At 36.8% G+C, this 122,990-nt stretch overlaps 13 protein-coding genes across 29 annotated transcripts; 6 read left to right on the top strand and 7 right to left on the bottom strand.

Moving 5' to 3' along the window:
• Positions 1-1,851: 1,851 nt before the first annotated feature.
• Positions 1,852-7,988, bottom strand: LOC143460965 (uncharacterized). 3 transcript variants are annotated; one of them, XM_076958670.1, is made up of 12 exons: positions 7,775-7,988; positions 7,215-7,317; positions 6,285-6,773; positions 5,781-5,930; positions 5,300-5,416; positions 5,059-5,118; positions 4,256-4,511; positions 3,979-4,146; positions 3,202-3,507; positions 2,752-3,107; positions 2,485-2,675; positions 1,852-2,347 (listed from the first exon to the last, which is right to left on the bottom strand). In XM_076958670.1, exons 1-12 carry the CDS (start codon positions 7,854-7,856, stop codon positions 2,055-2,057), a joined length of 2,571 nt encoding a protein of 856 aa, XP_076814785.1. In that variant the 5' UTR covers positions 7,857-7,988; the 3' UTR covers positions 1,852-2,054. The 3 variants fall into 3 exon arrangements, with proteins under 3 accessions (XP_076814785.1, XP_076814787.1, XP_076814786.1); XM_076958672.1 differs by having other exon boundaries at positions 2,485-2,627; XM_076958671.1 differs by having other exon boundaries at positions 7,215-7,308.
• Positions 7,989-8,819: 831 nt separating this feature from the next.
• Positions 8,820-14,040, bottom strand: LOC143460967 (peptide-N(4)-(N-acetyl-beta-glucosaminyl)asparagine amidase-like). Of its 2 annotated transcripts, none has more exons than XM_076958673.1 (12): positions 13,281-14,040; positions 13,064-13,175; positions 12,690-12,838; positions 11,887-12,026; positions 11,657-11,782; positions 11,410-11,544; positions 11,063-11,163; positions 10,690-10,962; positions 10,315-10,550; positions 10,091-10,193; positions 9,626-9,800; positions 8,820-9,090 (listed from the first exon to the last, which is right to left on the bottom strand). In XM_076958673.1, exons 1-12 carry the CDS (start codon positions 13,382-13,384, stop codon positions 8,891-8,893), a joined length of 1,854 nt encoding a protein of 617 aa, XP_076814788.1. In that variant the 5' UTR covers positions 13,385-14,040; the 3' UTR covers positions 8,820-8,890. The 2 variants fall into 2 exon arrangements, with proteins under 2 accessions (XP_076814788.1, XP_076814789.1); XM_076958674.1 differs by having other exon boundaries at positions 13,277-13,409.
• A 1-nt stretch (position 14,041) lies between these two features.
• On the bottom strand, positions 14,042-14,443 carry LOC143459567 (nuclear nucleic acid-binding protein C1D-like). The gene has a single exon (XM_076956780.1). It carries the CDS (start codon positions 14,441-14,443, stop codon positions 14,042-14,044), a length of 402 nt encoding a protein of 133 aa, XP_076812895.1.
• A 2,268-nt stretch (positions 14,444-16,711) lies between these two features.
• Positions 16,712-24,851, top strand: LOC143460968 (heparan sulfate 2-O-sulfotransferase 1-like). Its single transcript, XM_076958675.1, has 7 exons — positions 16,712-16,882; positions 17,078-17,151; positions 17,319-17,480; positions 19,372-19,593; positions 19,989-20,086; positions 21,020-21,177; positions 23,042-24,851. The coding sequence occupies exons 1-7, from the start codon at positions 16,756-16,758 to the stop codon at positions 23,278-23,280; spliced, it is 1,080 nt and encodes a 359-aa protein (XP_076814790.1). The 5' UTR covers positions 16,712-16,755; the 3' UTR covers positions 23,281-24,851.
• Positions 24,832-28,949, top strand: LOC143460969 (pre-mRNA-splicing factor ISY1 homolog). Its single transcript, XM_076958676.1, has 8 exons — positions 24,832-24,967; positions 25,061-25,083; positions 25,237-25,416; positions 25,571-25,726; positions 26,032-26,087; positions 26,169-26,291; positions 26,746-26,873; positions 27,092-28,949. Exons 1-8 carry the CDS (start codon positions 24,965-24,967, stop codon positions 27,269-27,271), a joined length of 849 nt encoding a protein of 282 aa, XP_076814791.1. The 5' UTR covers positions 24,832-24,964; the 3' UTR covers positions 27,272-28,949.
• A 1,651-nt stretch (positions 28,950-30,600) lies between these two features.
• On the top strand, positions 30,601-39,921 carry LOC143459121 (uncharacterized). Its single transcript, XM_076956100.1, has 6 exons — positions 30,601-31,532; positions 34,983-35,893; positions 35,996-36,812; positions 37,888-38,003; positions 38,087-38,225; positions 39,211-39,921. The coding sequence occupies exons 1-6, from the start codon at positions 30,901-30,903 to the stop codon at positions 39,416-39,418; spliced, it is 2,823 nt and encodes a 940-aa protein (XP_076812215.1). The 5' UTR covers positions 30,601-30,900; the 3' UTR covers positions 39,419-39,921.
• A 635-nt stretch (positions 39,922-40,556) lies between these two features.
• Positions 40,557-45,995, bottom strand: LOC143459122 (4-galactosyl-N-acetylglucosaminide 3-alpha-L-fucosyltransferase FUT6-like). The gene is made up of 5 exons (XM_076956101.1): positions 43,755-45,995; positions 43,505-43,680; positions 43,171-43,293; positions 41,808-41,959; positions 40,557-41,472 (listed from the first exon to the last, which is right to left on the bottom strand). Exons 1-5 carry the CDS (start codon positions 44,166-44,168, stop codon positions 40,727-40,729), a joined length of 1,611 nt encoding a protein of 536 aa, XP_076812216.1. The 5' UTR covers positions 44,169-45,995; the 3' UTR covers positions 40,557-40,726.
• A 41-nt stretch (positions 45,996-46,036) lies between these two features.
• LOC143459123 (uncharacterized) lies at positions 46,037-55,692 on the top strand. Of its 3 annotated transcripts, XM_076956103.1 has the most exons (10): positions 46,037-46,208; positions 46,322-46,453; positions 47,204-47,777; positions 50,258-50,317; positions 52,298-52,698; positions 53,022-53,112; positions 53,282-53,459; positions 53,654-53,884; positions 54,423-54,695; positions 54,796-55,692. In XM_076956103.1, exons 5-10 carry the CDS (start codon positions 52,494-52,496, stop codon positions 55,069-55,071), a joined length of 1,254 nt encoding a protein of 417 aa, XP_076812218.1. In that variant the 5' UTR covers positions 46,037-46,208; positions 46,322-46,453; positions 47,204-47,777; positions 50,258-50,317; positions 52,298-52,493; the 3' UTR covers positions 55,072-55,692. The 3 variants fall into 3 exon arrangements, with proteins under 3 accessions (XP_076812218.1, XP_076812217.1, XP_076812220.1); XM_076956102.1 differs by having other exon boundaries at positions 46,330-46,453; positions 50,258-52,698; XM_076956105.1 differs by lacking the exons at positions 46,322-46,453; positions 47,204-47,777 and having other exon boundaries at positions 50,258-52,698.
• A 4,550-nt stretch (positions 55,693-60,242) lies between these two features.
• Positions 60,243-65,140, top strand: LOC143461041 (uncharacterized). Of its 7 annotated transcripts, none has more exons than XM_076958792.1 (12): positions 60,243-60,460; positions 61,132-61,262; positions 61,412-61,491; positions 61,573-61,629; positions 61,950-62,086; positions 62,288-62,394; positions 62,608-62,727; positions 63,350-63,423; positions 63,538-63,658; positions 63,774-63,998; positions 64,301-64,412; positions 64,496-65,140. In XM_076958792.1, exons 1-12 carry the CDS (start codon positions 60,272-60,274, stop codon positions 64,625-64,627), a joined length of 1,485 nt encoding a protein of 494 aa, XP_076814907.1. In that variant the 5' UTR covers positions 60,243-60,271; the 3' UTR covers positions 64,628-65,140. The 7 variants fall into 7 exon arrangements, with proteins under 7 accessions (XP_076814907.1, XP_076814906.1, XP_076814904.1 ...); XM_076958791.1 differs by having other exon boundaries at positions 61,573-61,698; positions 63,541-63,658; positions 63,786-63,998; XM_076958789.1 differs by having other exon boundaries at positions 61,573-61,698; positions 63,541-63,658.
• Positions 65,043-72,994, bottom strand: LOC143461040 (uncharacterized). The gene is made up of 20 exons (XM_076958787.1): positions 72,829-72,994; positions 72,432-72,557; positions 71,730-71,871; positions 71,076-71,239; positions 70,709-70,846; positions 70,316-70,537; positions 69,818-70,099; positions 69,325-69,627; positions 69,039-69,171; positions 68,745-68,932; positions 68,471-68,668; positions 68,265-68,396; positions 68,006-68,185; positions 67,606-67,848; positions 67,186-67,507; positions 66,660-66,880; positions 66,460-66,568; positions 66,268-66,327; positions 66,018-66,082; positions 65,043-65,932 (listed from the first exon to the last, which is right to left on the bottom strand). Exons 1-20 carry the CDS (start codon positions 72,899-72,901, stop codon positions 65,349-65,351), a joined length of 3,885 nt encoding a protein of 1,294 aa, XP_076814902.1. The 5' UTR covers positions 72,902-72,994; the 3' UTR covers positions 65,043-65,348.
• Positions 72,995-73,262: 268 nt separating this feature from the next.
• LOC143461039 (chromodomain-helicase-DNA-binding protein 3-like) lies at positions 73,263-87,558 on the bottom strand. 6 transcript variants are annotated; one of them, XM_076958784.1, is made up of 41 exons: positions 87,429-87,558; positions 85,253-85,347; positions 84,952-85,155; positions 84,715-84,795; positions 84,268-84,511; positions 84,040-84,137; positions 83,686-83,869; positions 83,401-83,567; positions 83,024-83,257; positions 82,623-82,841; positions 82,400-82,548; positions 82,160-82,294; positions 81,918-81,999; positions 81,743-81,850; positions 81,587-81,670; positions 81,256-81,456; positions 80,974-81,119; positions 80,722-80,835; positions 80,525-80,642; positions 80,163-80,360; positions 79,679-79,810; positions 79,449-79,566; positions 79,083-79,300; positions 78,756-78,894; positions 78,360-78,526; positions 78,084-78,273; positions 77,923-78,003; positions 77,659-77,735; positions 77,279-77,412; positions 77,002-77,146; positions 76,637-76,883; positions 76,460-76,555; positions 76,224-76,277; positions 76,032-76,136; positions 75,809-75,926; positions 75,527-75,659; positions 75,044-75,144; positions 74,836-74,930; positions 74,603-74,757; positions 73,975-74,035; positions 73,263-73,789 (listed from the first exon to the last, which is right to left on the bottom strand). In XM_076958784.1, exons 1-41 carry the CDS (start codon positions 87,457-87,459, stop codon positions 73,581-73,583), a joined length of 5,667 nt encoding a protein of 1,888 aa, XP_076814899.1. In that variant the 5' UTR covers positions 87,460-87,558; the 3' UTR covers positions 73,263-73,580. The 6 variants fall into 6 exon arrangements, with proteins under 6 accessions (XP_076814899.1, XP_076814898.1, XP_076814896.1 ...); XM_076958783.1 differs by lacking the exon at positions 87,429-87,558 and adding an exon at positions 86,107-86,563 and having other exon boundaries at positions 76,475-76,555; XM_076958781.1 differs by lacking the exon at positions 87,429-87,558 and adding an exon at positions 86,107-86,562.
• Positions 87,559-88,378: 820 nt separating this feature from the next.
• LOC143459931 (dual specificity mitogen-activated protein kinase kinase 4-like) lies at positions 88,379-94,807 on the bottom strand. The gene is made up of 6 exons (XM_076957253.1): positions 91,927-94,807; positions 91,459-91,632; positions 91,120-91,326; positions 90,464-90,650; positions 90,198-90,307; positions 88,379-89,823 (listed from the first exon to the last, which is right to left on the bottom strand). The coding sequence occupies exons 1-6, from the start codon at positions 92,395-92,397 to the stop codon at positions 89,560-89,562; spliced, it is 1,413 nt and encodes a 470-aa protein (XP_076813368.1). The 5' UTR covers positions 92,398-94,807; the 3' UTR covers positions 88,379-89,559.
• Positions 94,808-97,797: 2,990 nt separating this feature from the next.
• On the top strand, positions 97,798-109,763 carry LOC143460958 (laccase-like). The gene is made up of 14 exons (XM_076958660.1): positions 97,798-97,970; positions 98,860-99,044; positions 100,369-100,473; positions 101,462-101,593; positions 105,123-105,319; positions 105,839-105,982; positions 106,055-106,256; positions 106,424-106,677; positions 106,808-106,904; positions 106,988-107,102; positions 107,296-107,444; positions 107,594-107,699; positions 108,136-108,250; positions 109,424-109,763. Exons 1-14 carry the CDS (start codon positions 97,850-97,852, stop codon positions 109,476-109,478), a joined length of 1,977 nt encoding a protein of 658 aa, XP_076814775.1. The 5' UTR covers positions 97,798-97,849; the 3' UTR covers positions 109,479-109,763.
• The last annotated feature ends 13,227 nt before the right edge of the window (positions 109,764-122,990 follow it).

The raw sequence follows: 122,990 nt of genomic DNA, 5'->3' as shown, positions 1-122,990 counted from the left end.
CAATACCATATCAGGCACGGATACAGCCTTTACCACCATACGAATACATATCTAGCACTGAATTTAAAAAAAATTATGTTTCGAAAACATTGTAGCCTAATGAGTAGGCCTATTTAGGAAAACATTGTAAGAACATCTCCACCGATTGAAAGTTAAATCGCACAAAAAAATTATTGTCTAAACTAACTTTTATCAGTGTTGTATTTTACCTTTCTTCCTCTCTCTGTTAGAATTAAATAAAAAGCTCATTGCGACGTCTTAATCGCGATTTATAAGCTTATCTTTCGAAAAGGATGACGACTCCCACGAAAAAGTTTGAAGCAAAAAATCGGACATTTTGAGAATAGTTATGTGGCGTTCAACACCCTGTCCGCTAGTTAGCAGGTTTATTTGCCCAAAGAATTATTGTGTTTTTGTTTTATTCCCTGTTCACATTTCGAGTCAGTCATCTTTTAGACAAGGAGGCATACAGACGATCTTTTAAGATGTCTCTCTGCGTCAAGTTATGCCTGTGCTTCCCCATGTGTTATTTACCAACAAAATAATATCAAGTTAGCCGCAGTCGTGGATCAGGAACAGCTCGATAACATATACATAGCGTAATGTGCTTTCGTTGCGCTATAATATAGTCCTTATATCGCGAGACTATAGTGCTTTAAACACACGGATACTGTTACCTCTGTAAAGTTTCGGAAAAAAACTTTTATTAATTAAATAGCAAGGAAAGCAATAAACCTGTGTTTTGCCTAGGCAACTCAGAGTAGCCTACCCACTGACCAGTACCCAGGCAACACAGGAGCGATTTTTGCTTTTACATGCTTTTCTGGCAGAATCCTAGCAAGATCATAGAACCCAAAACTAAGGGCAAAAGGGCAACGAGACGCGGCGTGGCCGCGCACAAATGTGAAGCAAGGCACCATGCGTGATTTAAGCCTTCAAACCAGATAGTCAAGCGTCAACTACCGCGAAGTAATATAAAATATAAAGTATGAAATCGGTAAACAACAATACTCGACGAGCGTGACGGGAAATGCAATGATTCGAACAAAACTTTAAAATTTTTCTCCTGAGAAATCTAAATTGGTATTCCCACTTTTTTATTTGCTAATATCAGCATAAATTCAATCGCCTTTACGATTGTATCTATAACTTATTGTTTGCCCCAATTGACCGGAAATACTAGTAATTTTGAGCTATTTACTGTGAACTGCGAAAATACGATCCTATAGCGCCACGCGATACGAATGCAGTGATTCGACGAAAGACTTCAATCAATTCTGCTGTGAAATCTGTAACTTGGTGTTCCCACTTTTATATTCGCTAATATTAACCAAACTTTACTTGCATTTACGATGGTATCTATGTTGTTTGCCCATATTGGCAGGAATTAGTAGTGATTTTGAGCTAATTAACTTGTGCTCCGAAAACACGATCCTACAGCGCGAGCCGATAAAAATGCATTGATTTGAACAAAATTTTAATCGACTCTGCTGAGAAATCTAACTCGCTGTTCCCACTTTTACATTTGTTGACATTAACAAGAATTTACTCACTTTTAAACAACGATAGCATCTAATTTGTTCGCCCTAACTGGCCGCAAATAATAGCAAAATGCTCGAGTAGTAAAATTACTACTTGTATACAGTTCTGGAAAATAATCATTTTTGCTTGAATGTTTTTGCGGTTTCACAATTACTATATTAACACAAAAGCATGGGCTATCCTATAGCCGCTATAGTATTGCTAGGTTACTATTATTATTCATTTGCTAATCACCGGTAATTCCACGCTGAAAACTCTGCCGATCTACTAACGCGATATACAGAGAATAATAAACGACAAACTACATAATAATATCATTTTTCTGTATTACGTAAATGTATAAGTGACAGGCTATATTACACTTTTTTGAAGGTTTAGGTATAGGTTTAAAAAAAACACAAAACAAAAACAAAATTTTTTTAAAAGAATTTGTAGCCTATAGTTGCGATTCGTTTTAATGCAACACAAAATTGTACATTTCAAGTATATAGCTTATAACAAAAAAGCGGCGTTTACAAGGATGCGGTGGATTTTGTGGCAAGAGTAGGCGCACTATCTTTTCTTTGACGATTCTTTAATAACAAAAGTTTCCAACATGTCAATTTGTTAACAACCTTCGAGGTAGCACTTGAGTAAAGAATGGGATTAAGAGCACTGTTGATAGGCAGCAAAACTATTGCCGCAACTGAATAGACAGTGCCACTGATCGGAAGGTCATATAGCTTACAGAAAGCCAAAATGCAGATGGGTATCCAGCAGAGGAAATCAGTGATCACCAAACGAAATATTCTCCATTGCATTTTCGCTATAAAATCAAAAAAATTCTTCCTGACAATATTTACAGCCTAGTGTTCATGAAAGGGTTTCTGGTGTTTTATAAAAACGTAGGGAAATTAACACCAAGGGTATTTTATTGATTGGTACTAAACAAAAATTGTTTACCGGCATCGGTTCGGTCCTCCACAGTTATGTTTTTTCTTTTGAACATGATGACGTAAATATAAATGTAGACTCCAGCGATAAACACAAAAGCCAGGAAGTTGAATATGACCAACGTTAACGACAAAGCAAGGTGAGGATCGTCCCTGTTGGGGAAGAAATTAGCGATGCATACGCTATGGACGTTGTAGTACCTGTTACAAGTTCGACATCAACGTTCAGAAAAATCAAACCCTGTTACTTTAATAATTTTAGTAACATCGCTCTTACCCAAAGCTAGCGACAACCTCAAGATCGTTATCAGTCCGGAAAATTTGCCCTCTTATTTCAAGCAGTTCGTCCCAAGTGGTAACCGACCTAATTCTTTCTGCAAATAGCGCCGTGGTATTTTCGTTTTCATCAGGAGAAAAATAAACGAGACTACGATACAAATAGGTTTTTCCCGCCTCCAATGGGACAATCGCATGTTGAGTAAACCTATTTCTTGGTATCCAAGCAACGTTAGGTACTTGACTACGGTAAGCATGTGTTAGGGGTAAAACAGCCACAATGGTGCTTAAGGTCCAGGTTGCAAACGACAGGAGAAACACAAACCAAGTTTTAGGAAGAGACGATGCGTTAAACGGCTGAAAATAGAAATCTTGCGTTATATGGAAATAAAAAAAAACTTGCAGCCATCAAACATAACTTTTTATCAGTTATCAGTCTATGCCAGCATACCTTTAACAGAGCATACAGCCTAAAGGCAGTGAGTAAAAGCATGGTGAGAACAGATGTCTCGCTCGATATGAGAACAGTTACTCCCATCCATGTACAGACGCTGCTTGATCTCCAAGCAAACTCTTCTTGACAATATGATCCTCTTAAGCTCTCGTATGCTATTCCCACAGCTAATAGATAGACTCCCATAAGAAAATCAGCAATCGCAAGATTGAGCACAAGTATGTGATTTCCTCTCAAAGAAGACAGAGTTTTCCCATTGGCCCGCATTCCAAGAAGAATTCGACTTTGATGGATAACTACAATCTGGACGCAAAACGTATGATGTTATCATCACCATGGTGATTGCTTCAAAACAATCAACTCGTGGTTATACATTAGTTATATTTTATAAAAAAACATGATATAGTTTGGCACTCTGAAGGTTAACTTTATATTTTTCGACACGAGCTTTCGCAAGCATAAGCTTGCTTCTTCTGTGTGTACTATGAAACTGTAGACAGTAAAGTGGAACCGAAACTGTTCATTTTCACAGCACACCTGAAGAAGCAAGCTTATGTTTGCGAAAGCTCGTGTCGAAAAATATAAAGTTAATCTTCACAGTGACAAACTATAACCTGTTTTTTTATTTTACTTTAAAATTTGGTTAATACGGTTTAGACAACGTCAACTGATATTTTATAGTCATCACCAAACACGATGTGATGCTATGGGCTATAAGAGTGTTATCTCACTCAACATAGTCAAGTTATGGGCGCACTGCCAGGAGTTTCCTACCGCGTTTCCAATTAATGCCAAGACTGCCATTATCCAAATCAAAACAAATAAAATTCTGTTTTCTAGCAAATCATATCTTGAATTGAAAAGAAGCTCGTTTGTTGAGTTTTTGCCAACTGAACTGCATTCGTCACTTGCGTCATCACAATCTTGTCTACCGTCGTTCACCTACAATTGATTGACATATTTTTGCTATCAGCATCAAAATAACAAATTTGAATATAAGATTTCTTTATCGGTTTTGGAAAGCTGTAGCAAATCTACTGTTACTCGGAACCTGGTTTTCGCGAACAAAAAGCGTCCGTCCCGGTTGTTCGCAGTAAAATCTTCCTGTGCAATTCTTCTCATCGCTGCCATCTTCACACTGCATGTGGAAGTCGCACTTTTGAGATCGTCTTATGCGAGTTGACGTATTACCACATCTTATGTAAGCCATTGTGGGAGAGTCATTCATCCGGCACACGAGAGCCCTGATATTATTACGCGGCCTGGACACTATAGGACGACAGCGCCCGCCGTTTGAACGCAAGCAGCTGAATGATACATTACGTGTTTCAGTGTTAATTTTGAAAATAGGGATAATAATTCAAAAAATATAAATCCGGTATGTTATACAAAGTAACTATTCTACCGGCAGATTACGCTGTTTGCGATACGTAGATGCAGAGATAGGGCTACAGCCGATCATATATATATATGCAAATAGGTAGCTTACTGTAATTAAGTTACAAAGGTATAATGGTTGAACAAAGTTTTAGGTAAGTAAAGATGCTCAGTGAGAAATAAAGTTACATTAAAATTAAAAATATTTGCATATTTTCAAGTGTACCCTATATAGTGTAGGCCTATATACCTTAACATTTAAACGAGAGAAATGTCTGGATGAACAATTCTGACCGGGGAGGCATCTCGTACAGATGCTGCCTTCGTTAGACATTCAAAAATTGGCGACAGAAAGAGAGCGTGTTACGGATTGAAATTTTAAGACCAAATTTTATGTACTTGGCTTGGACGTAACCGTCGGTTGGTCACATTTTGATATTTTATTACCCCTACATTTTAATTTACAAACATATTTACCATCTATTGTTAATTCTGCTGTCATTTGCGCATGGAGCGGTGCCACCGCAGAAATGAAACCTGGACCGAAAACATAATTAATTATTTTAAAAATTGAATGTAATGAAAGTTATAAACAAATTTCTATTTGCCCTATATACTGTACGTACACAGTAGCCTACATAGTAAAACGAAGGAATATTTCTGTATACTGTAAAAATGTTTTGTGAATCAAGAAGTTGCCAAAACGGGGCTCGCTTACATCTCGTCAATTCCATTCGCACAGTCCATATTTCCGTCACAAACCTTGTATCTTTCAATACACTTCCCGTCTCCACAATTGACGGTACCGCGGGTACACCGATTAAGTGTTGGACTCCTGAGATAGAAATTTGTATCTAGTTTTTATCCCACGAAATGACTTTGTGCAATGAAGATCATTGACTACTGGATTTCCAAAATAACTTTATTTCACCATCTTCGTCATTATACATTTTAATTTTTCTAGACCTATAACCACTTCATATAGTTGGAAAATTTGATGAGAATATTTACACCTCTAACAGTTTTAGATACATCAGCAAGGTTCAAGGTAAACATGACCTAATCGCCATGTAATTTTTAACAAAGAAATTGGTTTAAATATACAATAAAGTAAATGCGAAGCTGGCCTGATCAATGCTGTAATTTAAACAAAACGCTTACAAGCGTTACTACGCTATTGCTATCCCATACCTACATACCTGATGAACGCTTCTGTAACTTTGTCGCATATCTCAAGCCTATTCTGGCATACACACTCATCAGACAAATCTGGACAATCAATGATCCCATCACAAACACCTGAAGCCCGAATCATCAGGCTTCTGTCCTTACATTGAAAGCAGTTTTCCCTGTGAAAAGATCATGATATTTTGAAGATGTTATAAAATGGGATATTACAAATGTTTATGATATACATGCATACTGTATATTACATATTTTACAAGAAAAACTCAGCAATGTATTTCATCAGTTTCATGAAAGTTTACAGATTTAGAATAATTCTTACACATAGACAGGCTTGCCCACGTTAATATGCTCTTCTAGCGTTGAAATACTGTTACTATAGCAACAATACTTCAGTATATTATAATATGCTGCATTATGCGGGTTATTTTCGCATAAGTCTAGCCGCTGAATTTGAAAAGTTTGCTACAAATGACATCTATGTTTATTAAATATTTATAGTCATTTTCGTTACCAACCCCTTTCGAAGACATAAATCTTCCTCATTGTCGCAGTCAGGAACATCGTCATACAGGAGTGCTTGAGGCAGAACACAATGTCTGCCATTTTTCAAGCATTTAAACCCAACACCAGATCTGTGTTCCATATCTTCTGAACAACCATTACAAATGTTGAAGTCGCACACCGACGACCGCTTAACGCAAGTCTTGCCGTCTTTACAGCGATAGTAATTGCTACAGTTCATGTCACAATAAAGCGAGGTGTAATTATCGTCGTTGCTGCATCCGCTGGGTGTCTGTTGATTTGTGCAAATATTATATCGATTGATGCAGGTTTTGTTGTCTCGACAAAGGTAGTAAGAATCACAGCCTAAATGACATTTGTTCATAGACGCGTTGGTGATTGGAGCAAAACAAGTTACGTTGAATTCAGCAGAAGTTTTGCACAATTTGTCTCGTGGAAGCATGCATTTCCCAATTCCATCCGGAGCGATTGGATCGGGATAGCTTTATGAAAGGAAAGAAAATTTACTGTTTAATCCAGGTTTACTGTACATCTTGCTTTGTTCTTTGCATGTATTTTTATTTATCGTTGTTGTTTTAAGCAGATGTTAGGACTTGTTATAAGTTATGGTCTGCAGCATAGCATATATTTGCCTTACTCGGCCTGTGGCATGTACCATTAAATTATAACTGCAGTAAAGGTAGCCTAGTTCAAAATTCTTTTTTTACTAGTCAACTTTAACATCACTTTTCAGCCACTGACACGGTAATGGTAACTTAATAAAATTTTAGAAAGGCATAGTAGACAATTTCATAAACGTAGGTCTATCGATAACCATGTTTAAACTATATCTTCTTTATCGTCACACTTACAGTATTTGGCATACAGTTTACAATAAATTTTCTTTCGCCAATAAAGTAATGAAAATCGAATTTGCAAATTACCTCAGCTGAAGTAGTCGGGTACCACCAACAATCGAGCATGTCGCTTGCTTTTGGTTGCATAAGAAAGGGTCTTGCTGACATGTGCATTGTCGTACTAAAGAAACTAAATTTTTAAACTTTGTAACACCTTATACCGCATATCTAAAATTAAGCTAATTACTATTTTCACCGCTCGAACCTCGTTTACAGAGCACGTCTTTGTGCCAGTTCCGACGGATACAAATTTTATATTTTCTTTTTGATTTTTTTACATTATATTGCCTGAAGTTGTAACTGTTCATCAGAACCACTCATTGAGTCATCGTGGTTCATACCTTGCTCAAGGGTATTGGGATGGTAGCGCAACTGGGAATTTGATCCCGTTCGCTATTTTACGACCAAGGCACTCTAATCGCTCAACCACCGAGCCGACAATATACCAGAAATAGAACATGTCATAGCAAACTATATACTTGTCGCCATACATAACTGTAGCTAATTACGATTAGCGCACCTCTTCAGTTAATTTAATAATTTAAAACTTAGGAAATCAAATATTATTGATATGAGTATTCTCTTACCTTGCTGTTGTGTTTCTGTCAAGGTAATGCAACAAGAAACAAAGGATAGCAAAATAATATTTTTCGCCAAAGAATGTCTCATTTTACTTTTTATCAATTCTATGCAGATTTTAAAAAAACTTGCAGGAAACTTTCTAACATATAATAAAAGAACACTTCTGAAAGAATAACTTGTTATGAATTATCACTGACAAACTAAGCTGATCAGTTATTGACTATATGATATGATTACCTAAGCTTAAAATCACTAACATGTTGTACCAAATCAAACAGCAGCTTACTTCGTCACAGAAACATTCACGTTTTGTTTAAATCCGGAAATTCTGCTCATACTGTACTTAAAGCATAGAATCCCAAACATGATTGGGTTTTTCATGACAGAAACAAAAACGTGAAAGGTTGATGCAAACTGCAGGGTTGAAGGGATACCTGACTGCGTATTGAATAACTCAATCTTCACGATGTGTCACGCTATAGAAACTTGAATTTTGGATAATCGTTCAAGTTTTACTAACTTTGGTTTACGTCTATTCTTGCAACTTGAATCAGGTTTAATGACTTTGACCTTTTGCTCCTCTTCTGCCTGTGGTTAAAAGATTTAAAAAAAATTACTGTAAATGCTATTCCGAAACTTTCACTTTAAGTTTTGCTTATACTTTCAGTATTTATAAAAACACGCCCTGGGCCAACATAATTTAAACAAAACCATGAGACTGCATATGCTAATGTGTGCTGTATTTCTGAGACAAAGCTGTATTTATCACATGAAAGTAATTATTCATGCTGACACAACACGAAGGAAGTATTTAAAAATTTCAACGAAACTGTATGTAACGAAGTGATGAGTATAACGCACTAAATTTATCTAACCCACCCAGTTCAACAAATTGCTTACCGTAATTGGATAAAGAATTAAATTGGTAAAAGCAATATTTGTGAAAGACAGGAAAATAAATGATACTGGGTTAACCTTTGAAAACCTGCTGGCGGTGAATAACCATTAACTACATGAAAAGAGAAAGCGTTTTCATTAGACCACACTTAATTGCATTCAAGTACTTTATTTGGATCTAAAAATACCAGACCAAAACAATTAAATGTACATCAAACAAGTTTTTACGGTTGCCTTGATGAACCAGGAACTTCGCTGAATTTAATTAAAACGGAAAAAGCGGGCGGGGTTGAAAGGTCATTCGTAGAAACTCGAAACAATTGCGCCTTTTGCCACGCGTGGTCACCCAGGCCTCCTCGTAGAAATCCATGGATTGATAAAGTGGACGCGTCTTGATATTTTGGGTAGAAACTTTGTTCTTCACCTGGAAAAATTTAACTCATTTAAAACTTCGACAACGCAATTTAAGTAACGAAATAAACATAGAGTAGCTGCTCTTGCTTTTTGCAGAATTTAGTAGTAAGTGTACGTGTTTCAATGAAGGTTAAATACTCCTACAACTAATATCAGGGTTACCATACAGTCCTTATTTCAAAGGTCCGTGTCTTAGAAAATGTGTTTGTCCTTTTTTTTAAGAAATGTCCTTATTTACGTCCTTATTTTTAGGGCAGAGGTTCGTATTTTGGGCATTTTGATACTTTTAGTATACCATTTTGTACCAAAAAGATACCAAAATTAAGAACATGCATATAAATAATGTCTTGTTTTTTTTAGGAACATTGGTTGCTTTCTCCTGTTGTGCACTGTTTAAGGTGGTATTGGTCTTTCGTTTCCTAGTCGTCTTTTTTTTGAGTTGAGACCGATGGCAACCCTGACTAATGTGGACGAGAATTATGAAGAAAATATAAGTTTCAAAGATCCCTAAATTTAGGTCACCTCGAACACAGACAACTTCTAACCTGGCGCTATGACGTCGCACGTTGAATCCGAGCAAAGAAGCCAACCGACATTTCCATTTTCGAATGTGGTGCTTTGTACTTTCACACGTATGTCGACAATTTTAAATCTTTTGGGCATGCTGAATTTCCAAGCTATGTGACCTAGGTCGTTACCCTCCACGCGGCATAAATACGCCTGTGTACAATAGCATGAAACTATTTTGCAAAAAAACTATTACTAATATAAAAAAGTAAACATTTTTTATCATAACAATAAAAATGTGCCATAATGTAATAGTGAAATACAATGAAAAATTAACAAATGGAAGTAATAACAAAAAAATGCTGAAATAGAAATAACTTTAAACACACTATAATAAACATTATATGATAGCAGCAAGTGTAAAAGAAAAAGTTTCCATTTTCATGGTGGTAGATAATAGTTCATGCGAGCATGTTTAATTGTTTATACCGCACTATACGCACCTGCTTCCAATCAAATTCTTCCTTTCGCATCATTGACCGACATCTGTAAACCAAAGCATCCCAGGAATATATCGTTTCCTTATTGTTTGATATTCTTGTGTATCTAACAAATAAAAACGGGTGACTGTAAAACACGCATTTTATTTAGAGGAAAAATGTAGAACTCTTATGAGATAAAATACAATCTATAACCCAAAACAATTGGAATGAGGAAATCTGCTCACTCGTCAGCTTTACAGCAATATTCAATCTGAATGGAACCACTTGCTAATTCGGTATCTGTTGGCTCAATCAGTTTATTAGACCCTTGACCTTCAGAATTATCAGAAGAGTGAATTTCACCACGAGCCAAGCGCCAGGCCAATGAGCCTGAGGTACGGCCACCATATTGCTGGTCTGATAGTTCTCCACTAGATTCGAATTCATACTTTTCGATTTGCGATCGCCTTTCTAATTCCCTCTAAATATATTCACAATAGAATGAATGTTCTCTTATGAAGTGCGAGCTGAAAGATGAATTTATGTCCTATTTTCCTCTATTTTCTGTCAAAGAGAAACAAATACTAATAATTTTTTTACTCAAACAGATATTTCCTCACTTTTCGTGTTTCACTCTTAATGCTTGTCTGGGATTTGTTTAGAGATTTTAGAGCTTGATCTAACCAAGCAGCATCAAACATTTCATTTCTTCTTGCAGTCACCTCTGCACGAGCTCTTGAATATCTCCATGTTACGTCCACAATTTCCTCAGAGTTTGCGGCGACGATTAAAGACAGTTTCTTATTCCAACCCTTCTCGTACATCAACGGTTTATCGCATGCATTTTCACATGGATCGCAGTGAACCCACCTGTCCCACGGAGGAATGAAGATCTAAGCGCAATAAACCAAAAGTGCAGTTAGTATTTATTTTTTTGTTAATCGTGAGCGCACAAACTGAAACAATTGAGTACATCTTCTTTCAAACACTTACTTCTGTCCAAACATGATCTGTCCAATCTAGAACATGACGGGCTTCAAACCCCATTGACCGACACATGAGAGTGAAGCAGTTTGCCCATTCACCACAGCGACCTGAAAGTAGTCATGACCAAGGTAAGTCATAAAAAAGTAGTGTTGAACAATATAACACTTACAGAGTAAAAAAATTTGTGTACTGCAAAGGTCTGCACAGTAAATTCGAAATGCAATTGGCACACTATATAGAGAAAAAAATGAGGAACAGGTACGACTTGAAAAAATACATCCTATGGCTAAGTGCAGTTCAATGCCTGATTATTTTCGATATCTAGTTATTGTTGTAAATCCAAAAAAAATAACCTGTTCTAGTTTCCAACAATTTCTCTGGATGGTTATACCTTGGAAATCGAAGTGTCTTCTGACAGTTTTGGCATCGAAATCCCTCAACTCTCGATGCACCCCACAAAAAATCCTCTTGTGTTGGGGAAAGCATACCTTTAAAATGGTGTTGAAATTGCTTGCAGGTACAGTAAAAATTGTATTTTGAAATACAGATTACATCAAGAGCACTTTAACTATTTAAAATCAAAAAATTTGCCCCATTCACCAATGCTTAAAGCTTTCTTGGAAGAGTCACAATTAGTGCACTTTGGAACATCTGTCCATGTAAAAAAATCTCTTTTAAACCATGTCAGCAATTCCAGCAGCAGAAAATGATGAAAGCTCACTTTAACTGTTGATAAAATACTGATTCTGAAAGCAGCAAACACACCAACACAGTCATCTATCATACATACAGCAACAGGTTATTGGAGCAAGTGAAAGATATGAACAAACCAGCTGAAGCTCCAGTTTTAATCCGAGAAAACTGACTTTGAGCACGCTGATTCAGTTTTGCGGCAGGAATGATTAATCTTGCTTTATTCTGCAGGGATTTGTTTTCATAGACCAAACAGTTCTCAAAATGAGCTCTTAACCTGATGGCCATAGCAGCATTCAACATAATTAATAAACAATACTATGATGCAATTGAGATGTGCATTTTAGAATAACAAATTTTTGAGTATATATCAAAAGACTATATTATGCACTCGCATGTCTTTTATTTCATATTTTGAAAACCAAGACTTTGATAGGAGCTTCTTAAATATGTTGCATATGGTAAATGTCATAACTTGCAAGTCATATGCACATTTTTCATGATGATTTGAAAGTATATAAAAATAAGAGAAATGCTCCAATCTTATTCAGTATACTATTATCATCATACAATTATGTATATATTGATCAGTCAGCTGTATGCTTTTATTTATATATTACTTTAAATATCCTTTTTAGTTAGTAGGCTAGTTTCCTGTATTTTTTCTGCATGGGTGTGAAAAAATTTTTTTTTATTAAATTATGGTTAAATTTTACTGAAATTATGACTTTAACAAACCAATTTAGTGTATGGTTCGAAACTGTGATTGGGGCAAAAAACCATTGCAGAATAGTAAATTTTAATTAATTCTATAAATGCACATCTACAGACATAAAACACAAACCTTAATTCAAATCTTATCAGTTGAACTGACAGAATCTACTAATGCTATCCAAAGCATTTACTATCAATAGTGTCACATACAAATACTGGTACTTACCTTCCCATGATAACTTTCTGAGAATTTGAAATATGTTCTGGAATAGTATTTTTATTGTCATTCTCAGTTGCTTTCAGTAATTGACAATGAACATCTTGTATATTAATCAAGCTATTGTCCATAGGTAACGTAAAACGTTCTCCATCCTCCTGGAATGTAAACAATAAAACATGTACGAGTATAGTGAATGCTTCTTAACTTTAGTCACTAACTCAAAATTTGGAACATCTTCTTCATCTTTGAATGAAGGAGCTTATACTGTAACATATGTATTTGCAGCTAGTTGCAACAACAGCATACGATGCACCACATGTAAGAGGATAGTTTATTACAATTTGTCTACGAAAAAGTAACCATAATCTTGAACACGGTACCTGAAACCCCATATCCAACAGGCATTGCACAGCACCATTAAATGGCAGTATCTTTTCCTGAAAAGCCTTACTGTCGATTCGTACGGAGCGGAATTTTTCAGCATTTCTATTTCTGTGATATAATGCATAAAACAAGAGTTTGAAACATAGACACATCATTATTTTGGTACTAAAAAGTAAACGAACACTTTTTCATGGTACTGGTTTATATACTTGCTTTAGGATATTGCTTGCAATTCTAATTAAAGTTGAAGAAGCCTTCAAAAAATTGTCTCTTTCATTATTCAGCAAAGCTGTCACCCCGGCACTGTTTATACTCATGCCTAATTTCAACACATTAGATTCCTTAAGTAGAAAGTGTATTAAAACATTGAAATCATGTATTTATAAAATTTCATTTGTAACTGAGGAATGGTTTCACACATTCAGTTTCAACAGTTTTTTAAAACTTATTTCGTTTAAACACAATCTCACAAACAAATTCATACGCGAAGCATTTGAAAACATTGATTTGACAAAGAAGTTGTTCTCCCTTAAATGATTTTAAAGCAACTGAAAGCTATTGGTCAACAATCTCTACCACAGTTGCAGGCTAACTAGTGGGGGAAAACAAAACGAGACAACTTTAATTTTAACTCTATATTGCTTGACAATAATGTATAGTATACAAAATACAGATCAATTTATTGAAATTGGTGGCATCATGCGAAGCGGAAAAAACAAATATATGTCAGTATTAGCACTGGTAACACAATTGAGCATAAAAGGACAACCAAATTGGGTTGACGCTTCTGGACCTGATCAGGTATAAAAATGTTGAATTTGATACAAAAACAGTTTTTTGTTGTCCAGTAACTCAGCCACATCAATTTTATTATTTTAAGGTATTAAATTGATACAAGCCCCCTCAATATAAAAAAATGATCTATCTGCACATTTCAGAAGCAATTTTCCACTGCAGTTCCTAACTTTCTTTGACTAGCTTTCTTCTTTTGTTAAATTTTGGCTTTTCTTCTTGGCAAATAATGCACTTTTCAAAAATCTGTTTGCAGCTTTTTTATCTATGACCGGTGCATTTTTACTAGCTTTTGCTTCTTCCACTTTCATCATGTATGTTCGAATTCTGTTTAGTTCTTGCTTTAATGGGTGATTTTTAGGGTCAACACCATCAGCAATAAGGTATGCCCAATAAAAGGAATTTATGGCATATGCTGTAACAAGATCAAGTTGGGCAATGTCCAAGGGTTTGGCCGTCTCCACTAATTCTCTTCTTTCTTTATTAAAAACAAGCTGTAATTCGTTCTCAGCAGATTCTACGGCAGACGCAAGTTTGCCACATGCTTCTGCAAGTTCATTAGGAAAGCTATCACTTTCATTCATAATGCCAGATCTGTAAAACTTTAGAAATGTTACTTTATTTATTAAAGAAAAATAAAAACCAGGATATAGTTTGCCACACTGAAGGTTCTCTTTATATTTTTCGACACAAGCTTTATTAAGCGTAAGCTTTTTTCCGCAGTCTGCGGAAACAGCAGTCTGTTCCACATATAGTTACAAGCCCTGACTTTATATCACCACAGTAATTTTTTATGACTTCTAATAATTGTCATCAAAACCGTACTACTATACGCATTGTTTTAAAGCATTATGTGTATTTCTAATCTGTGGAAACTTCTAATCAAAGGCAGCTACTAATATTTTCTTGCCATAATAAATTTATTTTACAAATACATTATGCACAACAGCTAATGTGCTGAAAACAACTGTTGTTTTAATTAGTGAGTGTTTAGGATAAGTTATGCTCGCATGACAGTGGGTGTCTTGTAGTTTTACACTCCAAACATGAAAGCCTAACCTAGAGGAAGGAAAAATTTATGACATAAAATCCCACAATACTCCATCCTGATAAAGGAGTACAAACGTAAAGGAGATCCGAGTCTAGTGTAGAAGTGCACAACCACCTCAAAGTTACCAAAGTAATACGTCACAAAAATCACCATTCAACGTCATTAACTTCTGAGGGAATTCCCTTTTAAAGGTTGAAAAACTGCGTTTTTTGAGCTTATAATAAACTATTTCAAAAAACAAAAACCAAAAATTCTATTATGTAGGAATGACGTCATGAACCTAATCTTCAACCTACCAAAAAATCTACACCCTGCCCTATCCTCAACACCCTCAAAATGTGACTGAAATGTATCTACCTTCAGCTAGGTCTAGGAAAATCGTCAGAGAAAAGGAGGGGAATCTCAATTTTGTGGCTTCCAGCTAAGGCCACGTTTAAAAATACAATTCAAACAACAACGTTCGTTGACAGTGGTATATCTCAATCAATACTTACGAAAGGCAATGAAAGCATACCTAAAACAATGGGAAAAAATATCCGCCTTTTGGTTGTGGACCGATGGAAATGTACAAAAACATAATTGATGCAAGTGCATAACTTATCTGTAAGTAATTTTTTTTCAAATCAACGCCTTCATTTTCTTACATTTTTTGCTCAACGAAGATTACAGTTCCACGGTCCAACTGTAATTTCCTTTCTGGCTAAATTTCGGTATAAGTGGCACAAAAAATATTTGTTTCGCATGTTCGATGTTGCACCTGGCTGCACCTTTCGCAGACTAACGTTTCTTGACGTGCTCTTACCTCTTTTTTGCAGATTACACAATAATCTTTAGCAACAGAAATCATTATTTCAAGTAAATACTGTATGAGACAAACGTATAGGACGAGTATTCGGTGACAATAAAAATGGAAATACATTGAAAGCATGAACACGATCCTAATATATAGCCTACAGTATGTTTTCGTTAACGGTAATAAGCTAGGCTTTCCTAATAAGGCGAAAAAATCGCTTGAACTAACACATTACAAACAGCCGTATCTGAGCATATCCGTATCCGTCATTGCTATCGACGAAACTTGCACGAGTTAGTGGATAGCAATGGCAGCACTAGCGTAATCACTAATCAGTAACTGACAATGTCCGCCAAAGCGATCAGCACAATGCCGTTGTACCGCTCCTTTTTTCTCGATGTCTAACTGGGTACGACCGGGCTAGTATCCGTTGTCCACAAACTTGTACAATTTTTAACGATAGCCATGACGAATACCTTCCGGCCTCAGAAATCCGGTTGTTTGTAATATGTTAGTCCAAGCGCTTGGGGAACAAGAAATTAAAACTGCGCTTTTTCCTATCCATAACAGGGTATGACCAGGGTGGCACATGATGAATCTCTTGTGTGCAGGTGTCACATTTTCCACTATGGCTCATTAGCCTAGCTGCTCCAACATTATACATTGCAATCTGGGTTTATTATTATTTATATACTATGTCACAAGTTAATTACTAGGTAGAATGATTTATTCCCTGACGTCCAAACGGAGAAGTTTTCAGTACAATAGCAAAACTACAATTTATGGAAAACCAACGAGTACAACTTAATTAACACGCGAAGCGTCGCTTCACACACCAATCAGCTTTGCTTAGGGTAGAAAAACAGAATGAGAAACAATGAAGACTGTACCGTACACAAATTAAGCCACAGATAGTTTCAAAACAATCAGGAGCTTGCTGCCTTCCATGTGAAACAGATTAATTGTGCCATAATATTTAAACAACAAAAATTTGCTGTTTGTTATTTCATTTATTTTATTAAATTAGGTCACTTGTTAACAGAAAGTTAAAAATGAGAGTGTCTAGGCAAATAGCTTTGACTAAACGACCAATTGTGCTATTTGGTGTTCTTGTAGTGTTCATATTTTTCTTTTTGGAGATGCAGATAGGTCAGCTAAAATCAGAAAACAAAGAATTACGTAAGTTTGATTCTACAATTAGCTATATGTATATATATATATATGGTAAAGGAAGATTATTCTATTTTAGTTTCAGCAGTTATATATATCATTGTTTTGTCTAACCCTAGCTTAACGATACACACAATTTTTAAATTTACTCGGTGTGCATAGCGGTAGCTTGCTTAAAGTTTATTCCATTCTATTAATCAACAGGTGACAGTGTTGATAACTTGCCGAATGAGAATCACATCCGCTCTTTATTAAGCCCATTGCATGCAATGAGAGTGGTATGTGGTGAACTTTAATGTTTTTGTTGAACATGTATATGTATATATATGTTAGCGTGGCCAAGTTGTTACATTTTGCATATATATATGTTGCATTGCCACTAGTTTTTTCTTAATGTTTGTTAACTAATCATTTACAACTAAAGTTTTTAATTTTTTTACTTCAGACTGACCAAAGCAATGAACCACTTGTTGTTTATAATCGAGTTCCCAAAACTGGAAGCACATCATTCACTCATCAAGTTTATGCCTTGACAAAAGAGAATCAAATCTATGTGTTACATGTTAATATTTCTGCAAACAGTTTAAAAATGGCTCTGCCAGATCAGGTATGCATACATAAACAAAACTAGTATTGACGGAAGTTATTCAGTAATTAAAATAAAATTATTCATTCATTTTTTGGAATCCCATAAGAATTTATAGACGTTGTTGTTCTTAAATACTTTAGTTTAACTAAGTTTGTCTGTGCTTAGCAGCAAACTGGAAACTTGCTTTATTGACAACTGTGTTAAAACTGATAATGTTTACTGTTTATAACCTATTTTTCTGTCAGCTGATAACAAAAATAAAAAATCACGATGGTAATGCATCGTCATTATAACTTGCTTGCAAAATATTAGATTTGTAATCCTAAGATTCAATATTATGAACAGTGGTACATGTGATTTTGGCAAATTTACTTCAAACCTTTCAAGTGACATTTTTTGTCAGATTATATATATTATACATACTTGTATAAGTTGCCTGTATAAAAGTGTGAGTCGATCTGCACAAGGGACAGCAGTCTGACTAAATATCTATGTGATCAGTTAACAGTTATATGTCACTGAATAAAAGTTTTAGTTAGGCTTACCTAAAAAGCTTTTCATTGTAGAATTTGGACTATTTTCATTTATCTTGTCAATGAACTATTAGATGTGAACTATCATATTTGGCTTGGTTTTAGCAATGTTAAGTTTTTACATATTTTTACTCTTTATCACAGGGGTTCTTAAACTTTTTGGCACACGCCCCCCTTGACGGTACCTAAAAATTTCGCGCCCCACCTCATCACAAAATAAAAAAGCATTAAACAAAACAACAATTTATTTTCAATTAACTTTCATTGATGTGAAGGATGTAGTTGTTTTTGGGAAACCAAACGTTTAATTCGAGGCTTTGTAGAAGATAATGCACATCTTAGGTCGGCTTCACAGTCAAGTTTGTTCCTAGGCTTTGTCTTTATATTCATGAAGATTACGCTGCAAACGACTTGGTCTCAAAACGTTGTTGCTTAGCTTTTCTAAGCATATCACGCATTGCGGTACGATTTTTCTGTTCACTGTGGTATCTATAAAGCCATACTTCAGATAATTTTGGTCATACTTTCTCTTTTTTTCACTCATTTTGTGTCAATACAATTAGTTTAATTACTAAAATACCTGGTTATTAAATCAATACTAAAATTAAATTTTACTTCATTTTACGGTTTTAATATTGGCTGACGTTGGTTTTACCCTATTTAAACCAGGTGCGCGACATTACTATTTTTATTATGTGTGGCCGACACTGCACACAAATTTTCAATCGTTAATGACTCGAAAATTATACGTCGTAAACTGATCGGAGAGACCCAAGTGATACATTTGTAAAAGTTTTTCTTGTTACGCCGCCCCCCCGTTGTGAGAAAAAACAGGTCACCGTAAAAAGAGAACACAAGAGAACAGTTAGTCGAGCTAGGAGTGCATGAATGAGTAAACGAAAACAATACGCTTCAATGCGGAGAAACAGCAAATATTATGACGTAACAATTGACGTATTTCAGAATCCAAATTTCAAAAATACAATTGCCATGGTGAGACACTTTAAAATTTTAGTAAAAATGAACCTATAGTGAAAGTCAAGAAACCATGTTTAGACATAGCTCATATAATAGACAGTTTGTCATCTCTCGCGCCCCCTTTATGAATGTTACACGCCCCCCAGTTTAAGAACCACTGCTTTATCAAGTCTTTGTTTTATCAACAGAGTACGCTTAGGCTTAGTTGTACCATAGAAATATATATACGAAATATATATAAATAATAGAAAATATGTACTATAAAAATATATATGCTTATTGCTTATATATTTATAGCTAAGCAATTGTATTGTAATTTTAGTTTACATATTACCTTGCTTCAGTTGGTATCATGTGATGTAACTTGTATATATAATACGTTTTTTTTTAAATTACAGTACAAAATGGTTCAGAACATGACTTCTTGGAAAGAAAGGAAACCTGCATTTTACCATGGACACTTTGCTTATGTGGACTTTGAGCAGTTTGGTGCTCGGGAGCCTATCTACATAAATATACTTCGAGAACCTCTTGACAGGCTCATTTCTCATTATTATTTTATGAGATATGGCGACAACCTTCGCAAAGGCTTGAAGAGGAAGAGGCAGGGTGATACGACGGTATATTCATGTTATGAATAAATGTAATAATTATATAATTCACAGAATCACGAAGAGAGCATAAACTACTTCTAAACATCTATAGCAAAATATAGTCACCTTTATTGCACAGAATAGAGGTGGCCAACCTGTTTCCTGGCGACGTCAATTTTTAAACTTCCACACCTTGTTTTACAATGGCTCGTAATAGCCCTTTATGTGATTCTTTTCTCTTTTCAGCAGACTACAATATCTCTAGTACAAGTAGCCCAGCTAGATATTTTTCATGGTTAGGGCTCACTTGTTCATTCCGTATATGAGCTTTAACTCACTCGGTTCAACTGCAGTAGATTTTATTGTTGAATAAACTGAATGTTTTGCTTGTAACTTGAGATGTGCATATGTTTAAAATTTAGACTTTTGATGAGTGTGTGGCCCAGAAAGGACATTCTTGTGATCCTAGGGAGCTATGGTTGCAGGTCCCCCTTCTTTGTGGACAACTTGCAGAGTGCTGGTAATTATTATGGCTCCAGTTTCGCTAAATACTTTGGGTTTCTGTAACTCTACAGTTTGACTTATTTATTCCAGGCAACCCATTTTTATATTTTATATTATATTCCCAATATTTATTGGGACCCATTCTGGAACCCCATGTTATAAAGGTATACAATTGCATGTAGAATTAGTTGGTGAAGGCATACCACTGTAGTGCCTTGTTAATGTTTAAAATAGCTTGCTTGCAGTGATATAAAAACAAATAAATTGCAGGCTTAGGCAGGGTTTCTAACCCGTGGATTTAACTGGCTTGATATAAAATTTTGAGTTTCCATTGTATTGTGGTCCATGCTGCTACCAATTTTTAAGAATCAATGATCGAAGCATTTAATAATATAAATTACGATTTCGATTTGCCCTAGACAGTAGACACGTCTGTTTTTCAATTGTTTGTTGTATTCTTTAACAAGAAAATCATATTCAGCATTAATTTTTAATTCCAACGTTTGTTTAATACCTATATTATCAGCTGTTCAACAGAGATTACTGTACACCTACTCTCACCACTTTGATATCATGGACCTCTGCGTAAAAAGGTTGAGACCCCTGTAACAGGAATAACAAAAACCTTTAATAAGCTTAAGACTCACAAAACACAAATCTTGGGATGGGCTAAATTGAAAAAGATGTTGGATTCATGGGAAAACGAATAATTTTGATATTCTTGTGAATCCAAATCTGCAGACTTCGTTTAATCAAACTTTTTCTTCCTTCATGCAAATTTAAGGATTTGGCCCGAATTTGTTTGCAAGATTCAAATAATCAGATACGAGTTTCTTTCGGCACATCCCTACTGAAACATTTTGGAACCTGGTCGAAATTGAGAGCCAAATTTAAGTCTAGTGTATATAATAGAGAAATAGTATCATCACATTCTGATTTTTCTTTAAAGGAAAGTCGGAAGTCAATGGGCTTTGGAACGGGCTAAACAGAACCTCTTAACTAGGTATACCTTGGTTGGGTTAACTGAGAAGATGGAGGAGTTTATTGTTGTACTAGAAGCTATATTACCAAATATGTTCAAAGGAATTTCGTCAAAATATCGAACAGGTAAGTTTGATTTTGAAACTTTGTGCAGTGGAATTTGCCTATATCAGTACTTCTAGAAGAAATATATATGCAATATGCCGATAAACACTACAGTTGTGGAACAAGCATCGACAAATTTTTGTTGCGTGAAGCTTTTATAATTTTATATATATAATTTTATTATATTTACTCAGCATAATTTCTGACAAATCCAAATACAACATTAACTAGAAATATATAGAACTTGTGAGAAATGTGTGAGATGTTGATTGTTTAATTAAAGTAGGGTGAGCATTCCATTTGATGTAGCCTGTTGTTTAGCAATTCTGTCATGTTATATTGCAAACTGGGCAATCCATTGATGAAACTTTGTTGTTTGGTGCTGATAAGAGTATGTTTCGGATTAGTTCACAGTGATTTATTATGATTCTTGGTATTCATGTTCATACAAATCCAAACAGCGTTTCTTATGGTGCATCCCTACAATTTACATTAGTTTCAGTTAGCCACACTTATCATGCTCATAAAACTTTTGTAACTTGTGACGGATTATTTTTTGTTGGTCATGACAAAAACAATTTCACGATCTTGAAGAATAAGTTAAAGAAACCACATACCCAAAAATCCGCCTTCATGGAATGTTAAGTTGCAAGATAGCATATTAACTCATAAGTCATAAGTATTCAAATACAACGGAAGTGTTGCAAAATGTGCCAATTGTTTTTAAAGTTTGAAAGATTTCACTGCATGCTTGACATGATCATTTTGAAAATTCAGTTTGCACAAAGCTGCAATGACAATAACGCTTGTGTTCAGGTTTATATTCCTTTTCAGAAAACGTCTGAAATTAATTGATACATCACACTTGCGATTGATATTAGCAGAGATCTGGAAGCATAAAACGAATACTGTTCTGTACAGAAGTGTCATAAAAACCAATACAATAATTTTAGGAAACAAAAAAGAAAACAGTGTTAATGTATAAGGAGCTGGAGGTGAGATGTGAGATGAGAGTTGATGTATAAGCAGGGCTTCCATACCGTCCTTATTTCTAAGATTTGTCCTTATTTTGAAAGTCTATATCGTAGAAAATATTATTGTCCTTATTTCTAAGAAATGTCCTTATTTTTGTCTTATTTTCAACAAAGCAACAATTCTAAATGCAAACCATTTTCATCCTGTCCTAAATTTTTTGCCGCCAAAGCTTTGTGACATCATAAAAGCAACACAATCTTATTTGGAACACAAAGAAGCAAGGCATAGGATAGGCATGAAGCATTGTTAGCACTTCAGGCTGTCTAGGCTAGATAGGAAAGCTAGTTCTGTAGACTACAGACTGTAGTCAGGGTTGTGTATTTCCTCGACAAGTGACTTAATTTAGCTGTTTTCCGTGATGATTACGAGAGAGAATTCAATGGAGTTAAACGAAGCTTGAAGGGTGAGTGCTTCGCACACCGTCTAACTGTGACATTACCCTGGAGGCCATAGGAACTTTTTTCCAGTCATCCTTATTTTGGGTTCCAGATCGATGGAAGCCCTGTGTATAAGGAATGCCACCATATGAGATGTCAATAATAGACAAATTTTTATGTATTTATGTTAAGCAAAGAAATCCAAAGAAATTTTTGCTAATACAAGCGAGTAGTCATTATTGGTGAGTTCTACTATGTATATATGTCACTAATGTCTATGTATATACATTAGTGGATTAAAAAGTGACGATGTACGGTACTCTGTTTTGTCAATTCGCGATCCAAAGAATCCAATGGTGATACTATGCAAGTGCTATTTTTTTTACAACATAAGTTTGAATGTTTAACTTCAAACAAGCATTTTAGTGTTACATTGTATAACATGAAATAAAATATAAGATTATTATGGTCAGGTAAAGATTCCCATGTTCGTAACACAAGTCACAAGGAAATGCCATCTGAGGAGACAATTGCCACAATGAAATCAACCAAAGTATACAGAATGGAAAAAGAACTTTATGATTTTGCAGCTAAGCAATTTGAATTCATACTGAAGACGTCTACTGTGTTGGAAAATGGCATTTTGCAGCCAAAGACTAACCTGTTTCATTATGAAAAAATTTATGGACCAAAAGGTCTCATAAAATCTTGATTTTTTGTTTATTTCAAATGCTTACTTATAGCCCTGTCAAGTATCAAGGATATTATAACCACATAAAACCTCCATAGCTACTTCAAAACCTTTGTTTAGTGGTGGAACGATTTCAGTAAAAACCAAAATTTTGCCCTTATTTCGTAATATTTAAAATACAAAGTTTTGCTGACAGATTTATCTTTTTAAGTTCACTTAAAATAAATTCTTATTAATGGAGTAAATGAATGGTACAATTTAGCTCTTGACTCTGTAATTAATCAAGTGATGGACTAAGTCGTACTGTTAATTTTTTTTATCTATGGCCGACATATAAAAAGAATGCTCCTCTGGAATCTTACAAAAAATATTTCGATTCTACTATTCATGTCTAAAAATTTAAGGTTTATCCGATTCTCGGTTTTGTTTAATAGTCAAAACATCATTTCTGTACGTTGTCTTCCCACTAATGTATGTGGTTTTCAATACTATGTTTTAAACTCTATTAAATTTTGTTGTAAAACCTCCTCCGTCCGTTTACTTTATTTATGTGTGTGTATCATATTCACATTGTTTGTGTTTTGTGGTTGATTTCTCTTCGCGTTGAGTAAATATTGTGTATATAATTCGCCCGAGTTGTTTCAGTTTTCTTGTTCTTCTTTTTCGTAGAACAACACTGACTGTGAACCAGCCGCTGAATACAATTGTGTCCCTTTGAGTTTGCCTCTGCCTTTAGTTTGAATTTTTATATCTTTTCAAAGTTTAGTTTCAAAACTGTGTTTTAGGAAATGTCATATTTTTCCACTGCCAAAGAATTTAGCAGGTGCTAAGAAAGGTTGAATTTTACACTCTGCACTCTTTCTATATAAAAAGCCAATTTCACATCCTTATTCCCAAGGTAACCGGTAACGAGTCTTGATGCATAATGTCTACTATACTGAAATACATACTAAATGATAGAAAAGTATACAGTGTATGGTTGCCTTTTAACTGAGTGTATGTGTGTAATAAAATCTATTTTTAGATGGTTTACAGTTTCTTGTGGTACTGGCACTGAATATGTTTTGCTTTTTTTATGTCATAAGGTTCACATAGTAGTTAGTCAATTACCATAAAACTTATTATCTCGTTCATAACATCATGTTGGCTTTACTTATTATTCTTGATCACTTCTTACAGTTTTTCTACGTTAAGGGTTTGCACTGCCGTCTATCATTTTGTTTGTACTGGTACTATTAAAAAATCCCACACAAAATCCTTTGACTTTGTGTTGTTTGGACTATATCTAGTTGTATATTTTTGTTATTTGTGCTTTTTATTATATTTGGCTGTAAATAAAGGACACATTGTATTGGTATTCTCTGTAGTATAATTTTGTCGTGTCCATTCAGTATTAGCTGTGTTGTGACGCTGAAACAGAAAATTATTTTTTGTGTTTTGTATGTAATGATATTTTACCATTGCTCATACCCTTGATTGTGCGCTTACACCTAAACATAAACAGCAAATCTCAACAAATTTTTTTATGTTCCTTGTAAATCAGAGTACATTTTATGCTATTTTTTAACTTGCAGTGTTTTATTGGCTTTAAGCATATCAAACTGTGCTAAGGTTTTTACTATAACAAAAACTGAACAAACTTTACGGGTGTTTAAACTGAAGCTATCACATCAATTTACTGTGATAGTTTTCTGAAACAAACAACATGGTAAGAACTGGCTGGTATTTTTGTATTTTGTGCAAAGTCTGTACATAAGAAATAATCTCCTAAATTGATCCATTAATATTATGTTTTTTTTAGGCACGGAGCGCGGAGAAAGCTGTGTAAGTATCCTGATATAGAAGCTATTATCGGTCACTTGTACTTATAACACTGTTTTATTGCTATGAATTCTGTTTCTGCATATTAGGTTTTGACATTAAAAAAGTGTATATTTTAATTCATCAATCTGTAATGCATTCGACTTAAATATGTAGCACTGCTCTGGCACGTTTTCGAAAGATGAAGCTTGAAGAAGGAAAAATAGTCGAAAGACGTCCTTATCTTGCAACACAATGTCACAGCTTAAAAAAATGTGAAAAATGGAGGCGGCAAACTGTTGGAGAAATCTCACGCAAAGTTTCCCAGATTCAAAATGCTGGATTGGGTGATTTCCAGTGGGTTACGTTACTAGATGTTGTATTGTACCGGATAATTTAACTTAGGTTACTTGAGGAAAAAGTGGATCTCCATGAAACATAACTGAAAACCTTGTTGCTGTAAGTTTTGAACTGTGTTTTTGTTAAAATTTGTTGCTTTGTTATAACACAGAATCAGAGATCTGAATGATGAAATTAATAAGTTGATGAGAGAGAAGGGTCATTGGGAAGACAGAATTTTAGAACTTGGTGGGCCAAATTACAGAAAAATTGGTCCAAAAATGCTTGACCACGATGGAAAAGAAGTTCCTGGAAACAGAGGCTATAAGTAATATTCTTAACTAGTAATATTGGCACATTGACATAGCACTTTTGAAAACTTATAACTGTTTAATGCTGTAGAGTGTAGACTGTTGTTGTATTTCCTTAAAGCTACTTAAGTGAAGTTTTGCATGTTGTGATTCCGGTTCATGAACTCTCAACTTTACAATGTCAGTTATTCTTTGCAACATTTTAAGGATTATTGTATATTTATATTGTCATATTGTACGCAACCAACAAAACTTCCTAAATATCATGGTAGTTTTTGTCTTACCGATTCATTGCTTCTGTTTATCTGATTGCCATCTACAGGTACTTCGGAGCAGCGAAGGACTTGCCAGGAGTGAGGGAGCTTTTTCAAAAAGATGGTGAGGAACAAAGTTGGTTCAATTAAATGAAGCAATTTTGCAATAATGATTGGCAATTGGCAAACGATTAAATCTCTTTAGCACCATCTAAAATTCGAAAAACCAGAGGCCAACTGATGAAAAATATTGACGCTGATTACTACGGATATAGAGATGAAGACGATGGAGTTATTGTTCCCCTTGAAACAGAATTGGAAACAAAAAGTAATTTGTCAGACTTACAATTTGTCATTTGTCAGGCCACATAGTTTTGTAGCGTTAAAACATTCAATGATTTGTGAATGGAAATTATTGATCTAATTTTAATTGCAGTTTTTCCATCGTTTTTTAACACATTGATAGTTTGATGATTAACTTTTTATAAATTTTGAATTTTAAATTAATTTTTATTAAAAGGATCATTAACTCAACTTTTTGACAGAAAGCTTCTTGTAACTGGTCCTGGCAAAATGTTTATACAATGATATCACTTTTATCAAGATTAGATAACTCAAACTTTAGATAACATAAACAATCATATTGTAACTTAAGCTATAAATCATTAAATGGACTTTTTCAGCATCAGAGAAGTTGACAAGCTGACAGTTGACTTTTCGTTAGATCAAGTAACAACACTACCATAATGTATACAAGGTAAACGCATGTTTTGATATTTCAGTAATTGAAGAAGCAATCAGCGATTGGAAAGAGTCCGATGCGAACAATAAAGAAGAGGAAATTGATCTCTATACCTCGATTAAAAGCGAACTGAAAGATGACGACGATGGTGATGAAGGAAGTTTTCAGGTTTGTTTCATAACTGTTTATTTTCTTATTAATATTTTAAAAAAGCAGTTCAATTTTATGGCGTGAAATTGCAAGTTAATTGCTATAGATAATAATGTTTTTATTTTAGGTTTTACAGTTAAAGGAGTTATGCGTACAAAAGCTACTTGCCGAATTTTGCTGTACTTAGTGTGATCTAATCACGGAAGCCGACGGTAAAAACCTTATTCTTGTTTCAGTTTCGTGAAGTGGAAACGCAAGAGGGCGCTCGTCCGTATGTAGCGCACGTTCCTGTTCCGTCGCAACAAGACGTTGAAGACGCATTGTTGCGCAGAAAAAAACGTGAACTTCTTGAACGTTACGCGAGCGAGACACTGCAAGCGCAAAGCGTGGAAGCCAGAACTTTGATGGGAGTCTGACAAGTAATGGCTTGGAGATGTAGCTTCGAGAACTCCGTACTGCAAAGTGCTGTTGATTCTAGAACGTTGTGAAATTCCTTTCTTTCCATTCTGCTGGGTTAGATATTGAAAGTTTACTTTGTAGTTCGTTGTCAGAAGAAGCTTATGACTTCGGCTTTTGCGTAGGACGTGCAGCTGTACTAGCATCTCGTATGAATTTCGCATGTTTGATACAATACTTGACAGAAATCGTTGACAAAGACAACACGTTACACATTTGCTGTAAAGGTTTCATTATGTTTGAAAATCAGTTTCTAGTAAGATTTGCTATGCGCCTCTTTTTTACTAAGAAATGTACATTTTTTATGTAGCCTGCTCGTTATGAAGGTTGTAGTCTGTTCAACCTTATTAGAAGTAAAAGTAGGCAACAAACTATTCCTTGTAGACTTCCTTTAATAAGTTCTTCAGGGACTGCCCATAACGAGCGCATTGTTGTCCTAATTACCGCAAAGTAAAATTTTTTTCCAATACTTCTCGTAAATTGCAAACAGTTCCTCAGTAAAATTTTGCTTCTTATACACTCGAATGGAGTCAAGTATGAATTGCGACTAAACTAAAAAGGGATACCTGTGCCCCACAACAAACGATACCCATGAAAGCAATTTAATGTGGATGCTATTTTGAAGTCACCATTACTAACGACATGTGCTTGGGAATGCGACGCAGGGTTTTCTTGTAAACTGGTTTCGTTAAGGTATCTTCAATCTTGTCACTATGCAATTAACCCGCAAGTGAATTTACTACCAAGCCGTATTCTATTTTAACTGCCCTCATAAGGCCGCTTTAAAGTATTTTCCAGTACTCCAGTGGGATAATTTGCTTAATTCACTGCAATAGTTGTAATGCAGATACCATGTCGGTTAACTTTCAGGTTTTGTAGTTGCTTATCGGAGACAGTTTCCAATATCCGGGCTGACATAGTCTAGCGATGTATAGCTATACGGTAGGCAGAGGCGTAGCTAGGGGGCTAGGGCGCAGCTATAGGAGGGCGCCAAAAAGGTCAGAGTTTTTCATAATACTTATAAAATTTTAAACGCGTTGGTAATGATTATGTGTGGTTTTCTAGTATATTGTAGTTACTGTGCTGAGTCAGAAAACATGCCTCGGACGGCAAACTAAAGCCTGCTCCTTTAGTGTTTGTACTTTTTGTTTTTTTCTAAAAGTGAGAGCGCAAGAACTGCCACTCTCCCCGGGCGCTAGAAACCCTAGCTATACGCCTCTGACGGTAGGATATTGCACTCACAGGCATTGTTTGTTAAATGGTTATCCCTCTACAGTTGTAATTCCTGCCTTTTATGGCCCAAATTATTGTTGATCATTGAAATAGAAGTTTTTCAGTTATGTGTACTGTACTCTTTCAGAGAATGTGTGTAAATTGCGTGTGTGTTTTATTCCAAGAGAACCGGCTTGCGCTGCTCGTTTGGTTATTGATCATCTTGTTAGACCTACATCGCGTGCCGTAATGACTACCTTTGTTCAAAATATTCCCAGTTCTTTCCCGGCCGAAATATGAACCCGTTGTAAGTTTACTCTGAGTGCCTGTTGCCATCGTACGAACGTCAGTGTTGGACTTAATCTGTTCAGCTTTGGTTTACTTGAAACACTTCGATATGAGATGAAATAAATCACACAAAAGGCAGGTAAACTGTTTAGAAGTTTCGTGTTGCGAGTTGAGAAAGTTCATGAACTGTTTTAAAGTACCTTAAGTGTTTAAAACACAGATTTCATAATACATAAATTGAAATTACTCCAAAGATCTCGTTAGGAAAGTTAGAAGATGATTTGAATTTTTGATGTTGGGGCATAAGCTTTTAGTCGCAGTGGAACTTCACCAATAGTGAATTACGTGAAAATTGTTTCTGCCTAATGGAAATTGTTCTCCCTAGAATGCAAGTTTAATAAGGCCGTAATAATTGTCTTGCCATTCTTATATATTGTAGTATATGTTTTGAACGATTTCATCGATTGGTAAATATTCCCTTCATGAAATACTTAGTACTTCATATTACTGTGTATATTGCTTTTGATTAATTATTTTACTAATGAGCACAAGAAAGGATTGGTGATAACTGATAAGTAAACGTAGCTTCAATGCCTACCCAAGCTATTAACACAACATCTGTTGAATAATGGTCTCAATGCTAATTGCTAAGTACTGCGTATTAGCAATTACGAGTCAGGCGAGCAAATGGCACTTGTGTACATAAATATCGAATGTTCATTGGTCAATCACTGTCAGACGATATGTTTGTTTATCCTGCCAAAAGGGTTTTTAATTACAAACTCTAATGTTGTTTGCAAGTTCATTTCAAACTCTCATTAAGGTCAATTGAATTCCGATTTGATCAAGCAAAGCCGTGTCATGCAAGTAAAAACAGTTGGCTTCAATTTCCCATTAGGTTTGAGGTGGATCTTCAAAGTGTTTGTTGCAAAAACCATGCTAGGAATGTGTTTGAAGGCATAGGAAACGCCTACTCTAATGGAACTTTGGATAACCATGCAGTCTCTGCAAAAGTGAAATACTTGAAAATTTCTAATAATTTGGCATCGTTTTGTTAAAGTGTGAGCATGATACGTTAGCTCCATATTTGTACAACACCACGAAACAAATTGCTTAGACTCATGTTGTACATGGATTAAGTTAACTTATTTTAAAACACTTAGACTGACTTAAAGGCTAGTCCATGTTATTTTACATTAATTATGCTATAATGCATGCCATAATCAAACTGTGTTCATGCTATGACTCTATCTAACATTACCTGGTGTTAGAATATCGAACAGTGTACAGGTAGTTCAAATATCGATATCTAGTATTATCTAAAGCTCAGTCGACCATATATTTTATCTCATATACTATTATACATTATAGCAAAGTTGCTAGAAATGGCAAGTTTGCACCTCTCAAAGCCAGGAGTCGTGTAAACTCCATGTACACTTAAGTCTACTAGTTTTACGGTTATGTATGTGACTAAAAAGTTACGTTTCAGGGCAATTAATTTTAAAATGCCACCGTAAAATTCACTCTGCTGAGTTGATGCAAGCTATACGCAAATAGTTTTGCAGAAACTTGGTATGGTTTGCGAGTTCAATATGTTCACTTTTTCTTATTGTCACTAACATTATATTCTATTTATATTGACCAAATATGAATGATAGCAGAGCTAGCCTCTTGTTAAGTGAAGATTGCTTGCAAGCGCGTAACCTATCCAGTTTCTAGCGATTTAGCTTTTCAAACGTGGCACATCAAGCATAGAAATTTTCTTTATTTTAGGCAGGTATAACATTCACATTTAAATTGCAGAGATAATTAATTAATTAACAATCATAATTCACTTGTTGCTTTAATTTAATTCAACTTATTTTGTTTTATAAGCACACACTCTTTATGCAATGCCGATTCCTATGGTTTGCATTTCACATTTCTACAGTACAGAGTTTCAAGCCTTTTACCACATGCACATAACATCTGATAAGGAAATTTCCTGAATTCCACAGAAGCGATACTCGCACGGCCGCGCCCATACTTTAGCACATTAGACCGCCTTGGGAGAAGTAAATTCGCCAGTTGAAGCTGTCAATAGTGATCCATGAGTCACTTCAAGCGGGTGCCTATTTTTACCGAAAAAAAATACTGGCAATCATTCAGACTGAGAGAAAGCCCAGCTGTAAAATATTTTAACGCCGCAACTTTACCAGATAGATTGTCACACAACAACGTTTACAGAGGCAGACAGATAGCTTTTGTTCTTCGAAGTAAGAAATGCATTCATAAATCGCGTGAAAAGAACTCGCATCCAACGTGGAAAGTGACGCAGCAAAGAAGAGATATAATTTTACGCAATGAAAAACCTGTCGACGACAATTGTTATCCTTGTGTTATAAACGGCCGGCCTTACATTCTTCTCAGCAGCATACGTAATGAAACAGGGTCGAAGAACGGAAGAAAACGTTTTGCCATCTTGCCTTCGACGCGAATGCTCGGACAAAATATTCGCAGCAGAAATAAATTTAACTTTCGAGTTCACGAATGGGAATCAAATGGAACTTCGAAGCTAAAAGCAGAGAGAAAAAAACGATATGCTTACCCGTATATTCAGCATCAAAAATCGGAAAACTTTTCTGCCATATGTTGCAATTGTTGTAAGGCAAGCCGCCAGCAAAACAAACAACAGCTTATCGTTGTGAGACACCAAAATGGAAATAACTTGAAGTTGACCCAGTAAGTACAAACTTGTTTTTCAAATTTGGACTTTATATTAAGTTTTAGTTTTACAAAGCTTTTAGAAAGCGTTTTACTTTTATCGCCTTAAGAACCGTAAGGGCGCTGCTTCGATCCTAATTCGCAACTTACAGCCACCTATTACTGATGCCCTGCACTGCAAGTGACAGCTCATTAATTATCGTCGTTTACAGGGAGGCATATAAATTTATGTTTACCGTCTACAGTTCGGCTCTCCAGCAAAATCCCGTCTGACTGAGCAGTGTATGCATTAATATTGGTTAAATTAAAAATAAACGTTATTTTTTGAAACGCAGCTATTACAGTCTACATTCATTACCATACATATCGAGCCATTTAACGATCGTTTTTGACTTTCGGCATTTTCACTTTTTTCAACAGGATTTACATGTATTTCACAAATTTTTACCAAAAAAGTTTTTGTGACTATAGTTTTAAAACTTTTGTTCTACTTATCATGGGAAAAACAAACTTCTGCTAACGCTATTTAAATTTATAAACTGTGTTATAAATTTCACATTTTTAAATTGCTTCTAAATAAATAAATGAATAAATATTTGTTATTTGCGGCAAACCGACGACAAGCTGTATTGAATTTCCTATATAGACCTTCAAATGAATAATAGATCTCCGTAAAGTACAATTGTTAAATTCAGCCGCGTGTCGATATATAGTGGTTGCTGGTATGATTTGAAATATTTATGAACTTAATTTACTCGCGAAGTTTGACGATATATATTGACCCGAAGAATTAACTTTAATTTCCTTCCTGTAGATCAGAGGTGTCAAACTCAATAGCACCAGGGGCCAAAACTCAAAACTTATTTAACGCCGCGGGCCGTAAGGATAAAACTTGATTGAACGTTTCATGACACGAGTACATGAATTGGAACAGGCAGCGAAACAACAACAAATTTTTGATATTTTTGACGATTTTTGACTGGGATATTTTTGATTATTTCTATCTTACATCATTATGTTTCATTCATCCCCTTGCAAAAGCATTAAAGAATTAACAAACAATACAAAAAAAGCAGCCCAGATAACAAGCATTAGAATAAATCGATTTATTCTATTGTATAATGGGGCAACTGCTGTAGGCTATTGTGCGATTTGTTATAATCTTGTTTCTTGCTTGAAAAAAGTAAGTTATAATCTACAATGATCTCGTGGGCCGGAAAAAGTTCAATGTATAAAATAGCATTGCGGGCCAAGTTTTATTGTAAAGCGGGCCGGATGTGGCCCGCGGGCCGGGAGTTTGACACGTATGCTGTAGATATAGTGTAAATTTCCCCTGTATGAAGTCCTGGACTCATAAAAATGCGTCATGGGTTCGATACTCAGTGGTGCTATCGTTGAAATGTCTTTTGGCAAGGCATTTTTAGCGCTTACGTCTGCTTACTAGTTCAGATAAACAGTTCCTAGTTTGGGCATCAAATACAAAATGTGTGTCTGTCTAGACTCTAGAGCAGTGGTTCCCAAACTATTTCAGCTTGTGGCACACTAGAAAAATTATAAAACGCTCGCGGCACACTTACAAGAGAAGAAAAGTAGCTTTAAAACATTTATTTTCACGTGTTAATACGATGGATGTGCCTTTTGGATGGACATGTGCTTATTTATCAGCTATTGAAACAGCTAGAGCGCTTTTAAGTCACATAGGCTTGACTGCATGCCTTATTTTAAATATTTATGCAGTTCTTTTCCAAAATTCCACAAAGATTCGCGGCACACCTGAGAATCTGTGGTGGCACACTAGTGTGCCGCGGCACACAGTTTGGGAATCACTGCTCTAGAGTCTAGAGGAACTAACTGAGCAAAGACAAACTAAGAAACCTGGGCTCTAACAATGAAGAATCACCGCCCATTTTAAGTCCTAAAAGTTTTCCTAGTCAGAAAATAAACAATGAAATATTCTTACACCATACCATAATAGTATTATACTCAATATTGCGCCAAATAAAGAATAAAGTCTGACGACCAATTAAGAACAGTCAAATTTCACAGTTAGGTGGCGGTGTGGAGCAAATATTGTTTGTAAAAATGTTTAGAGTCTACTATTCTACTCACTCTAATTCGAGACTGCGTCTGGCGGTTTGCCATAATTTTGCATTCTTATTTTATCAATAACTGAGGAAAAATGTAAACTATTTCGTTATATGGCGTATATAGTTTTAAAGTTTGTAAGATAGTATAGGTTGGCAGACTTTCAAGGTGAAATTTGAGATGCTGATAGGGACATAATTGATAGCCATGATAGGGTTTCCATTTGTGATTCGTTACCTTTTTTCTTCTTTCTTCAGTACTTTTTAGATTGCTTGTCAAGTCGGATGAAACTTGAACACAAAAATATTTGAACGTTCACTAATATTCAATTTAATTAAATTACGACATGGCATTAAAAAATAAGCAACTGGCACTTGCCTTCATGAAATCTATTTAATTCAATCTTCTCTCCCAGAGCATCAATTTAGAAGTGGGCTAGCAAACTTTTCTTATCGATTGGTCGGATAAACGTTAGCTGACTATCGTTATTCGATTTATATTCTCGCTTGAGCAGGCTTACAGGGTTTAGGGTTTAGGTAAAGTTTCAAATCATATAGTTTTTGCCTCCCTGCATCGTTGCTAGTCTACTATGCAGGAAATTCTACTGTTGATAATTTTGTTGTGCATTTAAAGAAATTTATAGTGTTATTTAAATCATTCAAAGAGATAAAGCTTATTTGAGATTTTATGATCTTTGGTGGTCTGTTTTGCGCAGTAATGGCAGGATATAGTTTCACTGGCACACTTTGCAAGTTAGAAGTGAAAAAGTCAGTCATAGTTTTATCATAATTCTGTTAGTTTTTTATGCTACTTGCAAACGGCTTATGACAAAAATCTACGAATTTAACGTTTGCTGCTGACGCAATTATTTAGTTTTATTGCTTTGGCTTTTAGAATGTTTTTGATTTTAGTCTTTTGCGTTTTGCCTCCACCAACAAGGTATTGGGAACATAATTTTATTTCCAAAAATTTTGCAAAATGTAATGTTTGCGAATATGAAAAGCATTTTTTTTGTTCACTATATAAAGACAACTTAGAGTGGCCTAGATCTTGGACTTGTTTTGAAATTATGTGTAGAGGCTTATTCGAATCGCCTCTTAAGGGAATGCTCACTTATTTACTACGAATTCATAAATGATTAATGTAATAATAATATAACGTTAAATGGTTCGCGACGGTGCGGTGCGGTAAACCTTGAACATTAAAACATAACGTGAATAATGTAAAAGTACATTTGTATGCGTAGAATTGCGCTCAAAGAATGTACTCTTTTTTTGAGAGATTTACGGTCGAATCCAACTAATACCTACCATCTTTGCGCAGCTTTTACGCAATCAATAGCCTGAAGGTAGAACTGCTGAACTTTTGTATTTGTTAATGCAGGAAAACGCAGAAGGAGGGTTATTACAGTCAAGGTTCTGTCAATCATCCTCAGACGAATCTTTTGTTTTCTGCAACAAGGAAAGTAAATTACAAGCAGCTCAAACTGCAACGTGAAGTTCAGCGAGAATATCGTCTCAAGCGATGGCTGAATTCAGCAGATGATGGTAGCAATTGTAAAAACATATCACCTCCTTTTCATTCTATTGGAAAATATTATCAAACAGTTGGTCGTACAACCGAAAAAGTAACTTTTGCTAAACCAGCAGTAGATGTATCTCAACGAGGTTATCGCTACCATCCTCTGACTTTCACTGGAGCAAGGGCAGTTAATAATATGGCGAAAGTTGTGGAAATTCTCTCCTCTTCTCATGTTAATGACCTCCAAACTAATCGCTTGAAAGGCGGTCTGAATCTTAGAACTAACGACAGTGGGATTTGGTGTGATAGTGGTTTGTGCAAGGATCCGGTTTTAACTGATTGCAAAGCCAATTTTCATCAACATAATAACCAAAACAGGTCTGACTTTGTGAGCAGGGAAAGTTTTATTTCTTCCTACTTGCCAAATACTCCTTTTAGAAATTTTTCGGACACCAGTTGCTCTTTGCAATCCCCGACTTCTCAAACGTTTTTATTGCCTGAATCGAATGATACAAAGAAGCAAAAAAACATTTCGAAATCTCCCATTGTCGGGTGTACTTGGTGGCAAAACTCAACTGATCTAAGTCAAATGACCTCGTTTCAAAAATCTATGGCATCAACAACCAGTCCTTCATGGCAAGTGGATGACGACCTCTTCAAAGATGACACTTCCACAAATGACCAGGACGCCTCAGAAGGAAATGCACTCCTGGAAAGGCTGCCCAACGAGTCAAACCAAATAAAAGCTACACAAAATTATCAAAAAAGGAAGTGTAAGTTTCTAATAAGGAGAAAAGTGCAAATAATAGCAATATATAACGTCAAGCTAAACTGATTATATAGTATAATTCGAAATAACAAATAACTGTTTGCAGGTGAAAGTGAACATGTCGTCGAAAATTGGCGGCTACACCACCGCGAACAACATCGCGCAACCGGAACCAAACAGAAAATTGGATCACATAAGCTCAAAGCATCCGAGAGCAATTCCGACGGTGTTGTGTTGGAAGTCGAAAGTAGTTCGTCTTTCTCAGAGAAAAAGTCTTCCTACCAGTATCAAAAGAAGCCCAGACATAAAAGTAGTGCTTATTGCAAAAGGCAGAGCGATAGCCGAAAGTACTCGCGCTCGAGCGAAGACGAATTGCCTGAAGATAAGAGTTATTCTCGAAGGTCTAGACGAAATCGTCGGCAACGATCATCAAATACTGACAACCCGTTACGACATTCGTACAATAACCGTTGTTGCGTAGCCAGAGATTTTGAATCGACAGAAAACTGCAAAAATTCTCATCCCTTGTCTGTCTTCAGCAATGACAAGTTTAATAACCGATATGAAAACAATAATAGACGCTTGAAGATCTGGAGTTCTGGCGCCGTAACACAAGGCGATTCAAATGCTCCTTTTCAGATTGGACCTGGCTACAAGCTAATCGGCCAAAACGAAAATCATCAAATCATATATGAATGTACATGCAAAGAATGTCAGGCTTGTTATAAGCAGTCATATCAACAATCACGCTTCCATGGTGATAGTGGCAAGCTTTTGAGCGGAATTCCTGCCGTTATCAAAAGTCAGCCGTCTTTCGAAACAGGTACAGAACAAAGAAACCGGCGCAAAAAGAGTGACCAGTTTTCTCAAATGAAACGCGGTTCTAATGCCAGCACGTACAATGGATTTTCCACTTTTGGCAGGTAAGATTAATATCATCTGTTGAAATGTTTTGAAATCTATGTGCCCAAAATGTCGTCGCTCTATGTCTCGTTACATCAAGTTTGCCTTGAACAAAGACATGGCATAATGCATTGTGAGTAAGGGGATTTGCACTGCATACTTTACCACTGCAGCTTACTTCTTTTGCGAACTGTGGCGAAAGAATGTATTGTATACTTGTTACTTACAAAATGACGATTCGCTTTTAGCAAGCTTGTTTGAATATATAAATCACTGTTTCTATAGGGCGCTAATTTATTGCTCCTGTATCTGCAGACATTATCACACAGATGTTTGGACTTATGATATTTTGAGGGATTGTTTCAAATATAACATAAACGCGAAAATAGCTTATTTTTTGATAAAATAAAGGTAAACTAATTCACTTTCTTGTTATCGGATCTGCCACAAATGGACAACGGCTAGGGTTATGACAAAAAGAATGGCTGGGTACCTACCTACCAGAAAATAATAAATGTTGTATAAAGTGGAAAGAGACCAGCCTGTTTTGAAATACCAACAAGCAGTGATGCTGATACCCGCAACAGATGCATTTGTAGTGGTTATTACCACGACGCCACTTCTTTGTACACGATACTATTGATTTATCTTTTCAAGTAATTGACAATCTATCTATATAGTGTTATTTATACACCACATACGGAAGTTTACGGTTGCTTTGTTATTAATTGCAAATGATTCCAATACACAGCGCGTTAAGGTTTGAAAAACTTTCAAAACTTGATTAAATTCCGTCCACATATCGATTGCAATTTAGCCACGAATTTTTCAATCTGCTGTTGGTTGCGTGATGTACCAACCGGCTCCCTAAATGCATAAGTAAATTGTAGATTATAAGATTGAAACAATTTACCAGTTTTCAGAAAATGAAATTTTCTGTTTGATGTTTTAACAAAAGTTAACAAACCAAAATTTAAACTAGTAATTTTAAAAGGATAAAAAGTCTCTCGAAAACATAAACGGTGCAAATTAAGTTCAGCCGACCAATTTTGATCAACTAAATTAATATTAATTGATCTGTATCATTTGTGCTAGAACGTTTGGAGTTTTGTCTCTTTGTTTTCGTTGCTTTGACGATTCAAGTGAATCTTCCGACTCGGGTGGATCCGACACTGGCGACGATGATGATGAAGGAGGGCAGGATGAAGGAGGTAGGCCAAATGGCATATTTTCACGACGTGAGGAGTAAAATACGAGAATAGACGTAAGTTTAAGATTGTTTTGCTTTGGGCAGCTGACTACGTCGAACATGGAGATGGAGTTAGCGTAGATGACGATTCGGGCGGTGACGACTCTGGGAGCGACTCTGGTGGAGACGTGAGCATGGACACCGCCGAGCTCTTTGACGATCAAAACAACATGTTCGATATGAAGTAATACTCTAATCTGTTTTATACTTGCCACGTTTCCTGCAAGTTATAGATGCAATAATCGTTTTCTTTAATCTTTCCTATGTTTCTACGATTAATCAGTGTTCTTTTCAACATTAAATAATGTTGATTGTGCTTTCAGTCATGCATTGCAAGTGTTAGAGGAGAGCAGAGCTCGTTATCTTAGCTGTGCCCAAAACTAGTGCAATTCACCTGACAGGTCGCTCTCGGTCTATTTTGTGCTACGGGGCACTACCTTAATCTTAACGCTGGAATAATCCAACTCATAACTTATATCAAATACTCATATAATAATGAAACGTATAATAAGATATCTAACAAAATATTTTTCGAAATTCTTCAAGTATTCAATACGTAATCTACATAAAAACCCAAACTTTTGCAGAATTATCCAAAAATGTTCGAGTTTGTGACAAACCTTAATTTTTACGCTGCTCTTTTTTGTGTAAGTAAGGTAATTGGAGTGCAAATTGATTATTACGTTTACCCATCCAAATATTACCACATCCAAGTGCTATAGAATAATCCTAACTTCTTAACAAGAACTTCAATTATTTTTGAAATTTTTTCAATTTTATGTAATAATATTGAGTAAGTCATTCCACACTCTTCACCTTATCGAAAATTATTAACTTCAGACAAAATATAACTGTTGATTTGTCATCTGTTGCGTAGTATTTCGATTATTCTGACGTGTAAGTTTACAAATGCGCCACCGCGTAAAGATTACTGTGGCGCGCGGACGATTTTCGTATACTTCGTCGTGGTTGTTTTTATTCTGCACACTTGAGTTAATACTATCCGTCCTAAAATTTCATGTTAATATGTTTGAAAGAATTCTTGTTCGGATATAACGTTTTATATTGTCCTTTAATTCATCAAATTTATAACAATGTATTTTGAGAACATTGGTTAAAAATCTTGTAAACACTTTTGCTAAGAAGCTTTTTGGTATTTTCTTGTGTAGAACTGGTCTAGGAGACATGGATGGTTCTGATGATGGTCCTGGCTCTGCTGACTCCGATTGCTCCGATTCCCTGACGGAATTGCGATCACGATCCAAGAAGAGTTCAGGCACGTCGGATGAGTTCGAGGATGATGATGATGACATGACGTATGATGATGATGATTTTCTGGATTCCTGGGAATCCTTTGCCCTTTACGAACGAGAATAGATTGATTGCATGGATCTTGTATAATGTATATCGAGGACAGAATTATCTTGTTTAATGTAACCTAATGATTGGTCAGGATTTGAGTGTGATTTTGACAACTTTGAAATGCGAATATGATTTGTGAAAATTGTAATTTCCCGTTGTTATCACAGTAACGTTATGTGTTATTGCTTCTTCCTTTTGATTAATATGCATTTGTTTGTGTACATTCCAAGGCTACATATAATTAAAATTTACCTGCTATACCTTCCTTTCCTAAATTTTAACTTATAAATCACTGTCTTAGAGATACGATCTCTTTGTCCAGTATTACTCCTGACATTCTGTCTCCTTCACCTTACTGTATGTTGGGATTGGAAGTTTCTTTAAATTTACTTAAACCTATTGCTGGAAATTTGCTATTAAATTAATCTTTAAAAAAACTTTAAATTCAAACCTTTTACTGGTACTAAAGTAACCCATGTAGTCTATGTCAGCACAGTGTTTGTAGTCGTGTTCACAGTGTAGCGTTTAAGACTATTTTACTTTCACTTGACATGTTACCAGGCAATTGTTCATAAATGAGTTAAACTTAACAAAATTAGGAATCAATTTTTTTTCAAACTTGAAAATTGTTCTTGTCTGTGTAGGAATTTGTCATGGGCAGCATAGCGTTCTTGATGATTTTGCCTACTCAGTCGTAGCTTAATTAATGTTTCACACAACTCTACCGTGAGTAACCGATCCCTATATGTCAACTTTATAATTACGTTTCTCTTGTGACCTTTTTTGTTTTGTTTAGAATTGTTCGTTAACGTTTTGATGACGTTTAATGCCATTTTGTTTTATTTACTTAAAAATAGAAAACCAAATTTTGAGGTTGCGAGTAAAAACTCATTCTTGCTGCACGTACGAAAAAAGTATGTGCTCACTTTCAAATGCAAATTGAGCCAAGTTCAAGGAAGTTGGTCAGATTATTGCTTTGGAAATCGGAATATAAAGTTTGTGAGCTTCAGGCTGACTTTTTTGTATGTTACAGCAATCAAACATTTGTATATTTTGCATGCCAAAGTGAAATTTTATTATTGATTTTTTTTACTGGAAAGTTGGACGTTTTGCTAAATATTGTATTCATTTTCAACTTTGGTTATAAACGACATGAAAATATTTTCATTGTATTTATCAAAAACGAAAGGCTTACACACTAAGGCTATGATCAACTATATTGGTAAAAATGTTTTTCTATGCAATATGTTGTGTTAAAGGTACGTAGGGTATTTTAATCTTGCAAGGTCTTTTTACAAATAAAGTAATTTATAAAGTTTTTTCTCATTTTTTGAACCATTTTGTTCGAAAAAACGCAATAATCACCACAGCAATGACTGATAATCGGACATAGATATTGCTCATCGTTAATGCTTTAAAGTAGAACTCTTGAAGGAATAGAATATAATATAAGACTCCGAAAAAGTACTCAGAAAAATATCGAGGCGTCAGGCATGTTTTTGTTTCATCGATATACCACCAGTTGTACAATGAAGACACCACACGTTTGGGTCGAGTGCCGTATTTTTGCTCGTGCTCATCGTCATCATGTAACATGTGGCAAAGTTGACAGTATCCTGTTACGTCAACATTTGTCCACTTTTGGCCACCGCCAAGTCTTCCTGGAATTTTCTGACGTATTGGTTCCTTGCGCCAGTTGAAATACTCCCTATACTCTTCTTCATGCTGATCTAAATAGTTCAAATAACTGACCAAATGTTGTGGAGTGAAGAAATCTTCAACGAAAATAAAAGAACCCTCTGGGAGAATGGCTTCCACGTCGGTTCTCATCGGTCCCCAAATAACCGGTACCGTTCCGGCACGCAGTCCATTCCACCAAGATTTTTCAGTGACGTAGTCACGACAATGCAGAGCATTCTCTAATGAAAAATAGAACTTGTAGCGCTTCAAGTGTTGGGGAATGTCCCACCAATGTCCTGGAAGCGAACGATAAACGCAAGAACCGAAAACATCGACGTCGAGTCCAAGCTCTAGAAGTTGCAGCATTATTCGAGTCCTGGTGTTGCTACCTATACATACATGATAGTTACGTCATTAATGTTTTCTCTAGTAATAATATCTTGCTTTACTGTCCTTGTAATCTATTACACGGGTATACACAAGTCAGACTGATAAGTCACAAGTCTGATACTGTGATACACTCTGGTCAGGTTATTAATGCCTTGCCGTTGGACACCTTGTTGTTTCATTCCCAGCCTTTAAGTATACCTTAGATTAGAGTATTTCTCCCATGCACCAGACTCTATCTAACACGCGACAAACTCCATGAGTGAACCTACCGACTGGTGGCATTAAGTTACTGGAGTAGGTATGTTAAGTGTATTTTTCTTTTTCAATATTTCACCTTTCGTGTACAAGCAATTTCCAAAAGCCCAAGCGGCCAGATGATCTTTAGAAGCAAACAGGACGTCTAAATCTTCTAGATCAGCATTTTTTCTAATTTCTTCTCGTACATCAAGTGCGGTAAAGTAAGGAAAATATATGCCAGAATCTCTTCTGCAACAACCATAAAAATATTAAAGCGAATAATGAATTTTAACGTCACAAAAAAGCATTAGATTAACTCTAAATCTGAAAATATTTTATTTTGAATAGTAACAAAACAGTAAAATTTATAGTCTATAATATACACATGTGAATATATTTAGTTAATGAAGCTATAGTAGGCTACTATAAGTATATAAAACTTATTTGTTTAAAATTGATTGCTTGTAGGTAGGAAAAGGCAAGAAACAAAATGTTTGCTTTCTGACTGCTTAGCTATAAAACGAACATCGACTTTTGGAAAAACAATAATCCATTAACAGAAGACGTAAACAATTTCAGTCGGTGTTAAAAATCTATCTTATTTTCCAGGCAGGTGAATTTGACATGATATGACCTACTGTTGGAATGTAGGCTACTTCCAATATCGTTTAACAAAAAGTGATCTAAGTAAATATTGATTTGAGACGCAATTCAAACAATAAGTATAGGCCACTCTATATACATGCCCAGTATTGTCGTCTTTGCTGGCATAGTTACGCCTGTCTTTGTTCTATTGTGATCCAAAACTCCACGAATAGCCGCGTCCTACTTATGTAAAAATTCTAATAAAACATTTAGGTCGAAAAATATATTTGTCTCAATTGCAAAAGCTGCTTGAAATTTTGGCCGTTGAGTATTGGACTTTTCTCAAACACTATATTTTTTTAAACAACCGTTATCCAGAGGTTTGGTGATATAGCCAACTCTTTGTTTGCAGCTTAAACATGATCTCATAAATGCTACGTTTGACCATTGCTGAAACATGTCCTGGTCCTTACAAATAAATAACTTTAGATTGTCGACTGTATAACCTTATGTTATCAGCGTTTTTAACCTTTTTGATTGGTTTCCCACTGAAGCCAAGTACCAAACCCAAATTTGCCACCTTTAATTTTCAAACAATTTTCTGTTAGTTTTAGTAGGCCTGAAGCCTGTAATGTACAAACGTTAACGCTAGCGTCTGACTAGAGCTCAGGTAGTGTAAGCCTCATTTCTATACATAATTGAACGTTACCAGCCAAACGCTTTAATTTAATAAAGTGCTCTATTTGCATGCATCTGTCAATAATGTTTAGCTTTTCGAAATGTAAAACAAAATTTCAGAACTTCGTTTTGGCAAGGCACTACCGAGTGTTATAAAAGTAAAATTCCATAAACATGTCTTTGCATGCAGTTAATACCTGTAGGTCATTGTTAAATTAAACATATTGTCATATTCCCGAAATGTCTTTCGACTCAGTCGTGTGTAGGCTGTGGTTGATGGGCTTTCGTGACACATCCACACGTAAAGTTGAGCCGGGAAACTAAAAAAATGATAGATAAGTCATAAAACATGTAGCCTACGTGTACGGTGCAATCCCTCGTAATTTTATATATAAATCACTTTTTACAGTACTCGCTTGGTGTAAGTTGCGAACATTTCTATAATTAGAACTAGCCACTTCAGCCAGTGGCAGTGGCAGGCGAAAATAATCTCTGCCATATTATAACTCTTTGCAGCTAAAAGTTACAAACCTTCGTTTTTTGAGAGGGTATTGATATGGATAGACGTGATGAATTACGGCGTCCGCATCGCTCCAAAGTTTGGTGTCGTAGGAAAACTCGCATCTTCCGCATAGATTTTCATTCACGCTTATGCGCTTTTTTTCGTTAAACGGCGGAGCGCTAAACAGAATCAACTTCTTGCCGTCCTAATACACATATAACGCTGCTGAAACCGTAACAAGTATATATTTATTATTTAATCTAAGTATCATTCATTTACCGGATTGGCTGTTTTTCTTGCTGGAAACTTTATCACTTCATTGTGTTTGAAGTCCTCCGAAAGATTATATTTGTCTAACGTTGCATTTAAAGTATGACCAATCCGTGGTCGACCGCCGTGAATAGTCCAACTATGATATAACGGCCATGACCACCAGTTGTACTGATGGCTTACGCCACTACCACTGGGTTGCTTGATATTTGCAAAATAGTAATGACATTCCGTCATATATGTCAACAGCATTACGGCTATAACTATATCCCAATTGCGCACAGCATAATTCTTGAGTCTACACCAAACTACACAATGCTTCGTTGCAAGACGTCGAAACCTCTGTTTTTCCATTTGCATGAAAACTTGACAATTCGCCATATACAGGGTAACAAATAAAACTAAAGCATTTCGATCAAACATATGCCAGTTTTATACAACAGTTAATGCTACAATACACATACAAAACATTTACGTACTATACACATACAATTTATATACTTTTATGGGTTTTAAGCAAAGACATCGCGGCTGAGAATAGTGTTTCAGTTCAATAAATAGTTACTAGTATATAGCCTAACTTAGGTCTGACATAAATACGAGTTAAATGAAATATGAAGACTTTCTACGCAAGTCGAGCTTTTACACGTGCAATGCAAATAACAATGCCAATAACAATGCCAATAACAATGCCAATAACAATGCCAATAACACAAAGCGCGCACCTTTCCGCAGATAAGTAAACAGCGGTTAGTATTCAGTAACCACAAAGGGGGACCCTTATGGTATTGGCGTATAAAGACCAGCTCAACAGACTTACAGGCATACAGACTTACTTATTGTAGTATATAAGTACATAAGTAGGCCTAATTTATACGCCAGTTTTGAAACATGAGCAAAAATGTAATCAACGTCAATTATGAATAACCCAAGAATCCATTTCGGTGAATGTAATGCTTAAGTTATCATATTAGTAATTATAATGACTACAAACTTTGTGTCCTTTTTCTTTCGTATGAGAGTCACAACTCATGCTTATTCGGTTAGCTGCGCCAACCATTTCTTTCCTTACTTGTATGGGGTTGTTAGGTCTTCTTGGCCACTGGGTGAGCGTAGTACTCTAGAGTGTTCTGCTGTCTGTGATTCTGCGCCGCATATACAGGCTGGCGTTGATCTAAATCCCCAGCGATTCATGCATTCACTGAAGCGGCTCACACCAGTCCTGGGACGATTAAGGGTTACCCACAGTTTACATGGTAGGTCTGCACCCAGAGTAGGGAAGGTTCCACGTTAAACTTTCTTTCCGGCTTGCGCACAATGCTGTGTCGATGTTGAAACCAGAACTGGTTTCAACATCGACACCAGCGGGCAAAAGGACGGCGAGAAATTAATCGTTGGCGACCTCTGTCATGTGGATCGTAAAGAACACTGTGTAGGAGATGGCTCGTGTCCTTCATTGCTCGGCATTCAACCCTATGGATTGTATGTTCTCTCCGCAGCTTGGATAGGGTAATGCCTGCCGATACTGGCATGAAGGCAGTAGGGGCGGAACGAAGGCAACCAGTGATAAATCCATAGGGTCTCATTTAAGGCGATGTCCAGCTTTTTCGTGTGCCCGTTTCTGCACCTACATGGGGCAGCGAACTTTGTAGTGCTATAAACTGTTGCGAGTGCTGCAGTCATTGTCTTGAAATGCATTTACAATATGATGGAGATCGGACAAAGTTCTTACATATGCACTTGCCCAATGGGCATTTCATGTAAGTATCGGCTGTAGCCTGTATTATGTTAAACGTTAGTCTATCGTCCTCATGTTGTTAACAAGTTATCACATAAGTTCTTGTTCAAAAACTTTAATTTTTGGTTCGATTATCACTTTGCAAATTTCGCAGTTACCGTAAGTTAGTTCTAGGGTTTTCAATGTGTATTATCTTACCAACTTAACTTTTTAGCAACATGCAGTAATGTCATTCTTTGCATATATAATTAAATTGTATTCTTACCTCTAAGTCTAAACAAATGATTGAAATTTCTCAATCTTTGAAAAATAAGCTTGCCGTGCTTCTTCTTTGCCGATTAAGCACTGTTTTATCCATTATTTTTCTCGAAGCACCTTTCCCGTTATTTTGGTTTCAATCGCGAAAGGATCAAATTGCACCCACAATCAATAACGTGATAAAAAAATTTTCAAACTTCTTTGCTAAGAATTCATAACCGTTTGAAAACACTCGCCTTTTGGCAACTTTTCCTTCGGCTGCACGCTGAATTGAAAAGGTTTCAAAGCTTACAGTATAGAAATAGTAAAAGCCTAAGGCTATAAATGAAAATAGTCGGTACAGTACGTTTAATACTGAGTTTAACGAATAAGGGATAAATGTTTATGAAAAAACGTTCTTCAGCATGAAGATAGTCAGAGGTACAAGTGCAGTAATTGCAGCTGTTTGGTCTGAGACTCCAGCAATGGTGAGTAGGCACTGTATAACATAACACATAATTATAGTAAGAATTAAGTAGGTTAGCACATTGTTCTAATTACCAACGAATGAATTGTGTATTTTGTGTTTTTGTAATGGTAGCCTTTTAGGTACAATTGGAGGTTGATGACAACAAGTTTATCGTGTTTGTTGTTATTGTTTGGTTTCCAGTAGCAAAAAACCTTTAAGAAAGAAGTTGCTGATGAGATTTTTTAATTATGAAAATCATTGCTGGTTCGTCAGAAATATTTACCTAAATGTTTAACGACAGCTTTGTGTAGAAAAAAGTGAAAATTTTTGTGAATAATTTAGCAAACATGTGATTTATGTGTAACAGTAGCCTACAACCAGTAGTGGCTTTAAGGTGAGGCCTTCAAGGGGGCTCCCCTATTTCTGTATACACACTCTAAAAACAAACATTTCTTATGACTAATATATATGAACTGTATTTAAAATAGGGGAAAACTGTGCAAATCCAACTTCTTGTGAATTGCTCACCCCTACTTTGAGCTTACTTTCATATAGCTTGATGCTTAAACGTGATCTAAGACATCTTACCAAGACGAAGAAAAGTTTATGTTCCTTGCTGACAAAACTTTGAGGTATTAGGCGCTCGATAGCAACAAAGAAATGAAGGGTGTGAGATCTTGGGGGCCATGGAGCAAAATTTAATGAGCCGTAAATCGAAAATAATGCGCAAAAAATCTCAGGCAGTCTTTTTGAAAGAAAAGCAAAATTTATTGCATTTTAAACAATATAAATTGAAAATTATGTGGGGAGCATGCCCTCGGACCCCCATAGGAAAAATTGATATGTCTCCTGTATTTTTGGGATCCCTAAACTTAAGTCGCGCCATAGGCCTACCTCGTCGCTCCCCAAACCTAAGGCCACCACTGAGTACAACACAGAAGAAGTAAAGTTACTTAAACTTTTTTGTGTTGAATTTGATTTCCTTAGTAATAATTTATTTTTATGCTTTTGCAGTTAGCGTTTAGAGGAAGTACAAATCGCAAGACATGACTATCAAACGTATGCAGAATTCAGAACATTTAACTATAATCAACTTGTCCTTATGTGATGTGGACATAAATGCATTGGGAAATAATAATATCTTATAAGCAAAGCATTGAAACTGACTACTCCTACACAAAACCAACACTACTGCCGAAATCGTAAAAAAAATATTTTTTAATCAGACTTTTCTTTCAGTTCCTTTACGTTTCCAACTGCCGCAGTTATAAACCTTGCCTTGTAGTTGCTCTCTTTTATGTTGTTAATGGCTGTATAGAGTTCACTTAAGCATCTGATTACTAAATATGTTTTTTACTGTCTCTAGTTTTTACTCTAGTGTTAGTTCTGCGAGTAGTATCTTGTTAGTGCAATTTTAACAGTATTCAGTGATAACAAGTAACATGTGTGCCGTTGGTAATGCTGTGATTTCAAGTATATTTTTCAGATTGAAAGAATGTTTAAAAATAGATTTAAGTCTTGTACTGTTTTGATGAGATTGTTGATGGTACAAAACATTTTATGCGTTACTAAACTCAACTGACTGAAGGTAAAAGTTATCTAATATTTTCCTTATATTTCTGCTTGTTTTATGACAAAAATGTTTACAAAATTTGGCTTGTATTGGCGGGAAATTATCTGTCTTTCACTAAAGTTTGGATATATGCCTCACAATTAGGCAATTTTGATTATTTTTTGGTGGTGTTGCACTGCCATCGTAAAGTCCTTTGACAAAATATTCCAACATGTTTTCAATTTACTGCCCCACAAATAGTTTTTTTTGTATGTGCTTTTCTCTGAAAATATAATTGCAAGAATATATGTCTGCCAGAATTGCTGCGTCTAGTGACAAACATGCAGTCTGGCAATTTGTTGGGGTACAAGTAATTATTGGTGTACCAAACCATTTTTTGTTTGTTCAATTCGTTTTTGTTCGAAAGCGGGTTTGCCGGTTTTTGCAAGAAGACTTAAGATTTTGAGGCTTCCTAATGTGATTTTTGGCACACCCTGTATTTATCTTTAAATTTTATCAATAGGCTGGAATCAACACTGAGATGTTTGTTCGAAAAAAAAACAGAAAGTTTAAAATGTTCACTCTTCAAAAAATGCAAAACATTTCAATCTTTCAAAAACAGGGAGGTAAAAGATTGAGAAAAATAGAATGTTCGCATAAAGATTTATCTGCATTCAAAAAGTTTTGCGGTAGAGCATTTGTGTTTGTACACACAGAAGTATGTTTATAATGAACTTTTTCAAACCTATATATACAGGAAGTAAAATTTTCAAGGTTTATAACTTTGCATATTAAGAACTTAATCATTCATAATTGACAATTACTTGTTTTTAAAAAGATCCTCAAGCGGCTCATAATTGGACAATTGTAAAAATCTTTAAATCTAGTAGAGCTGTATTTACCGAATATGTAGGTGACCTAAAATATCTATTACTTTTAAGTATGATTAAAAATTATTTCTATGTTTATAAGTTAATTTAAAGCCTATATTTGTTTGCGGTTGAAAAATGATTACCGGTTCATCTGTATAGTTACTTGTTCGCATTTCAAGCAGGTTAGTTACTTGTTAAATCATTTTCCGCCTCTTGTAAAAATTATGATTTAGAATAAATTTGTAAGCAACTTGTGTAAATTTGATTAATTTTTTATAAAATAGAAAATTCATAGAAATTTTAAAAAGTAATGTTACGGACTTTGTTCCTCACATGTTGTGTTGTTACTTATCATCGTCTTTTCGTTTGAAGCGTTTTTACCAATCAGCACCTTTTACGCGTTTGTTAACTATTTTAATCACGTGATTTGGCACCTTTGTTATATATAAAGATTGTGCGCTTTTTAGGGGGAGAGTCTGAGTCGGCGTCTGGCCGAGACCAATAAAATGTGGCTTTTCGAAGATCATCGGTTTGTTTCATTAGCGTGATAACGCTACACAGTCTCACAGTTGAAGGTTACTCACAGTTACGTGCAGTTACGTGCAGTTACGTGCAGTTAAAGGTGTCGCGGTTCACCGTAAATGTGAAATTAAGCCTGGCTACATGAACGAGAAAATAATCGTTATAGTAATAAAAATTCAAATGCTTGCGCGTACAAATTCACGTTAATTTGAATAATATTACCAATTCCGGTTAATGTATAAACTAAACAATCAAACAATTTTGAACAAATTAAAACAGTTTAGTATAAAATAAATAAAACGAAATAATTTTTATTAAAATTGGAAAACATTTATCAAAACTCGAATAAGTATATTTAAGTTCAAAGAAAATCTTACAAATTAAATAAGATATTAAATAAGCTTGTACAGGCTGAAAACAAATTACATTTGTAAAATTGTCACTAGCTGGATTTATTCGTTGTTTGCCGTTCTTGCATGCCCATAAATTTCAAACTAGACAATTGTTTTATTGGTTAATTCTTTGTATAAACTAAAATGAATTCATATGAATTGAGGTTGAATGAGTTTTTGCAAGTTTAATAAATTCATTATTTTGAAATCAAAGACATTAACACAGTGTACTGCTGATATCACTTTTTTGTTTGGTAGGAAAAATGTTTTTTCAGTATATTGTTAGACTACTTTCAATACTAATACTTTCATTTGAATTAAGTAAAGAATTGGTTTGGAGAATATTCAACTTTTTATGGTTTTGTATTTTTTTTTTATTTCATATGACTTTTATGAATTTTCTTTACTAAATTTAATTTTTTTTTAAATTTTGAAATTTTATTTGAAGTCTTATGGATCTATTTTAATTTTTATAAAGTTTATTTGTTTTCATAACAATTAATTTCATTTTATTTGCGTTTACATAACATTTCTTATGTATAAATAAAATTGGTTCATTTTATATGAATTTATTTAGATTTACATGAATTTCCATGAAGCTATTTGTATTTGTAAAACTTTGTCCAAATTTACATGATTTAAAAAAAAATTTAGTTCGATTTTTATGAGCTTAATTTCATACGGCATAAATTTATTCAAGTTTACACAACCCCTTATAAATGTATTTTAGAAAAATCATAAGTTTTACAAGAAGTTGCAACTGAGGTAACGGGTGATTTCCACTTCAACTGTGAGTTGAATGTAACTATGTATTTAACTATGTAATTGAGTTGAATTTAACCATGTAGTGGTTAAGCAGTTATTGCCATAAATAAGCGGCAAAAAATGCAAATTATGTCCCTTAATTATGACGTAGATCGAGCTCTGATTATGTCACAATAAAAGAAACAATAGAGATGACTCAGGTATTTGAATCAAATATGAATAGAATGCTTCGTGCGGTATACAATTAAATAGTAATGTGTATAATTAAAGCGTACTTAAGTGTATATCAGGATTATTTTGCGTGAAATAAGCCTAAACTGGCTTATCGTCGGTCTATTTGTACTGGTTAATGTTCTACCCTACAGCACAGTTTAGTCTTGACTGTTGATTCTAGCTTAGTCCGGTACCGGTAGCTTCTGTAAAAACAAGAATGCTTCACCAGTTCATGTACTGTTTATCTGTAACGTTCCTATGCTGAAAATAAACATTACCTGCTACCAATCACCTACATACGGAGACGTATCATTTACTCTCCAAACCGCGTTACCTAATCTACCACTATATTACCATACCTTATACAAACCCCAGTCATAAAGCATATTTTTTATTACATTGTGACCCCCGTCTCTGTCATAATAGGGGACCAAATTTGCGATACAATTTTAGCAATAACGGCTTAACCACTAATGTAATTGTTGAACTGAATTGTTTTTGGATTTGCCCCTAATTTTAAGTTGGTGGACATATTCTGTACAATAATTTTGAACAATAAATTGAAAGCAAAAGACACTGGCAAGATATGCAAATGTTAATTACTGTAATTACTTGCTTAATTGTGGATATTCGCCTTTTTAAGTTGTTTAGCATTGTTGGTTTTCTTTGTGATGGCACCAGAACGAAAAGCCGATCTTAGGGAAATATTGGACTGGAGTATTTCTTTAACAATGTAAAAGAAGGTTGAAAACACCGTGGATGGCTCCCCACGCCCGCTGGCTGGACATAATGGCTTGTGATCTAGAGGCCCTAACATCACTGTACAGTGTGCATGGGGCCAAGAACATTGCAGAGAACCATTCCGGATATAGGGCAATTGCTTCCCAGATTGGCTCTACACAACAGTCGCGAGCAAGAGACATGTCGATGAATGGCTGTCATGATTACGTCTAAATGAAGCATTGACGAAAAGCTATATTTTTGGGAATCATATTAAAAAATGAAACGTATTCTCATATTTATAGTCTACGTACAATAGCTGGTAACTTATGGTGTATACTTTTGAAACGCCGTATACAACCATTTTGTAAAGCTCTACACAACAATTTTAAAATGCCGTATACTCGCCTATTATAACATTTCCTATAGGTAATAGCTGATCTCGTTGGGTTGGGTTGGGTTGGTGAGGGGAGCCATAACTCAATGGCCTCCCCTTAAATACGCAGTGTATTACCCAGTCGAAACGCATTAAATCATTTCTGCAGACCAACACTGGATAGGTTGATATGTATTTAATTAAAAATGATCCTGTTGTATGTCGGTTTTAAAAAAATATTTTTACAGCGGAAAAGATGAAATCAAATTTGTGACAAGGCTATATAAGCTATCAAAAGTTTAATTCGCATATACAATAAAGGTTATACAATTACATGCAAGCTTTATATGAGTTGTGAGGAAGTAAAATTAAATGAATTTTGCATCCTTTGAGTTCAATATGCAATTCAGCTTATGTCGCGTAGATACAGGATGCGTTGCCTCATAACCGACTAATTTGAATTCAACCTACGCAGTATAGTCGTCCACAGCCAAATCCTGAGTTACAAGCGTCATATATCGGTAAGAGGCCAGACTTCACAATCAGGAGCCATTCACCGAGAATTCCAGTTGAATGTAGATAAAGGTGTTGTATAACTTCTGTGTAAATACTGATGTCAGGAAGTACATGATGGAGGTATACAAGCTAGGTATATAAGAAATTTCGGTATTCGATAACACAAGTATTCTATTACAGGGCATGTACCATTGCTAAGAAATACATCAATCGCTGTAGTTTTTTGATGTATCACGGAGCCTTAGAAGACGTAAGGACGTAAGAACGTAAGGACGTAAGGACGGTTGCTGTAGCTGCTTATGACTTGAATATTATCTTGGCTCCGGAATTACCGTTGTAAGTCGTGCACGATCAGTTTGATATAAAAAATTCAATAATGGCGAAGAAGTCAAAATCCTTGGCAATCGAAAACGAAGACAACAACAAGAAGTTAATAGGGTATCGTGGCAGATGGTACGACGTTAGCAACTTCACTGACTACCATCCTGGTGGCAAGGTGATTGAAAAATTCGTCGGACATGATGCGACCTGCGTCATTGACAGCATGCACAAGCATAACGTCTTGGAAAAACGGACACCAGGTATATCCCTCCTATACCGTAAATAATACTGTAGCAAAGAAAGTTCAGTTAACCGTGCTTCCAGTCAAACTTCCATTTGAAAATACTACGTTTGCCGCCAGGAATATAGTATCAATCACAAAGAATACTTTCTGGTGTACGGGATTTTTAAACGTCAGTTTACTTTTGAGCTTTGACTTTAGTAGGAGTTTTCTATCTGTATTGCTGCGTACTCTGGCGGAAGTCATGTCTCCGCATACCGTCTACATCAAACTGCGGAACGATAAAAACTACAATCAAGGTATTTTACCCAAATTATTTGAAATGGTTTTGTTGTTTTATAGTTGGATGCTACAGTCTCAGCCTAGGCAACTTCGATCGTTGCATGAATGACCTCGAGCATAAATTTAGGACTGAAGGGTATTATGACAATAGGTAAGGGACGTCGAAGCCTTTTCATATCGGAATGGCAACAAAGGAACGACTTTCGAGAAGTTTGTTTACATTTCTTATACCATCGTACATAACAATAAAGAATCCTACATATTTACTATCTTGACATACAGTTTATAACACTTGTAAATTGTAATTACGATGCTTTCAGTTTTCGATGGTATGTAAGGAAGTCCATCACGACACTTTTGATAATTGTCTTGGTTTTCTGCCTTGTTGTATCTGGAGCAGCCGACGAGAACATATTCTGTGTAATATTGACAGGTGTGTTTCTCGCTCTTTTTTGGCAACAAAGTGGGATGCTTATGCACGATTTTATGCACACACAGGTAAATAGGATTTTGAAGTAATAAGTTATAATAGTAAACCAATTAGTATAAATGATGGCAGAATCATTAACTTAATTGTAATGCACAAAAAATGCTTTGGAAGAACAGTAGGCTCTCTTTATGATTTGGGCTTAACTTAGTTGTAGGCTAGTTCCATAGAATAAAATTCTAACTCATCTTTTTTAACTGTTTAGTTCTTTCAACACCGGCTGTGGGATGAAAAAGTTGGAGTGTTTTTCGGAACAGTGTGCTTTGGCATCAGCGCCCGATGGTGGAAAGACAAACACATCATTCATCACGCCTTCACCAATACGGTTGAGCCTGAGGAAAATTTTGTTGACCCACAGGCGATGGAGGCGCTTTGGGCTCAAAACGTCCTGCTTTTCCCGTTTCACACAGCATCTTGGCAAGCCTTTTTTGTTAAGGTGAAAACGTATTGCTTGAACTTAATAAATTCAGAAACTTCTCCGCGATGGATATGTATAATTGTATACATATGACCGCATTGAATGTAAATTAACCCGACCCAGCTGCAGCTGCAATAAGAAGTACGAAGTGATATGAGCTGTAGCTATGAAGGTGCATGTATAGCGTACTTCCATCATAAGATAATATGCATGCTATTAACTTGCCAGACTATTGCACAGTCAGCCCCACCACCATTGAATAAACTGATCGTTTCCTGCTAGCACTTGATTATTATTTTTCAATAGACTTTAGATATCAATTACAAAGACCAAAATATCAGCGTGGGCAAGTGAAAATAAGATCCGTTATTCTGTATACCATATATACATGGGCAATAGTTTCTGATCATTTGGTCAATTAGCAATGATTGTTTTGGACTGGATTGTGGATTCCAAATCAAGGAACAGGCTAATATTGTTAAAAACACTCAATCAATTTTCTTAAACGTTTTATGTGGTTTTCTTATCTGTTTTGTTTCTATTCCCTTTTGATTAGATTCAGCATTTTATTTTCGTTCCAATTACGGTTGGTCTTGGAAGAATTGGCATAATAGTCGATTCCTTTCGGGAAGAGAAAAGGTTGGACGTTTGGGCTGCGTTGCTTGCTCATTGGTTTTGGGTGGTGTTACTTTTGTCGTATTTTACAAGCTGGCAAAAAATCGTATTTGTATATTGGTGTGGATGCATTGGAGAAGGAATTCTTCACGTACAGTTGTTGCTGAATCATTACAGCAAACGATTCTATACTATGTCAGAGAAGCGAAACGAAGTAAGAAAGTTGGCTATAACCGTTTTCACATTTTCACTTGTCTGTTTACACGTTTTCAAATGTAATATTTTTTTCACGTTATACCATACTTACTTTTTAGGAATATTATCGGAGCATGATTGATTGCAATCTAAACATCACATGCCCTTGGTGGATGGATTGGTTGCATGGAGGACTCAACTTTCATCACGAGCATCATTCTTTTCCACGATTACCTCGGGACCGGTTACGCGAGGCTTCGGTTCATATAAAACAGATCTGCTCAAAAAACAACGTGCACTACGATGAGTGCTGCTTTACAGTGGCATTTTGCAGAACAATTTATAATTTGTCCATTGTAAGCGACAAATTCCGAAAAATGTTGAAAAACGATTGAAATCCATCCCACATGTCTTTGTGTTAAGACTACACTTGCATTTAGCTTAATAATTGAACTATTTAGATTTTTTGCTGATTTTGTTGTAGTTTGTTGTCTAGGTAAGTATACTCGATTCGCTTAAATGCATTATTACATAGTAATTTTTTCGCCTTTATTTTCTGCGCTTTTTTCTCTCCCTATGTTAGCTACATGGCCTATAATCATAATTGGGATCGCACATGAAATTGTGTTAACTGTGTTCAAGGTAACCTTTTATTTTCTTAAACACGAGCTGAAGGAAAGCATCAAGGCCATGCTGTCTGAGCAGTGAGATAGGCCTGCACGATTTTATTAACATACTGTACGTGTCTTCCGGAGTTAATGAATATATCAGAAGTTGCACAATCAGTGCAGATACATATCTTGAATAATATAATGTTTGAGACGAGTAATTGCTTCTGTTCCAGATAAGCGTGCACAGCTTTTGTTGATAAGCCAACTGTAGCCTACTTTCGCAATAACTTAATGGTTTGTATTTGCGATACGATCCTGAAATTATACTACTATCTTTTATATTTCTGGGGTAATTTAAAAATATTAACAATTAGCTTAACTGTGGGCCTATTTACTATATTTGAGTGGTATGAATTTCAATAATATTTGTATTTAACTTAGTAGGTCTAATGCTCTATTATGTAGTTTATACGCCAATAAATGATGTAAATCAGGGGTGTCAAACTCAATCGCACCAGGGGCCAAATCTCAAAACTTACTTAACCTCGCGGACCGTAAGGATGATAACTGATTGAACGTTTCGTAACTTGACGTGACTTGATTGACCGTTTCCCGACACGAGTACACGAATTGGAACAGGCAGCGAAACAACACCAAGTTTTTGATGTTTAAAGCTCGATGTATTATTCTTCTTCGAATACAAGTCCAACAAATATTGACGAAAAAAAGTAAAAATAGGTCGCACTCGATAATATACCTTACCAAGAAATAGAATAAAAGCTTACCTACCACGAAGTAGGCTTATTATTGAAAACAAGGCTTTGGGAAAACCATTGTATTTCGCGGAAATTGGGCCACGCAATCAGTTGAAAAATATTTTATTAAGTCTGAGCTGCATTGTTGGATGTTTAAAGAAGCCGCTTTCAAATATGAGCACAAAGTAGATCGATTATGTAAAAAATGAATGTACGCTGCTTACGGTATATGCTAGGCTATATAACTGTAAGCTCATACGCAGATATGCAGTAATAAGATTCTGTCAAATACGACCGTACTACAGGTAGCCTGCATCAAAAAATGTAAATGAAACCATGCATGCATAGAAATGATTATAATACTGTAATAAAATATATTGTTTATATAAAACACCTAGTTAAAAGAAACAGGAATACAATAGAAATTAACTGTGATCGTGCAAAAAACTTGGAATAAATTGGGGAAAGTATGGTGTCCTTTTTATCATGAATAACAATATCACGTTCGTTTATAAAAAATAATTCTATGAGTTTACATTTCCAATAATCTTGTTCGAAATCCAAAGTACGTGCGCCCTTCCAATTAATGGCGTGTTCATGCTCCAAAGTATATTTACTCAAAGAAGTTTTTTCATGTCGAAAATTGGAGATATCTCCTTTATGTTCTGTCATCCTAGTCAAGAGAGAGCGTTTGGTTCTCCAATGTATTTAAAGCTGCAATCCTGGCTTGGAATTTCATAAATCGCCCCTTGTCTTTTGTTGGGTGGTACCCGGTCTTTAGGAGAAGGAAGTTAATTACATATTTTTACAGCAGGCTTAAATACGGTCTTACTAAGATCCGTCTCACTCTCTCAGAAACATTGGAAATATACGGAAATACAACAAAAAAATCGGTTTGATCGGTAGGCGTTATTTTTAAACTTACATCTACTTAAAATCTAATTTGCGTAGCCATTTAACTGCAAAGACTCGTTTACAGCTTTCATTTCTTGTTTCAACGATGTTATAGTAGAAGTAAGAGCATGGGCGCGATGGAATAAAGTAATTACCACTGCTTGTTTGTGTTCAAGATGATTTTGAAATGAAAACCCAAATAGCGGTTGCAGTAGGTTTACGATACACAGAAGAAGAGAGTGTACCCTTGTTACTTTTGGAGATTAAAGAGTCCAAAAAGGCAAAGTCCAAGGCAAAAAAACTTTCGATTCGAAAAGAGTTCTTTGAGCAAACATACCTTGGAAAAAGAACACATGGTAGATTGGGAGAATGCTCATGTACTTAATTTCGAATCAGACTACTGAAAAAGAAAATTTATGGAATCGTTTTATATTAACTCGAAACAGGATGTAATAAACGATAAAAAAGACACACTATTGTCACCTATTTACTCGTAATACTTTACTTAAACCTGTCATATATATTCGTTTGTCTTTAACTGCTAGTTTATAATTATCTTTGGTTTATCATGTGATTTGCGTTTCTTACATCATAATCGTTTCTTAGTTATTGCTCGTATCTAGGTAATTTTATATGTTTGTAGTTTTCAAAAATATTTACTATTCTCTAATTGTAATTAATCTGCCCTGACAAAGCTCCCCCGCATGGATTTGCGAAACGGTGGTTCATAAAACAATTAATTCACCAGCTGAGCGAGCACCTTTTGTTATTAACCCGAATGAGTGAAATGTCGGCAGAAAATAAAGTTCTGTTTTTCGCCAGTTGAGCTTTATATTTGATGAGTATTATGCCTGGTGGCAACCATAGTATCTACCTATTGTATATCACGTATGTATCTGTTACAGCTGTAGCAATAGCTTGATAGGTGATACTGACAGCCTATAGCCCAACCACGGCAGCCAGTACGGTCCCGGTTTGCCTATGCGGTCCAAAGGATACCCCAACTTCACGGACGAAACGATTGGGTTACCAGATTTTTTACGTCTAAATTAAAACAATCGTAATTTATTAAATAACAATGCTTCACGTTGGTAATTTTTTTATATGACGCCTAACTGGACATAGGCTATACTCCTATTACCTGCACTTCTGACTTCCATTGAATACCGCACAAGGAAAGCAACAGCAGCATGTTATCAAGCAACTTGACTAATCTATGACATAACCACAGCTTTTATCAACGTCACACCGAAGGCCAAAGACTGAGACTTTTTGCGATTTTCTTTTTCCGATAACTGTACTTAACCACGAATTATTTTTCAAAAGTATTTTACCACAATGTTCAGATAATAGTGATCTTTCATATAAGATCCAGTATTGTAATGACTCGAGACTCAAGTCAACGCTTAAAATGGCTTTACTTCACTCGAGTCTCAGGAAAGTAACTTGATGCAAGTCATTAAATCTTAGTTGTTAATTTATTGACCGACTGAATTACAGACATTTGATTTCGTTGCGAACAATCGGTTAAACGTATAGTCAATGGAATGACTCGATTTGAGTTGCATGATGTTTTAGCTTGGCTTAACTTGACTTCCTAAACGACTTGATTTGACTCGAGTCTTAATAAAATGGTTACAGAACTGATAAGATCAACTTGTTTTTGGACTTGCCCCTCAATTGCAGCAATTCTGATCCAAAAAGGACATGCCATTCAATATTGTCATTCTTTGTGAAATAAGATTTTTCCTACGGACAAGTTTGGGTAGACTTTTACTTAAACTTTCACACCAAGGGTATCCAAGTAAAGTTGTGTAGCGTTTAGCTCTACACAATCATACCACATGGCCTTTAACTTTCGGACTTTTCGGGGCATTCTTCACATATATTTATCATTGGCAGTGCAATGAATGCTTATGCTGGCAGGATGTCAGAGAACGTATTATGTTTCATTAGTTCGAAAAAACGTTTTAGTTTGAGTTTTATGCTACTGTTTGTCTGCAAGTTGTGCTAGCAGAGAAGGACACGTAGCCTTCATGGAAGACAGGTGATCGAAAAGGACTTTATTTACGCAGACACGTGATCAACTAACCAGAGATCGCTGCAGTTGTAATGAAGCGTCGACTATATGTGCTAAAGTATGATCTGGTAATAATAAAAGAACAAAAACGGTTTAATAAATTGTGATAGAGTTGCGAACTTGTTTCAAAGCCAGTTGATCTTGGTGTTGTTGTTATTGGTTACAGTATTTTAACCGTTAATTTGAAATTTATTTTACGAAGTGAACTACTTCGGCAAAAATATTTGCTAGTTTTGATTGAATAAAATAGTTTTTTGTTAGGACAGTATTTTGTAATTTGGCAATTACAAAGTATTGAAAACTGAAATACTTTCAATATGGAATATAGCCTATGCGGTATATACATTGGACAACTGTGTTTGCAATAAAATATTAAACAAACGACAAATCCCCCGTCCAACGACATATTGTTAGCTTCACTTTTCGCGTTAGATGTTTAGGAGATGATTAGGAGTTAGATAATTAAGTAGTATTAATATTATACCAAACTGTTTTAATTATTTAAACACAGCAACAGCAGGAATATTCAAAATGTTTTATTTTACTGCATTTACAAACAAAACAAAAACTATGTATATAAGATATCCATGGTTATTTGTAACCTAGTTATGAAGACGCTAGGTTATGTCTGTACATCCAGCAACTTATGTACTGTGGTGTATTTGGAAGCAAGGCTTAATTTGTATTTAAATAAAGCATTCAGGCATTACATGTAGACAATGTGTTTGAGTACGGTACCATAACGCCGTAACCCAAGTGCATTGTCTGGGCCTTTGCGCACAAAGTATGTTAACTCAAGTAGTTTTGCCTGTTTGCATAGATAGAAACTACGGTACGTCAGGAATATGCTTGCAACAAGGTATTTTTTATCTTTGCGTTTATGAGAAAAATATGTGCTTTAGCATGCACTTACAGGTTTGGCTACAACTTTTATTGTTTTATAACTACAATTTTTAGCATCGTAATTCGTAACTTACGCACCGCACAGTTAATGACGAAAAATAAACAATACAAAACCTAAAAAGCCTGAGCGCTGAAAGCTATTAGCAACTAACAAACTGGAGCTTGCCTGTTGCCTATATGTCCACAGTAGTTATCTAGAATAGAAAATTTCTAGTTTTATTTTCAAGCTATGTTGATGCTAACAATGTAAAAACTTATATAGATTTTTTCTTCTATTCTATCTTCTATTCTTTAACCCATTGTGCTTTACTTGTTTCAAGGTGATACTATTTTAAACAAGTTGAATGTTAACATGCGTACTGATGAAAAGTCTAATATTAAAAATCAAGTTGAAAATTTAAAAGGTGGAAGTTTAGCTGAAAAGAAAGATGAAATTGTTAAATTAATCAATAATCAAAAACCAGATAGTCCTTATTTGGACTTGGCTAATCGATCTATGTCATCTGTTCCCATGGAATTATTTATTTTACCCCATTTAAAGGTAAGTAATTTGTTGTTGAAATAGTGTATATTCAGTGCATAGTGCAGTGTGTATATTCAGCAGTAAATAGACAATAGTTTATATTCATTAAAAGACTCTTTAGTGCTCGCTCAATGTTCGTACTTTTTTAACAACTTTATCTTGCTTAGACAAAATTTGATACTTGTACAAGCTTAAAAGTTTGTTCTGCAGCTATTGCACGCTCTGCCACTTATAATTATATTCACTCATTATACACTATTCTGTGAACTCTGTACATTCTGGAACACAATCAATCTGTAGCCATGTTTCTAACATCAGAGGTTAAAGCCAACGGTTTATCATGATGACAAAAGCCAGATGTGCACATCTGGTTTCTGTTATATGCTCAAATGTTTGTTAAAAATAAACTTCGCCTACTCAACTTACAAAATTTACAGTCTGTAGTTTTGCATATACTGAAGTGCTGCTAAAATAATTTCTCACAAAACTGAGAAACTTAGTAAATATTTGTTTTACGTTAAAACTTTTTAAATATTTTTTCAATTTTTATTTTAAGGAAAAAGCTTCCTTTGGATGTATATTTTCATGCATTGAGTGTTGTGCTAATTGTTTGTTTGTTTTCAGTTGTCAGATATTTAATAAGATATAGCATGGATTTTAATATTATACCAACATCTTCTTGCTTCTAGCAACTCTACTTGGAAGGGAATATTTTAAGTGAGCTACCTGACAATTTTTTTGATCGTTTACCTGCACTAGAATGGCTGGACTTACGAAACAATAGGTTAAAATCACTCCCAACCTCAATTGGAAGGCATCAGTAAGTATGAACTAATTTGCTATCTCTTTAGTCTCTTGAAGTAAGTAACGGCATGTCGTTTAAATTTGTTTCAGTCATATTACTGACCCTCATTCATGATTCAAAATTTTATATGCTTGTTAAGTACCCTTTGTTCAAATATAATTCAGATGTTTAAACAATCTTCTGCTGGAAGGCAACTTTTTGTCACATTTACCTTTACAACTTGGGATGACCAAGTCATTAACAGGTACATTTATTTTGTTTGGCACCTACATGATTTGTATTTGTAGTGTATCCAACGCATGATGTTGTTATTATTTTTTCCTAGGATTGAGTCTTCGTGGAAATCTATTGGTCATGCCACCCCAGCATATAGTAGACCAGGGTGTGTATGTCATATTATCATATCTTTATCAAGAACTGCAAAATAGAACAAGGAAAACCGCCGATGAAAGTATATTTTTTCAATATTGATACGTGATTTTAATATAAGTTATTTGAAAACACATTAGTAGTGCTAACATCTGCAATATACCTGCAGGCAGTAGTCCTTTCAGAATTTTCTAGTGAATGTAAGGTAATCTGTTATGGTATGAACAGTGAATGCTAAATAAAGCACAGATGTATTACATGTCTATGCTGTTGTTTGTTTGCATAGTTTGATGTTTACACAGATGTTTTATATATAATTGAAAACAATTGCAGCTGAAGAGGTAAAAGCAGAAAAGCTAAATATATCTGATGATACGGCGTCCACATCTGATGAGGAGATTCTCACTGAAGCGATCAACTTAACTGGGAGAAATATTCCGTCACCTATGAGTGATGATTATGAACTAGTGGTAGGCGGAAGATTTTGTTCTTGGTCAATATAATAACACGCCATGTGGTTTATTGTGCTATTAGATTTAATGATTGTAGCAAAGTTTTTACCTAAAAAAATGTCAACTGATGATAATTAATTATTTGAAGCAATGTAGCGTCTTCTTTGTTGACAATGTGTTATATTCTTAAATCATTTAAGTTTACTGTAAATTTTTTAGCGCCATGGGTCAACCCCGATATCAGCTTCCCTCAACAAGCCTCTCAGATATCAACAATACAAAGGAATAAGTCAAACGAGTGGATTATTTGAAGGACTAAGTAACTCGTATGTAACGATTTACGTTGAATCTATTCTAATTTAATTTTTTCAATTGATCTACGTTAAAGTATTTTATAAACGTTCTTTTTGATACTCATTGTAGTGTCTTGTTTCAGTCCATTATTTATGGATGTCGTACGTTTGTAATCAGAAACCAAAGACTGCACTTTGGGGACTGTTTTGTTCAGATTACATTGCTACAACACAGATTTTATTCAGGTCACGGGGAGGAAAAAAAGAACTGTCATTGCTCCATCTGAAGCAACAAGAGGACACTAGAAAAGAGAAACTTCAGACGATAAAGCAGCAGAAAATTGCTCATGCTGATCAAAGAAGGAAGTTAGTGAAATCTTTGGTTAAACCATAAACACACTATTATTTTTTCTCACTTTTTCATCATCATTCTTCAGTAGATCTTTTGTTGACCACTCTACTAAACTCAGCTTTTATATTGCATGTGCCAAATGTTGCTTTAATTAATGCTGCTTGGACATCTTCACGTAATTAAAACTTCTTATCGTGTAATGATAATGGTATGGCTGCTTTATTAAGTATAACTCTGTACAGTTGTTTTTTTCATTTTCATGTATTCCAGCGCATGTATAACGCTTTCTTTAACACACGTAAATCTTGCGTTATTGTTACATCTTACTTGGTTTTCGATAAGTAGTTCTGTATACTTCGTAGTGTTGAGAGTGTTCCTGTTTTTAACTGCACTTTGCGTTTCCTGTGGTTTGTGTTTTCCTCTGACCAAGCGCGATTGTTTGAATTAAAAGGCTAAAAAAACACAGTCAATCTTCTGCAAAACACAGACAGGGAAAGGTGAAGTGCAGTTAGTCGAAATGACGCACAGTAAGTCGGAGGTTAGCAGCAGGCAATATCCTTTGCAGATTAAAGTCAGATACTCTTATTTGTACTTTACTGTTGCATTTCATTTGTAACACAATCCGTGTTTCTGAAGGGACACCACCGCACTCGAAGAATGGAGAAATGAAACAAGAAGACGACAGCACAACAAATTACCTCTAAAGAAAGGTGCTTTTATCAAAACTTTAACCAAAAAATAATATAAAATGAGTACAAACGTAAATACGTAGTTTCAGTGAAATAACAACGGTAACTGAGATATATAACAAGTTGTAAAATTAGCAGACAAACCGCTACCGAAACCCAAACCACCATACGCCGTCAACACGGGCCCTATTCAAGTTCACGATGACGTCAGAGAAGAAAAAGTTGAACCTGTTTTGCCTGGGCCGCATGCGCAGAGGTGATTTTCTTACCTCTTTAAAAGGTTTTAAATATTGTCTTGCTCTACAGCTATTGCTATAGACAGCATCGGTGTAGCCGTTATGAACTGACTGACAAAGAGATAGATTACGCAGTTATTTTTTCAGCCCTGCGCAAAAAGTTTCCGAAGAAGTTCTCAGTAAAACGTTGAGCAAGCGGACTCACTTATTTGTTGAAATACCAAACGCAGTGAACGAGAAGAAACGTAACAAAGCAGAGAAAATAGCTTCTGAAAATGCAACTGAGAAAAGTAAAGTGATCTCCCAAGTTTGCCCAAGCTTCCGTTTTAGCAAGGCCAGCCAACCGAGTATTATAAAGAAGTGAGGCCAACTCAGCTTGTACGAGTATTTGAAATTATTTATTTGCTTGAGAAAATTATATTAGGTACCAGTGCATTTTGTTATTATTCACGCAGGGTGTTGCGTTAGGTAGGAATTGAGGTTTAATCAGTTGCATTAGAAAGAAACAATTTATGGCTTTTTTGTATATATTATCTTTTTTATTGACATCAGATTGAGCTTAGCCGTACGCCTCTGCTTACCCACCGTGTTTAATATAAGTAACCCGACGACTTACTAATAATTGATGCTATGGTTACCTGCTTAATTTTAATGGAATACAGGAAGTATGATGCGATCCAGGAAAAGATCAAGCAGCATTCCTTCGAGATGCACAACCAATTGAAGAAGCTGCGGGGTAAATCGAATGATTCGGCTGGTGAAAATAACCAACAGGTTTGTCAAAGACTTGACCCCACGCATTGTAACCTGCCTGTCTTTACTATTTTCCTAAAGCTTTTCTTTTTGTCCTGGAACAGAGCCGGGACCTCCAGCGCCAATTACTTGGTAGAAAGATGTCGAATGATCCTCAACTTGAATACAGATTTCGTGCTTTTACTGGAGATTCTTTGTCATTGCATAGTGGATCCAACAAAACTACTTCGTCATAAACTTCGTAAAAATTATTATTGTAGCGTATATTTTGTTTTATTATAGCTGTTGAAGTTTAATCTGCTGTAGAAATAATATGTTTTCTGTTGTTTGACGGTGTCAAGTATTTTCATACATTTCCGTTTCTTCATCCATACGGGAACTATTTTATACTGCTTTTTATTCCTAATATCTACCTGCTATTCGTCTAGCTTTTCTAAAACTTCTCAATTTAAATTGAGTTTACCTAAATTGATATGAGGCAATTGTCATGACATAGATTTGCTTACTTGAATACGTTTTCCACCCTTACATATTCGTGACATAACTTCTGTATAAAATTTTATCTGCGCTTTGAAATACTGCCGAATGGCAATCTAATTCTTCCGAATACACCTTGTGCATTAATTATTGACGAAGATTTTTTTCGATTAATACCAGTGATTTAGTTTATTTTATTTTCAACAATTTTATTGTTAAGTTGACTGTGAAGCATTGCAATTCAAAAATACACTGTAAAGTAATGTACTGTATACACTAAGTGCATCTATATGGAAATTTACGATGTATGTCTTATTCAAGTAGGATATATCGAAGTACAGCAATGTACAGTTGTACACACCATATTACCAACGTTTAAACAAACAGCTGTTACAAAGGTAAATTATAAATGAAAATTCCATGAAGATTTGATCTGGCCCTCCCTTGCAGCCCATGCCGCAATAATAATGGGTTTAGATTTTATAAGTTAGTTTTTGGAACGAATTTAGGTTGACGCTTGAAATGCTGCGGTTCTGAAGTCTTCGCCTTTAGGGCCATTTCATGAAACATGCTAAGTCGCTGCCGAAACTCTTGCTTCTGTTCTTCGGATGCAAGCTCCTCAGGTGCAGTAGGTGTGCGTGGAGGAGACGAAGGTGCCGAAGGAAACGAATCATCGCTGTTACTGCTGTCCTCACTAGGGTCATTATCAGCAACTGTTGAAGTCTCGAGGTCTGTGCTCTCGAATCCGGTAAAGGAAGAGTTGGGCCGGGAAACCTTGCTTCCTCGGTAACGTAACTTGCCGGATTTGCTATCAACGTCAAACTTGCTCTCCGTGAAACCAGTTGCCATAGATGAGACACTGGACACGGTGGATTCACTATCCGACTCTTCCTCCTCTTCCATCCTCATCTCGCTTGTGTCATACTTATTCAACCCAGATGGCCACGCGTGTAGAGGTTTCGGGTCCTCTCGCACTTTTCCTTCATCGACATCTCGGACGCTGTACTCCGCTTCCTCTTCAGTTTCACTGCTGTCCGATGAGAAATCGTCGTCTCGTTCATCACCTGTAAAAACCAGTTTTCTTGCTATAGTTTATTAAAGTTGGCTTAGTAATACTAGAAAATATGTGCTGATAAATGGTATTCAAACCTTTGTCAAGTTGTGATATGTCTGGTGGTCGCGGAGAGTTCTGCCTCTGGTAAGATGAAGCCGATCTGGGTTGAAAATAAAGTTTATTTACTGCCAGTCTATCACTAATACTAATTCACATCTTTGAATATAATACTAATGCATTTGTAAAGTGTTTGTAACTTGAAAATAGCAAGTCTTTAACCACTTCCTTACATGTACAAAATCATACCTGCAATGAAATTTTAATCAACTTGCAAGACAACAATACCTGAAATCATTTGCATCGTATTCCGTGTTATCTCTAGGATTCAAATAACGATCTGCCATTCTGCAAAACAATACAAGACATCACTAATTAGTAATTATATTTCTTAGTTGTAGGTCGTTAAGCCCACAGCGACGTAAAACTGTCCGTATCGTAAACGTAAAACGAGTTGAATCTCATACGCAACAAACCAACCTCGCCACGCCGTAAAGGCAACCAGCACAAAGAAAAGTTAAAACAACTCCGATTACAAACGCAATAGCAAGGTAAAAGGCCAATGGAATTGGTGGTTCTAACGGAAGACCTGCAACACAAAGATCACAATATCACCAAAAAATTATTCAATGATACATTGCATTAAACAGCTGAGCTGAGAATTACCACAAGAAACTAACCAATGAGAGTGATGGTGACAAATCCAGGTTTATCGTTGGTTATTTCACCGTCCTCCTGACCGCCACTAAACCTTATAAAGGAGCCACCACCTCCCGAGTATCCTCCTATTGGGCCTGCCCCACCACCACTGTAACCACCGCCTCCGCCAGCTCCGCTTGAGTAGCTGGAGCCACCGCCTCCGAAACCTCCTTCGGAAAATCTGAAGTCTCTGTACTGGTACCTGGGTGTTTGGAACAAATTTATTAATATTTCAAACAAGATGCCATTTATGATCATTTTTAGGCTTGATTGAAAATTGTTCTCAAAAACATTGGAATAAGGATAGCACCTATGATCTTATGCACGCAAGCAATTAGTGTCACTCCGTTAAAAACATATCATACGGTATATATGATTATATTTTATACTCAGCCCACAACCGTCACTATTCACTGGTGAAATGTATCGTGTTTTATCTTTCCACGCGATATCGAGTTGTTTAGAATTTCATAAGCTATACGGAATTCCTGTTACAACATCACCAACCTTCCTCCGCTCAACGGAATGAGTCTTGACAATTCAGAATCGTTTAGACCTTGTTTGTTGCCTTCAAACGAAGCAAATCCAACAGCGGGAAGGGAGGAGTCGCCAACGTTTAGCACCACGGCAGCTTCCGCCACTCCATTGAACCCAGCACCTCCTCCAGTGCCCTGAGCACCTCTCATCCCTGGCTCTGCAAAGTTGCCTTCTCCGATCCCACCTCGTCCGAAACCGGATCCAATTTCGGACGCGTTTCCGCCATTGTAACTTAGACGAGCGTTAGATATCGGCGACTTTGGACTTCCAATTCCAGTGCTGCCGGCTCCTCCTAAGATTGAATAATGCAGTTTAATTCTGCCGGAGCTAAATCATGCGAATTAGCTTGTTTTGGATTGCTATTTGTTAACTGTCATCACGATTAATTACCAGCAACAATCAGAGAAGTGTTTGCTTCCCAGTCTATCATTCCGCGACCTCCCGATGCTCCAGATATGACAAACGTCCCTCCTCCTCCTCCTGGTATGAATCCACTTCCCCGAAACGATCCTCGCTGACCTACAGCGATTTTTAATAAGGCACCTTCTTTCAACGGAAATAAACCGGAGGCCGATGCTCCTAAACCGCCTGACCCTTCGTATCCGGCACCGGCTGCAACTACTCGGTACAACCCTGATCAAATAGTTTCGGAGGTTTAATTAGTCTTTTCTTTGCGTAACAATCACAAGCTTGCGCAATGACAACATTCTTGACCAAAGGAAAAGTATTAATGCAAACTTTGACAATTAGAGATATTTTATGCTCCAAGAAAAGTCTATATAGCCTATACCATCGACCGGAGCCGTCCAGTGTTGAATTCCATTCTTAACCACCACAATATTCTCTAAGCTGGTTTTCAAGTATGCGTTATCGCAGAGTACTTGACTGGGACCTAATCTGCCACTTCTTCCGCAGGTTGTAAACTTCCACTCGAGACGTGGAAAGAGAAAGTGGTCATAGTAGCGGTGCCCTGGTGAAACACACAACTAAATGACAAATACCCAACCAAGGGGGAATTTTTGAATCAAAGTTTGTCAACAAAAACCAACAAGTTGTGAAGCGAACTGTGTTCTGGTTATCAATGATGCTTTGGCTATTCCCTCCGTCCGTTCCAGCAACTGTAGCTAGATTTACCCGATAAGTCGCTCCTTGAGTCAATGTCAAGTCGTATTCAGTCTCGCCTGCAACAGAAATATATCAATGACAGAACAAAGTAATATTTGGTTACGCCTGCAAGGCCAGCGCAGAAACAAACCTTTGTCAATCTGAAAGGATTTGTTTCCTCCTTCGGACGGTACGGCGGCTCTGTTATCTCTTTGAGCATTTTGCACCCTTCTAACCTCCAGCTGGTAATAATCAAAGCGGTCGTCATCATCGGAAGGACTCCACCAAACAATACGAACCGTGTTCAGTGTGATTTGCTTCCATAGTTTTATCCTTGGCTGACTGGGCTCTGCAGAAAACACGATTGTCAAAATCCGGCAAACTATTAAGTCTGCGTAACATACATTCCTTATTTGAATTCTTACGTGTATAAACCAATATTGGCCCCTGTGTTAGGCTGTAAGTTATGTAATCGGTAGCGCTTTCAATTCTACAACTTTCTCCAGCCACCATCGCAAGAGTGATGTAATATCCTGTTCCTGACAGCAGATTGGGCAAGGTAATCTTCTGCACCTGTGCTCGGTTCGACTGGCAGCGAGACAATGTTTGGTTTCTACCAAAAAAATATTCGTTACGGTTTAAATTGTAATGAATGAGAAGCACCCAACGTTGCAAATTTTTATATTTATAACATGAAACAACTGTATTATTCTAATCACCTAAATCCTTCACGATAGTAGTCAATCTTGTAACGCCATATCGCTCCCAAGTATACGCTATTTGGTCTATTCCAGGTCAAAGCAATAGTTCCTCTTGCCGATTCCCCGCTGAAGTCCCGGGGTACTGATGGGTCTACAATGAAAACATTATATTGGTTAACCGCCGTAAATGTTGAGTGTATAGCCAACAGCAATTTGTTTTTGCGAAAATTAAATTTTTAACCGGTTTAATTCGTAACTGATACACTGACACATGCCGATTGGTAGAATAAAACACCACATTTACTTGTCCTGCCATAGAAGACGGCGGTGTTGTATGTGGCGTCTACAGCCAAGTCTTCTTCACTTGAAGTCGTGAAGTTAATTTGGTATAAAGCTCCTGGCTTTAACTTTCTTAAAATTATCTGATTATTAGAACGACCAAGTAAAGAGACAGAATCTGGTCGAATGCTTTCTGCTCCATATTCTACGACCTCCTGATAACTTGCATTGATTTGCGTATAACGACCAAAAGATGGAGAAGAATATTTGAAAACCAATGAGGTTTGATTACGTTCGGTCACTTGTGCATTTTCTACTAGAGGTGGTTCTGAAAAGGTTATACCGCATTAAAACTGCAACAAACATATGTAGTAGGCCTATTCAATGCAGCCTTCAGATAATAATTTAATCGGCACCATTGTGCAGTAGTCGCTCATTTGTAGCTTAACAACTTCAAGATATATAACACGTTCAACACAAGAAATCAAACCGAGTTTTTCAGTTCGTTACTCAATTACTTGTTCTGAAATAACCGTCGGCTTCATCAGTCTTTTTGCCAAAGCGGGCATTTTTTCGTATTCCAAATACTTTGACGTGGTAAAGCGCGCCAGCAATGAGATTTTGAATTGAAATTTCTTTTTCTTCAACACTGCCGTTTTCAGATAGGTTTCCCGGGCGAACTTCAGACCATGACACATTGTAACTGGTTATGCCTTCCAAAGCGGGTAATGTGTCCCATGATAAGTTGATAGTGCTTGCGTTGAAGCCTACTTTTGTGAGGTTTACTGGCTTTGGCAACTCTGAAAAAGTTATGGTCATAAGTTTAATTCAACCGCCAAGCGTATGCATCGTATACAAGTGACGTAAACCTCGTCGTCAGTCACGCGTGCCATAGTGAGAAATAAAGATTTTGTATACATATCCATCGCTATTACTTTACATAGGCTATAATACATGATCGCACTTACGTACAATAATACTAAATAATAGTAACGTAATATCTACAGTATACTGACCTATTGTTTTTGTAAGAATTTCCGGAACACTTTCTGTTGGATCAATATCTCCTCGGTCACTGTATGTAACCACTGTGTACCTATAAGGGGCACCCGGTACCAGATTAAGGGTTTTAGTTACAAGTGGTTGACCCCTATTCCCCGAAAGCACGCTGTATAGACGTGCGTGTTCGGTGGTTACGGTCTTCGCTTCATAAAAAGCGTCTTCTTCAGGTGTTAAACCTGGATATAGCATCGAATTAAAAACAAAAATTATAAGAATGAAAATTAATGTCAAATCCTTTCAAAGGCAGTTACGTGGTAAATACAGCAGGTAACACAAGACGTCGATTAATATGATACTGTATAATAATACATATACAATGCAATCATACGAAAATATAAGTTACGTACTTTCAATTGAATAAGTCAAATTTGAGCGGTCGTATTGGCTGCCTCGAACTTCCATTGGAGCTAACTTGTAAGATACCACGACTTGCGTCCAGTTTGACTCAGATCGAACAGCATCAAGATCTGTGGCTGGTGGTGGTCCTAGAAATCAGTAAGCTTCGTGAATTATAGTACAAGGTGTGAATATAAAAACAAGGTGACAAATAAATCGGTAACCATTGTTGGAAAGATTGTTACCAACGTATTACCAGGGCATCAAAATGTATCACAAAGTTGACTTCCATACAGTCAGTTTATTTCCATACAGGGTTTCTCGAAATACCATATATCATGCAGTTACTCGTAGTTTAGCTAGATGTGCATTGCCTACTTGTTCGAGCATTTATCTGCGATGTGACCCCGGAGATAACGTATTGACCAGACAATGTCAATCTACGAGATCTGATCCGTATTGTGTACAGCACTCCTCCCATTAATCCACTTAAAACTAAATTATTAGGATTGTTGTTCTTGGGAACCACCTCGTTCCATCGCCTGAAAAAGAACCACTTTAACCTTTTTTGTATATCTTTATTTTGTCTTAAATTTATTTTAAAAAATCAATTGAATTATTTGAGCATTTGTGCCCAGCCATTTCCTGTAAGGTAATTTTTCACTTTGTTTCCGAAGGCATTTTCGTTCCGTGGAAGCAGGCCATATTAATTGGTTAAAATTAGTTTGGTTATTGCACATGAGCACATGACATACTTTGTTTCTACTACGGCATAGCCATAGCCTAAAGCCTACCACATCCTAAAAATGAGCGTGCTGGCAACCTCTTAAAAAACGCATAGGCCTATCCTTGTTACTGAACCATTTATGAAAAAGCCTATTTGGGTTTGATGAAAAAGTGTAGAAACTGCTGGCAAATGTGTAAAATAACAATTTGTATAAAGGTCGCATACATCTCTAAAATAAATTGGTAAGGTAACACAGTAGTTGTTTCTAAGACATCGACGATAAACAGCAAAGAAGTTCGCCTCACCTGCCAGAGTCGTTCCTCTGGATTTCTACAAGGAAATCAGTGTACCGTAAGTTGTTAGTGAAATCATCGGGCTTTCTATAGCCAAAAGTAATACTTTGCTCAGTAGCACTAATTTTACGGAGATTCGTTGGGCCTGGTAAACCTTGAGAAAAAGCACAGCGTAACTGAGGATTAATGAATTCAACAAATATCAGTAGTTGTCAGTAACACCATATGTTATCAAAAGCATGACATACATGACTGGTAATGAATTCACAAGAAAAAAAGTCGTTAAAATAAGACATAATTTTTGCCATAAAAATGTCATAATTAATACATGCTAGACGGGAATAAAGTTACGGAATGCAGTAAAACTGTTCATGCGATCATCGTAAATTCTGGCATAATATAAGTAGAGTGGGAATTCTTAAACTGGGATCCTTGAAAAAGATTCAGAGGATTTCGTAGGATCTTAAACGGGGGGCCTGTGTTGAGCGTTGAGGGAACCTGCGGGCTGTGGCTATCATGTTGTCGATTGCAAGAATTAAAATCTAGATCTGTCAGGGGTTGAATTCAAATGGAACTATTTCATACATAGCCTCTCTCTATCAGCCTTGGTGTGCACATTATACAGTCACAACACTACAGTAAATAATTTTAAACTGTAGCATAATCACAAACTTTCTGCAGTTATAGTATAATAATATTATAATTGAAACGTACTGCCATCAACGACAGGTGCTGGAATTGTAGTGGTTGAAGTTGTTGTGGTAGTTGCTTCTGTGCTAGTTGTGTCGTTAAGGCTTTCATCTACTGCGTCGAAGAAATTTATTACGTTTATTTCATCACCTGCAAACATTCAGTTGATTAACTGCTGAATTTTCATTCGCTATTCAACTTCCCTCGACTGTTTTGTTTCAAGTTAGCTCATTAGCCTACGTATCGAAGCATATTTGCCCTTCATTAGAACGAGATTTTGGGCAAAATGCTTACAATAATACATACGGTTAATAAAAAGTGAAACAGGAATGCTTTGCACTCCGAAACTGAGTTAAAAAGCAAGAAACATCTGACAACCTGTACCACAGAGCTAACTTCCGAGATTTTGAGTAATACATACCTGCTTGTTGGCCCACTGTCTTGTACTTGATTAAAGTAATATAAAATATTGCTACCAAGTAGTTAAGCTTCATCTTTCCCACGATTCCGCACTAGTTGCTATGAACTTGTATCAACAATAACCACAATTATTCGACTATCACTGATGTACTTGCCTAAATGCCTACTCAAATGACTTGCGAGAAATACAAAGAAAAACGAATTACTGTCCATGCATAGCCTCTGGCGATTATTTATCAAATTATGTGAACAATGGCTAGCGAGACTTTTTCCAGTGTGGAGCATTTCGCAGCTAGTACTATTTACTAATGTGACAGGGAAGAGAAAAATTCGTTTTCTTCCATGTTGACCGGTTACAGCCTTTTGTTCTGTATGCAATTAACTGCTATTCATAGTATTCTGCTGGCTGCCAAGGCCAACCATAGATTAAGCATGTTCGGCTGATAACCTTTATTTCACGAAACAGTACAATAAACCGATAACAAGACAGCAACATGCGTTTAAGTTAATTTGCACAGATGGACGTCCAAATCAAAAATAAGACTACGATACATTAACAAACGAAGAATTAAACTGTCACAATGTTATCGACAGCAGCTACATTGCACCATGTATACTGTAGTTACTTCGAGAACTGCATCACTTAAATGTTGCTGAAAGCTGCAAGACTCTTTACGCAATGGGGCAGGAAGGTACACGTGACTTTTTATAAATGTTAACAGGACGAGATGTCAGCAACAAAACGCCACACACTCAATCGTCTATAGTGATAACAACGCTTTCCTTCTTAGCTTCAGCGTTGGCTGCAGCCAGTATGGCAGCGGCGGTGCTAGCAGCACCTGAGTTGGTACTGGAAGTGCCAGAGTTAGAAACATTCCTGTGCAGCATTTGCGAGTAGTTTACTTTCGATGACGTGTCCGATGATTTTGAACTGAAGCTGCTTTTACTTGAGACTGGCTGTCCTACAAATAATAGCACTTTAAATTGTTCGTGTTACATAAAGCTACGTGATTTGTAATCTTTGACGTAACACATATAGAAGAGATATTTCCATTTCATTTTATTTAAATGCTTAAGTTATCATTCTTGGTGAAATAGACTCTTTTATGCATTAAGTACACAAAGTGTGAATGACGTCGTACATTACCTGAACAAAATGGACCATTCAGCATGCGGTGATAGGGCGGGTAGTTAACGCCCTGCGACAACTGTTAAAAAAAAAAGTAAAAAACCGTTTTTATTTGACGTGGGCTTTCTTAACTTAAAATATACTGAACACATCCAAAATGAAAACAGGAAATCTATATTGTCATAATCCTATCTACTGTACGGATACAACAGCGCCGGAATAACCCCATCCACGTAATGCAAAGATTCACCACACAACTGTGAGAAACTTTTTAACATATGCAATATTACACCCAAATTCAATCCATACACTCCGAGATATTTTTTTTTTGGATTATTTCGGTATAAGTCTGCGCTCCCTGACTAGTGTAACGTGGTGATTGGAGAGAAAAAATATTATGATGATGGTAGAAAACTGTTTTTTAAAATTCTTTCCCAGAGAGCAAATTCAAATTCTCCAACACATTTTCAAATACTGATATCAAAAAACTTTCGTCGTTGCGACGTAATTTCTTGGCCACTACAACTATTTCAATGCAGGTATAACATAACTGGTATAAGCACACGAACGACACCGTCCATCCATACATTGTAGAACTTTCACTCTACACAGTACGAATGTTCCGGGCAATGCTTAGAAAACTCACCGCTTGGTCGTCGTTAAGCTGCGTCAGTCGGCTGAGGATGCCACGCTCGGACATCCGGAGGCGAGACGCAACTGATGGAATCCTGGATAAAGTAGCTGGGAGCCTTCCAACATCTGCTTTCATGTCTGCGAGCAGCTCTTCCAACTGATTTAGAACTAAAAAGCAAGCATATTCGATATTGTTTTCATTAAAAAAAAATAGCACAAATTTCAATACCCTTTCTTAGCACGTACCTTTGTGTAATACCGCGTTAGCTGGCTTGTTACCAGCCAAGGATTCCTTCGATAAATGCTGATGGCTCTCGGCCAGGCATTCGACTTCAGCAAATCTGTGCAAGTACTCATTATTTTGCATAACAATACGACCAAATTCCAAACCGAAAAATTCTTGCAAGTCGGACGCGCCAAAAAGAGAAAGAATAAAAGAAACTTTCCGGCCTACCTAGCATTAAGTGCCATAGCCTGATGTTTAGGATCCTGCATCAGCCCGAGGTATGATGCTCTCCGAAGCTGTTCTTCTATCACAAGAGCTTGCTCTAGCAACTAAGGATGAACATAGTGCCAAATTTCTGATTATAAGAGCAGTAAGTGTCTAGTTATTGAAAAAGCTACAACAAAAGTAACTTAATAGAATTAAGGTTTTGTGAGTCATGACTTGTACGCAGAACAAGAACAAAAGTAAAGCCAGTGCAATAGTAGTAGACACGACAGAAACTTGGGCTAATAAAGTTACCGTTTAAATAAAAACTGCTGCCAACTTCATAAATGTGTCGGCATGGCATTACAACAGTTGTGGTAAGTTACATAAAAATGTTACTTTATTAATGTAGTACGGCGGAAAATCGACATGAATTGGTAATAACCAAGAAATAATAACCAAAAATTGTTGCTGATTGAGAATGTCATAAGTTAAATTGATAGTTACCTTATATCTACGAGCAAGAAATTTGTTCTGCATTTCAAGGAAGTTTCCTTTCTCGTGCATGGCCCGAAATGGCTCATTGACGATGGCGAATCTCGCATCATTCTGTATATCCGACCATCGCGCATATCCGTGACTGGGAAAAGTGTTTTAGTCAAGGAATAATTTCTGCCCGATATAGTTCAGAGATTTCCACCAAATCTTGCCTATCATAACCAATACTATCTATTACATTGTAATCTATCTTTTGGGTTGTTCATTTAGTCTAAAGATGTGTAAGGATACATAGCAATGCCGGCAATGAGCCAGTAATCATGCTTTCTGTGCCAGATTTCATTGATGCGGCCCGACTGTACTGCCGCCTGCTCTTCAGTTTGCCATAACGTATGGAGTTCAGTGAATCCTATTCAGAGATTGAAAATCATTTAGCCTTTATCTTGCTCTAACTGCAGCTATACGAATGGTTGCAAAATATGAGTTCTAGCGGGTATTTTACATTGAAACCTACCGCCGTCCGCAAGGTTGAACATGAATTTCTGCTTAGGAATGGTTGCTGCAATTTCTTCAGTATAGGATGAACTCGGTTCTTTTTTAACATTCTTACTGGAGGTATCTGAATAAACCGTTGCGGATAAAATTACTACAAAACAATAAGCTGACTGTTTGGTAGCACAAGTAGGTCGACGCAAAGTAAGCTTACCGGTCGTTTCATCACTTTCTTTCTGGTCTTGAGATGCAACTTCTTCTTTTGCTGCTGATTCATGCAAAAAGACTTTGAAACAGCACTAAGCACTAGTTATATATTCGGTTGAAGATTACAACTTGGCTACTGTCTGATATGATATCTAAGCTATGCTGTAATTATGTAATCAAGCATATTTCACTGTAGGATATTCTGGGTCCAGAATCCCGGTTTAGTTGCTTTGAAGAACCTACCTTTGGCGTCTTTACCTTCATCAACTTCCATCTTTTCTTCTTTAGCATCTTCAATTTCTTCTTTCTTGACTATTTCTGTGGTTGTGGGCTCTGGTTCTGAAATTGAACAAACAGTTGATACATCCTTGACTTCTTGAGAATATAAAATAAACCTCGATGAAGAGTTCCTCGACTCACCATCCACGCTCTCCTCTTTCGTTGATTCTTGTTTCGGGGATGCAGGTTTACTTGAGGATGTTGCGGGCGATGGTACTGCAGAGGAGCTTGTGGACTTCACGGAGGAGACGCCGGATTGCGAAGTATCTGACCTGGCAACCAGGCTAGACGCAACACTTTGAGCAGCGGCGGTGATATGACGATTTTGCCAGGTTGGGTTCAGCTGTGGCATGCTCCACTCCCCGTTAATAGCTCGAAACTCACGAACCTGTCATAAAAAAAACGTCGTAAGTTAAAAAAAGTAACAAGTGCAAAACCGATGTACAAGTGTGAATGCCTTAAGTCACTCACTATGGTTTAAAACGATGTAGGTGACCTACAGTTACCTTTTTGTGTATCAGAGATAGAACCCCTATACGTGTAAGTACTTGCTGTCGTGACACGCCCTCTCGTGGTACTCCGTCAGAATAAGTGTCGCTATTATCAGGACCGGGCTCGCATAAATGGCGAAGGAAAAGTGATGTGTAAGCTCTGTAAGATATGCACAGGTTTTAGAAGCAAAGTTGTACGTTGAAAAGTAATATCTAATAATAGTCGTACAAATTCAGATGATAGTGACAAAAATAATAGCACTGGACCCTTAGGAAGACAAATTGCACATACCTGAATTCTTTTTCAGTTTTTCCGCGCAATTCTCTGACCAGCCACCTGCTTTGAAAACGCTCGGTGGGGTGAATACCATACCTCATGACAAAATTGAGGTAAGTACGGCGCTGCCTAACCGAAAAGCCGAGGACCTGTTGAACAAATCAATTCGTAGTTTGTAAACTAGTTAATTAATTCGAGTAGCAAAGTTAAGCAAATGTACCACAGAGCACTGTACTGCTTCGCCTTTGGAACAAACTTAACAGCTTCAAATTTGCTCCTCATAGAAGCTCGTTTACTTTTGCCCAATACATGAAGCAGTTTCCATCGAGTTTAAATTTTACTCCGATCAAAACCGCTTTCCTTGGGCGCATCTTAAACTCAATTAATGAAATCACCTCAATATTGCCACCGACACGTGCAAGCATAGGCGGAAGTGGTTTGTCTTTCTCTCGTCGATTTCGGCGACGACTTCCTATAAAAACAATGCAAAGAATGTCGGTTAACGTTTGTCGCAGGGTCAAGACCGTCTAAAGAAAGATTTGCCGATGCTGAATTTTATCAAATGCAATTATTGTTATGTCAATGATTGTAATAATTGTGGTTCGGATGCGACATGGAATACGTTCATCAATTACAGTATTTAAAGTTACAGAAATTACCATCCTGATCAAATTCTTCATCTTCATCATCAGCAGCATCACTGATCCCGCTGTAATCACTCCCGTTGTCATCCCAACCGTCTGAAAACAAAAAACGAAGGCAGAAGGTGAGTCAAAAAACACAAAAACTTAATAGATTTTGTAAGAGTAAAATCCGTCACCTCTTCCCACTTCGGTTGTTGCATTTTCAGCATGGTAGTAGTTGACCTGCTTCCGGATCCTTTTTCCTTTTCCCAAGGTGGAGGCGATTTCCTCCTGCTGCTGTTCGTAGTGATGACGAAGAAGACGTTCCCAGTAATTTGGATCAGGTTGTTCCATGGTTTCTTTTATGATCTCACGTTCAGGCTCCGGCTGCAAGCATCAGTGTTAAATTCATCCTGCGCTCTTCGATAGCCCAACATGGAAAGAGGAGGCAATATTCAACGAGGATCACTCACCTCCACATGCGTGTCGCTGTATTTGTACGTGGCCACCTTAAACGAGCTCAGATACTCATTTATTTGTGTGTTTTCCTTTTCTTTAGCTTCCACGCCTTCCTTGCTGCGATCCAGGAGGGCTTCGATCATTTTATCATCGTAATGGATGAAATCGTTACCTTCTGCGTCTGTTGCATGGGAAAAATTTTATTAGAAAGCAGGACGTATCGTAGAAAATGAGGTAAAAAATATAACATATAACCGTTATCTTACCTTCACCTACAAGATATCTAACAAATTAGGTCAACATCATTATCCAAATTTAATTACATCTCCACTACAGGTAGATTTCATGTTAGGGTTAAACAACATTGTCGCGGTTTACATGCAAATATAATTTATCAAGTCCATTATTACCGTCATCGTCCTTAAAAAGTGCCTCTGTCCCAAATCGCAAGATATCGTCCAATTCCTGCTTTGTCATGCTCATAGATTTCGACGATCCCATCCCGGGTCGCACAACCAAATGCGTCAGCATCATCTTGCGCTTGGCAACCTTGGCAATAAATAAGCTTGATTGAATACACCTGCTGCGGTCTGTACGAAGCCAATGCTATTCTTAGGCAAAAGACCGCTTTCGGCAATAGCAATACCTTTTGAGACAGATACTTACCGTATGTTTACATAATTCCGTATCTACTATTACAGCTGCCCTTATTTTAAGTATAACATTCATTCTAATACCTCTGCCACTCTTTCTTCGACCGAATTTTTTGTGACAAAACGATAAATCATGACTTTGTTCGTTTGCCCGATGCGATGAGCTCGACTGAAGGCCTGGATGTCATTGTGTGGATTCCAATCACTGTCGTATATGAAAACGGTATCTGCCGTCGCCAGATTGATTCCCAAACCTCCGGCACGAGTAGAAAGAAGAAAAGCAAAGTGCTCTGATCCTGGAGCTGTGAAAGTTAAAACAGGTAAAAATGTTTCAATGGTATTTTGGTATTATGCTTTCTACACATTCCCAACCCTAAGTGTTAATCAAGTAATAAACAGTTAACACTGAAGGGCTGCATCGATATATTAAAATTTCTTGCAAAAACAAACCGTTAAATCTGTCGATTGATTCCTGCCTCACAGATCCTGTGATGGAGCCATCTATCCGCTCATACCTGTATCCTTCGTACTCCAGGAAGTCTTCCAAAATGTCAAGCATCCTTGTCATCTAAGAACAATTACAATTTTAGGTTGATCGATGAACATTTGTAACAATGTATTTAATAGTACACAAAACATTTAATAGTGTAGGGTTATTAGGCGGCCTTGAAGACGCTTACTTGTGAAAATATTAATACGCGGTTCCCACGTTCTTTCAATTTTCGAAGCATCTTTTGCAGAACTATTAGCTTGCCACTAGTTTTGGTCAGTTCATTTCCTTCAAATGCACCGTTACTACTTCTTGATGCTTCCTGGAAGGAAAATATGAAGTCGAAATATGTTTCTTCGTACGTGTAAGGCCTTTGTAATCCATGCAATATGATTATGAGGTTTTATTTAACTTGAATCTAAACCGTGCGTTACGAATCAGCGTGATATAGCAAAGTAATGCAATCGCTCGCAAAGAGAAAATTCTGTAGTCTATACTCTATTGGGTGTTTGATTCCGACCAACAATTGAAGAACATTTCGTACATTGTTAACAAAACTATAACAAACGTTTGTTAGGCTATAACACGGAAATAGCCATGCAAATATCATTTTAACGCAAGAGCAGATTACTGCAAACACCAATAGATCTTGTACGAAAAATTATGGCAATTACTTCTGCAGCTTTGTTGAAAAGGTAAGGATGATTGCAGCATTTCTTCAAGTCCATCATAATGTTGAGAAGAGACGAGTTATTGGGGCCGCCACGTGAGTTTAAACCTTCGAAGTTGCGAGCAAGAATATAACGGTAAAACTTCCGTTGCATTGGTGAGAGATTGACACGCACTATGAACTCGCTTTTGGCGGCAAGGCCCTGAACATTAACGTTATATGGTCAATTAATGCAATAAAAACCATTAATGTACGGGCATTAATAAAGCATGTATCGAAACCAGGAAACAAATTAACATTAATTTACTTAATTAGTCTAAAAGATAGTGGTTTATGTTTTCATAAAATTAGAAGAAAGCTAACTACCGTTAACACATCCGCCTTCAACCTCCGCAGCATATGCGCTCCGAGCATATCATGAAGTTTCTTCACCTGATCTTCTTTCGCTATCTCAGCGAACTCATCAAGGAAACCGTTCATGTCTCTGATGAAAATAATTAACTTTACTCGAGTGAAATGGTTTTACTTTGCTTTCCAGTTTGTGTAAAAAGTCAATAACTTACATAAATTTGCTGGGGCAGAGAAAATTTAAAAGATGAAACAGTTCTTCGAGGTTATTTTGCAACGGTGTCCCGGTGAGCAGGAGTTTGTGTTTCACATTGTAATCAGAAAGTACCCTGCAAAGTAAGGGTAACGCAGTAAATATAAGCTTTATGCTTTCATCAAAGTATCAAGATATTGGTGATACTCAGTCAAATAACACAGATTCACCGAGATTCTTGTATCAATTGCATAGTCCAGTGCGTAAGACTTACTTGAAGAATTTCGACTGATTGTTCTTCAGTCTGTGAGCCTCATCAATGCAAACCAACACCCAGTCAACAGAAGCCAAAGTGGTTGCGTCAATCGTGCACATTTCATACGAGGTGAGCAGAACATGGAATTTGACTTGACATCCCGACTAAAAAAATTAATTCTTGTCACTTGTAAACCTACCCTTTATCAATTAATATTTTCAAAGTAGGAATATGTTTAAGAAATATTAAAATGATTAAAAGGCTTTTAGCCAGTAAGAAACATCTTTGCAGGCTTCAAACCTTCATCTTATAAGCTTTGTTTCCTGAACGAATGGCGCCATCGTCAAAGGAAAACTCGTTGTCACGTATTACCGCACGAGAGTCGCGGTCACCATAATATGAAACCACATATAGATCGGGAGCCCACACGTCAAACTCACGTTCCCAGTTGATCATCGTTGAAAGTGGAACTGATATTAAAAACGGTCCGTTGGTGTGTCCCTGGTTGATAAAGAATATACTTTACTGTACTGCCAAGGTTCATAGCTTTCCGAGTATTGCTCATAAAACCACGCGTGTTGATAAGAATGAAGTTTACAAAACGGTTGCCAGTGAGTTAGCGATATGTTACCTCTGCTATTAAAGATTTAATGAACACAATGGTCTGTATCGTTTTGCCCAAGCCCATCTCATCAGCTAATATAGTGTCAGTTCCCTGAGAAGAAAGATTGAGATTTACTGAAGTGACGCAGGTCATTATAGGAGAAAAATGCTATGATATGCTAACCTGGGTCCAGGAAAATCTCAACCAGTTTAAACCTTCCAGTTGATATTCGTGCAGAGACAAGCCAAGATCAGTTATAAATGAAGGCTGCTCTTCGTATTTCTCGGAAGGCTGCAAGAAAAATTTTGTGTTATATAAAATAAATTTTTGAGAAAAGAAGAAAAGGTTTTTATCTTACATCTGGACGTTCATCTTTTTGCTTGTCTTCGCGCCTCTTTTTCTTCTTACTGCCACGATCACGTGACCCTTCGATTGTATTTCTGGCAATGCAAGGCGTTATAATAGAACGCAAAAACTATCAGGCCATTAGAAGGGAAATTATTTACGAAAGTGTATTAGAAAATCTGTGACGCTAGTGTAATGGGTCTAATTAATGATTATAACTAATTACTCCTGGTACAATATATCAGTACATGCTACCTATGGTCCTTGTATTTTTGAATTGCTTCTTTAAATCCAGGAATTTCTGTATTTTCTGCCTCCCATGTTGACTTGTCATATGGCAAACCTTTCCACTTGACTAAATATTCCAATGCTGAGCTGCGGCCGATTTTCCTAAAACGTACATAGAACAATCAGTGTAAAAACATCACAGTCCGATCACTCAAATCAAGTTGGTTATGTTTCAAAAACACACATTTGCTTAATGGTATTAAATACTTGTCATTAAGGATTCTATGAATTGTCAGCCAATCAGGTTGAATGCCAAAGCGATAGTATTTTTCAATCAGTTTCTTATTGGTCCAGTCATCATCTTCATCAAGTGGAGTGGGTTCCTCCATGTCATTTCGACGACAATACGTCCTCCACTATTAATTACAAATGAGACACTTGAGTATACAGAACATAGCACATGCGATACCTGCTTTAAGGCAAACTTTACCTGATGTGGAAAGTGTATCTCCATCTGCAATTCTGTCACCCAATCAACGTCCCAGAAGGAGAACTCCACAAACTTGATCAAAAATTCCCTTTGTTTAAATCCCCATAATTTCTTCTTTTCACCTTCGTGGCCAGGACGTTCATCAGGCACTTCAGTGTAAGGGGCATCCCGCCAACGCCAGGCCAGAATTCTCTGCACCTTGCCTCTAAGTGGGGGACACTAAAAAAATCAATGGAGTTTTTAAGACTGGCAGTTTTGTTTTGTTGCCTCTTAAAACATATTGATGCGACAACAGCAAGAATCTACGCTTGATGACTCTGACATTACGCAGTATTGTAATGAACAAATTTAATTTATTTCAAAAATAATGTCTCAAAAAAATTAATTAAAAAAGTCTTTACAGTGCAGCGTGGACAGGACCATTCTCCATCTGGTACCATGGCAACCGGTGGATTAAGGCAATTGAGATGATAGGAGTGAGGACAAGTGTCACATATTAGAAGATCGCCACCATCCTTGCACACATTACAGAACTCCATGTGGTCATCTTGAGATTCTTCATCATCTTCTTCTTCATCCATTTCGAAGTCATCATCATCATCTCCACGATCTTTGGGTTGAACTCCATTTTTAACCTAAATAGGATTTAAATTCAGGAGTCACGTTAAACCATAACTTCAACATTTTAACTTTCAGAAAGTTGACAAAAATTCAAACGTTTCAATTACTCGAAAAGGGGTGATTAAGCACAATTCTCCAAGCTAGCATTTATACATACACAGACTGGACATGGCCAACTGCCTTCCGGAGGTTTGTCTAATGGTGGTTCTAGACAAACAAGATGATATGCTCGTGGACAACCATCACAGAGAATAATTTCTCCACCTTGCTTGCAAACCTCACAATAATCTTGATGGTCTGTTTCATAACCATCTCCATCTTGAGCTGTTACAATGGAAATATTACAAATTTCTGTGCAGTTGATTACAGAATGTTGAAAAAATGTTGTTTATAAATTGTTTTGATTTTATAAAATACAAGTGCATTGAGGCAAATAAACTACCTGATTTTGTAGCTTTTTTCTTTTTTGTTGGTGCCTTCTTTCTGCCTTTTGTAGCTCGATTGCTCCTGCGTGATGATGGACGACTTGATGAACTATCGCTTGCAACTGCTATGCTGGCAGCTGCCAAGTTTTGTTCAAATTCTAAATCAGATTCATTATCCGATGGTGAAGCTTCATCTTCACTCTGAAAGTTAAGCATAAAAACCTTTGTAAAATGACCGCATATTAACTTTCATCTGAAGAGCAATCAAAGATTTACTGTAAAATAAGCATAATTATTTAATAAACTCGCACCATGCAGACACACAAATACCAATTAGAGTAATTATAATTTAGCTGTAAGTCTGAACGTACAGACGCTCCTCTCTTCTTCTTTTTGGTAGGAAGCCGGATTCGAAGAGGAGCAACTTTCTTCTCTTTCTTGCTACTGGCTTTTGGAGTGCTGCTTCTGCCTGAAAAATAATAAAGTTACATAACCAACCACTTTTTACGAGATGAAAGCGAATGTATTCTTATTTAAAACGCGTTTTGAAAATGTATAATAGGTAGAAAATAGGGGCAAGGGATATAAAACAAAATTACTCCTATTTTTCTTCTCTGGCAGCAAATCAACAGATGCAGATGGACCTCTGATAACTGATAGCTGGCGAAGAGAAGGTCCACTTGCTTCCACTTCATTGTCATTCTCTGCAGGTCCTTCTGAGTTTGAAAATTCTCTCCACAAAGCAGACACTATTGTAAGTACTTTTGGCATTGTTAAGCTCTGATATTGTTCTGCAACTTTTTGCTTCATTGCCTGACGAAACTGTCTGTAACTTGACAAGGTCTGTAAAATTAAGTCATTTATACAAGTACAAGTTATGGATAATAATACGTGTTATGGATAATACAACAATATTAGTAAATAACAACATTCAAGTTTGAAATCTATACCTATGACAAACAAAAATTGAAAGCAAGCAATACTATATTTCAGATAATGTTTTGTTTTGAAATTCAAACATTTAAAATTTCTAGTTAACCACTTACAAGGTAATCTTCAGGGGTATAGTCATATTCAAACGGATCCAAGTCCCATTCCTCTAGCATTGTTGCTGATGATTTTAAATCCTGTGCACATAAGTTAATAGATTAAAGATAAAAAGATTTCCAAAGATTGTCTAAAATTCCATGGCAAATTGTGTTTATTCAACAAACTGTTATAAACTTGTAGTGCCAAATTTAAAGGTACAGTATGCGAAAAGTTAAAAACTAAAAACAAGTTACTCTGCTATTTGTAGTTTCTGGTGCATCAAGCTCATCATCCATATTTGGAGATGATCGCTTTTTCTTTTCCTTCTTTCTTTTCTTTTTAGGTTTTTCATCAGCAGCCACCTCAGGTTCTGGCTGATTGAGAGACTGAGTCAAAGACTCCTCCACTTCAGCATCCGAGTTGCCATCAGATCCGGGTCTTAATTCACTGTCGCTTTCCTGCATTGGGTAGAAATTCAAATGAATTCGATACCATATACATTCAAGAATCACTGAAGTATTAGTTTAAGAAAGCTACAAACTGTTAATTAATTACATCATTTCGTTTCCGTTTCTTCGCTTTTTTTGACCTATCTTTCTTTTTTGGTTTCTTTTTGGATTTTTCCAAAAGATTTACATCACATTCCTCATCTGCAATAATTACATGACAAAGAAATAACTTGTGAAATATTAGAGCATTAGTAAATAATAAATAAATTATTAATAGAAAATCTAATAATAAGGTGCTTAATACATAAATGCGACCATCACATCAGATACACATCGTAATGAGTAAATGCAACTTTTGGTTTATTGCACATCTGCAAAAACATTCAGTCAAAACCTATAAAAAGAAAAATTATACATATTTTGAAAGTAGCTTGGTCTTTTGATCAATTTAAGTGAAGCATATACAATATAAGTGAAACATAATTGATATGAGCAATTAAACTGTAATGTGATGTTAAATGCAAAAAAGAATCTTTTCATTTAAAATACTTCAGTACTATACATGACTAGTATTGGATTGTGATAAAACTAAGAACAACTTTTAAAGAAATTTTGTTTGCCAGTATTACTAAGAAATCCTAATGATTATTATCTAATCGCATATTGGCAGGGTATACTCAAACTGCCAGTCCTTGCTGGTATAATAAACACAAAGAGAACGAAAGAATTGTTGACAGACAAAACGCTATATGTGTATGTTACCCGATACTAACTCGCACGTAACCCCGTTTTTAAACTCTCACCGCATTTAGATCGAGACTCATTTGACACGCCGTATAAATTTAGATGTAAGCCAACGATCAAAAATGGCGTTATCGTACCGCACATGATCGGGCCGAGCCAGAAAGTAATCTGTTTGACAAAATCAAGTTGGTAACCATACTTAACACCAAAACTAACCGGAGTAGGCCTCGACCGAAACTTCCTTCCATTTTTTCTGGGCTTCCATTTCCTAGGGCTGTCTGAATGGCGCGTTTTACGCAATATAAATTAAACAACCGTTCTCACACAACAACCTTTGTTGGTGATTAAAATAAAACGCGATCAAGCGCCTATTTGCCAGGTTCCGCATCAATGGTCATTAACAATCACGTGCTGGTGGTTGCCAGGGACAACAGGTATCCCATAATGTGTAGTCAATTGAGTTAAGCAATAATCATTGCAACTTGTTTATTATCACAAGTCGTTTGGCGTTTGGTATCGAAGTAACTTTGACCGTGGCATAAGAGAATGTCTGCCGCAGGAAATGTATTCTTCACATTACGTGATTCAGAGTTTGATCAACTTAATTTGTTGTTAAGTCATTTTACAAAAGAATTACAGCATCAAACCCTAAAACAAGGATTACTCAGTGTAATAGTATGTACTTAAGCAAAGTTTCATCAAGTTTCAAACGCCAACTTCTAAAATCTGCTTAACAGTAATTAACCAAATACTGTGCATGCCATGAGTCATTCAAAATATTGTCAAAACAAAGTAAACAGCTCTCCTTGGTTTGAGTTGCGTTGAAGCAAACTTGTTCTCAAAGCACACTTTAAATCGTATCATTTGCGGGAAAAACGCATAAATTCTGCTTTGAAGAAATCTGGACTTCATAACATTTATCCTTGACGTCAATTCACTCAAGTATTTGTTTCCAAATGTCAGCGCTAGCAGCATTTGAAGTTAAACAACTTAAATACAGACAACTGAAAGCTTTTTATGCAGAGTGATGACCGCATAACTAGCTGATGAAAACAGTACACCATGCAATATAATCAAGCCAAAAGGTATACGCACCAATGTCAAAATAGCCCTTTTCGTTTACGCAAGTAGTGCGCTTCGCTACACGATTACAAATATACTGGCAGAAAAAGATTCAGTTTTAAATTCTACCGCCATACATCTCAAATTATCCGTGGACAAGACCACACGTTTTTCTGCCTATAACAAAAATATTAGCTTACCACTCAGTTCGCAAACACTTTGCTATATCCGCTTGAAATAAGTTAGCTAAAAGCTATTCCAACTTAACACCGAATGTTAAGAAGCAGCTTAGAACCGGGAAATCTCGCGTTAATAGTAACGACATATACGTTGATGATAGACGCCAATTTTTGAAACCCCATGTAATTACGCCTACAAGACAAACATGGCGAAGAGCGCCTATAAGATTAAAATTATCCATTGCTCAAGAATCATAATGCAAACAGTTAATTTGCAAATTAAGTTTATTAACTCACCTGATATATCTTGTTCGGTTGGTTCTCTCATCGTTTAAGTCTTCTGCAAGTGTTCGGTCTTACTTTTTCATAAGCAAAACATACAAAGCTCTTTTCTTTCTAATAACACAACGCGTGTAAGTGGCGGAAGATCAACAGAATATATAGTCATTCTTTTTTCTTTTCTACGTCGCTTCATTGCGCATGCGCGTGATTACGCAATCAGTCGTTACGGCAACGGGTATCCCATAATTTAATGAGCCTATTTACGTCATGTGAATTAGTATCATAATCGTGATCATCTTGCTTGCTCTGTGATTCGAACACTTTGCTCATGGATGTGATAGTGCCAAGTCCGACGTCGGTAAATCTTGAATACGTTACAATTTTCCACTGTCATTTAACAGGTATAAATACAATTAGCTATAGTCGATGCATTCTCATAGTAAATAAATTGCTAATGTGGACCCTCGTGAATTCTGAAAATCTTAACATAAGTGATCTTATAAAACTTTTTTTCCGCTTCATTGCAAAGTTAAAATCATATCTTTTTTTATTTATCGTATCGTTAATTTTTTTCATCTTCAGTAACGAGATTTTTCACCATCCGGTCTGTTATTGTATAACTTCTGATCCGAGATGTAATTTGTCAGCTAATCGCGTATTTGCATCTTAAGGAACGTTTGAAGAGCGGTGTTTTAGTTTTGTGCAAAGTTCAAAATTATGAAAGTAGAATAGTTCTTCTTATTGTGTACTCATAAAAATTCTGAGATGAGAATAGGTTTCTATAGAGAATATGTAAAAAAGTATAGGTTACTAGAAAAGATGTTGTATCTTCTCAATAAAATACCGACGATTGTTATATCAATAACAGAAATACTAGACCTTTTTTATTGTTGTGGGACTGCAGGCTGAACATACAAATTCTCCTTACCGATCCTACGTTTCTGCTAAAACTCTCCACAAATTTGTCACAGTCATAAACGATGTATTGTAATATTCGTTTGCAGTGGCAATGAACAACGTATACAAAATACTATATGTAATCACACGAAAACGCACGTTTTTAACATCAAACTTTCATCAGCGAACGAATAAGAACAAAGGTATCCTGGCAGATGTTCCACCACGCTTACCGTAGCCGTTACCATGATAAAGGTTCGCATGATGTGTGATTGCTTGTGGACATGGCGAGATAGAAGGGGGGAGAGGGGACGGGAGCGCGTTTCTGGAGAAGGGAAAATTCGCCGACTGGTGAGATTAAAACAGCAAACTAAGCGCGTAACAGTGGAATACATTTATGTTGTCGCAACATCGAGAAGGAAAAACGCGCTATTTCATCTTCTCTAACAACAACGAGAAAAAGATAGCAGCGGATGATTAATGAAAAAAATTAACCGCTTTTTATAAGTTGAGTTCTCATTCAAATTTGATCAGCATGGTCCCAGACTCCCAGCGATTAAAACTTGGCCTCTTATAAGGCTGCGAAGCAAAAACATTACATTGAAGAGTGTTAAGAACATAACTAAAATACTTTGACTACCAAATTTTGTTAAAGTCCGATCGTCGCAGACAATGCAAAGACGCGAAACGAACAGCAAGAAATTGATATTTTCCATCAATTTCTTCCAAAAAATGGGGATCTTTCTAAGCAGTATCTCAAGCATTAGACTGTCAACAGGTTTACCGCGAAATTTACTAGGACTGGAAAAAATGGTATCCAGCTAATAGACACTTATTGGTAAGAACCATCAGCTGTAGCCGTATACGGACAAAAGTTTGGTGCACAACCAATGTAATCAACGTACCACTGTAGGTACAACAATGCGTTGCATTGATTATAGTATTTTAATGGTTGAATTTCTTTCCCAATTTCCTTTTTCTTGTTAACTTTGAAGCTTGACATCAAATGCTCTATGCTACTTATACCATAAGTTCCATTCTGATTCTTTGGAATAACCAGTGTTGCCGCCTGCATTACGCAGTTAAAAAGTTTTCAGCCCTAATATACATGGAACTTTCTCGTAAGTCTGATTTGATCCTTTAAAACCACTTGATTGAGGCCAAAAAAAGTTTTTCAAAACTTTCACTGAACTTTAGAGTAAATTTTGTTAATAAAGTAAAACACTATCCTCAATTTTACGCTCAAACATTATCCTTGAAACCCGTCTTCGATTGCGTGACAGCCCAAAAAGTCAGCTTGTGTCATTCTGCCCAGAACAGCGGAGAAGTAGCTAGCCACGTCAACAGGTTTTGCTGCCATTTCAAGTAGGTAGATCGTAGCAAGAAGTTTGTCGTATTTAGGACGTTGCTCTGAATCGGCAATGGTAAGCATGTTGACAAAGTTGATATAACCAGAAGAAAACGTGAAGCCATTTACTCCATTTCGGAGTTTGGGTGGATCACCTTTCACAACCTTAACAAAAAAGCAAGTGTAGGCATGACATTTTCAAACAACCATGCAATATTTTAATGAAATAGGTCTGGTATTTAATACTACAGCTTACACTGATTTCAAATTTCTTATGTTAAATATTCTGTTTACTATGGAGGTTGCCGTCAGAAAATTAGGGTTAGTTAGTTAACTCTTAGGGTGAAACAAGCTGTCTGGTAAAATTAACCCGATAGGTTATTGTACTGGTACAATAGCATGTAATGTTTAAAAAAATGCAATATACAGTACATACAGTATCACAGTGAAACAAAATCCAGAAATTTAATGAATAGGTTGTTGCAATGGATAAATAAATGCTTTTAATATGCATCTGTGACTTTTGTGAATTTTCCCACCTGTGTCAGTTGATCAAACACATTATTCCATTTAGGATACGGGAATTTTCCAGTAGACAGTTCGATCAAAGTTATTCCAAGGCTCCAGACATCTGAGCCAACATCATAGCCTAAGTAAATATTTACAAAAAACAAAGTTATACTGGACATGGGCAGTATCCAGCATTGGAAATCAAGCACAATATTTAGTATACTACTGTTTAATAGTGCCACCGCTACTTTATATGAAAGTGAAATACACTGAAATATTCATCAGGTTTATTTACCATTTCTTGAACGACTAGTATCTATCCGCTCTGGTGCCATATAAGGACGGCATCCTGCATCTCTTGTCTTCGCAATTGAGTTAACTAGATGGCCACTGATACCGAAATCACACAGTTTGATGTTACCCCCGCGATCAATCAAAATGTTTGAAGGTTTTACGTCTCTATGAATAATCTGCAGCTTTTCCTGAGGCACAAGAATTACAAATTCTTCAAAGCCATAAAACTAACACACATAGTAATTCACAAATGCAATAAAAACAGAGTTGCATGTATCTGCTATAAATAAATAAATCTGATCATACAAGCAGATCATACTCTAGAACAGGGGTGGGCAAACTTTTTGTACTGAGGGCCACATTTGAAAAAATGTTGCAGCCGGGGGGGCCGCACACTCTCATTACAAAGTAGGAAAATTTACCCGGTGTGTAAATAAACGCATATTCGTATTTCACACTCAGTTACGTTTAAAGCTATGCAATCATCATCACAAAAGTTAATGAGACTTGTGCAACTGAAAAACACACTCGTAAAGGAAATAATATTTTGTCATGTAACCTGTTTAATTAAAACAATAAGTGATGAGTAGGAGTTTCTGCAAGTGCCGGCGGGCCGTAGTTTGCCCACTCCTGCTCTAGAACACCAAACTAACTAACTTTTAGATAATCAAGAGCTTTGACAGTTGCCACAGCTATTTTTCCAAGAATTTCTTCAGGTATTCTAGTCATTTGACGATGATAAACAAATCTGTAAAAGTTGTCAAGTGAGGTGGACATGAGTTCCATGCAAATCCAACAATCACCTTCCCAAAAGAGGGCGCCGTAAAACTTTACAATGTATGGACAATCACTACTTCTCATGACCTGCAACAAAAAACTAAATTGAGCAAATAAAACAAAAATTGCAGCACACAGAAGTTTTATATCTTCTGTATGTAGAAATTCAACCAAGTGTATCTTCCAGCACAGCAGCCAAAGCCAAGAAATCATACATACCACATCTAAATCCATTAACAATTGCTTTTGTTCTTTTTCATCCACAGTAGATCGTATTCGTTTTACAGCCATTTCTGTATTAGTCCGTGCATGTATCATGCGGTTCACAGCACCAAAAGCACCTCTCCCTATTTCTCCACAATCTCTGAGATCAGAAGCTACAAAATCAAACGCCTAAAATGAAGCAAAAAACATGTCATAAGTTTCAAGTACAGAAAAATCTTTAACAAACTTATAGTATGAAAATAAGTTATTTCAATTATGTGACGATAAATCTTACATTAACAAACAGGGAAAAAATCTTGTAAAAGAAAATAATCAATGCATCGATAGTTAATTTATCTCTTTATCGTTTAAAACAATATGAAATTTGTTTGTAACGTCACAAATGCACACAACTCCATTAAACATTATAAATGTTAAGCATATCCAATGTTATCAATTTGTCATGAATTAAAACTAACGAACCTCGCGATTTGGCTCAATTTTTAGCTTGCCTACACTCTCTTGGCTGTAGGTACGTATAATGTGTTCAGGAGTCATCCTGGTAGGAGTTCCCAGACTTGCAGATGACGATGAAGTAGATAAAATTCTTCCAGACTCGCCAGAATGTGAGGTTGACACTGGGGATGCTATTTGAAAATTCGATCCATCCATTGGGGAGGTAACACCAGAAAGTTGAGCACCAAAATTTAAACCTGAAGGCACTCTGCTCATTACATTGCGTTGTACATTGGGAGAACTTACTATCCCTCCACTATAGGGGTCAAATTGCCCCAACGTTATAGATGGAAAACTTCTGTTGGGCATCATCTGATTTGGCACTGTTCCAGGTGGCAAATCATCTTGCATAGGTTCTAATGTGGTACTTCTTGGTGGTATGCTGAAAAGTGAATTGGGTTTGAATCTTTGTCGACGAACATTTGAGTTATCATCCATTTTTAAATCCTCACATTCAGTTACTTCCTCAATACAACACCAAACAAAACCTTTAATCAAATCATTTCCTTTACAACTTGTCTAAATTTTAGAACATTTATTTTCAGTACTTAGTTCTGAAAAGGAGTTAGTGGTTGAAGCCACAACCATACCAATTTAAGCTATACAGTAGCAGATGTCAATTTTTTTTAACTCTCATAATAGCAAATTCGTTCCAAATATGCAATTTTCAGACCTGTACAACTTTTGAATAATACAATTTACCAAGCAAAAGCTATTAGCATACATTCTATTAAGAAAACCGACGATACAAACAATCTATTAAAAAAGCCGCTTACAGCTGTTCATGCCAAAAGTTTTGCACCTGCAAATGTAATTTAGAAAAATATGAATTTTCAGTCACTTCACTACACATGCAAAGCTTTTTAATTGAAACTGACTTACCAATGTTACCATTACCTGTATGTATTCAGAGTCCAGACAAAACAGCTTGTAAATTAAGCAAAAACGTTTTACAGATAGGTGTCGACTGCTAACATGTAGCAGCAGTAATCAATCATGCAAAGGGTAGACAACTTGTCAGCCATGTGTAGACAAATAAAGTATGTTTTGACAAGGAAAAGGTTGTGTTTTAGAATGAATGCATGTGAATAGAAAAACTTTTGTTCAAAATGTTTGCCTATGCAATCTATGGTCATTGGAAATAGTCAGAATTTTAAGTCTTTATGGACAATATCACTGTGTGCACAAAACACCTTGGAATGCAACTCAAGAGTGCACTCAGGTTGTTATGTCCTGGTTTACACGTTCAAAAACCACAAGAAAATCTAAAAACTGTCCACTTAGAGGCAGAATGAAGACTAAGGTTTCCTAACTTAACCTGATATTGCGAGCACCTGAGTACAGCTCTGCAACCACAAAACTGAAAAGACTAATTACTTATGTCAAAGATTTGAATTAAGTGGGCGGAAGCCAAGTGAAGGCATCCAATATGCCTGCCTTGAGGCTCACAGTGATCTATGGTAACAAACAATTCAAATAAGTAAACACTCATTAGCAAGTAATAAATAAAAACTAATCTGCTTTTTATGCCTTTGATCAACGCTATCTTAGATATTATGCATATTTTTAGGTATACATTCAGCAGCCTTGTAACAGAGTCACTAACACCTGCTGTAAGAATAGCAATAAGTCTATGCTTTACCAAACACTGCCATGATAAGTTTCAAAACATAAGCTATAATATAATGAAAACAAACAGGTTAGAAAGTTTTATCGAACATGCTTGGAAGTTTGGCATACATGTTCACATATCTGTTGCAATCTTCAATAAAATATAAAATTTATTTCTGACTCTTACTACAGCAACTGCAGCTGTAGAGAAGGGAATTAACCATGTTTTGTGGTTACCACAGAAAATGTATGCCTAGAGCACTCTGCCTACCAAGTTCCTTTGTGCAAACAGGAAAATTTAGCAGTTTTCAACAAAGTAATAGATGTGAAGAATGACAAATTCTGGCAAATATGCTGTTATGCCAACTGAAATCTCTAAAAAAATAAGACTCTGTGCTCTTTTTTGTCTAAACGAGGGGGGAAAAAACAAGCTAAATGAGAAAACAAACTTCTTGCCCTCTTCTTCACCTGTCATGCTTTCCCAAGAACAAAATAAAAACTTTAAAATATACATGAGGTATGATGTACGAGTACAACATCTTGCTTATAGATAGAACATTTACAAATATCTTTTAATTGCCTCAACCGATTTTTACTTGAAGACGTGAAAAATTTTGTTTTTTTGGTTAGGAATCGTTACAACAATCTTTGGGCAAAAATGAGTGTATATTTTCCGGAGGAATGATTTATTTACAATTTCTTTAACAGTTTTAAGCAAAATTTTTGGCAAAAAGTTTCCTTTTTAAGAATTTACAGCCTTATAAGTAAGTTTTTGCCGTTTTGTTCTAGTGAGTATGGCATCTGGGTGGTAAACAAGCAAAATTCCGGTGTGTGTGAAGTAACAGCCGGTGTGCACCACAGCTTCATGGTAGGCCAGGTGCGGTCTTTCATAACAGAAACCGGAGAAAAAAAATGTGTTATTTAGAGACATCGTTCTTCTCCCGTTGTGCAAACTACAACTAAGCTATAGGCTAGGCCTAGAAAACCTACCGGTATAGTTCTTAGCATGTGCTAATACATGGGAGAAAAACGACAAGGCGTAAAAGGCTTACAACGTGCATGTAAATAATGATGTGTTAAATTGCGGCTAACAACATCTGGCCGGAACTAGGCTGATGCTAAATAAAAAACTAGCCTAGTACCAGCTGAATGTATCATTGTAAATACACGCACTACTTTGGACTTTGGTACCACGTTGCGCGTGATACATCAATAGCCGGCAAATTTTCCAAACGGCGGATACGTAGCCTAGTCACCTAGTGAACAACAGACAGTCATTTCCAAAGGTACCAAGAGCGGAAGTCGATTTCATAAACACCTTACAAAGAACAGTAAACGCAATATGGCCGGGTAGAGCTAGGTCCCGGTCGGAGCACATTAGCACAACGAATTTCCCTTTTAAGCAAACTTTCGAAAATTGTTGGGAATACACAAAAGATTTCTACGTCTGCTTTGTTTCTGGAGTGCTGCTGGCTGCCGGTATTTTGTTGTTTTCAAGGCGACGCTGCTGAAGTTATTGCCCAAATCTTTACCGTAATGTAACAACAGCTAGCTGTAATCTAACCATAAAATATTTTGACAGAGTTTAAAAAGCTAAACTCGGCAACTATGCGCTTGAATTATAGGGACTCCAACAAAACTGGGCCCATGTGCACTACACTCTGTTAGTCCGGCGCTGAGTAGGCTACTACTTTTGACAATTAAAAATCAATTTTAACTGTTTTCACCGGGGATGTCTAGTCGCAAAAACGCCAGTTTCCCGTAAAGTTGCACGAAACCATAAATACTTGCATTCACGCGCTATTAGTGGCCAAATGAAAACCATAGCGATTGTAGTTTTCACTTCCCTTTCACCTTCACCTTTGTACATTCCCCAGTGCCATGAATCCACAATAATCGACAATCGAGCCCACCATAACTTCTACGTTGCAGTTTGCACGTATAACTTACCTTCGGCAGCAACACATACTTTCCAGTTCTCAAGTAGCCTACAAACCTGCGTTTTTACATGGTCGCCAACCTACATCCTTGTAGGCCTATTTCTAAATTTGGCTTTTTGTTAGATGAAAAATGTAGCTTACATGCGCCAACCATCCTCTTGGCTCAAACCTGTTGGACATCATCAAGAAGAGTATTTGGAGCGCCGCAGAAACTTTTGGGATTTACATAACTAACACAGCACAAGTGTTAGCGACAAAAACACTCCTTAATGGTAGCTTTTAATATAGTTTCAGGGATTATTTAACTTAACTCCTTTACTAGAACTTATTATATATTATAAAGATTATTATCTTTGAATAATAAAGTGCCATAAGAGCATACCGATAACATCTATTTCATGAAAACTAAAATCAGCCTAAAATTATTGAAATAACACGTAGTTAATCTTATGACCGTTAACAAACATCGGGAAAAACGCAAACGCCGCCTTCTGGTAACAATGTTGTCTAGCTCTAGCAGACAGCACATGAAAAAGGGACTTTGTGTCGACACCAATTAAGCTTAAAGATACTCTGTTTTCGTGAGTGAATTTCAGTCTAGCACCCAGTTATAACTTGAAATGTTGAGTTACTTGAACAAAATTTTAAGTAGGTCAATAAGATGTTTAAGTCTACTAACGCTGACTATGAAAAGCGCACAGTTTAAGCTAGAGTAATTAAAAACATAAATATTTAGAATCCTATCATTAACTGAACTAAATTATCATCAAGAAGCCGTAAGAAAGCATAATTCACTTTGAAAAATTAATTTATCAGAGTTTGGTTTGTTTTTTATAAGCAAACAGCTTCTTTTATAAATAAGAGTAACTGCATTTTGACGCAAACATATAGTTTGTCAAGGTCAAACAACCTGTTGCTTGATACACGTTATGTTAGGAGAAAGGGCACGCCAAATGTCGATTTTCAATATTAAGGGTTGAATAGTGGCTAAATTTGAAGTAGATCATAGATTTGGTTTAGGTTTGGTATGGTGTAAGACAGGGCTTACCAAACTTTTTTGCTCGCGACCCCTTTCAAACTTCTGAAGTTTTCCGCGACCCTTCACGTTTAAATTGATTAGCAGTGCGAAATATACATTAGTGATTAGTCATTAGAGACATTTATTGAGATGCAAAGACTGAATTCAAGCAACCAGAACTTAAAGCCTACTTACTACTTTACACATATCTAGGCTACTGGAAACAAAAAAGCACACACATTTATTCAGTGTGATTGGTGCGACTGCTTTCTGCTACAAAGCAAGTCCAGCCGTGGCTCAATATCTGTTAATGCTGGTCTCAAGGCGGTTTCAATGTTGATTAGGCAGGAACGATATTTTGTTTTGATTGCATTTTGTACTTCGTGTAAAATTGGTATACGCTCTGCGACCCCTGAAGTTCGTTACGCGACCCCTTGCGGGGTCGCGACCCCCAGTTTGGGAAGCCCTGGTGTAAGATACCTTTCAAATTAGCTTAACAAAGAAACTAGAAAAATAGTTTCAAAAATCGTTTAGTCTACTTTTTGGCTAAGCAATAGTTTTTTCCAAGTCCAACAGAAGTCCCCAACATGCTTGTTGATGCACGCGTTGAATCTGAAACGGCTTTTTGATGCCATATGATACAGGTGAAAAGTGTTATGCTGAGATTTCATAAAAAGTAGAAACGAAAAGAAATGTATAAGTAGACTAACCATCGATAAAAATTTTGAACTCTTTTTAAGCTGACATACTGAAAAAGTAGAAGAGAGTTGAAATTGTACGTAGAATAATTAGACAAGTAACTTTGTTCCATCAAGATATTGTAGTATTAGCTGCTACAAGCACGTTTACAAAATTTCAGCAATGCAGATCTTTGCTTCCTTGAGTATAATTAATTATCAAACTGTTATAGTATAAGTTATAGTTAAGTAGTTTTAGTGGTTCTCAACCTTTTTTGGCTTACGGCATCCTGCAAACAACCAAAAGGTTAGGCGGCACCAACAGTCAAACCAAAAATTTCTGCATTAAACAAAAATTATTTTCGCAACCGTTTTCCTGGACTAGTGATTAGTGTGCAATAACTAGCGGCACCCTTGCGAAACTTAAATGGCGCCTAGGGTGCCGCAGCACCCCGGTTGACAACCATTAAGTTATAACTACAACTTATACTAAGTTATAACAGTTTGATAATGAAAAATTTTGCGGCTTCTGCTATTGCTTGCATAATATGGTTTAATTTTAACGTATTGACTTATCTGCACATACAGGCACTAGTAGTTTGATGAAAATAAAATAGTCGAACTGTTGGCAAGCCATAGCAAATATGTTTCTTTCAGTCTCATCAAGTGCCAGGTGGTCCATTACTCTTGAAGTGCTTCTGTTGTTTACATCAGCCATATTTGCCCAGTCTTGTTCGGAGTCTTCACCTTGTAAGCCTCTTCAAGGTACAAGCGTTAATGTTTGTATATTATGTATAACAGTAGAGATATATAGCCTATGTTTATATAGAAATTTATACTCAACTATACACAAACATTTTATATTGCTTTTTAGTTATGTCTAGGGCAACCAAAAGTCAATATGGTCAATTTTTTTTTAACCTGCTCAGAATGCTATCAAACAAACACAAAACAAATTTCAGCTTTGTACGACGTGTGGTATAGAAGTTATTAGGTCAAATAAAGTCAAAATGTTACGTTAGGTCAAAATACGGTCATATTGTTTCTTTAGGTCTTTTTTTTAGGTCAAAATCTATTAAACTTGTAATTTTGTAACCATTTTGTAATATTATTCTTTCGTTTTTCTCTTTTCTTGTACCGCAAACAATTCCAGTGTCCCCAAATTATACTTACAACCAAAGCCACAAAAAGAGGTAAGGCCTTTCAGCGCGTCTGGTGACGTCACGATGTGAAGGCATTGCATTTGAAACTGCAAGTTGTCAATCTTAATAAGCAGAAACGAAAAAAAGTCAACACTAGAAAAGCGTTTTGTCAATTTTAAATGCAGTTTTAGATTAGAAAGTTGCTGTAGACAGTGTAGAGACTATTAGTATAGCGTTTTTCAAAAAAAGGTCAAAATTTAAACTTTTTAGGTCAAAATTTAAACTTTTTAGGTCAAAATAAGGTCAAAATTTGCAAATTTTAAGGTCAAAATTTAAAATTTTTAGGTCAAAAAAATGGTTGCCCTAGTTATGTCTAACAGGTAAAATAACTTCATACATTTAAGTCAATATAGTTTGTTTGAAATTGACGAAAAATGCATGTGACGATGGGCATGTGCACACTGCAAGTGTTTATCTTTGTTGCAGTACCGTTTTTATGTAAAATTTTACAGGAGGACAAAGGTTCAAGACGCCCAAGCAGGTGATTTCTTCTGGTGGCCGTTTACAAACTTCGTTGCTTGTTGATGTAACCGAGTTTCAAGTTGACTGGTTGAATAGCTTACGGAGGTTATACAACAATTCTTTCCCGAGCCCCACACTTCGAATCAAACCTGGTGATGTTGTTTCATTGAATTTAGTAAGTTTGACTCTATATCTATACTTGGATTAGTACTCTTGTATTATGTATTTGTACAAATCTGTTCATTTAACCAGAATCGTAACAAATCAAGCTGATGACTTCAATAGCGTCTGACTCGAGTTCCTTTTATCAAAGACTTTATTTGACTTGAAATCCTTTCACAAAAAATACTAAATGACCTGACTTGACTCGAGTTAGTTCCCGTTGACTCATTTTTACCGCTACGCCGAAAACATTTTATTTTGTTTCTATAAAACACAACCACGTGTTTAGGTGCAGAATGCTTTGAAAACTGCGATAAATTTTTAATATGCCGACCAATGATGTATGGTTTTTCAGCCAGCGCACAAGACACTGTTAAACAATACCAATTTTATAAACACTGGTTTTTTTGTTGACAAAACGGAAATTTAGGCTTTTATTGTGACTCGGTTTGATTTGGTTTCAGATATTTAACAGCTCGTCTTGGCTCGAGCCCCATTTATAAAATGGCGCAAGCCACTTCTTCCTAACTAAAATTTATTCACTTGCCTTGAGTCTTAAAATGCAAGTGACTTCACTCGATTTCGATCACTTGGTTACGACTCTGCCAATGAGGTTCGTTTTGTCAACTTTCTCGGCAAAAAAAGATTTATTACTGCACATGACATAAAAAGTAGAATATAACTCAAATAAAAATTTTGTTTTGGTGCACATCTGCTGTTGTGGTATACGCGAGAAAGTATATTAAAGGTAATTATTATGCGGGTCATTATAGACAGCATACTAACGGTTACATCACCGTAATTTGCTCAGCTTACAACTTATTGCTAACAGAAGGTAATAAATTTTAAAGCAATGATAACAAAATGCGCTTCTTGAATGATGTATAATAACTAAATTTCGTAGAAGTATTTAATTTAATTGATTTTCGGTCCAGCGTACACTTGCACGCTCATATGAAGACGTGATAAATAAAACGGTTAAACGGAGCTATGAAATGAGTTATGGTAATTCCTGTAATCGCTATTTATTCTGTTATGAGAGTGCAATTGTTTATCTGGCTAACGATTGAAAGTTACAACATGAAGTTAAGCTACTGGAAGTTGAGTATGCTATAAGCGGTGTTTGGTTATTTTTATCGAATATTCTGTTTAATTTTTTATGTATAGGTGTTATTATAAGATTATTGTATATGTTGGCTACACTTCTGGTATAGGCTACTTGTTTCGACATGTATGTACCAACACCAAACGCAAACATTATTTACCGGGCTTATTTACAAAGTCTTAAGTAACAATTTACTATTCAGTTTGTAATTAATTTTTTGTTTCTTTAACAGATCAACAACTTGCAAGAACCCGATTTTAGTGGAGCAGCCATAAACGAATTACGTCACCCCAACACCACAAACGTTCATACTCACGGCTTACACATCAGCAGCAAGGTTTTTTGTTGTAACTATACAGGACTTTTATTCTTTTAATGACATGGCTTCGTTAATTCGTTTTCGCTTTTCGGTTACCATGGTTGTGGTCATTACAGCCAAAGCAACGCTATTTGCGCTTATAATTTTATACCAACATTGATAGTCGTTTATGTGTTGGTTCTTTGCACGTTTTGCTATTAGGTGACTAATATTTAGCAATCTCTCATGTAAACTTTATTTTACAAAAACATTCATTATATGCACTTATACAGTAAACCTCACTTATATTGGATAGGTGTATAATTGCATATATATGTAACGGATGAATTCAATTCGTTTTAGAGTATTCTAAAGACGTTTATATCCAATTACTTTTCTATGTAATGGGACAAAGCATTGTTAAAGATACGTTTTCTGTAACGGATTCATTCCTTATCGTAAAATATTCTTAATGCTACATCTTCAAGTTGAGACGGTATTTTTATACAATAATTCAATATACCAGAGTGACAATATATTGCAGTGTTACCAGCGTCTTGATTTGTCTGCTAGAAGTATGACAAGTGCAGAATTTGCGGTTGTAGAGATTTTTATCTCGCAGCTTGGGGTCCATTGTTTGCGTTACTTAACAGTTCTGTCGGTTCATTAGTTCAAACCTATGCTGTCATTCAATACAAACGTTTTAAAACTTCCCGAGAAAAAGTGCTGCAATCATATCCTGTTTTCCGTAGCTAACCTAAGGTCCGAAATAATAATTCTCAGAACTGAATAACTCATCAACTAAGGGTCAGTTTCGGCTGACTGAAATATACCTTGAAATTAATTTTGCAGTGTTCAACACAATATACGAAACAGTCTTGTAAGCTTAATCGGAGTTCCTGCTAAATCCAAGTCTTTGTCATGTAAACATTACAAACATAAATATTTAATATAAAACAAGGCACCTTTAGCTCCATAGTCTATATTCTTCTTTTTACCAATTGAAGCTTTGTACTTTAACCTGCAGGCTCCTCAAGATGACGTTTTTCTTGAAATCGGACCCACCCAAAGCTATTCATACAAATATAACATCGATGATGAACAGGCGAGAGGAACGTATTGGTATCACCCCCACTTTCATGGAAGTTCCTATTTTCAGGTTTTAATCTATTAGCCGTTGTCTAAGTTCCGATTGTCATACACATTTTTGTTTGTATTTTTTATATTTTTATGTTTTTTTACTAGAAACAGTTAATTGAAAGATGATAAGTAACAGCAATTATTTGATTATTTTGAACACTGTTGAACGCAATTCAATATCTTTTTAGAGTAGCTTATACTGTGCTTTGTTTTATTGCTGACTTCAAGATTTTTAGCAATAGTTGTATTGTTACATTGTTAGTATAGTTTAAACAACATATATACACTCATATTTTGTATAAGAAACTTTAGAAAAAGTTGTAGGGCTTATTTTCTGAAAAAGCTAAGGACCACTTGTATTGGACAAACTCTTAGTTCAGAAATTCGTTTCGTTTAGTTTGTGCGTAATCGTTTGTATGCTATCCTGTTATTGAACGCAACATGTACAAACCTCTACGACAATACTCAAAACTTTGCCGTAAACGGCAGATCCGTTGTTTCTCGGGGGAAAACAGTTAATTTTGCCTTTTTATTTTCCCGGTACTTTGATTTGAAGCAAGTCCATGTCTTGATAAAGTATGAAAGCCGAAGAAACTTATGTATGAAAACAGTAGAAACTTATATGTTATACCAGGGGTGGGCAAACTACGACCCGCCGGCACTTGCAGAAACTCCTATTCATCACTTATTGTTTTAATTAAACAGGTTACATGACAAAATATTATTCCCTTTACGAGTGTGTTTTTCAGTTGCACAAGTCTCATTAACTTTTGTGATGATGATTGCATAGCTTTAAACGTAACTGAGTGTGAAATACAAAAATTGTGTTTAATATGAATATGCGTTTATTTACACAACGGGTAAATTTTCCTACTTTGTAATGAGAGTGTGCGGCTCCCCGGCTGCAACATTTTTTCAAATGTGGCCCTCAGTACAAAAAGTTTGCCCACCCCTGTGTTATTCTATAAAATTTATGTCCAACCTTAAGATTCCAATAGCCGAATTACTACAAGCTCCAACCCAAAGTTTCTTATAAAAATGGATGTAACCGGTACACTACTCAGTTAGTTTGACACAAAACAGCCTAATGTGTTTATACATATTAAGACCAACTAAACGTTGTAAACGAAGTATATTTGAAAAAAAGTTTAAAGCGAAATATATATATCCGCCCAACTTAAATTAAAGCGCTTTTTTTAAATATGTTGTTATAGGGCTAATTTGTCAAACTGCCCAACTCAGACTCGCTAGTGACTTCAAGTTCGCTAGTTCTTTAATGATTAATGAGTTATATAATTGCACATATGTTTGCACAAAGTGTTAAGGCGTCCTAACGAAAAGATACCTGATGCGTAATTGCGACAGTACTGAAAGATTTGCTGTCGCTATACAAGTTAGGTCCATGTATAGTATATTTTATTGTATTGCATGTATAGTATAGTATATTGAAGTATATTGGAAAACAATGTAAATGCGAAACATGTATATCCGCCTGATTAAAAATTGGACTGCTTTTTCTTGAATATGTTGTTATAGGCCTAATACAGGTTTTAAGAAATAAATTTTCAAACTGTCAAACTCCGATTCACAAGTGACTAGACCTTCTTCAATGATTAATGAGTTATATAATTGCACATATGTTTGCACAAAGTGTTAAGGCGTCCTAACGAAAAAACACCCAACGCGTTATTGCGACAGTACCAAAATATTTGCTGTCGCTAATCAAGTTAGGTTCATGTGTACAGTTTTGTATCTGTACGCACTTTGGCACCTGTAGAGCAGGGGTGGGCAACATACGGCCCGCGGGCCGGATCCGGCCCGCGACGGGATTTTGAGCGGCCCGCAGACAGTTTCCGGTCTTACATGATAATGTGGCCGCAGGCCACATTCTGCCGCAATCCTTGTATTGCGTCACTGAATAAGTCCAAGTTTGCCAACCTGAGAAAGATGGCCATAAATCTACTTGTTCTGTTCGGGTCTACATACATTTATGAGCAAACATTTTCGACCATGAACATTAATAAGACAAAGCTGCGTTCCAATCTATTCAGGAATCCGGCCCGCCAAGTACTTCATTTTCTCATATCAGGCCCGCCGACCGAAGAAGTTGCCCGCCCCTGCTGTAGAGCGATAAGAACAATCACTATAAGGAACACCTTGCTATGTCGTACAAATATTTTCCTTAAACACATTCACTGACCAAACAATAAAATGTGTGAAGCTCTTATTTTATTGCCACGCCCTATAGTATCACAAATTATATTCGTTGTTCATACTTTCAACTATTAGAAATGATCAATCTTTAAAACTTCGTTTATGTGCACGTCGCGGAGGTAGATCTCCGTATGGAGTATCAATATTTTTACGGTAACTCATATCTACTATACGTTGTATTCATTCGATTATATCTTTAAAGAAGAACAACTGAACAAATGTTTAATTGTGAAACATGCCGGTGTAACTATTAATGATTATAATTCCTGCAATTGTTGCCTTGACTGCAAAGTTTAACCACATACAACGTAAGTAGTATCAATGTCCAACTTCGACTATTCCTTCATCCTTTGAATTTAACTACGCTTTTGACTAAAACCGCAAAGTCGAAAATTTCAAAAAACCTTGGAAAAATGAACAACTTATTATGCTTGGGTATAGTACGCAAGTATTGGATATTTATAAAGACTCGATACTGATGTAAAAACATTACACTTGTTTTGAAGTAAAACGGTTGAGTATAAATAGGAAAGCAACCAATATGCCTCGATCGCTCTATCATACTGTACAACAGTATAAAAGAAAAGATAAAGATTCCCGTCCGTGCCTATATATGTCGACAAACTATACTACAAAGTCAGGCATGAATAACCTTTTGTACGTGATATTTTTTATATTTTAAGGACCAGACTATATCGATTCGATATATTGTCACAAAACCTTGGTTTACAACTGCGATGCCCAAAGTTTGACCTTGCAGGCATTATTATAGGCCTTGTCCCCCCTGAAGATAGGCCCTTTTGGCTTGACTGATACTATCTTAAACTAGAATATGGCAAAAATAACATGTCTCTACTTCCCGTTGCATAGGCTCAAAGTAAAAAAAAAAGATTTTTGGGCCTAAAAACACGCACTTCCTAATTTTTCATGCCAATTTCTATTCAAGTTTTGCACACCAACCAGAACTGTGAAACACGCCAAGGGCTAGTAGAATTCCCAGGTTAAAAACAGCACTAATCAAACTGCCTCCTGATTGGTTTAAACAAGTTTCTTGAAGCCCTACGTAAGAGTCTATCGAAATCAGAGAAATCTTCTTTTTTCAGGCGAACGCCTTCTTGAGTGTGTACGTGTGTGTGCGTGTGTGTGTAGCGAAAATATTGTATTGATTTTGTATACTCATTCACCGGCCATTTATAAGAAGGAACCGGCCTGGTCACAATATGATTAAATTAGCAGCCCTAATACTTTGGGTTAAATTATAAGCAGTGACCACGTCATAGCCATACAACGTGGTCGTAAGTTGTTTGTCGAATCATAACTTGTATATTGTCCAGGTTCTCGGCGGAATGGCAGGTATGATTGTTGTAGAAGATAACCCGGCTGAGATGTCAACAGACCTGGATGCTGTATCATGTCCCAATAACTGTGAGAACGATCTTCAAATGGTGTTGCAACTTTTTCAATATTCCGCAGACGAAGACGGGAGTTTTTCTGTTGCACAAAAGGACCTCCATGACTATGAAGGATTTCGGTGATTACTTATTTTTAATCATAAAAGCTTAAATTGCTAGACCTTAACAAGTTGGTATTAAATTAAAGAAAATAAAAGTTTACGTAAATATACTTAATGTATATCCACGTCTACTTGCCACTGCAAACTTGCGGCGTACCGGTATTACGTCAAACTTATGAAAAAGTGAAAAAAACTTTTTTGCGGCAGGAAGGGGGGTGGAGGGCGGGGTAGTTTTGTTATTTTTAAGGTAAAACATCCGTAACTACATTAATTGTTTGTTAGAAATGTATTTTGTTCAAAAAACTTGTTTTAGTGTTGCTATTGAAGTTCTTTTTCAAATTACTGGCTTAGAAAAAAAATGACTTCTATGGAAGTTTAACTTGTAACAATTGCTTATTTGAATTTACGTGTTGTAATCAAGCGTTTAAGTAGAGTTTAAAGCTTGCTGATGCGGTAATAAGAATTTGTGAATTGTAAATTTTGTTGTACTGAACTGAAAATAATTGCTAAAAATGAGGAATTCGGTTCCATTCACAGCTTGAATGACATCACTGTCGACAAATCTTCAACAACTCTGGAAGATTGGCTCGAAGATCCGACTAACGAAATTAAATACGTTCTTGTTAATGGGCTGTTACAGCCTACCCTAGTTATGCAACCTGGACAAGTAAAACGTTTTAGGTATGGATCACTTTTGATGGTGTTTACTTTTATCTAACAACTGATAGTTCCAATGAAATGTTGACTTTGAAGGTTGCTTAATGCTGGCGGTTTATACGCGCTTGCTGTTCACCTTGCCAACACCAATGACGGTTCATCGTGTACTGTGAAGGAAATTGCTTTGGACGGAATGTACCTTGATCAACCGCGAGATTTAGGGACCGGAAGAAGCGTACTTTTTGCTGCAAGCAGGGTTGATTGGCTAGTAAAGTGTCCTAATCCCGGAACGTATGAGGTAAAACAATCCTTGTATTTTGTACCAAATTTGGTGCGAGTTTTGGTTATTGCTATGCTCAGTAGCCTACCAGATGATAATGATCTAGACTTGCAAAATAAATCAATAAAGATTTCGATTTTCTGTTAAACCAAGCAAAAAGTTTAAACTCTTTTAAATGGTCGCAGCTTCGTTCTACATTTCTGCCTGATGATCACTTATCAATGGGCGAACACCCAAGTTTCAATGGAACGTTGCTCACGCTAGTTGTAAATGGAAGTGAAGTATTAAATTCAGCGATGCCAAGTACACTCCCATCTCGTCCTTCTTATGCGTCGGATCTTCGTGATGTTACCGAGAAAGATATCGACAGCCGCTTTGTCGTTGAAGTTACACCCACCGATACTATTGGAAGGGAAGACTTTTCTGAATCAAATATACGGTAGACTAAATTTTGTTAAAATCAAGTTTGTCGGTGCATTGTTGTTGGTATATCGCAGAGTTAGTTTATCTCTTTTATACACACACACATACACAGACACTTACACACAAAATATTTTTGTCATGTTCAGCTATAAGGCAAGAGTCAATACGATACAAGAATGGCATTTGGTCAACACTGAATATGTAACCTCTCATCCTATCCACATGCATGTAAATCACATGCAGGTAATTGTTTTCATTTGCTATACCATTGTGCTAAGATCGATTGTGAATACTAAAAAAGTGTTTTGTGCGCTTTTGACCGACAGGTCATTAGCTACAACCCTTATATCGGACCATATGGTGTAGATGACGGCGGAAGCAACTGGAAATTGTTCGGTCAAAATGGAACTGGCTGTACATGGCAACACCAGAACTACGATAGTACATGGCTATGATGTTTATTGTGTTTTTAAATCTGCATTTTTTTAGAACAGCTCGTTAAGTGGGATGAATATCTGTTATATCCCGTTTTTTTCTGTTATGGACAGATATTGCAAAATAAGCTTTAACCATTTTCCTCAATTTATTAACATATTTAAGCTTATAGAAAAGCAACCACAATTTCTTTGTGTAGAAAGTGTTACCATCACATCGCCTTCTGACGCTCTTAATTATCTCGGACATGATGAAAAACAATCCAGCGGAGGATCAGGAACGATCGGATATGCTCAGATCGGAGAACATAGGGACGTCATTTTAGTGCCACCACTTGGAAATATTACGGCATGGACCTATAGCTTTACGAATTCAATAAATACTCAATAATTAAATAACTCGTTTCTTTTACGCAATTAAAGCTTTGTAGGTTTAGATAACTGTCTGCTTGTAAATTCTCTAATTAACCGTCAAAATAATTTTCTAAATCTATTCAGGTGCGATTTAGAACACACAAATATACTGGCCCAGTAGTGGTTCATTGCCATCTTCAATCTGACGCAGATCAAGGAATGATGATGACAACGGAAATTGTAGATCAAGGTGAAAGATCAGTGATCAAGTTAACCTCAGTTATACATGATAAAGTTCTGTTTTTTCAATTTCAACCACAGCGCCAGCGCTCACGGAAGTTCTATTTTGCTTTATAGCAGTTTTTTACCTAATTCTCTAGCATCGATCGCATGAAAATGTTAGGTATTCGGTCGTTTTTGGCGCTTATAATTATGCAGTAGATGGACAAAAATTAGAAAATATGTAATTAGTCCGATGTTAATTGTCTCATGCCTAACATGTGTTATCAATACCATGTTTTCATGCTTTCAAATTAACTAGCATTTTAATGCAATCTGTCTCAAAGAAGGTTATGGTTGCCTTATCCTGGGCAATTTTATTTTCGTGCCCATACCGCTTTAGAAACTTATATTGATTGTGACGTTAACAGCTAAATGATGTGATTAAAACTTCTCAAACATAATAGGCGCAAGCGTGGAAGCAAGCATCACTTCCGCTGGAGCATATCCCTCATCGTGTTTTCGAAACGACCCAGTTTACCAGCCTGGAAACGACAGCCCACCATCTTCTTCCGTTACAAAGTAAGAGAATATTGTAATCAGAATAGGCTATTACTTTGGCTAGGCTATTACAAAGCATATTATCACTCACCTCCTGCGAACAGTATATAGCCATAGGAAGTGAGATATAAATAAACAACAATCGCCCAGAATTTGAGCATAATTAATAAACGGTTACATCAGACGCTTCAAACTCAGGACCTTTAAAACCCTTTATAAGCACTTGTCTAACATCTTTTCGTCTCATAATTAAGTATCGTATAGCACTTTTCAATTTTCCGAGTAAAATACACTCCTTAACTGGTGTACAAAGACTTCCACCATTCTATACTTTCATTGTCTGTTGAAATCGTCTTCATTTGAACTTGGTTTGTTGCTCACCCAATACAATGTGACTGAACAAGAGTCGGGCAGTCTGATACAACATTGTCTCACTCACAGACCGTAGATTGTACGATTTTTCATCTGTAACGCCTTGAACAAATCTAAGATCAAAAATACTAAGCGTATAGATAAGCCATCCACGCAGTCCTGATTGTGTCCCCGGTCATTGTGGTGACAACTAAAATTACTATCGTGTAAAATAAAAAAGAGTAACAAGGGTAGGGCCTGGGCTGGAGTGGAGGCTTGTATACAATAATGATATTAATGTCATTATCTTTGTCAACATTTATGCCCGTCCATTCGAACAATCTCTTAAGCAGACATTGGCTGACAAGAAACCATGTTAGGGTTTTATGGATTAATTTGCCGAGGGCGTGTTTCCTGCTTTGTTAACACTCAGCCAACAAGAGTTTTGAGTAGGGCTAATTAAGTTATCTGGGAAAGTGCCGTGAATTTCTTGGCGGAGAATTTTTATTGAAATTAAACTATCTTACTGAACAAATCCAACTAACCAACTAACTATAGGTATATTGTAACTATAATTAACTCAAGATATATTGTATCCACAATATTTTAAATACTCGAGCCTAGTGTAGGTCAATTTATCAAATAATACAAACGAAAGATCGAAAATGAATTCATAAGCTCTTACTCTATTAGACATAAAAAGAAATGCTGAGCTACGTGCCTTCAACCAAATGGTAAAACCATTCATGCTGATAATGTGAAAATATCATGTCGATATAGCAAAATGTAAGGTTTGCTGCAAATCATCTAATCGTGCGAATATATGATTGCTCTTGTTTTCAGATCTTTGCTTCTGCCTTTGGCCGTTCCGGAACGTTTGTACAACAAATTGCCTTGAAACAGGATGAATCAGGTTTCGACGCCGCTTTCAAATAATTATCTCTCAGTTACCTTGAATTACGTAGTATAGTCAAATTGTTTGAGATCGACAAAAATGTAGCATTTTGTCATTATGTTGCTTTTTTAGTATTTTAATGTTAAATTTCTTCAGTCGTAACAGAATGTTGAAAAGGGGATGGTGTTTTATAATATTGTGGGCTGTGTGCAAATAACATTCTTTTTACGAAATTCTTTTATTTTAACGGAAGCAATTGACTTTTGCAATAAATAATGTAATCTGGTGTGTATAACTATTGTGATATACACAACACCCGCCATGCAGTGCATTTGAAAAGAATACCGCTAGCCACAGAAACACTAAACATCTCAACTCAAGCATTCAACTCACAACAACGCTAATCTAAGTAAAGATCCAACTTTCTAATTCTGACACCGATAATGGACTTCATTATCCTTAGTTGTTGTGTCAATACATCCGTATTTTGTGATCTCAGCAGTGTCCTATAATAACATTTAATTTTACTTACACAGAATTTATTTAACGGTAAAAAAGCATTCTAACCGTTTTCCTAAGAAATACAGCGATGTGAAAATTGCACTTTTTAAAAGACAACTCAACCTTTTTTTGAGTTATAGATACGGGACAGCCAAGTTAACCCGGACCACTTTGTTTCGTTGAAAAATGTCGGTTTAGCGAGGTATTGGGATAATCGCAATCGAAAGAAAGTCACAGTGAAATCAATTTCTGTGAAAAAGCAAGTATTTGAGACAACACTAGATCAGTTTTTTTACTTGAGTAAATATGCGCAGCTTGGACGATAAAAATGGCAAATAACTTTCAGTCAATTACAAGTCAAAATGGCGTTTTTTATGATTTTTTTGTTGGTATGATTTATTCCAGATTTTAATTTTTACCAGGCAGAACATTACTAAGCCACGCCATTTTTCTTCAAGGAAAGAAAAAGCCTTCTGCAAGTTGAAAGCCGTTGTAGGTTACACCGTAGCAGTGTGTCTTTCCCCGTGATGTACTTAATATTGACAGACACAGCTCTTTCAAAATAATTATTGCCAACTACGTTAATTTTGGACCTTTCTCGGATATCGGTGCTGCATTTACTCATGCATATACTCCCGATATGAACTTCTTATACGAACTCCGATTCTACTTGAAACTCCTTAATGTTAAAATTACGTAATAAAAAACGTTAGCTTCTGCTTTTCTATGTGATTTTGACGATGACGTTTGTAGACGTTCACATGCTTTGCTTGTACTGGGCAAGAATGTGGAGGAAATGAAGTTCGCGGAAGACACCGGGAACAATCATGCACTGGATCAAGGGTGGCCTGCTGGGTTAGTGATAACGTAAAGATCAATGTCTAACATTTTTACTCATCAAATGTTTATTCAAGTACATTATACTCCTAGCTCTATTTTAGTAAGCTTATAATATTGCAAGTTTTTTGTTTTTCATTCAAGTCATTCAGACGTAACTTTAATAGGGCAGAAATTTGACTTTCAACTTGTACAGACTATCAGAAACGCTGCAACTTCTACCTACACCTGGATGTGTGGACAACCGGGGTCGATAAGACAAGGAGTTTTCTGTAACCGACACATGGAAGGAAAAGAGTTTTGTTATACTGATAATTTTCCTCAAGGTCGCGTACGGCTATGTGCCAAGTGCTGTTTGACGAACAGATGCAACAGAGATTTGCTAACAGTGAGAACGTTTGGTGAATTACAATATACACGCAACAGTTCTGCTTATAAAATGAGCAATAACTTCGTAGCAAGCATAAAGTTGATAAACTTTTAACCTGACAGGGAACACCAGACGTTTCCTTACAAACTTGTGTCAATGGGGTGCAACTCGAGCCGCAAGTAAAGTCAATTCAAACGATGACTCGAGTCAAGTCATTTTCTGATTTTCTTAAAAAGGTATTCCAGTCAAGTCGAGTCTTTAAAAAATGTCAATCGAAATATGAAGAATATATGTACGGCGGCAGGGATTATTGTGCCGTAGGTAATACGTAGGACGTCCGGGCCTCTTATACTTATACGGACATTGAGCACATGGTGATTTAAAAAAAAGTTACTGTAAACTTGTATAAAATGGAAGGTCTTGCATGCGTGTATGAAGAGCCTACCAATAGCCGTATTGTAAAGTATTGTCCCATACAATGACAACAGGCTGGACCCTAGTACAACCGCTGAACAGCTACGGTTGGCTATCAACCAGCAGTTGAATGCACACTACAATCTCAAATAACAAATTGGTGCAGATGGTAATTGCTATGATTATTTATGTCTATAGTTCAATTGACTATTATTGCTTCCTCTTGATGTCAGATCAGCCACACAGCGTGAGCGACAAAAACAAAGTTTTGGAAACACAACACTTTGCAAAGTGGTATTGGGTATGTCAAGTTTTGGATTAATATTTACGGTAATCCTGTTTAAGATATTCATCTTTATAATATTGCTATGGTATGGTATTAATAGACAATATAATATTGCTATAATAAAAACAATATCGGTACCGGTACATTTTTTGTTTAAGTTGTTTGCCTGCTGTCATGCAAAAAGATAAGTTAATTAGTAAAGAGCAAGTAATGCAGGACATTGGAACTTTCCTGGAGCATGCACCTGATAGAGGTGGAAGAAAATGTATTAAAGGAAACAAATTATTTAGTTGTTTGTTGTGTTCGTTTTAAAATAAAATTCTTTTCCGTGATTCGAGAAAAATACAACTGCAATAGTTTGGCCCCCCGGTGACCAAAAATTTACTTCTCTGTGACGTCATGGTAAGGTGGCAGGACGACTTTCTGTTTACGTCAAAAAACAACCTTTTTGTCTTTGTGCATACGACCAAAACGTGACCGTCGCACGACGTCAGCATACGACGTATTTCTGATGTCATTCAGACGAATTTGGCCAGCTGGGGTAGACGGGGCTACTGAGTGGGAAATGTTGCTACGTGTTATTACCAATGGTGTGAACTTAGGTTAAACCAGTCGATATGAGACTAGTTGTTACATAGCCTGCACTGAGGAAGACAATTTTATACAAAAGCAAGCAATCTTAGTAACACAAAGGAAAATGTCATGCTGAGTGCAGTTTGTTAGGCTAAATATGGCAAGAAGAATATTTGGAGCGCAGCAGAAACTTTTGGCATTTACATAACTAACACAGCACAAGTGTTAGGGACAAAAACACTCCTTAACGATAGCTTTTAAAATTGTTAGTTTCAGGGATTACTTAACTTAACTCCTTTACTAAAACTTCAAAGATTATTATCTTTGAATAATAAAGTACCATAAGAGCATACCGATAACATCTATTTGATGAAAGCTAGATACAGCCTAAAATTATTGAATTAACACGTAGTTAATCTTATGACCGTTAACAAACATCGGGAAAAACGCAAATGCCGCCTTCTGGTAACAGTGTTGTCTAGCTCTAGCAGACAGCACATGAAAAAGAGACGTTGCGTTGACATCAATTAAGTTTAAGGGGCTGTAGTACGATTTTCAGTAGTTTTAAAACGGCAACCCGGCGATTGTTACGAAGGTCGCATGCAAGACGTCACTATAGAAAAAGTATCAATGGTTCCGGTCCAGTGCGCATGTGACCTTAATCTGTGGAGGTTTGCTGTTGTTATGGCGTGTGCGCAGTGTAGGTTCAGGCTAAAGTTAACGTTTTGTGTTGGTTCAAAGTTAAGGCTTTTTGGCTGATTTTTTGGAGAAATGTAAGGGAAAAAGTTGTTAAAAAGTTGAAGCATTTGGTGCGAGAATTTCAGATACGAGAATTTTCTCAAAATACCGCATTAAGTCCTTTTGACCTACATCTCGGCGGATACAAAAACTCAGCAAGGTGACCGGGCTTGTTTAGAAGCAAATTCAAATTGAAAAATTGTACTTTGCATTGTTTTAGATAGGGCTTCAGATGGACCTACAGCCCCTTAAGCAAAATTATAGCAATTGCAAGGCGAAATGTTAAACTTGTTCAAACTGTAATTTTGCTTTTAGCCTACCTTGCTGTATTGCTTCCTAGCAAAAAAACCTGGAAAAAAGAAGTGTTCCGTGTCTAGAAATGTTTAATTTCTTGTTTGTTTATTATATTACTTTTGGTTTGGTAAAACGAAGCCCTGCTGTTGCATTGAGTGTTTTTACAGCACTTTTGGGCAAGTTTTGAAGCGTACAGCTTTAAATCGGACTAACCAGACACTTTAGAACAAGTAACTCTTTATTTTAATGTACGATGCAGGTAATTGAAAACGCAATTGGAAATTTACGATGTAATAGAGTTCGGCTTGCTCGAAACGCATGTTGACTTTGCTGAATTGGGGATGATAGCTGGTGATGGCTACGGATGCATACACTTTGGCAGTAGGCGATATGGAGCACACCGGCTTGCTAGTATGCTACTGGTGAATCAGTCGCCCATTCCGCTTACCGGCAAACTTCACGTAAGTTACGCGTGCCATCACCGTCTTTGTGTCGATTCACACCATTTGAGTTTGAAGCCAGCGGAAATTAACAACGCAAGAAAGCGCTGCTTGTAAAACCAGTTTTGCTTTGGCCATGACTAGTTTAAAACGTCAATGTTTTCGCCTTAAACTCTACTTCACACGAAAATTGCGTGAGTCATTTTTATAAGTCTCCGTTACTACACTCTGCTCGTGTTTTTCAAATGTTCTACCTTTGCAGAACTTCCGTCGCAATCGAGCTGCCGGGGTATCTCTCTTCAATCCAGCCTGGACTTGATCGGCCTGCAGACCAGCTAAGCGTTTCGTTGCTGGACAACCCACTTGCAAACCAACGCCGGAAGCTACAGAAGCCCTATAACTATACCACTGCACTGCCCAGTCCATTGTTGCGGCATATCACAGCCAGGTGAGCTCGCTCAGGCATCGTACTTTGAAAATGTCGACCTTTTGGCAAAATCTTTGACAGCGTAGCGTTAATACTTTCAAACTTATTTGTATTTCTACCAAGACGTATTCTTGACAGAATTTGTTTACTAGAATATTTGACTATTCCCCGCTTACAAGTTAGTTTCGCCTGCTCGTCAAGCACAAGTCGCATCCTGCGGCTGTTCCAAGTTACTGGCTCTTCTTTACCAGAACAGACAAATCACAACAGCTTGCAACCTATGGTCACCTTGTAGGCAGCCTAGCATGGCGTCAGCTGCGCCGAGCAGTTTCGCGGCCATTGCATCCATGTTTTGATATGTACGCTTTGTATTTAGCGAAAAGTTTGCTTTGACACTCGAATGCAAACTTCTGTCGGGATCGTAACGCTACGGTTATCGTCGTGTCTCTTGGCGGTATTCTTGCAAACTTTATTTGTTATACTGTTGCCAATATCTATACGGACGTTGCTTTCAAATTTTTTAATTTTTTTATTTCTCGAACGCTTTCGCAGAGTCCCTGTATAACGAGAAAAAATACGTTGTTTGCTGCGCCCACTAGCGGCAAACGATTTTTTTGCGTTTCGATTGGAAATTCTGCTCATTAGGATATCGATGACGGCAATCGCACGCATAATGCCTATTTACTGTCGTTAAAGCGAAAAAGAGTTGTACGTGATAGCCAAGTCAACTTGACCATTTGCCTTTGAAGCAAAATTATAGCAATTGCAAGGCGAAATGTTAAACTTGTTCAAACTGTAATTTTGCTTTTAGCCTACCTTGCTGTATTGCTTCCTAGCAAAAAAACCTGGAAAAAAGAAGTGTTCCGTGTCTAGAAATGTTTAATTTCTTGTTTGTTTATTATATTACTTTTGGTTTGGTAAAACGAAGCCCTGCTGTTGCATTGAGTGTTTTTACAGCACTTTTGGGCAAGTTTTGAAGCGTACAGCTTTAAATCGGACTAACCAGACACTTTAGAACAAGTAACTCTTTATTTTAATGTACGATGCAGGTAATTGAAAACGCAATTGGAAATTTACGATGTAATAGAGTTCGGCTTGCTCGAAACGCATGTTGACTTTGCTGAATTGGGGATGATAGCTGGTGATGGCTACGGATGCATACACTTTGGCAGTAGGCGATATGGAGCACACCGGCTTGCTAGTATGCTACTGGTGAATCAGTCGCCCATTCCGCTTACCGGCAAACTTCACGTAAGTTACGCGTGCCATCACCGTCTTTGTGTCGATTCACACCATTTGAGTTTGAAGCCAGCGGAAATTAACAACGCAAGAAAGCGCTGCTTGTAAAACCAGTTTTGCTTTGGCCATGACTAGTTTAAAACGTCAATGTTTTCGCCTTAAACTCTACTTCACACGAAAATTGCGTGAGTCATTTTTATAAGTCTCCGTTACTACACTCTGCTCGTGTTTTTCAAATGTTCTACCTTTGCAGAACTTCCGTCGCAATCGAGCTGCCGGGGTATCTCTCTTCAATCCAGCCTGGACTTGATCGGCCTGCAGACCAGCTAAGCGTTTCGTTGCTGGACAACCCACTTGCAAACCAACGCCGGAAGCTACAGAAGCCCTATAACTATACCACTGCACTGCCCAGTCCATTGTTGCGGCATATCACAGCCAGGTGAGCTCGCTCAGGCATCGTACTTTGAAAATGTCGACCTTTTGGCAAAATCTTTGACAGCGTAGCGTTAATACTTTCAAACTTATTTGTATTTCTACCAAGACGTATTCTTGACAGAATTTGTTTACTAGAATATTTGACTATTCCCCGCTTACAAGTTAGTTTCGCCTGCTCGTCAAGCACAAGTCGCATCCTGCGGCTGTTCCAAGTTACTGGCTCTTCTTTACCAGAACAGACAAATCACAACAGCTTGCAACCTATGGTCACCTTGTAGGCAGCCTAGCATGGCGTCAGCTGCGCCGAGCAGTTTCGCGGCCATTGCATCCATGTTTTGATATGTACGCTTTGTATTTAGCGAAAAGTTTGCTTTGACACTCGAATGCAAACTTCTGTCGGGATCGTAACGCTACGGTTATCGTCGTGTCTCTTGGCGGTATTCTTGCAAACTTTATTTGTTATACTGTTGCCAATATCTATACGGACGTTGCTTTCAAATTTTTTAATTTTTTTATTTCTCGAACGCTTTCGCAGAGTCCCTGTATAACGAGAAAAAATACGTTGTTTGCTGCGCCCACTAGCGGCAAACGATTTTTTTGCGTTTCGATTGGAAATTCTGCTCATTAGGATATCGATGACGGCAATCGCACGCATAATGCCTATTTACTGTCGTTAAAGCGAAAAAGAGTTGTACGTGATAGCCAAGTCAACTTGACCATTTGCCTTTTAAGCAAAATTATAGCAATTGCAAGGCGAAATGTTAAACTTGTTCAAACTGTAATTTTGCTTTTAGCCTACCTTGCTGTATTGCTTCCTAGCAAAAAAACCTGGAAAAAAGAAGTGTTCCGTGTCTAGAAATGTTTAATTTCTTGTTTGTTTATTATATTACTTTTGGTTTGGTAAAACGAAGCCCTGCTGTTGCATTGAGTGTTTTTACAGCACTTTTGGGCAAGTTTTGAAGCGTACAGCTTTAAATCGGACTAACCAGACACTTTAGAACAAGTAACTCTTTATTTTAATGTACGATGCAGGTAATTGAAAACGCAATTGGAAATTTACGATGTAATAGAGTTCGGCTTGCTCGAAACGCATGTTGACTTTGCTGAATTGGGGATGATAGCTGGTGATGGCTACGGATGCATACACTTTGGCAGTAGGCGATATGGAGCACACCGGCTTGCTAGTATGCTACTGGTGAATCAGTCGCCCATTCCGCTTACCGGCAAACTTCACGTAAGTTACGCGTGCCATCACCGTCTTTGTGTCGATTCACACCATTTGAGTTTGAAGCCAGCGGAAATTAACAACGCAAGAAAGCGCTGCTTGTAAAACCAGTTTTGCTTTGGCCATGACTAGTTTAAAACGTCAATGTTTTCGCCTTAAACTCTACTTCACACGAAAATTGCGTGAGTCATTTTTATAAGTCTCCGTTACTACACTCTGCTCGTGTTTTTCAAATGTTCTACCTTTGCAGAACTTCCGTCGCAATCGAGCTGCCGGGGTATCTCTCTTCAATCCAGCCTGGACTTGATCGGCCTGCAGACCAGCTAAGCGTTTCGTTGCTGGACAACCCACTTGCAAACCAACGCCGGAAGCTACAGAAGCCCTATAACTATACCACTGCACTGCCCAGTCCATTGTTGCGGCATATCACAGCCAGGTGAGCTCGCTCAGGCATCGTACTTTGAAAATGTCGACCTTTTGGCAAAATCTTTGACAGCGTAGCGTTAATACTTTCAAACTTATTTGTATTTCTACCAAGACGTATTCTTGACAGAATTTGTTTACTAGAATATTTGACTATTCCCCGCTTACAAGTTAGTTTCGCCTGCTCGTCAAGCACAAGTCGCATCCTGCGGCTGTTCCAAGTTACTGGCTCTTCTTTACCAGAACAGACAAATCACAACAGCTTGCAACCTATGGTCACCTTGTAGGCAGCCTAGCATGGCGTCAGCTGCGCCGAGCAGTTTCGCGGCCATTGCATCCATGTTTTGATATGTACGCTTTGTATTTAGCGAAAAGTTTGCTTTGACACTCGAATGCAAACTTCTGTCGGGATCGTAACGCTACGGTTATCGTCGTGTCTCTTGGCGGTATTCTTGCAAACTTTATTTGTTATACTGTTGCCAATATCTATACGGACGTTGCTTTCAAATTTTTTAATTTTTTTATTTCTCGAACGCTTTCGCAGAGTCCCTGTATAACGAGAAAAAATACGTTGTTTGCTGCGCCCACTAGCGGCAAACGATTTTTTTGCGTTTCGATTGGAAATTCTGCTCATTAGGATATCGATGACGGCAATCGCACGCATAATGCCTATTTACTGTCGTTAAAGCGAAAAAGAGTTGTACGTGATAGCCAAGTCAACTTGACCATTTGCCTTTGAAGCAAAATTATAGCAATTGCAAGGCGAAATGTTAAACTTGTTCAAACTGTAATTTTGCTTTTAGCCTACCTTGCTGTATTGCTTCCTAGCAAAAAAACCTGGAAAAAAGAAGTGTTCCGTGTCTAGAAATGTTTAATTTCTTGTTTGTTTATTATATTACTTTTGGTTTGGTAAAACGAAGCCCTGCTGTTGCATTGAGTGTTTTTACAGCACTTTTGGGCAAGTTTTGAAGCGTACAGCTTTAAATCGGACTAACCAGACACTTTAGAACAAGTAACTCTTTATTTTAATGTACGATGCAGGTAATTGAAAACCCAATTGGAAATTTACGATGTAATAGAGTTCGGCTTGCTCGAAACGCATGTTGACTTTGCTGAATTGGGGATGATAGCTGGTGATGGCTACGGATGCATACACTTTGGCAGTAGGCGATATGGAGCACACCGGCTTGCTAGTATGCTACTGGTGAATCAGTCGCCCATTCCGCTTACCGGCAAACTTCACGTAAGTTACGCGTGCCATCACCGTCTTTGTGTCGATTCACACCATTTGAGTTTGAAGCCAGCGGAAATTAACAACGCAAGAAAGCGCTGCTTGTAAAACCAGTTTTGCTTTGGCCATGACTAGTTTAAAACGTCAATGTTTTCGCCTTAAACTCTACTTCACACGAAAATTGCGTGAGTCATTTTTATAAGTCTCCGTTACTACACTCTGCTCGTGTTTTTCAAATGTTCTACCTTTGCAGAACTTCCGTCGCAATCGAGCTGCCGGGGTATCTCTCTTCAATCCAGCCTGGACTTGATCGGCCTGCAGACCAGCTAAGCGTTTCGTTGCTGGACAACCCACTTGCAAACCAACGCCGGAAGCTACAGAAGCCCTATAACTATACCACTGCACTGCCCAGTCCATTGTTGCGGCATATCACAGCCAGGTGAGCTCGCTCAGGCATCGTACTTTGAAAATGTCGACCTTTTGGCAAAATCTTTGACAGCGTAGCGTTAATACTTTCAAACTTATTTGTATTTCTACCAAGACGTATTCTTGACAGAATTTGTTTACTAGAATATTTGACTATTCCCCGCTTACAAGTTAGTTTCGCCTGCTCGTCAAGCACAAGTCGCATCCTGCGGCTGTTCCAAGTTACTGGCTCTTCTTTACCAGAACAGACAAATCACAACAGCTTGCAACCTATGGTCACCTTGTAGGCAGCCTAGCATGGCGTCAGCTGCGCCGAGCAGTTTCGCGGCCATTGCATCCATGTTTTGATATGTACGCTTTGTATTTAGCGAAAAGTTTGCTTTGACACTCGAATGCAAACTTCTGTCGGGATCGTAACGCTACGGTTATCGTCGTGTCTCTTGGCGGTATTCTTGCAAACTTTATTTGTTATACTGTTGCCAATATCTATACGGACGTTGCTTTCAAATTTTTTAATTTTTTTATTTCTCGAACGCTTTCGCAGAGTCCCTGTATAACGAGAAAAAATACGTTGTTTGCTGCGCCCACTAGCGGCAAACGATTTTTTTGCGTTTCGATTGGAAATTCTGCTCATTAGGATATCGATGACGGCAATCGCACGCATAATGCCTATTTACTGTCGTTAAAGCGAAAAAGAGTTGTACGTGATAGCCAAGTCAACTTGACCATTTGCCTTTTAAGCAAAATTATAGCAATTGCAAGGCGAAATGTTAAACTTGTTCAAACTGTAATTTTGCTTTTAGCCTACCTTGCTGTATTGCTTCCTAGCAAAAAAACCTGGAAAAAAGAAGTGTTCCGTGTCTAGAAATGTTTAATTTCTTGTTTGTTTATTATATTACTTTTGGTTTGGTAAAACGAAGCCCTGCTGTTGCATTGAGTGTTTTTACAGCACTTTTGGGCAAGTTTTGAAGCGTACAGCTTTAAATCGGACTAACCAGACACTTTAGAACAAGTAACTCTTTATTTTAATGTACGATGCAGGTAATTGAAAACGCAATTGGAAATTTACGATGTAATAGAGTTCGGCTTGCTCGAAACGCATGTTGACTTTGCTGAATTGGGGATGATAGCTGGTGATGGCTACGGATGCATACACTTTGGCAGTAGGCGATATGGAGCACACCGGCTTGCTAGTATGCTACTGGTGAATCAGTCGCCCATTCCGCTTACCGGCAAACTTCACGTAAGTTACGCGTGCCATCACCGTCTTTGTGTCGATTCACACCATTTGAGTTTGAAGCCAGCGGAAATTAACAACGCAAGAAAGCGCTGCTTGTAAAACCAGTTTTGCTTTGGCCATGACTAGTTTAAAACGTCAATGTTTTCGCCTTAAACTCTACTTCACACGAAAATTGCGTGAGTCATTTTTATAAGTCTCCGTTACTACACTCTGCTCGTGTTTTTCAAATGTTCTACCTTTGCAGAACTTCCGTCGCAATCGAGCTGCCGGGGTATCTCTCTTCAATCCAGCCTGGACTTGATCGGCCTGCAGACCAGCTAAGCGTTTCGTTGCTGGACAACCCACTTGCAAACCATTGCCGGAAGCTACAGAAGCCCTATAACTATACCACTGCACTGCCCAGTCCATTGTTGCGGCATATCACAGCCAGGTGAGCTCGCTCAGGCATCGTACTTTGAAAATGTCGACCTTTTGGCAAAATCTTTGACAGCGTAGCGTTAATACTTTCAAACTTATTTGTATTTCTACCAAGACGTATTCTTGACAGAATTTGTTTACTAGAATATTTGACTATTCCCCGCTTACAAGTTAGTTTCGCCTGCTCGTCAAGCACAAGTCGCATCCTGCGGCTGTTCCAAGTTACTGGCTCTTCTTTACCAGAACAGACAAATCACAACAGCTTGCAACCTATGGTCACCTTGTAGGCAGCCTAGCATGGCGTCAGCTGCGCCGAGCAGTTTCGCGGCCATTGCATCCATGTTTTGATATGTACGCTTTGTATTTAGCGAAAAGTTTGCTTTGACACTCGAATGCAAACTTCTGTCGGGATCGTAACGCTACGGTTATCGTCGTGTCTCTTGGCGGTATTCTTGCAAACTTTATTTGTTATACTGTTGCCAATATCTATACGGACGTTGCTTTCAAATTTTTTAATTTTTTTATTTCTCGAACGCTTTCGCAGAGTCCCTGTATAACGAGAAAAAATACGTTGTTTGCTGCGCCCACTAGCGGCAAACGATTTTTTTGCGTTTCGATTGGAAATTCTGCTCATTAGGATATCGATGACGGCAATCGCACGCATAATGCCTATTTACTGTCGTTAAAGCGAAAAAGAGTTGTACGTGATAGCCAAGTCAACTTGACCATTTGCCTTTGAAGGGGCTGTAGTACGATTTTCAGTAGTTTTAAAACGGCAACCCGGCGATTGTTACGAAGGTCGCATGCAAGACGTCACTATAGAAAAAGTATCAATGGTTCCGGTCCAGTGCGCATGTGACCTTAATCTGTGGAGGTTTGCTGTTGTTATGGCGTGTGCGCAGTGTAGGTTCAGGCTAAAGTTAACGTTTTGTGTTGGTTCAAAGTTAAGGCTTTTTGGCTGATTTTTTGGAGAAATGTAAGGGAAAAAGTTGTTAAAAAGTTGAAGCATTTGGTGCGAGAATTTCAGATACGAGAATTTTCTCAAAATACCGCATTAAGTCCTTTTGACCTACATCTCGGCGGATACAAAAACTCAGCAAGGTGACCGGGCTTGTTTAGAAGCAAATTCAAATTGAAAAATTGTACTTTGCATTGTTTTAGATAGGGCTTCAGATGGACCTACAGCCCCTTAAGCAAAATTATAGCAATTGCAAGGCGAAATGTTAAACTTGTTCAAACTGTAATTTTGCTTTTAGCCTACCTTGCTGTATTGCTTCCTAGCAAAAAAACCTGGAAAAAAGAAGTGTTCCGTGTCTAGAAATGTTTAATTTCTTGTTTGTTTATTATATTACTTTTGGTTTGGTAAAACGAAGCCCTGCTGTTGCATTGAGTGTTTTTACAGCACTTTTGGGCAAGTTTTGAAGCGTACAGCTTTAAATCGGACTAACCAGACACTTTAGAACAAGTAACTCTTTATTTTAATGTACGATGCAGGTAATTGAAAACGCAATTGGAAATTTACGATGTAATAGAGTTCGGCTTGCTCGAAACGCATGTTGACTTTGCTGAATTGGGGATGATAGCTGGTGATGGCTACGGATGCATACACTTTGGCAGTAGGCGATATGGAGCACACCGGCTTGCTAGTATGCTACTGGTGAATCAGTCGCCCATTCCGCTTACCGGCAAACTTCACGTAAGTTACGCGTGCCATCACCGTCTTTGTGTCGATTCACACCATTTGAGTTTGAAGCCAGCGGAAATTAACAACGCAAGAAAGCGCTGCTTGTAAAACCAGTTTTGCTTTGGCCATGACTAGTTTAAAACGTCAATGTTTTCGCCTTAAACTCTACTTCACACGAAAATTGCGTGAGTCATTTTTATAAGTCTCCGTTACTACACTCTGCTCGTGTTTTTCAAATGTTCTACCTTTGCAGAACTTCCGTCGCAATCGAGCTGCCGGGGTATCTCTCTTCAATCCAGCCTGGACTTGATCGGC

Source organism: Clavelina lepadiformis, chromosome 5 (assembly GCF_947623445.1).
Source record: "Clavelina lepadiformis chromosome 5, kaClaLepa1.1, whole genome shotgun sequence".
Lineage (NCBI taxonomy): Eukaryota > Metazoa > Chordata > Ascidiacea > Aplousobranchia > Clavelinidae > Clavelina > Clavelina lepadiformis.
This window is presented reverse-complemented; position numbering and strand designations above follow the sequence as displayed.

Bases quoted from the DNA above. Each gene is read 5' to 3' on its own strand.
- LOC143460965 (XM_076958670.1), bottom strand. From the start codon at position 7,856: ATGAGACATTCTTTGGCGAAAAATATTATTTTGCTATCCTTTGTTTCT. The intron at 7,318-7,774 runs GTAAGAGAATAC...TTAAAAATTTAG, and splicing joins GACAGAAACACAACAGCAAG to TTTCTTTAGTACGACAATGC. The intron at 5,931-6,284 runs GTTGGTAACGAA...ATCTTTTCACAG, and splicing joins GATTTATGTCTTCGAAAGGG to GGAAAACTGCTTTCAATGTA.
- LOC143460967 (XM_076958673.1), bottom strand. From the start codon at position 13,384: ATGAGTATAAACAGTGCCGGGGTGACAGCTTTGCTGAATAATGAAAGA. The intron at 11,545-11,656 runs GTGAATGGGGCA...ACCATTTTAAAG, and splicing joins CAAGAAAGCTTTAAGCATTG to GTATGCTTTCCCCAACACAA. The intron at 10,194-10,314 runs GTGAGCAGATTT...TTTATTTGTTAG, and splicing joins TATTGCTGTAAAGCTGACGA to ATACACAAGAATATCAAACA.
- LOC143459567 (XM_076956780.1), bottom strand. From the start codon at position 14,443: ATGAATGAAAGTGATAGCTTTCCTAATGAACTTGCAGAAGCATGTGGC.
- LOC143460968 (XM_076958675.1), top strand. From the start codon at position 16,756: ATGAGAGTGTCTAGGCAAATAGCTTTGACTAAACGACCAATTGTGCTA. The intron at 16,883-17,077 runs GTAAGTTTGATT...ATTAATCAACAG, and splicing joins ATCAGAAAACAAAGAATTAC to GTGACAGTGTTGATAACTTG. The intron at 19,594-19,988 runs GTATATTCATGT...TTTAAAATTTAG, and splicing joins AGAGGCAGGGTGATACGACG to ACTTTTGATGAGTGTGTGGC.
- LOC143460969 (XM_076958676.1), top strand. The intron at 26,088-26,168 runs GTGAGGAACAAA...AAATCTCTTTAG, and splicing joins GGAGCTTTTTCAAAAAGATG to CACCATCTAAAATTCGAAAA. The intron at 26,874-27,091 runs GTTTGTTTCATA...TTCTTGTTTCAG, and splicing joins GTGATGAAGGAAGTTTTCAG to TTTCGTGAAGTGGAAACGCA.
- LOC143459121 (XM_076956100.1), top strand. From the start codon at position 30,901: ATGAGTCACTTCAAGCGGGTGCCTATTTTTACCGAAAAAAAATACTGG. The intron at 31,533-34,982 runs GTAAGTACAAAC...TTGTTAATGCAG, and splicing joins AATAACTTGAAGTTGACCCA to GAAAACGCAGAAGGAGGGTT. The intron at 35,894-35,995 runs GTAAGTTTCTAA...AACTGTTTGCAG, and splicing joins AAATTATCAAAAAAGGAAGT to GTGAAAGTGAACATGTCGTC.
- LOC143459122 (XM_076956101.1), bottom strand. From the start codon at position 44,168: ATGTTTGATCGAAATGCTTTAGTTTTATTTGTTACCCTGTATATGGCG. The intron at 43,681-43,754 runs GTAAATGAATGA...TATGTGTATTAG, and splicing joins CAAGAAAAACAGCCAATCCG to GACGGCAAGAAGTTGATTCT. The intron at 41,960-43,170 runs GTATTAACTGCA...TGGTTGTTGCAG, and splicing joins AATTTAACAATGACCTACAG to AAGAGATTCTGGCATATATT.
- LOC143459123 (XM_076956105.1), top strand. From the start codon at position 52,494: ATGGCGAAGAAGTCAAAATCCTTGGCAATCGAAAACGAAGACAACAAC. The intron at 53,885-54,422 runs GTGAAAACGTAT...CCTTTTGATTAG, and splicing joins GGCAAGCCTTTTTTGTTAAG to ATTCAGCATTTTATTTTCGT. The intron at 54,696-54,795 runs GTAAGAAAGTTG...CTTACTTTTTAG, and splicing joins TGTCAGAGAAGCGAAACGAA to GAATATTATCGGAGCATGAT.
- LOC143461041 (XM_076958788.1), top strand. From the start codon at position 60,272: ATGCGTACTGATGAAAAGTCTAATATTAAAAATCAAGTTGAAAATTTA. The intron at 63,999-64,300 runs GTGAGGCCAACT...AATGGAATACAG, and splicing joins CAACCGAGTATTATAAAGAA to GAAGTATGATGCGATCCAGG. The intron at 64,413-64,495 runs GTTTGTCAAAGA...GTCCTGGAACAG, and splicing joins CTGGTGAAAATAACCAACAG to AGCCGGGACCTCCAGCGCCA.
- LOC143461040 (XM_076958787.1), bottom strand. From the start codon at position 72,901: ATGAAGCTTAACTACTTGGTAGCAATATTTTATATTACTTTAATCAAG. The intron at 70,100-70,315 runs GTCAGTATACTG...TAACTTTTTCAG, and splicing joins AATTCTTACAAAAACAATAG to AGTTGCCAAAGCCAGTAAAC. The intron at 69,628-69,817 runs GTAATTGAGTAA...TAACCTTTTCAG, and splicing joins CGACGGTTATTTCAGAACAA to AACCACCTCTAGTAGAAAAT.
- LOC143461039 (XM_076958781.1), bottom strand. From the start codon at position 86,155: ATGGAAGCCCAGAAAAAATGGAAGGAAGTTTCGGTCGAGGCCTACTCC. The intron at 78,004-78,083 runs GTGACGGATTTT...TTTTGTTTTCAG, and splicing joins AACAACCGAAGTGGGAAGAG to ACGGTTGGGATGACAACGGG. The intron at 76,278-76,459 runs GTAGGTTCTTCA...TGCATGAATCAG, and splicing joins TGAAGGTAAAGACGCCAAAG to CAGCAAAAGAAGAAGTTGCA.
- LOC143459931 (XM_076957253.1), bottom strand. From the start codon at position 92,397: ATGGATGATAACTCAAATGTTCGTCGACAAAGATTCAAACCCAATTCA. The intron at 90,651-91,119 runs GTTAGTTAGTTT...CTTGTGCCTCAG, and splicing joins AAGCTCTTGATTATCTAAAA to GAAAAGCTGCAGATTATTCA. The intron at 89,824-90,197 runs GTGGGAAAATTC...TTTTTTGTTAAG, and splicing joins TGTTTGATCAACTGACACAG to GTTGTGAAAGGTGATCCACC.
- LOC143460958 (XM_076958660.1), top strand. From the start codon at position 97,850: ATGTTTCTTTCAGTCTCATCAAGTGCCAGGTGGTCCATTACTCTTGAA. The intron at 101,594-105,122 runs GTTTTAATCTAT...TATATTGTCCAG, and splicing joins ATGGAAGTTCCTATTTTCAG to GTTCTCGGCGGAATGGCAGG. The intron at 107,103-107,295 runs GTACATGGCTAT...TTCTTTGTGTAG, and splicing joins GCAACACCAGAACTACGATA to AAAGTGTTACCATCACATCG.